Source organism: Pipra filicauda, unplaced genomic scaffold (genome assembly GCF_003945595.2).
Source record: "Pipra filicauda isolate LSUMZ 115617 unplaced genomic scaffold, ASM394559v2 scaffold7_size6619720_pilon, whole genome shotgun sequence".
Lineage (NCBI taxonomy): Eukaryota > Metazoa > Chordata > Aves > Passeriformes > Pipridae > Pipra > Pipra filicauda.
Genome location: NW_024104976.1, coordinates 651,881 through 771,099, shown reverse-complemented (window position 1 = coordinate 771,099; position 119,219 = coordinate 651,881). Strand labels below are relative to the sequence as shown.

General features: G+C 41.3%; 4 protein-coding genes and 1 long non-coding RNA gene across 15 annotated transcripts; 1 reads left to right on the top strand and 4 right to left on the bottom strand.

Annotated features, from left to right (window-relative positions):
- Positions 1-202: 202 nt before the first annotated feature.
- Positions 203-56,663, bottom strand: HOMER2 (homer scaffold protein 2). 4 transcript variants are annotated; one of them, XM_027715816.2, is made up of 10 exons: positions 56,439-56,663; positions 32,052-32,208; positions 15,940-16,071; positions 9,514-9,606; positions 8,319-8,345; positions 8,036-8,220; positions 6,322-6,478; positions 4,000-4,110; positions 1,250-1,330; positions 203-485 (listed from the first exon to the last, which is right to left on the bottom strand). In XM_027715816.2, exons 1-10 carry the CDS (start codon positions 56,528-56,530, stop codon positions 297-299), a joined length of 1,224 nt encoding a protein of 407 aa, XP_027571617.2. In that variant the 5' UTR covers positions 56,531-56,663; the 3' UTR covers positions 203-296. The 4 variants fall into 4 exon arrangements, with proteins under 4 accessions (XP_027571617.2, XP_027571618.2, XP_039245998.1 ...); XM_027715817.2 differs by having other exon boundaries at positions 8,036-8,175; positions 56,439-56,661; XM_039390064.1 differs by lacking the exon at positions 56,439-56,663 and adding an exon at positions 43,679-43,716.
- Positions 56,664-74,550: 17,887 nt separating this feature from the next.
- On the top strand, positions 74,551-78,853 carry RAMAC (RNA guanine-7 methyltransferase activating subunit). 7 transcript variants are annotated; one of them, XM_039390042.1, is made up of 4 exons: positions 74,556-74,613; positions 75,332-75,606; positions 75,987-76,161; positions 77,753-78,853. In XM_039390042.1, the coding sequence occupies exons 3-4, from the start codon at positions 75,995-75,997 to the stop codon at positions 77,940-77,942; spliced, it is 357 nt and encodes a 118-aa protein (XP_039245976.1). In that variant the 5' UTR covers positions 74,556-74,613; positions 75,332-75,606; positions 75,987-75,994; the 3' UTR covers positions 77,943-78,853. The 7 variants fall into 7 exon arrangements, with proteins under 7 accessions (XP_027571600.1, XP_039245976.1, XP_027571603.1 ...); XM_027715802.2 differs by lacking the exon at positions 74,556-74,613 and adding an exon at positions 74,757-74,988 and having other exon boundaries at positions 75,332-75,405; XM_039390041.1 differs by lacking the exon at positions 74,556-74,613 and adding an exon at positions 74,757-74,988.
- On the bottom strand, positions 77,157-92,536 carry LOC113985198. Its single transcript, XR_005566764.1, has 4 exons — positions 88,219-92,536; positions 81,938-82,041; positions 81,640-81,742; positions 77,157-79,826 (listed from the first exon to the last, which is right to left on the bottom strand). It is a non-coding gene; the product is annotated as an uncharacterized LOC113985198 (long non-coding RNA).
- Positions 92,537-96,131: 3,595 nt separating this feature from the next.
- CUNH15orf40 (chromosome unknown C15orf40 homolog) lies at positions 96,132-99,303 on the bottom strand. Of its 2 annotated transcripts, none has more exons than XM_039390038.1 (4): positions 98,996-99,303; positions 98,795-98,921; positions 97,803-97,930; positions 96,132-96,979 (listed from the first exon to the last, which is right to left on the bottom strand). In XM_039390038.1, the coding sequence occupies exons 1-4, from the start codon at positions 99,065-99,067 to the stop codon at positions 96,887-96,889; spliced, it is 420 nt and encodes a 139-aa protein (XP_039245972.1). In that variant the 5' UTR covers positions 99,068-99,303; the 3' UTR covers positions 96,132-96,886. The 2 variants fall into 2 exon arrangements, with proteins under 2 accessions (XP_039245972.1, XP_039245973.1); XM_039390039.1 differs by having other exon boundaries at positions 99,026-99,303.
- A 323-nt stretch (positions 99,304-99,626) lies between these two features.
- Positions 99,627-112,199, bottom strand: BTBD1 (BTB domain containing 1). Its single transcript, XM_027715796.2, has 8 exons — positions 111,675-112,199; positions 106,905-107,061; positions 106,557-106,662; positions 105,069-105,266; positions 104,612-104,804; positions 103,982-104,069; positions 101,395-101,541; positions 99,627-100,517 (listed from the first exon to the last, which is right to left on the bottom strand). The coding sequence occupies exons 1-8, from the start codon at positions 112,079-112,081 to the stop codon at positions 100,359-100,361; spliced, it is 1,455 nt and encodes a 484-aa protein (XP_027571597.2). The 5' UTR covers positions 112,082-112,199; the 3' UTR covers positions 99,627-100,358.
- Between the last annotated feature and the right edge of the window lie 7,020 nt (positions 112,200-119,219).

The window sequence follows — 119,219 nt, the reverse complement described above, 5'->3', positions numbered from 1 at the left end:
AGTTCCAGATTCCTGAGACAGAACCCTCTACCTGTTCCCAATCCCACAAAGCCAGAGCAGCAATATAGAAAGTTTCTAATCTCAACAGAATTCAGTGAGCAGCACGATTGGTTTGGTAAATAAACAAACAAAACAAGAAACCCACCAAAAAAACCCCCACAGCAAATGTTCAGCCTCTATGTACAAAACCAATGCAAACAAGTGGAACATTCTAGTTTATATTTCGTAAAACACGTTTGGGATCAACAAAACATCAAACATCCAGACCCTAGATTACAAAAAAGATCTATTGCCATCTAATTGTCAACCCCAAGTTTAGACAGTCCTTGTCGGAAATCATGTAATTCATCTATCTTCCCGTCTAGTACATCTAAAAAATTCTTTAATTCAGTTTTAAGGTTGGTCTGCCTGTGTTTACTCTCTTCGACTTCTGTCCTTAGTGTTCTGACTTTCTCTTCAAGATCTTTGTTCTTTTTCTCAGCAGCCTTAAAGACAAAAAGACAATAAGAGGAATCATGGAGATGAAGGATGAACAGCATTTTGTACTTTAAAGCAACAAATGGCAGCTGGGCTGTGCAAGTTTGCTTCAACTTCTGCAAACTGATTAACACATTCTCCTTTCATGTATTAATTCATTGCATTTAAACAATCCCTGACTTGAGGAAGTGATGCCCAAAGTCCAGCTGCTGGCTGGGGCAGGGCTCCCACACCCCGTGAGCTTGGCTCCAAGCGAGCACCTCCCAGCAGAGGAGCCATGTGCACAGCCAAACGCTGCTGGAAAGGGATGACACAGCACATAAATGCATCCTCAGGTGAACTTTTATTCCTGATGGTGTGCAGCTATGCTCATCTGTTTCTTTCCCAAAAGCCTTCCCTGGTGCCACTGCAGCAATTAGCCCCAGGTCTTGGATTGCTGCTCAACACACAAGGCTGTGGTGCAGCGCCACGAGCTCAGAGCAGCAGAAAATACAGGATACAGGACAGCCTGGAATCTGCAGGAGATAGATGAAACATGATCCCAGGCAAACCAATTTCTGCAAACAGCAAGGCAAAGAAACGGAGCTATTTAATTACTCCTATGCTGGGAAGGGCATGGTGTATTTTGCATGTAATTGGCATTTTTTGCTTTTACAAACTGGAGCTCTTTTGCCTTTAAACACTGAAGTCTGAACAGAGAAATGCATATAGCTGTGAGAAAGAAAGTAAATGTACCAACTTTTTTAAAATTAATTTCACTGCTAAACTGTACCTGTAATTGTTCAGATACAGATTCACATTCTGACATCAGCTCTGGTATAATTTCACCCTGCTTTCGGAGCTCTTCCAGTTCCTTTGAAAACATAAAAGAAAAAAATAATATTAGTGCAAGCTTCAATTTAAAACATAATGGAAATTTGAGATGATTAAATGGTTTTGCATATTTTATTGTATTCTGCACAGTATTTGGATGGAAAATAACCAAAATAACTTGTCTGCATTCCAAAATTGCTAATTTTCTATTCGAATACATTTTTTCACTGAATTTTATACTTTGCATTTCTAAAACAGACAATGCAATCCAATCTCTAGCATGAATGCCATTAATTATATTAATGAAATCTTAACCTAAACCACATACCTATGCAAAAGATATATTAAATAACAGAGAAATCTGAAGGACTGTAATGCTATAAGCAATTTATAGATGGTAGCAAAGAGCAAATCACACGCACATTTTCAATCATATATGACAGCAAATAGAAAGGCCAATGGCAATACCAACTGCATATATAGAGGCATCATACAGAGCACAGCTGTAATGTGCTCTCCTCCATGGTACAGCTCTGAGAATCACTCCCCTCCCCAAAAATCTGTATTTGGTTCTGGCATCACTAGCTAAATACAGCAGATTAGCTGAAAGGAGTTAACGAAAAGAGCAACATGCCTTGATAGGAGTCCATGTCTCTGTTGGAAATTAAGACAACTTGACTACATGAATACCACAAATGAACACCTCCAATGTGGGTAGTAGGGAAAGACTCAAAGAAAGGCTATACATTTTGCAGAAATATTGTTTGAGGAATCTGAAAAATACATTTGCAACTCCAAGAGAAACTCTGACCTGAAAAAGTGCAAGATCCTTCTCCAGAAACTGCCCATGTAGGTGATGGTCTCAAGAGTAAGCAGGGGTATATCCCTGGACTACCTGGACTTGTGTAAAGCACTTGACAGTGTCCCACACAACATCCTTGTCTCTACATCAGAGAGACATGGATTTGATTCCTTATCACTTGCTGGACAAGGAATCAGCTGTATGGCCACATTCAAAGAGTTGCAGTCAACAGCCTGATGTCCAGGTGGAGTCCAGTGACAATTGGTGTTCCACAGGGTTCAGTATTGGAGACAGCACATTTTTTACTCCAGATTTTTTGTGAACTGCACTGAAGAATTTAACTAATGTAAGAGTAACTATATTCAGACAATGTCCCAGCTACTGACATAGAGGAAAGAAAGGGTAACTTACCCTTTGTTTTGAGATATGAACTCCTGTGCATATATATCCGTATCTACATAATGGTTTAGAGCTCACATCTCAAAATATAAATATATTAATATGACATATACACTTACTATATATATAACTACTATACTGTATACTTACCATATATAGTATAACACAGTGTATGTACATTTATATACACACTATATATGGTATGTGGCATATGGCATATGACATAGATATACACATAAATAAATATTTCACTAGATATGTCTGTTCTGATTTCCATGTCTTTACGTTTCTCTCTCCTCATTTCCTACATGAAGAGGGTATCAACAGCTTCTCTTACGCAGCAATGCCCATGAGCAGACTTCATGTGGGTTTGAATTCCAGACCATGAAAGGTTATTACTTATGGGTAGTTTAGAGCTAATCGAGAACCTGCTAATGTAAGCATGAATTTTTAAAACAAGTTAGCATATTGTCAGCGTAAATGCAAGACAGGCATGTAATATTTACAAGTCAGTCTATTTTCTAGCTCACTTGGCACTGTAAAAACGTGAATCTTGAGGAAAACACTAGCAGAGAATAAGGGTTATGATACATGCTATTGCCACAGAAAGGTAGGGAAGAAAGAATGACATTTTCCTTTGAAATATAGGGCTGAAAAACATTACATTTATAACAGTGCATCAAAATCCATCTCCCTAAACTATTTCCTTGTGCCACCATAAAATCCCTTAAGAGCAGTGCTTTTAAGAGAACCAGCAGAGATGCTTTAATGGCACATGGTAAACTTGACTGAGCTGCTGACAGCTTTTTCTCTTCAGCCAGCACAGAGTACTTGGCCACTGTAACAATGGAAAAAAAAAGAGGATCCCATTTTTTTCCCCACTATCCAGGGGTTTCAAGCCATCATCATAATCCCCCTTAGAAAAATTAATACCCTGTATGTCAAAATTACAAACTGGGGTATTCCAGATGAATCTGAATTTCTCACTCTTGGCATTTGTCCTGAGATCAGAGGGAGACCATAGAACAGCAAAGCTGAAGACTATGAGCCATCCAGAAAAAGAAACAGGACTTGTTACACAAATGCCAAGTTATTTGGTAAATGATGTCTTTTTAATGATGGTCCTAATGTCTACAGGAATTTTGGGCATGGGGACTGACAAATTAATCAGTTCTCAGCATACATCTGTCTGGCACTGGGCAACAAATTTCACCACTCTGGTTCTTCTATTGGGAGTAGTGTTGTATACATGAAAGTATCATGTTTGTTAACCCCTGACAAATTAAACTGTGCCATCACAGCACATAACACATCGTGAAACTGAGACAGAGGAACTCTATCAAACTGTTGCTAAGGAGCTGTACATGGAAAACCTAGAAGCAGGCAACCCAGAAACACCAGGCTGCTTCTGGTTGTAGGTGAGCCACTCCATAAATCTACACCCCAAGAGAGAAGCAGACAGACCCACTCAAACATGAAAATGCCATTTCAGTGTTCAGGACACTCACCAGCTCTTTGTCCTGAAGTTCTGTTTCCAGTTCTTGGAGACGTCTACTCAGTTGCGCATTTCTTTCCTTCTCTTTATTTATTTCATTGCACTGTTCCTCCAGTTCTTCAATCTTTAAGAAATATCAGACATCAGGTGAAATTTTTCAATTTTCTGAAAGTCTGGGGCATGATGAAATAGGCATTGGATCTGTTTCCTAAATCACAGCATTTGATTCACCAAATGATCACTTCTTTCCTTAAAAAGAGCAAATTTACACATCCACTAGGAAGCCCTGGGTCTGTATTTATTCTCTGTCACAGTCTCTCATGTGAGTGCTCAGGAATGCACAAAACACTGAGCTCCTAAAATAAGTGGAGCTGGGGATAAAATCTGCACTTCACTTCTATGAAATCAACACAAGACTACAAGGGATGGGTTTTCTTAACACAACAAGGAGAAGAAATATCTCCATCACTCCCAGCTTTGCCCCCTTGGGGGTTGCTTATTATTCTAGCTGGTGTACAAGGGACAGAACATCAAAACTGCAGGGGAAGAACCAGTTCAGAGCAACGTGAGCCACTTTGTTCTCTCGCCCAGGGAGGTGCTTTGCTCTCTCCATGCCTCCTCCTGCCAGCTCTGGACTCAGCTCCCAGGAGATGCACTTCCCACAGGCCAATGGGCCAGCTCAATTAAGTATGTACTTTAATTCTCAGCTTCGTGTTGCTTTGGGATTCTAACTTCACTCATTTGAAGGTAGAGCAATATGCAAAAAATTCTGACCTATTTAATAAAGTAGAAGGAAGTTCCCAGGGCGCTGCAGTGGTGCAGTGTGAGTGTTGAGCAAGGAACCTACTTGGGGAAAAGCTCAGAAAAACTCCCTCTATAGAAAAAGATGGCACATTATACAGACAGAACTGCTGCAGTCTGGCTAGTCACTGGCATGATGACTTTGCAGCTGTAGCAAGGCAGTGTTTTAATAATGTCTTCATATCTAGTATAGCTATTGGGATGTATCATGTTTCATCAGTTAATTTTAATGAGAACAACTTTTGTCTGCAACAGTATAGGAAAGCAAATAACTACACTACTAATTATGCCATTTTCTTATAATATACTGTTCCAGTCTCTCACTTCCCCCTTGTCCACAAGAGACTGGATATAGGAACTCAAATCAAGTAACAACTAATATTAATTTGTTAATATAACATCAGTTAATATGGCTCTGGTTTGATCTCTGCATTACCACTGTGCACACACAGAACACGTGAGAATAGACAGCTGAGTATCTGCCTCAGGAAAAAGATTGCTCCACATGGATTTTCAGTGCCAGCAGACAACCCAAACCACCTCCAACACTGAAATACTACTTGCAGCTACTGACACACAGAAAGGCACGAAATTTCTTCCTTCTTTGAAAGCAAACACTAAACGAAAAATATCCTCATCAGACTGATACAATCTGATGTCTAATTCAAATGTCCCAGTGATCCATCTAAGCAAGAAGGAAAAGGATGCAGCTTTTCCAAGACATTTAGGATGAATAAAGTGAAATTATCCCTTCAGGCAGTGCTCATGGAATCCAGGCTCTCCTGTGCCCAGGTTGGTGCCAGTCCCATGTGGAGCTGTTGCAGAAAATGCAGTATTATCTGAGGGACGGTACCAATGACTACTCTAAACTGAGACTTCACAAATTTAAATCTCTGAGTTGTTCTCTGTTGTAACCATTGCTAACCCTCCATCTTAACACTACTGAGAAATGTGCTCAGTAATGAAGGGCAAAAGGCTTTTGACAGTGCCTCTTGGCAGGTTTCTGGATGTGCCAGGTGTTAGTGCTGGAGGACCCGGCTCAGAGCCCACAGTGCTGAGGAAATAACTCAAATCCTCATTCCTCTGCATGTTGTAGGGATTGGCTTCTAATACTGAATGGTTCCCAGCTTGGTTTCCTCTGAGTAACCAGGTGATAACCATGCCTTCTGCTCATTCATATCTATCAGTATTTCAGTGAGCTTAGAAAGGAATATGCAATAGTAACCCCACTTTTAAAACCTTTCTGGTTTATGATCCCATCCAGCAATGCCTGCTGATGCTAAGACTCTCGAGGCAGCGAGTTTCACGTGATGGAGCAGCATTAGTCTTCCTGATGATCCCCAGTCCTTTGAACCTCCCTGCCTGCTGCACACAGAGGGAAGCAGCTGCCTTAACTCCCCATCCAACTCCCTTTCAAAGATAAAATCCACCTCCTAACACACACAACGAGAAAGCTGCAAAAATCCAAGAGAAGGAGCAATGGCAGGAGCAGCTAACTGGAGGGGATGGTTCTCCTGTGGGTATGCTCTGCTACCTTGCTCCTCAGCTGGTCGTTCTCCTCCTTGCAGGCTGAGAACTGCTTCTTCCAGTGCTCGATGCTGGCTGCAGACTCCTGCAGTGCTGTGGACAGCCGGGCGTTGCTCTCCCGCAGCGTCTGCAGCTCCGTCTCCCACTTCTTCACATTGGATGAACTGAGAAAAACAGGATGCCATGAGGTGGTTTCACCTTCTAATCCTGTGAATCGTTATTCTTTACCTTGCATGCAAACTCATCTACCGTGGTGTGTTGGCCGTTAATTTGTTGCAATAAGATGAAGAACACTCAGATATATGTAATTCCTTTTAGAGTCTGCATGCCTAAAGGAGAACATAAGGCTTAATTTGACAGTCTCTGCCAAAACAAAGGGATCTACCAACTCCAGCAGCAGTGACCTGTGTGTCTGGAAGAAAAGCCCCGCTGTCAGAGGAGGCTGTAGGGTCCAGCTGGGATCCCCACCATTTGCACACAGGGGTCTCAGCCCAGTGCAGTGCATGGGCCCTGTCACCTCCCGAGCTGTGTGGCTGTGCCTCACCTTGCCTCTGCTGCAGCACAGGCTGGGGACCTGGCACCCCTGCAATAAAGCCACTCTGCACATCTGCAGATGGTACAATAATTCAGACTGGAGGATTTTAGGGCATTGACATGATCTATATTTGAATTTTTTTTTAATGCTGAGTCTTAACTATAAAAGTGTTACATAATGCTGCAGAATTAAACTACTCATTCCCCAAAGCTTTGAGCTGCAGCACAGAGCACAAGATTAGAGGGTGAATGGGAGGAAGGCTTTGACACTCCCTGTGTGCTAGTTGCTGCTTGCCTGTAGAGGTGTCTTCAGCAGGAGGAACAAGCAAACATTATGGTTTGAAATAGTTTACGCTATTAAAATGTCAATAAAGAGAGATGATGTACTTCAAATATAATATATGCAACCTTGAAATTGCTCACAGGGTAACGCTGCTTATGATGCTGCTTTATTTTTTAAATACCTTTTTAAGAGTAGCTTGATCCTATTAGATTTCCTTTCCATTCACAGATACATTCATATGCAAGAGGCAGACAAGGCAAGATCCCAGTAGAGAATTATTCTATTTTAATGTCATAACTTTGCATATTGCAACGCCTGTATTTTCACTACAGCTGCAAATTACTCTTCTCAGCATTTTCAAATTATTTATCAAAGCAAATAGCAAAAAATGTGACTTCAAGGGGCTCTGTCCAGTTCAGAAACATCCCCCTAAGACTTCCAGGCAGTTTGATAAAAATATATTTCTTGCTTCAACTTTTTATGGTTGAGTTCATTCCCTTTTATAATTTTAAATATCCATATCTATTTTCATCAAAGTAAGTGTAGCAAACTCAAAGAGGAAGAAAGATTGCCTTCACATGTTATCAGCAGCAATTGCTCCCCTATGGCTTTAATGTTATTTCTGTAGTTCTAAAACTTCATGAACAAAGGGGGTTATAATAGTTGGCATCAGCAGAATAAAAGAGAGCTTATTTCTTCACAGACTGGATCAGGAATACATGAAATGGTAAATATCTCTCAACTGGATACCAGGAGGAACTTGCTAAAATCTGCTCATTCATCCATTCTGCTGCACCACTTTAAATTAATGCAATTACATTTGAATAATTTCTGTTAATATCACTAGCCATCAGATAATTACAGCACACTATTCCAATGCAATTTAGGTTTAAAGGAACTTCACCTTTGGGCTAGAGCAATTTTTAATTTATCATTCTCAGACTTGAGATGTGCCTCAGCAGGGCCACCATGTGATGCCTTCTCGTCGTCTGTGCCGTTCACACTAGAAGCTCGAGTGGAGGATGGTGTTTCACGTCCAGACTCCTGCAGCACAACACACAAACGAACACTGGGTGTCTCCTGCATCTCCTGCAAGACCACAACACCAATTTCTTTGCAATCTTGATCCCACACCACTTGGCTGAGACCTCGGCTCTCCTGGCAGAACAGTGGTAACACACACATACCCTTTTCATCTTGGCTGCAAAGCTGGTCTGTTTAAAAAGAATGAAAAAATTAGAATGATACACAAACGGAAGTTTAAAGTGTTCAAAAAATTTTAAAGTGTTTTTTTTCCCTGATAAGGCTTGTGTTTTTCAAAGGTTGTTTGGGTTTTTTTTAAGATAATGAAACAATACAGTGCACCTGGAAGCATGTAAAGCCCAAACTGACAAACAAACAAACAAACAAATACTGCTCTTTCAAACAGATACTATTCACACAGTGCTTGGGATTGATCGTCAACAGAGAACAAAGTGAACTACAAAGACCATGACCAAAGTCTCTATAAAATAAGTATACAAAATCAGCTGCTCAGATCAATATTTGTGGACCCCAAAAAGGAGGGTAGTTTCAAGACTAAAAGCATTCAGCAGTTTTTTTCTGATCATGAATCTGAATTCCTCTCTGATCAAAATCTGTCTGACTTTTCTCCAAACACTGGCCCAGGCCAAGAACGCCTGCTGAGCAGGGTTCACTCTTACCTAATGAAATGCACATGAAAATACAGTCAACCACATAGAGAGACTGGGACAACACTCAATTCCTTCAGTTTGTAAGAAACCCAGACCTCCCTGGACACAGAGGCACTTGGTGATAAAAGGTGTGCTGCCTAGAAAAGTGTATTGTACAGATATACAACACAAGCTTCTTCCAGCCACTCACTAAAGCACTGCCTCTGTTCCCACAGCTTCCCATCAGCCACACCTACACAGGGAAACACTATGGCCACAAAGTCAGGCTCTCCACTAGCAAATCAAACACCTACAAAAGTGGATTAGACAGATGACAAAAAGAAGGATCTCGATGAATCTCATTTACTGTCTGCTGAAGCACTACACTGACTTGCTCTCCAATGACTCAAACTCTCAAACTATGTGTAACATTACAAATCAAAGGATGTATAGCTTCCCCTGTTATTAAAAAAGTTATAACATTTCAAGAACTGCTGAAAAAAATTAGATGCAAATGAAAGCAAAGGGCATAGAAGGATGAAAAGTATTCCTCTGACAATGCTAGTGTCCAGCATCTGACAATTACCTTCAGCAATCTCCATTTTATACACTTTAAGCTGGCTGCCAGAAGCTGGCACAGTTCATTAGGAAATTTAACTTTAAACTATTTATCCTGTATGTGTATAGGCATTAAAGCTAAATTACAAACCTGGGAATGATTGCTTGAGGTCTCAATTTTTTCTTGAGATCTGTCTCTTGCTAGTTTGGCAGCCTCTTTTACTTCTTGGAACTTCTCTGCAAACTGGAAAAAGCATGAAAGATATTAACTTGATTTATCTATTAAATCATTGAGATTACTATCTCTATATGGTTCACAGATGTGAACAACTAATTTTATTAATTTAAATTTTTTGCCATGAAAAAACATCTTAATTCTTTGGCAGGGAGGTTCTTTCAAAAGGAATAGGGATGTTTCTAAAAGAGGGATATCTCTGTACCTCTGGCTGACCACATTAAAACCCATAGAGGAAAAGGAGCTTTTAGTGTCTCCTGGCTTATTTCCTGCCCCTCTTCTGTTTCACTTGGTGTTGATGGTCTATTAAAGATGAAAGTACAAAAGACATATGTTTGGATAAAAATATTATCAATGTCTTCTATTCCTAAGAGCAAGTCAATTAAATTAAAGAATGCAAATAAGCTCATCTGCAGAATGCAAGCAAGGGATTATCAAGACACAGGAAAAATGAGAAGAAGGTAGATCTGAATGCATGATGGAGTCCTATGAAAACACAGCTTTTCTGGTCTAATTTTCTTATTACTGGCAAAAATAAATGCAGAAGACTTCAGAGAAAGGCTTGAATGCTTCCTGTAAGAGGGTTATATCAAACTGGAGAAGGTGAGGGGAAGGAAAGATAAAGATGGAAAAGTACAAATGCCAACCTCTGCAAGTTGTTGTAGGACATCTGCTCCAAAGCCAACCTGGCACTTTTGAAATACAATTATCATCACAGCCAGTCAGGGCTGCAGGGCTTCAAACACCCTAAACAGTGTTTAAAGTTTTAAAAGGAGGATTACAAAGATGAAAAAAAAAGGTGTAATACATAATTTATTTTTTAAATTAAGATGTATCCAGTATAAGGATGGGTAACTTCGTCTTTCAGCTAAAGCAGCTTGGTCTCGCTTGCCTGTGTTTTGAGAAACTTGAAATGCCAGAAAGGTAGGACATATTAAAAGTAAAAATATAAATAGATGTATTTTATTGCACAGTTTGTGAATTAAAAGATTGCCATTATATCCTTGGATAACTCAGAATACTTATGAAAAAACTATAAATAAAAGCATGAAAAAACACATCAAATTTTATAGTTGAGGAATAGGAAGAATCATTACCCACTTACTAATCTTATCTTCTAACTTTTAGAATTATGGCAGGTATTTAGCATGCTCTCTGTCAGTAAAATATTGAGACTGTAAAGACTGACAAAACAAATCTTCTCCATTTGGTCTAAAAGAAATATGGATTCATATGTGGAGGCACCAATGTTTTGTATAATACAAAAAATGGTAATTTCCAAAACACACACACACACACACATCAGTGTTAAATCCCATGGACAAGCACACTGTAAAAGCCGAGTGAAATTTTGGGTGTACTCTACGATCTGTGAGGATGCCTATGAATGAAGATGGAGCTCTGGAATCCAGCTGTTTTCTTTACAGCAGCTGACATTGCATATGCAAAGCTCTTGTGTGCTCTTGGATGGCAGCAGTTGCCATCTGATGGCATGTGCAGTCGCTGCACACACAAACGACTTGATTACCTCTGTAGCACTTTACAGATCGTTAAGAACAAGCACATTTGTGCCTTAAGTGATTTAACTCCAGCTTTACACAAAATGTATCTCCTGCTGTGACAAAACAGCTATAACCAGCTGATTATTTCTAAAATATTATATCAATAGTAAGTTCTATATTTGGGTTTCTTCAAAATAGTATTAGGCTGGTTTGAGTCTGTCTTTTATAATAAATCTCTCTCTCTCTTTTACAATAAATCTTTTCATCTTATGTATGAAAAACTTATGAGGGTTCTTCACGGGCGATATGAAATGTGAAAAGATAAAAAGAATTGGGAGTGATCTATCAAATTTTATTTTTGCAGCTATCTTCATAAAGCACACAGGAGACTTCTGTGAAAAATTATGTGAGTTGAGAAGAAAAGGGCATTTTTTTCTACACTTCCATAATAAAAAATTGTTAATCTTCAATACTAAACCAATAATGATCTCATTGAATAATAGAGTTCAGTCATGTCTGAAACACCAACAGAAGTATTTAACACATTTGCTTTTAGAAACAAGTACAAATAACCGATTTTTTTTCACTATCTCGGTAACAGATCTTTGGTTTTAAGCGTCAAAATATTACCCTTCCTTCTTATGGTTGTTACAGACATAAAGATGGTTGTAACAGAAACAGAGGTGAAAGACTGACTGTGGGTTTTGGTTACCCCTCACACTTGGAAACAGTCAGTCCATAAAGAGTTTTGCTGCAGTTTCTTAGCTAATTAATACCTGCTCGATTTTACAACAGTCTATTTTTGAAAGCTACAGAGGATCACTTTGGCTTGTTATGAAATTAAAGCCTTTCACTTGATCACTCTCCTGAGCGCAGCAAGGCAGTGCTGACAGCCCACACTTGTGCAGCACTACCAACTCTAATTTTTACAGGAGCACAGCAGGCATTTCTGGAACCTCCCAGATCCCGAGGCTGTTGAAGAGTGTCAGCACAGCCACAGGGCCTAATCACTGTCAGAAACCAGAGAGCTGCTTTTTCTCTAGTAACTGATTTCTTCTGTCCCAAACATAAATAATTGACAAATAATTGGTACTGCAAAATCACATTCCACCTCCAAGACCTAAGTAGACTTTGAGCTGTCAAACCACTGCAACAAAAGGGAGTACTTTTAAAATGTGAAATTCTTAGTTAAAAGGTTAAAGAACAGTCTGTTCAGTAAATGAAAGCTTGGTAAGCATGGTTGCAAAGGGCGATGAAAGTATAAATATATGAAATCAACTTAAAAATTCATTATGCTCCTTCTCCTTCCATCTTTACTTTCCTCCACGCTTGCTGTTGGTCAGACAAAAGTCCCCAAAATTAGCAAAAAACAAAAGACTGGAGTAGGAGAAACGGCAACTGAACACCCCTCCAATAGTCTATCATGGATTATAGGGCACTTCTTCCCATGCCCCAGGAAGCTGTGAGATTAAGCTGCAATATGGAAAAGATGTGCTGTTACCAACACTTGTGAAGCCTTTTAGTCAAGTGGCTGCAGCCCATGAGCAGTGCTTGATTAGGAAGCTTGGCCAGCGAAAATTAATGTGCATTGCACAGATTATTTAAAGGATGTTCAAATCTGTAGCCAGCTTGTCACAAGGTGAAATATATATATATATTTAAATAGACCTTCTTAGCATTTTATACATTAAAAAGCATGATCTTGTATGCATAAATTTTAGGGTCCTGGTCTGGCATTATATTTTATGTCTCCTACTGACAAATTGTGCCAGTGCTGGATGAAACAGCTGCTCCCACCCAAAGCAGGCTCATAAATATTTCATCTCCCTCTCAGTTTTTGGAAGGCTGGGTGAGGTGACGTTCCCACTGGGGAGAACTGCTGTGCCATGACCCACAATGCACACGTGCTTCTCCCGTGGTTTTCTCTAGATAAGCCCTCAGTAGGGGCAGATTGACAGATAACAAGACTATTTACCCCAGAAGTGGCCAGTAATGTGCTCTATGCCAGCCAGTGCGTTCTGATGCTGGAGCAGGGGCTGCACTGTGTGCTGGAGGCAGGGGCAGGCTCTGCCCTGAACTTGCTTCCCTGCAACACAGTGACCCCCCCACACATAATGTGCACCTGTGCATATAAATAAAGTCCAGTGCTTCCCAGGTGCTGGATGCAGTTGTTTTATGATGTGCAAAGTCTGGGTTTGCTGGGTTTCTCACCCGTGTAAATCTTCGTCCCTATGACCTTGACTAACTGCAGCTCCTCAGATAGCATGTCTCCCTCAAAGCACCCTGAACGACTTCCTTAACTGCTTCAGGTGCAAAAAAAAGCACTACCTTTAGAGCACCAGCCCTGCCTTTTCACACCCAGACACCCCATTAATTTCTTTTGATTTCTGTTTCGGTTTGGCTGTAGCAATGTTTGAATAATGTCTTGAGACCCTTCTGAGGCACAAGGTAGGAAGGGGGAAAAGGAGGGTCTGCAAGTCCTGCAAGAGGGAAAAAAGACCCTGAAAAGGACATCAACTTTAAGCCCCGGGATTCTCCCAATCAATGTGAATGGTAATTAGGTTACTGGGTCACGGAATGCAGTTTTCATTAATGGCTCATGTTTAATTTGAACTGCTTTTCCCTATAGGTATAGATTAATACTTTAAGTATCTCAAGAGAAGCAAGGCATTAGAATGAGGCATTATCTTTTATTAGGCCAAGCAATATACTTAAAAATGCAGGCATTTTAGGCGTGCTAATCTCTTCTCCTGTCTCATTATTATTCATTGTTTTCAGCAGACATTTTTCAGCTTTATTTATTTATATTTATTTTAAGCCAGGGCTATTGATCTCGGTTTAGTGGAGTTTTAGTGTGTCCTTCCAATTCCTGACTAAGCACTTCAATTATTTCCCGTAAAACAGGCAAGCTTTAATTTATATCTTTTATAAGAGTATAACGATATTAACATAAAATGAAACTTGATTTTACTATTCCCAATACAGTTATACATCTGTAATCTTGCCACCAGCTCTGATCTTTCTTACTAATGGTTCAATAATTAAACAGGAAGCATGGACGATAAGGAGTACCTTTATGCCATTGGTTTGCATGGTAGTAATAAATCAGGTTTTCTTACTTTTTCCACTTAGGTAACTGTCAGAGTTTTGGGTTTTCTGTTGTTTTGGGTTTTGTTTCAAGGGTTTTTTTGTTTTGTTTTGGCTTGGTTTTTTTTTTTTTTTTTTAGAGATCATCTCAAGCTATTTTCAGAAGTTCTCCCCTTAAGCTCCCTCTCAATATTCTGACCAGAAGTCTTTCTGCTGATTTGGAAAGCTTTTCATGCAGGTAGAAAGCTATATTGTAGGCAGTGGGTTCTTCAGCAGATTATGCAGTGCAAACAGATGTGCAAAATGATCTGGAGAGAAACACAGCTGGTGCTGAGGTCCTTGTGCCCATACAACATGTTTTTCAAACTGGTTCTACTCTGGACACACGGACACTGAAGAGCTGCTTTCTGATACCAGCAATACATTTCTTCTAAGTATGTGTTTGAACAGTTTTGGAGAATATGGCAAAACCTCTCTGATTAGGGTGCAAGGACCTCCAAATATACCTTGTGCCCTATTATATTATAAACCTCTCTTCTCCTGATCCAGACTCAGCATCACCAGCCCCACAGTGCACGGTGCAGGTTTAGCCCCAGCCTGCACTCAGGTACTGTGGTCATGTGTCATGTTGCAGACGTGTAATTTCAGTAATCCAGGATTAAAAATTACTATCCAGTGGTGCTAATCCTTTCATTCAGTGTCCAAAGGTTGCATTGGATCATGCTTATCTGTTACTCAAAGCAAACTATTCCCCTAGGTCCCAGTGTAATCCTCCCATATTCCCACACTACTTATTAACTACTATGAACACTTCTTTGTCCCAGGAGTGGGGAATATGCACAAGTGAAATGAGCAGTCCTCTACACCTGGGTAAGCTTTGTAAAATGTAACCAGCACCTCATTTTAAACAACCTTTCCATGTGATTGATGGGGTGGCCTTAGCATTCCTGAAGAGCAGGTTATTGTCATGACACCTTTGTGGACATCCCAAATACAAAAATAATTTAACATGAAAAGTAAAATATGCTTTCCTTTAAGAAATACTTGCAAAAAAACACATTTCTCTAGAAATTGGAAAAACTCAGTAAGACAGACTAACTAAAAAAATTCCTATAACAATTCACTTCATGGAAAAGTCATTCTATTACAATGTTCTGCCTTTGCTGATTTGGACACAAAAGAAACGTCTTGTTCTCATGATCCTTTTCTTAGGAGAGGACAGCAAGGTGAGAGACTGTGTGCCATGCCCAAGGACACCATGTTGAGTTACCTTACAAAGCCCAGTGCCAAGTAGCCATGCTTCAGGTGTCAACTATGTGTTAGATAAGTAGGGCTTTTAACTAGATGAACAAACAATCATCTCAGCTGCCTCATAAGCACTTGTCAAGACCACTAATCCAGTGACAGAGGATGTATTTTAAACTGCTGGCTATTCATAGCAAGAGGCAGCTCTAGACTTTACAAGCCTGCCGTTGTGGCCAGTCCCTGGTCCAGGGAAGTGTTTCATTAATACCAAACTCATGGCCAGGGGTTTTGTATTAATGCAGAGGCAGCTTTGTCAGCAAGCCTGTCATGAGCCCTCCCTGGCTACTCATCCCCTGCCACTGCCACCACCCACTGCCACCCACAGACAGCAGGTAAATATAGCAGATGAGCGACTTGCAGAAACACCCGGGTCAGCAGATGGGTTTAGGCAACTCTTCACTAATAAGAAACGAGACAGGCTTGGCAGAAGTTCAGTGAGCCCTGGTACCTTTGTCAGCTGCTGCTCTGAGGGAAAGCCCAGCCCAAACACAGTGTTGGCTCTGCTGTCTGCCCACTGCCCGAACTTCTGCGACGTTTTAGTGAAGGTCATGTTGGGTGTGATTGTGCTGTTTATGATCACCTGTTCAAAAACAGAGCAAAAAAGAATTAAAAAGTAGAAGTCACATCAGAATATATATCCTAGCAACAATATCATCCAAAGCAATTAGCAGTCTAAATTGGGAAATTGCTGTGTTCAGAAGATTTTTTTCCCGAAACAAAACAGTTTTTATCTTGTCTTAGTTCATGCAGAAATTCTGATGTTTTGTCTTTTTTTTCAAAACACTATCATGGTCCTGCAGCTAAAGAGGCTTCAGGAACATCACTGAACTCAAAGCAACAGCAGGGTCAAGAGCTGTAAAATTACCCTGGCAGAAATGCAGATGCAAAATCCTCTTTTTGCAGCATTAGGAAGGCACACAGCTACTCCCACCACACCCCACCAGGCACCTGAGATGCCCAAGGCCTCCAAGCAGGGCATCCACCAGCAACACCTGACCTCAGATCTGAAGAGCAGAGAGGTATTTCTACATTTCTCCATTTTTCCTCAGGCCTTCACAAGTAGGATGCCAGAGACATGTCAGAAGTTAAAAACAAACAAACAAACAAACAAACCAAAAAACAAAACAAGGAGAAGCTGATATCTTAATAGTGAGTTTAACTTGGGAAGGGGGTGAAGTGTATCACCAGCAAGGCACATACAGTATCAAATCTGGGCCTCAGAACAAATATTTTGCTCTTTCACACATGTTAACTAATATCTGCTTCAGCAGCAGCAACCTTGAAAGCAACAGTAGTCCTTGTAACTAAGGAAATAGCCAAAAAGATGAAGGCTGGTGGACGAGGTCATAGGAACTTAGTGGAACAGGTACAAAATGTAATCTTGCAAAAAGGAATGAGATATATGTCAGTTCATTACCAGAAACCTTAACTTTATTTTCAAGATACATCATTATATGAGTCTAGAGACTCCTTCCCCCGGAAATTAATTCATGTACAATGTTCTTTCTGCTAACAGAATAAGAACTTTCTTTAGTAATGTGTACCATCATTTCCAATATGCAAATTATGCAGTAATTAAGCCCAATCTGTGGGACAGTTTAATTAACATGATCAGGAAGTATCCTGGCAACATCATTTACTATGTATTCCAAGCAGACTTTTTCCTAAGCTTTCATTTACATTTAGCAAAAAGTGTGAATTAAAGCTACCGGAGGAAGATCCTTACTTGACTCCATCCTCTCCATGACTTCAGACCTCTGTGCTGATGCTTTCATTTGCTTTCTTAGAAATAGCTCAACTTATTTCCCTCTTGTTGCATCATCATTTTCAAATAAAGATACGATTTTCTACCATTCCCTACCAATCAGTTTCACCAGAAGGATGAAAGCAGAGGAGGGCCAGGTGGCTGGTACCCCTGAAAGTGTCCTTTGCATGGGAAAAAACAGAGCAAGAAAGGGGGAGAGGAGGCTCTGCAACCAGCACTGGCCAACACACACTGTACAGATGTCAGGTTGCCCGGAGAAGCTGCGGATACCCCATCCCTGGAAGTGTTCAATGTTGGATGGGGCTTTGAGCAACCTGGTCTAGTGGAAAGTGTCCCTGCCCATGACAGGGGAGTTGGAGCTAGGTGATCTTTGAGGTCCCCTCCAAAACAAACCATTCTATGATTCTATGATCTGCTCCCAGATTCAAAACATCTTTTTGAATGGCCAATTGACAGGCAGAGGTATAAGCAAAGCTGCCCAGATGTGCTCTCCTGCAGCTAAGTTACACAACAGAAACAGCCAACATAAAATATAAGTGTGATTTCAGAGACGTAAATTAAAAGCAAATCAAAGATTTTATGGTAAGGGTTTGACAGTGCAAAGGGACTGTGATGATACCAGGACTGCATGATACAGAGAGTCACAAGAGTAGGAGGAAAAGCTACCACCAACCCAGAAAAATCAGGATGCTTTCCAAAAACTTTAAGGAAAGTGCTATATGTATATTTCTTTTTTAAAAAATCTTACATCGGGCAGATGAACCACTTAGAAATGTTTAGCTTCTCAAGTTACAGAATTTAATTTAGAAGTTACACAATTTAATTTAGAAGTTATGAAATACCCAGAAATTTCAAGTCATAAAAAGTATTATTTCAGTCCTGCTGTGCCTATCAAATTAGACATCTGTGGAAAAGAAAAATAATAAAATGACCTGTTTGAAAGGCAACAGCTTCACTCACTGGTAGCTGACCCTGAGAAGAATAAAAGTCTTCCATACCTCCTACAATGATCATTGAGTAAATACAAACAGAAAAAAAACAAACCCAAAGTTATCTTAGACTACAGTTCAGTATTATCAGATGTGGTAAAAGGAATAATGAAGCCGGCAAATTGTAAACCAAGGAACACCTTACTGAGCAATGAAATATGCTCCATTAGCTGAGCACCTTACAAGTTAATCTTTTTCTATAGCCAGTGCAGAATCCAAGGAAAGCTTGTGGTGAGCACACACCTTCAAGAAACTGACAGTTCATCTGTTAAATTTATAATAAGCTGCAATTAGTGAAACTGCTTGGAAGCTGGCTCTACCTTTTTTTTCCCCTTAAATCCTCCTCTGTCAATCAGGCACTTCAGAAACACCGCATTCCTACAGAGAAGTGAAAACCTAAGTAGAAGCTCGGGAGATTAAATCAGAGCTCATAGAAGCAGTTCAGAGGAGATGGATGTTGTGAGTACATCATGCTTATCCACCCTGTCTTCCTCCCCATCCTCACCCCATCTGCCTGTACATTCACTTCCCCATAAATCTGGTCATTATTTCTGAACAGAGACACTACACTGGCCAGGGTTGGTTGTGTTTAGGAGAAAGAAAAGGTGCTATGATTTAAAAGAACAATTAAAAATGAGGCTTGCAAATGTTCCTGCCAGGTAATCTTGCCTATCCCCCCCTCATGCTGGCTCACCCTCGGCTATGTGAGACCAGAAGGACAGTGATCCCCACCACTCCTCCATCTCCTGGGCAGGCAGTTTCAGCTGGGGCAGAAGGCAGGGGAAGCATTTGTGGCCACTACAACAAGAAAGGTCAAATAAACTCGAAAAACTTTCTTTTTTTGTGAAGGTATGAGCCAGAATTTTCAAATTTCAAAGGAAGAAGGAGAGAAGGAAAAGGGCACTATTTTGCTGCAGATAGGATGAGCCCACCAGGTCTTTTCCATCTCTACCTGCAATCCAGTGTTATAATCCTATAAGAAAAGGCCACTCATCAATTCAAATGAGCTCTTATGAAAAAGCTCTGCCTTTAGTCCTCATTTGTATAATACACACACAGTGTAATTCCAGCTGCATCATAAAACGGAATAAACTTGTGGACTTTCATCCAGGATAATGGATTCAGAAGATATACTACTCTCTAATCAAATGCAATCGATCCCTGAAGTGGTTAAAAAGTTCTCCCTAAAGACAAAGAGGAGCATAATATAATAAGCACCTTACAAAATAATAAACTCATTCATCATACTGAGTTGTCTATATATGGTTAAAAAAAAACTACCTGCCTTTGCACTCACTACATGCAAACTTATCAGATGGCAAGCATTCCTGCTACACCTGCATAAGCCAAACAAAATCTCATACTAATTTCATTTCCTTTGGGAAAAAAATGAACCTGAGAGATCTAAATTTTTATCTGAAGATGAAACAAAAGAATGTTTCCAGCACAAGGTAGCGCTCCCACAAGTGACTCCAGACATTTAGGAACACAGTGGGTATATTCATCAGATAAAGGTGAATGCAAATAAGCTGGCATAGAGCAGAACATTCATGGGCTGTAACACACCCATCCTGCTGCCTTCCCACAGAGAGAAACTGCCAAATAAATCAAACAGGGAGAGGTCACAAGACGACCTGAGTGCGTAGAAGGAGAAAAATGTATTGGCAGCTCATGCTGCTTGTAATGTATGAGCAGTGCCCATATATACAGCTGCTCTTTCTTTTAGGGGGTGCTTCAAATATTTAAAGGGCTCCACTCCCACACTCCCCGTACCACAACAGTGCAATGAAGGGGAAAAGCTGATGTGGCTCCTGAAAACACATATTCCCAAGGCACTGTCTCATTAATAAGGTGTGTGTCAGCAGCTGGAGTATAGAGGGAGCAGAGCTGGAGCAGCACATGGGGTTTGCCAGCTTGGCTCTCAGTGCACACCCTGATCTCATCAGTCTCAGCTTGCCAGGTTCACAAGAGGGAAAAGCAGAGATGAGAGCAAGCTCAGCTCCAAGGGGAGGAGAGCAGAGATCACAGAGGGCATTTGGCAGAGCCACTGGCACAGCCCCGAGGAGGAGGAGGACAACCAACACACTGGCAGGAATTGGCCAGGACACTCACCAAAGGGGATGATAAGCCAAGTCAGCCAGCCTGGCACCAGCTTCTCTACCTAGGAAAAGACTGAAATAACAGCTATGAAGCTAATAAATGTATTGGGCAATATATTTTGGAACTGTGTTAAATTAATTGAGAAAGGGGACCCTTATTCTGGGGCAAGAGTGCCAGATCAGGAATTATTCTGCAATTTCCCCTTCAAATTCACATCACCTGTTACTCCAAAGAGTACTCACCTCCAGAAAAGTCCCCAGACTCCAGGCCATAGGACCTACTCCTTAAGACTGTATTAAGATCTCCCCATTTCATTTCCACACTTCTGAATATGTGCTTCCAGTTCCCAGCCCCTGTGAAACTTAATTTCCTCAACCCACCAGGCTGCTAATCTTCAGTAAAGATGTATCCCAGTCTAAAAACAGAATTGAAGAAGGAAAGAAGCTGCTAATCCTCTGGCCACAGCTATCACAGGCTCAGCAGGTTCTTCCAGCTCATCAAGTTGGCATGAATCAGAAGGGCTTGTGACACCGGATGTGAAGATGAGGAGACAGGGATGGATTTACAGAGAAATTCTCCCTTTATCCCAAATGTTCAGCAACTCTTTTGTGGTATTAGCCCACCTACATTTCCATGATCTGTATTATCCTCTGCACTATCTACCATCCTTCCTACTTCTGCTTCTAACATCTTTTCACCAGTGTCACTGGTGATAAACTGCTCATCTCATTTCTAGCCCTAGAAAGCCAGAACACACGCACACACACATTGTTAATTGAGATAGTGGTATTAAAGGGAAAAAAGAAAGTCCCTTGCAGAGGCCACCAAACAGAGTAAAGCAGGAGAAGTACAAAGACATTCTCACAGCAGTGTAAGAACTTGGGGATGAAAGAAAGAACAGCCTTTGGCCAAAACTGAACCTGTAGGGCAGGAGGGTTAATTATAGTTGTTTTACAAATCAGGGGCAGCAGAAGTGATCAAATCTGTCTCTCCACCCTTGCTGACTAGTCTTTATAGAAGGCCATTTGAAAAAAAAAAAAAAAAAAAAAAAAAAAAACCTGGGAAAACTGAAAGTAGGAACAGCACTTGTTCCAGCTTTGCTTTATGTGCTGCACCTGTACATGGTGCTTTTCCTGGGACATGCTGGGCGTATGGAATAATTAGACTGGGAGCACTGTAAATGTACATTAAGAAGAACATTGGGATTCTCCATTTTGCTGTTCCTCCTGCTCTGCTCCACTGTTTGTGCATGACAAGGGGGCTGAGCACTGGGTAGGCAGCAGCTGGCAGGACATCCACTACCAGGCTCTTGCTCGGGTTGCCCATTTGATCCCTTCAGTGCCAGGACACCTGGCCAGCTGCTGCTTTTCAAAAGTTTCTGTTCTACACAGTTAACCAGGACAGGAGCTGTTTCACCCATCAATGGAGTCCAAAAGCTTCCAAAACTACATCCTGTATTTCTGCAGGAGGTGGGAGTGGAAGGGACACCTTGCAAGCCACAGAGGACTTGCTGCAGCCCTCAACATTTACTTCCCAACCTGAGTTCTCTCTGCAGAGAGGAGGCTCTCCTTTTATGGGTAAAGTCTCTCACATGCTGCTGCTTCTTGTTTTATGAGAAAAAGGGCCATTTCCAGTGTTGGAAATAATGCTTTTTTTATCCTGCATCACCTTGCATTCCCAGAAAAATTCAATGAAAAATTAGGTTTATTTTTAACCCTAAAAGCCAACAAATCAAACAAAACTCGTACAATTCTTGTCCTCCTTCATGAAAAGAGATGTAAAAATAGCCCTCCCCTCCAACAAAAAGACTAATAATTGTTTTTCCTCTGGTAAAATATTTCTGTTCTAAAGCCCTCTCTGACAACCTGTCTAAATGCAACAAAAGTGGGTTCATGATTATGTGAATTGTATTAAGTAAATCTCCTGCTACACCTCTACACCTACTCCATTGCTCTCTTTTTTTTCCCAAGGTAATTAACATCTCTGTACAGTTGGCTTCCCACATCCTCCACCCAGTCTAAACCTCTAAAATTTCCTATTTTTGCTTTGACATCTGACTAGAACTTTTTTTTCCTTTTAGGCACAGCACACACATCCACCCACCCACACGATTCAAAGCACCAACAGCTGTTTCACGAAGAAAATCTACAGCAAGGATTTTCAAACACTCTAGAACAAATTGTTATCCAGGAATTTCATGCAACAATTTAAAAAATATATAAACCAAGATGCTTGTGGATTATTCTCACATGAGAACTAAGATTCCTAACTTATCACAGAAAGGGAGAAGGATACAGTAGAGACTCTTTATTTTTTCCTAGTGATTAAAATTGGGGCGAGGACGAAGGTTGCTTTATCTATAATAAGATAGAATTATAAAACTTCCCAAAGTCATATTACATTTATGCTTTGGGAGATTTAATAAAAGCATATAGTCTTTGTGTAGAGTACAACCACATCCCTAAGTGAATAATTTAAGCACTGATCATTTTCTGCATCCTTCAAGCTGTGTGGCAAGAGCTTCAGTAAAGCCTGAAGGTCCCTTTGCAGAGGTCAGGAATGGCACAACCACACAGCATCATTACAGACTCCTCTTCAGCAACCTACACACCTCGGGAGTGGTTAGCAATAGGATAGCTTACTTCCTCTCCAAAATCCAGAAAAACTGTCCCTTGGCAGGAGTAATGGCCAAGAAGGACAGGTATGTTATTTTTAGGAGATGACGGTGTCCAGGTTTCTTTTCAATAACATCCCGTGGTTTCATTAACCTCTCTGGAATGTTCAGATGCCACATCATACTCGTGTCTGGTGATCAGAAACGACTCTGTGTGGGGCAGTTACTTACTGAAACACTCTGACAGAGCTTTTCTGAGAAATTTTACAGAGAGGTTTTAAAAAGAAAAAAATCTCCCCAGACCAAAGTTTCCCTACTTGCTGGTGAGTGGTACAGCAAGAAATCCTTAGCATAGACTTTTATTTTTGCTTTTAAATGAGTAAGAAATTTTGTTTCTGAAAAGGTTTATGCAATCTCCTGGATTCGGTTGTGTGTGATCTTTCTGGAGCCAGTGACACACACACAACACACATACAAGCAGAAAAATGAGCCAGATAGGAACAGACAGGGGCAGATGTGCTTCTGCTCTTCTGTCAAGGATACAGCTGTTGACAGCACTTTGTTATCTTTTCTCCTAAGCTTACTAACCAGCTTCTGAAGGATTTATTTCCAGAAATAATCCAGGCAATGAAGAGAAGACTTTTCACATTTCAAAGTTAATAACTTGGAAAGAGATTAATATAGAAACATTTAAGTGAGTTCTACAGCTCTAGACTTTTAATTTTTTCTAAACCAAAACACATCCTCAGCAGGTGATCATGATTTCTGGCTGATTCAATCTCAAGGGACCCACCACATTTCCTGGCATTTACTTTGCTCCCTTTCTCAGCTTTTGACAAGCTCTTTTTTCCACCTGGAGCCCTACACCTTGTTTGTGCAAACATTTATAATTTTTCCTTCCATTGCCAGGTCATCTGTACCTGCTGAGCCAATAAAGCAGTTCTGAAATTCCCATTGCAGATAAGCCCTAACCATTTTTTTTCATCCTCTGAACACTGAAAAGACCTGTTCACACAAGTGCACCCAATGTTACCAGCTCTACCCATCTAAACCTGTCTTAGCAACTGTTGACAATCTCCTGCAGACACAACTCCAGGCAATGTACTATCCTCCTAGTTATTAAATCCTGCACCTCCCCTCAGCCTGAATTTCTGAATACTTGATATGACCTTGAGCAAATAAAGGATGATGCAAGTGGGGAGTCTCATCCTTGGCTGACGGCTCTGCTTCTCCTTTATGCTGTATTTCTTCATCACCAAATTCCAAAGAAAATGTTCTCAAGTTATTTTAAGGTCTAGAGAGAAACCAAAGCCTAAGTCACTTTAATCAAGCCAAGTAGCCCTTAATACAGACACCACAAATATTTTAAGATCATCAGGCACTGTTGTTTTCCTTACTTTCATTCACTCTTACTTCAAAGATGCCTTTGAGAAGAATAAGTCCTGGTCTATGCAGCAGAAGGATCCAGTGCACACCTCAGTGGGCTCACTCCAAAAGGATACTGATCCTCATGTTAAAACATCCATTTCCAATTTCTATCTGCATCAGTCCTGCTTCAGCTTTCCCTAACCCCAACACTGACATTTCTCTCTGATACTCCACAGGCTGAACGATTTATGTCTGCACAGGACCCCCTTGGAAAATAACATTTTGGACACTTCCCACACCTTTGAGGTGCCCAACCCATCACCCCATGCAGACACCCTTATACCCCATGCCTTACATCTGCACCACAACCTGCACCCCAGCCTGCCCCGGAGCAGCAGCCTCTGCCTGGGAGCCACCAGCACCACCACTGATGGCAATTCTTCCTTGAATTGAGGGTTCTCCCTGAATCACTGATGCTAAAAAATCTGGAAGTTGCATCACCACAACACTAACACCTTTAAATTAAATCAGAAAACAGCCATTAAAAATATTAATTATTTATTGCAAGTTGCTTCATTGTCTCAGTGAGAGACCAGTTCCAGCTTAGGTTAGGCTGGTGGGCTGTGACTCAGGTCAGGACAGATGTTCTGATCTCAGTCTGCTCATCATACCAAACGTAGCAGCTGCCTCTCAGAGAGCAGTCTGATCTAGTTTCACTAGTTACAGCAATAACAAGCCCAAAAGGGATCCCCAAAAAGCAGCTTGAGACTTTTCAGGCATCTTTTATAAAATCCTTTGGTTTAGCACTGTTTGAACTAGAACATGTCTCCAGCAGATGAGCATCATTCTCCAGCACAGATTGGAAAATTTGAACCAGGAAAAGTCCAAAAGTCACCTGATGAGAGTGATTAAATGGCACAAAATTATTGTAAAGGCTCTAGTATGGATTAACAGTATATACACACCGGTATTTATTATCGCTGCTCTGTCTCAACAGTTAAGTACTATTCTATTTTAGTCTGGAGCTGGAATCGATGATTCTTGTGGGTCCTTTCTATCTCAGGACATTTTACAGTTCTATGATTATATAACGTACATATAAAATCACAAAACCACAACTAATGTTTTTACTCAATAGTCATCTCCCTAGCATAAAAGCAATGAGATGTTTCTTGTAACATGCACACGCACAGTGCACACTGGAAGACAGGATCATGCATTAAAATAGTATTTTAAACCATTTTTTCTATTTCAAAAGATGTTCTTTTTATATGGGGTGTTAATTAGCTCCATTTGTTGACTCCAGTGTCATCTCCAGTGCTAATAGTCATGCTGAAATTAGGTCCAATAGTTCATTAAACACTTACATACTATGGTAAAGAGAAGATAAAGGCCATCAAATATGCTCATATTTCTGTATTACAGTAATCAGCCAGACCAGTACTGGAAATCTTTTCTTATGACATATGAAGGTTTCTTTTGTGGACAGGTGTGGACAAGAAGGTAGAAATACTGCATCAGCGAAATCAGACCTCCAGAGGTCAAGGCCTGGACACTTTTGCAGTGGTTTACCCTAATGCAGTGTCCCCCTCAAGCTGGATGTGTCTCCTGGGCACAGTGTCACATGCTGCCTTTGGATGAAAGGTCATCACATACTGCCCTTAGATGAAAGGTCCCTATCGTGTTGGTTCTCAGTATCAGACACATAAATTATATTGAGTTCATACTTCTCCCCATCCAGGTTTTATGGTTGGCACACTTTCTGGGACCACCAGAAGAGATTTCCCACACAGCCTGGAAGAAACTGTGAGGCAAAAGAAGTTTTGGAGAAAAAGAAATACCCATCTCAGTTACTCGGTGGTGAAAAAAAAGCTTTGAGAAAATGGAACAAAAAGTATTTTCTGCTAATTTAATCAGATTTTACTAGCAGGGACTCTCTGGAAATCATAGTCCTGCCAATGCTGCTGTCAGCAAAATAATCTTCAGGGCAAGAAGTGGGGCCTCTTGGCATTTCAGCAGGCATAGGGCAGCTGGCTGGGACCCCAGTAGCACCACACTTCTGGGATACAGCACACAGCAATGTGACAAGCAATGGCCATAAATATAAAACTAAGGCAGGCAAAACTAGAAATCAAAGAATCTCCATTCCTTTGACAAAACACACAAATACATTCACCCACATCTTTCCAAATCATAGCATTTAATTCAGGATTTTTCCATACACATTAAAAGAAAAGGCAACACACCACTTTGTAAGGTCACTTTTCATGTACTTTTATGTCCCTTTATCTTTGGCTACCCAAGGCTGTAAAACATCCTCTGTAGTTTCACTACAGAGGTATTAAACTTGAAAAATTAGGTAGTTAAAAAACTTTGGCATTTAAAAAAAATATGGGCATTTAAAAATAGAGCACTCTACATCACGTAATTCATCGGGTATAGGGTCAGATGAACACACACTGATAACTCTGAGTGCCAGGTGAGAAGGTGATGTTTTGATTGTTTCTGCTACATGTTATCACAAATCAGATCAATGAGGTCCTGGAGGCAGTTAAATGCTGCCACACCAACGCAGACCCCTGGTGAGGTACATGCTGCCAGAAACCTTTTATAATTCAGTGCCAAAATTTTTTTAATATGTAAATTACATAGTAGGCTTTTCCTGAGAAAGAGTTGCTATCGGTTTAGTGGTTGAATTTACGTCAATGAAATAAAAAAAAAAAGAACAAAAAGAACTAACAAGATGAAGGAATTTCATCTGTGCTACCATACCCTGCAATTGTTTTCCTGTGAAAGAAAAGATTCTCAAATCTAAGAGTCACCTTTTGGCAAAGTACTCCAGGATATTTTTAACAGCTATGCCTTAAAATAATTCCTTTTCTGTGGGCAAAGAAAATGATCTGTTTTGAGTGTCTGAACACATCACTGGAAGGATTCTGAATTTCCTCTCTGTGCCTCCAGTCGTGACAACGGAAAGCGTGGTCAGAAAGAGGTGGGCAGCTATTCAATTAGGTAGCAATTAGGACCAGTGCAGGAACTGACAAAGCCAGAAATACATCAAATATTAGCAGACTTACATATCACCCCTTCTTACCTCACTAAATATCTGTTGCCACAGGCTGCTGGGGCTCTGTCAGCTTCGTTGTGCTCTGGAAATCACACTGTCTGCTGCATATATACCATTAAATCAAACAGCTTCATCACACCCTACAATGCCCTGTATTTGCTTTGGGGAGAATTATGTGAATACTGATTGGCAAAATTTGGCCCATATTCTTGTTCTCAGTAATTGCAATTTACTTCAGAAATAGATCCACTGATTTTGCTTTCCCAGCACAGCAATTTTTCTGGTTCTCCCTTCAGTACTTTCACACACTTATGCCCAACTTAGCTACTGTTCTCCAATATTCATGGTAATAAATTCTTAAATGATCTAGTAACCGGGAATGAGTGTCAGATGGCTGGTTTTTTTTTCCCTGAAACACAGACTTTATTCCTGTATCATGTATTTACCACAATTACTCTTGCAATCTAGTCATCTTTTAAACCCTGATTTTAATTTTTTCTAGTCATCTGTTTAAGCATCTCTCAGAGACAACTTAGGACTGGCATCTGAGATGACTCTTGCTGCATCACTTTGCTGCTGCCAACTCAGTATGTCTCACTATACGCTTTATTGCTGGCTATTTATTTTTAAGATAGCTTTATGTTCCTTGTTAACAAGTCATTTCTCAAAAGAGAAAAACGACCTTGCAATCACAAGTTCTGTAGAAATACAACATATGAACATTTGAAAATGAGGGCAGAAGATTGTTTCTGAGGGATTATATCTCCATCTGAAATGCCTTTCCCCCTTCTCTATACTGTTTGGATAACACGTATTTCCAGTTTATAAAAAATAAATAAACCCACAAACCTGGCACTACCATGCATTATTCCTGAAGATGATAGAGGCTATTAGTCTGCATAATTTTCATACCTTTTCAAACTTCCTTTTCACCTCAAAAAGACAGATCAATGTAGGTCACTTTTAATGAGGAGCCCTGTGTGTGGCTTTCCCCACACACTGCACAGCAGTTGGGCACTTACAAGTTCATGTTATCCCTGCACCATCCATGTATTTTGTCATTTTTCAGCAGGGTTGACTTTTGCCCACAACACTGAACACTTTCACATGGTGAAGTCTTTTGGCTGCATCATTAACTCTGAATCAGTGTATGCCCTTGCATTTTACTGTATCGTTTCCTCCACCATTCATTATGCCACAGTTAGCCTCTGGCTAGAAACCTCTTAAAACGTCATGATGAAATTACTTTCTTGACAACATACAAGTCAATTACTATGTAATTAAAAGATATACTAATCTATTCCCTTGTTTGGTCATGGTATCTTGGTTAAGATCATTCAGTGAATTCTTTTATAGTACTTGTGAAATCTTTTGCTATAAAGTGTAAGATACTGTCCACAGCACCTGTTTTTCTGTCAAAGACACAGGAATTATAATAGCTGTTCTCGTCTAGCTTTGCAAACATGAGGAATTAAAGTGGTACAAGCTGTTTTGAATCTAAGGTCTCCACCATGCAGTGCTTGATTCTCCAGGCATTTCAGTGGGGTTTTTTTGTAATTGGGCTGAGAGGATTTGGAAGAAACCTTGTACCTGAAGATGTACACCCTCTCCTGGCTGCCCTCCTGGTTTTCAGCATAAGACTCTTGCACATCCCTCTGCAAGGTAAGAGTTAAGCTGTCCTGACTTCACTCTGCTTCCTATCTTTACCCTACTCTCTTTCTATCCCATTTTTCTCTGCCGCAATGTCCGTCCTCACCATCTCCACGTGTACCAGCCAGGCCCCCCTGTCCTTCCCCACCACTTGGCAAAGTGGTAAGGATGTGAAAGCAGCGTTGTGTTGTGCTGTGCAGCAGAGCCAAGCAGCTCCTCTGCCCTTCTGCCAGCCAGGCTCACAAAATGAGCTCCCAATATTTATACCTTTAAACACACAGACTCAGCGGTTCCCTTAATCCCCCTCTTTAAGCCCACTGCAAAATCCTGCTGCTCCCCTCTGCCCTGCAGAACCCCTCCCCATCCTCCTGCACCCCAGGTGCATGGGGATGAGTGGCAAGGAGGAAATAGGGACAGGCTATGCCTGCTGGGAGAAGAGAGGATGGGGCTGAAGGACAGGGGACTGCAGAGGCTCTGGACCTTTGAGGACAGCAGAAGCTGCCTGGAGAAGCCACTCCTGCCAGAATCACAGCCCATCAGATCAGTGCTGCAGCAGGAGGAAATACTCATCAGGGTGACATTACACAGCCTGCCCTGTGCTTGGCACGACAGCAGCACTAACAGGGTCCAGCAGCCCTGTGCTCCTCTGCAACTCAACATGCTGCCCAGAGTGACACGTTGAATGCTACAAGTAAAAGAAAGCTTATGCAACCAAGGTAATGAGCAATATTTAAGTGAAGTGCCCTGTGGTCTTGATCACCTTAAAACATTTTTATTGTTACTATATACCATCAACGTAAGGTAAAAAAACTACCAAATTAATCCAACAGCTGCATACAAGTTGGATTTAACAGAGATTTCTTTGCAAGCCAATGTGCATTGCATATGTTTGTCTCAAATAAACTGCTAGAACAGCCCCTTTGCAGTTCAGACAAGGATGGAGAGACACATGTCCTTTGTCACCACCTTCCTCCTAGGGCCAAGACCCTTCATTTACTTGAGCTTCAGCTTTTTTGTCCGTAAGACAGAGATAACTCCTGCCCACAGTGATGCTGTGATGCTGATCCATCTGGTATTTGCCAACACAGAGAAAATTTCATTCTAATAAGTGAAATGTACAGAAAGCAGGACACCAGCATCTGAAGCTGTCTATATTCTTCCTCACAGTTTTAGCCAGTTTCATTTTTGCCTGGAAAAGTAGGTCAAAACACTACACAATAATTGGTTGAGGGGAAAAATGCAACTTTTAACTTATTTGGGCATAGTTACCAATTTTTTCCCAAATTAGCACTCTTAAAATGGACATGCAGGGTCATGGGACTCTCCAGAGGCGAGTAAGAAGGCAGCATCTCCTCTCAACCTGTTCCTTAATCAGCAAAGATTCAATACAAGAGGAATAATTTATGTGGCCAGCAATTGATTCCTGCTTGGGAGGCCCCACAGGAGAATTCAAATCATGGAACACTCACTTTCTTCTGGGACATACTAGAATGGGGGTGGGGAGTTGGGGCTGTTCCTTCTGAATGACTTTTGGACGGATTACAAAGCAAAGGCCAGATGCCCACCTTATTCTCAGCACACACTTTCCAGTCACAGCTCTGGGTAGGAGCTCTGGCTGTGGGTATACACTGCCCTGCAGCTTCGCCTGCCACATACAGTAATTACTTTGTTTTCATTAATTGCTCTTAATGCGTGCATGCACAGCCACAAATCAGGCAACCCACTGCTGCGAGTACAGCAGTTTTGGCTTGGAAAAAAACTCGCCCGGGTTTGTAAAGGCACCAGCCCACTACCACCAGCACCAGCTTCTGCCAAGCAGAGGCACCCATGGGGTATAAGCAAATTTGGGGGGTGCTCAGCTTTCCCCAGCAAGTTGCAGGGGCTGTGTGTGCCCTCTGCAAACCGGGGCAGAGAGCTGGCATTTCTGGGAATGAGCACGCCAGCACAAACAGCATAATGATGGGATGTATTAATGCTGTACCGGTGTCAATGAGACATTACCATCAATTTAAGCAGGCAGTATGGCTGATTTATAAGCCAATATATAACCAAATATAGCACAGGAGATGTTTGGAAAAACAAGTATGTGAAATAGGCATGACAAATAGAAAAGCTTTATTAAGGGATGTTTTCTGTGATCTCTATCTCCCAGAACAGTGATATTTTAACATCCTCATCCAAACAGGAATGCAGATAAACAGGCTGTGAACTCATCTTGTTGCCCTGTGGTTTGTGCTTTGACAGAAATGACCAATGATTTTTGTATATGAGTAAAATGTTTTCACTTATACCTCTGACTGGGGTCTGCTAGGGCAAAGTGGTCACTCATCAAGTGACCTTGGAGGGCCTAATCAGAGGGATAAATCTAGTATGTAGTAAAAACAGTTGTCTGAGCAACCTATTCAACCCAACTGACCGGGATTCTTACAGGAAATACTTCAGCACACTCTCTGGCAATGCAAAACAAAATAAGAAAAAATGTGGGGGCAGTGTCTTCATGTCAAACTTGTCACCTAAGGCTGATGAACCCCAGTGTAAAAGCTAAAGAAAATTAAGTACTAACCTGTGAATAGTTCAGCCAGGCAAAAGTGAATATGCAGTTGGCATTTACATTAAAAGCTCTAGTCTGCGTTTATCTGTCTCCTCATTCCCTTTAAAAAGAAAATTTTTTTCACCAAAAAGGCCTCAGCCTTATCTACCCAATATAGGTGGCTGTTTTAGATACTGTGTCACAGACTCAATTTGGACACTTAAGGCTCTTGGCTCGTTACAATCATGAACGCAAATTAGTCAGAGACAAAATCATTTAAGTTGGGCAAAATCACTTTTCAGGTGCCCTATGTTTTTCCAATTATCACTGCAAGTCTCCATAACGGATTATACAAAAAACTGAGTATTTATGCACTTAAGTGTTTAATGCAGCCCCTCTGTGTCTGTCTCCAGCCAGGGCTGACAGTCACGCCCCGCTCCACACAGCAAACACGCCGGGGTACCACCAGCCTCCTACCTTGGCTCCATCCACACTGATAATCCGATAGCTGTTTCTCGTGCTGTCATAGAAGTAGGAAACAGTTACAGCCTGCTTGCTTGCAGGAACCCAGTTCTTCTTCGTGCTGGGGTCAATTTGGAAGACATGGGCTCTGGTGGTGAAGATGGGCTGTTCTCTGGAATAGGGAGGGACAGGAGAAATGGATGCATGAGTCTGCGGAAGATGAAATGTTCCAGAAGCCCAGCCTTGACCAGGCATGTTGAAAGCACAAGGCAGAGAGTGCCTGGCAATCCCCCAAACAGAGCAGTGACTCTGCCAAGCCATGATCCAGCCTTGGGTAACTCTCCCTGGCATCACTAAGTGACATTCAGCACCTAAAGTTACTGCCATAGCCTGAGAAACAATCAGCTTTTTTCTCCCTGCATTATACTAACACAGTACCCACCCCTTCCTCAAAACACTTATTTGCAGGAAAGGACATTCACATGCATTCTTTCTTTTCCCATCCACATATTTTGCCAGAAGCAACAAGCCCCCCACAGCTGGATTTCCTCCTACCAACATTCCTGTTAACTGCTACCTACAGCCAGGGCTCCTCTGTGGATGCACCAAGGACCCCAGTGACCTACAGGCATGGTACAATTACTGAAATATTAATCTCTCTCCTCAGGATCCCACTGCTCTGCAGATGTGCATGAAAATTTCATCAGATGCAAACCAGTCAATCATCCTGGGAAGCGAGGGGAAAAAAGAAACACAACCAAACCCCAGAGCTGATATATATTGCCTTTTAGTTCAGCTCTCAGTGGATGATGTACCACCCCTGACACCCCATTCCTAAGCACCAGCTCTCCTTGGATGTTTTTCTCATCAAGAAAACTGTGCACAGTGGAGAGGTTTCGTTTTACCATCAACACGTGACAGTGCAAATCAGACATAAAGCAGAGAAGACAAAGGACCGAAAGAAACAAATGTGATACACAAAAAGTCATCCAGGCTAAAGATCAGAATTAAGACTTACTTAAATGCCATAAAACTAAATTCACTTCCAACCAGACCTTTAATCCAAGTTTAGCAGTAGAAGTGAACTGCAAATCAAGCTCTGCTGGGCTTTTATATACATTTTTATGCTTTTGGTTCCTAAAAGCTGCAGTATATAATGTTCTGTATTAAGTGTACTGCTCAGTATATTCTTATCCCATACAAAATATCATATCATGAATAGGTACACTTGACAGAATTATGACAGGATTCAAAAACTATTGTACTACAAGAGTTACCACCTAGAATGTTGACCACATGGAAACTGAAAAGGCTGCCAGGATGAATTTTGCACAAAGCAAATGAAAAGAGGTAGGCAAAAGGCCAGAAAGATCTCTTGTTCTCATATGTTATTCTTTCTTGCTCAAAGAAATAATTATCTTCTATTATTCTCAGTCCCATAGTTTTGGAACTATGTTTTTATTATTATTTCTATAATCTTCAGCTCCTTGTATAGCCACCTGTACATTTTTTGAACACAACAACTTCAGATACCGTATGTAGGAACCATATAAACCCTCACACATGATCTTAATCATTGCAGTTAAATTAAAATTGAGGGGAGAAAATTGCAAATATCAAACAGATAAAGTGATTTAAGAGTAGAATTAGCTCAGTGGAGTAATGGAGTGAACTAGTAAAGCCCAGCAAGGCCTCAGGAGGGAGAAAATAAAACAGTGGTTTTCTCCTTGCAAGACTTATGCAGAGTTCTACATTTTTCCATTTCTGGATGGACAGCTGTGCTGAACCATGTAAAATACTTACTTGAAATACACTGAAATTAGAATGGGACTGTCATGTTACAGCTGTCAAAGAGTAGCATTTGCTTCAGTTCTTCCTTATCAGTAACTCACTGAACCCAGCTCTCATTTCACAGGCTAATATCGATGCCATCCTCGGCTGGGAGGAAAGAAAGGGCAGGTCTCCATTTAAAAGTATTTCCAACATCCATTACACTGGATTAGCACTGTAACGCCCACGAAGGTCATGGAGTTTGTCTGCAATAATGAATGCAGGGAGGGGAAGTTTCTTGCAAGCCGCTTAATCTTAAAAATATGTGCTTTCCCCAAGTGAAGGATGATTTTGAATTTATTTTGCCTTTTACTCAGTTCTATATTTTTAGTTGATTCTACTAAAAATTGGTTTTGCTACAGTAATATGACCTAAATATCACAGTTTAAACTTTCCAAAGTTTCCTCCATGCAAACCTATTCCACAAACAACTTTAACTCTGTTACATCATCTTAATGATACCAGAAAACACTGTTAAAACTATGCCTGGCCTCTTTGCTGCAGGAGCAGTAAGCATATAAATTAAATCTGGAGATAACAGAAGTAGAATGAAGGAAAAAAACCCACAACCATCTATCTCCATTTCTTCAGGAGTCTTGAAGCAGCTACTGCTGTCAACAGGAGCTGTATACATGTATCCAAGTGGATAAATTAATGGATAATGAAGCTCAGGGCTTGAGATAGCCAACTATCCTTTCACGTGGGGCTTTTATTAAGAAGTAAAGGCAAAATCTACGTTTCTAAATCTTATTATTATTAAACAACGACGAACCCCCCCCTGCATTTTGTGTGTGCAAACAGCAGCTGTAACACTCACAGTGATAGTTGCTAGTTGATAAATCATTAAAAATAAGAAAATGCAATGTGTAAACTTAAGCATTTTGACTCATTTGAGGTAAGTGAGCTGTTGACCTTCTGTTGAGACTCAGATTTGGAAGGGTCAGTTGGATGCTCCACCTGCCTCTGACCTTTCTGCCATAGGTGGCTCTACAAGGCAGCAAAGCCCTAGGATTGATTTTTGACCCCCCCTGGAGAAAAGGAAGCACCCCCAGGACATAGCCTCCTGGATTTCCCAGTGTTGCCTCACAATAATTAAGAAGATGCATTTCTGTGGCTGTGTCTGCCCTGCTGCAGGTCTGTGCTCAGCTCTTACTCCAAGGAGCCCAAACCCACTGCCAGGGCCCATGAGCCAGCACTGGGAGCCAGTGCCACCACACCTTCCCACATACCACAGTGGGTTGGGAAAGCCAACAGCATTGACAAACTCCAGTGGTAAAGCTTCTAACGGGGGGGGGGGGAACATCCTTCACTGCATCCCAAACTCCTTTGACCACTGAGGCACACACAGGCAACTATAAAACTGTGGCACTCAATTTTCAAGTGAAACGCTGAATTAGTTACTTTTAAAACACTTTACCAGGGCCCTACAGAGCTCCACATGGAGACAGATTATTCTGTGTAACCACTTGCAGCTTTTGACATTCAAGAAAGCACTTTACTGGTAGAGTAACAGCTTTGTTTCCCAGTGTTCCTTTCATTTTCGTTTTATCAGAGATTTGTCAACTTTTATGATAAAACAGCAGCAATGCTAACTCAAAGCTCCTACAGCACATGCTGCATGGTTTGAGCCCTGTGAGCTGGTCGTTCCATGAGGCTGCCAGTTTGCCCGGGGAGGTAGGGAGCAGCAGCACTACCAGCTGGGCTGTGGACCTGCACATCAGAAGGCAAAGAGAATTTATGAATGTTTAAAATCTCATTAATTTTAACCAAAGTTGTTAATGATTGATTAAATACTCTTTAAAAAAACCCCAACTGTTTAAAAATCAATTAGACAGTAACATCCACTGTTTAGAGTAAAGCTGCTCGAAAAGTAGAAAATTACACCTAATAGTTCTTTGTTTAGTAATGTAATTTAAGACAGAAAATGCTTTTTATTATTAAATATGGCAAGCATGTTTCATAAATATAATCGCAATTTTCAAGTAACGGTTTACATATTTTAGTCGACCTTTAATTTCTGTCCTTGTGTCATATGAGACATATCTCAAGTAAAAAACAACCATTCTCCATCAATGTCATCAACCTTTTCTGAAGAATTTAAAAAGTGAAAACCGAGACTCTCAAGCTAACTAACTGCTGCACAGCTGTGAGAGATGCAGCATCACTTTCTGGTTAATACATAACCACGCCAAATTTTACAAGTGTGTGACTAGCTGCAAGCCATGTGTTCTACATTACTCTTTCTAATCAACGGGAATGAGCTCTCACCCAGGAAAAGTTCAAATTATTTAATTTAAATTTCCTTGTTTATCACTTGAATCATGAGCACAACCAGTGATTTAAATCACTTCAGCTGTTAAGAGCCTCTGCTGACTGGCAGCCAGCACCCTAAGGGCTGTGGGATGCTGGTGGAGCTGCAGCATGGAGAGCCCTGGCTGGGTGGACAGCCGGCATCTGGGAGAGCCGGGACCCCGGACCCAGCCACGAGTGGGGCCACGTGGAACCAGCTCCAGCTCTGAACCAGGCACTGATGATGTGAACACTTCTGTACTGGAGCAACCCTTTCTGGTAGTAAATACAACACAGTGACTCACGTGGGTGGTTGCGGGATCAGCACTCAAATACTTTTAAATGCACAAAGCGCCCAGTGCACATCGGGTGGATGCGCTGACTGCACAGTAAATAGAACAAAGCAGGTCCTTTAATTTTTGTAGGATCTGGAAGATCAAATATAGTTGTGACAGGAGCTCTGGTACTCCACCAGAGGCAAAACCACTATTTGCACATTTTGCTAAAACTTTCATTAGCGGGTCACTTAAAATTTCTGCGATGAGGATTCCTAGTTTACAGGACAGGATTTTTTGTGCTCTCCCGACACTAATAGTAGACAGTCTTGCATTTGCTGTCTAATTTATCAATTGAAATAAAAATATTTTTTGAAAGCACACATCCCCATATATCTGCCATTTGGTGGAGGATGCACATGGCTGCAAACAGCGCATCAGCATAGATTTTTTCCTGTTACAGACCAGCATTGTGCACACGCTGAGCTTTATACTACCTGACAGCGCCAGCAATCTGCAGTGATTTGCTGTAACAAGTATTAGATAATGAGGATCTTTCAAGAAAGAAGAGTAGATACAAATGCAAAATCCCACTTTGTGACATATCCCCTATCACTGGTCGTGATACAAAAAAATTTATTTGCTAAACACAACATGATAAACTTGTTGTTAATAGTTCTTTGGATTGAATATCACTACTACTGCCTGACAGTGCAATAAAAAGAGTAAATCCTCTATGTACATCTTCACATATCGTAGTTTGGAATGCCATTTGTATTTATTTGTGATTGTTCAAAAATAAGCAATGTTGCTAAAAACAAGAGTGCTCTTCCCATACCACCCCTGCCCAGGCATGGCTTTCACACTAGCTGCCCTCAACTCCTGTGTGGCAGTGGGACAGGCACGATGCCAGCTCCCAAAGCCACCCAGCATTACCAGTGCCTCTGATTTCCTCAACATGCATGCACAGCTCCAAAGGCTAATACATACTAGAGAGGCAAACTCATGCCTTTGGTCCCAAACAAAACTGAGTAACTGTATCCTACCCCTTGAAAGCAGCAAGCTCTCCAATCACTCCTCCAAGACCCCAAAAGTCACTGAATGTCCCCCTTCAGCCACAGCAGTGCCAGCACGGGGGGTCCCCAGGGTCCCTCAGGGTGCACAGTTGCCCTGCCAGGCTGCTGCTGCCTTGCCTTTCTAGGTTTTATTGCTGCACGATGGCCCCTGAGCTCACAGATGGAGATTTTTCTCCTATTTGGAACACTCAGCTCGATGAAAGTCCAGGCAAGTTATGATGCCTAAGAATTACTGTGAAAATACTGTTTCATCTACCCATAACTCTCCTCACTAGTTCATACAAACACATCTCAAACTTCAAAAGACAACCAACCTCTCTCCCCAAAATACCAAAATCCAAGTAAAGCTATTCCTCTGATGAAGGCATAACTGCTGTGGGCAGAAGTTGCAGTTCATGGTGTCACACACTGCAATACTGCAATCAGTACAGCGGTTGCAGTTAATGCACAATACTAATCTTTGCTCCAAGCAAAAATGAGAGTCCATTATCCTCCAGCCTGTTACCTCTACATGTTGGACACTTGGGCCATCTTGGATAAAATCTTTTTAGAAAAAAGAAAACCACAAAAATTAGCTTCGTAATTATGACCGAGAACAAAGTCAGAGGACCCCTTCTCACTTCTCTGCACACACTCCAGTCAAGACAAGTGCATCCCCCTTACACTCAGCACAACACAGCAAATTCAGCTGTCTCAGCCCAAACCCTGAGATACTGTCACCTCAATGTCCATCACTGCCCAGATCGTGGCTGGGGGCAGGGACCAGGACAGCAGGTTGGGCCCACTCAGCACAGACTGAGTTGGGGAGAGGTGAACACTAAACCTGCACATTTTTTGGATGTGATAGCAGCAAACTGGCATTTTGCTCCCTTCCCAAATTGCCATATGCTAATTAATCCAGGTCACTCAGATCTCGTCAGCTGCCACAGGCAGGTTCTGGTGCTGGCTGCCAGCCCACACAACTAGCAGAAGCAAATAAGAGCCTGTTTCGACTTGCAAGGGTACAAAACTCAGCATGAGGTGAGCAGGTGGGTAATGGCTCCATTTTACACCTGAAGAAACAGCCAGGGAGAGCGAGATGGCATCCCAGGATAACAGAGACACTAGCAAGCCTGGAAATAAAATTAAATCACCTCATTTTCTCTCTGTAGCTTAGCTATCACTATCATTGCAGGGCAGTTTTATACCACATCCACCCAGGGAAGTTTTTGACTACCTGAATTTAAAAGGCTAAATCAACAGCTGAATATTCACCACTGAACAAAAGAAAGGATTATAAGAATTAATAGTCTTACAGAGCAGAGAGGAACTATCAGTGGTTTTAAGAGCTGCTCTTCCACACTGTGGAAGAGGGTGGGATGGGATGCCAGCCCTGCAAACCACCCGCCTCCAGCTCCTGTTGGTCCTGCAGTGCAAACAGTCCTTCCTCCTCACACAGGTATTTCCATGGCAAAAATTACTTGTAAGAATGGAGACACAACCCTGAGCAATACAAAGAAGAGAAAAGAGGGAGGCTTTGCTATCAATTGTACACAGGGATGGGAAAACTGGCCCAGAGAGATGGGCTGGGCTAGCAGGGGACAGCTGCTCCCAGGTTTTGCTCTTCTTTATTCTCTCGGTGAAAAAAACACGCAGGCACTCCTGAAAGTGCCTTTGTTGGTACTCGCCAGCCAAGCCCTGTCCTCTCAGGTGGCATTCCCTGCCGCAGGGTGGAATTGGGGGTGCACAGAAGGTACAGGGAATGACTTCTGGAAAACCCAGACTACTAGGACAGAAATTACACTGCTCCTAAAAAGAGAGAAAACAAGGAAGAGAAACAGCTATTTTTAAAATAGAATTTACTCCAAGTCCTTCTTTCCAGTCTTTCAGCTGCTGAAATGCCTATTTTTCAGGCAGACCACTCTCCTCACAATGAGGTTGAAGTGCTGAATCTGGCAGCAGTGTTAATCAAGGGCAAGGTCATGCAACTCGTTCAAATATCCAGTCATGATTCTCTGGTGCCCACTTGATACTAGATTAGATATCAACTCACCCGCAGAAATATATGAAATTCATGATAAAAATCCATCTTTTTAGCTTCCTTCACTTATAAGCATTATTATTTAAACACAATATAATGAGCAAAAGTGCTTCTTGCATTTGTAGGAAACATAATAGTGCCAGTTACTTAGACAGAAAAAAATAAGAATACAACTAGCTAGCTAAAAAGGAACTGTCTGTTAAAAGCACAGACATTAATTAAACTAATTTTTGATCTGCACCTAAGTAAATCCAAAAGAATAAATCTTGAGGACAAAAGCTCTCAGCGTGAAAATCATTGTAACATCTGTGAGGTCTCACAATACCACTACGCCTTTATGAAGTCAATATACAAATTAAAAGGCTTAACTCAGGCAGTGAGAAAGCTCACACTTTATTTTGGGGCTATCTCCAGAGGTCTATTAACCTTTCAAGACACTGCGAATAAACAATTATACGCAAGTGACAGGAACTGAGAAGACCCTGAACTAGTCCTTCATAGGTAAGGTTATTTATTGGAAAAAAAAGAAGTTGAGACACATGAGTATAAAACTGGTTGTGTAACTCTGACCATTTCGAGATTTTTCACGAGAAGGCATTGAAAAAGGATCCATAAATCTGCACCCTCAGTAACGTTTACACTGCCTCCTATTTGCATACGTATAAATTCAAACTCTGTATTTTGGAAAAAATACTTGTACTCTGTTTACACCCAGCACCTCTCCTACCCTTGTGACAAAAGAGTCTGGATCAGCACATGAACAGCCCCCCAGAGTCATCCTATTTTTCTTGCTTGGTTAAAAATCACCTCCTCTGTGTTCACTCCAGCTTCAGTGGAGTTAATGCTTTTAGCACAGCCTCCTATGTGGCACAATGTTTGTGTTGTAATATTTCAGTGAGAAATGCCATTGTAAATTGAAAGTGTAAATCCTGGACTGGAGAGCACAGGCCTGTAGGAACAGAAGCACATTCTCCCCCAGTGCTTTGTCTGTAGTGCCCACCTCAGGGCACAAGGGGATGTCACTGACCCCAAGCTCTGGATCACAGACCCGCATACACAGATCAAAATTTACCCCATGTAGCTGGCACTGGAAAGGATGAAGCACCAGTACACACTGGTCTTGTGTTTTACATGTTCAGGGCTGCTCTGGAAAGCTTTCAGCGAGCTCTGTTACAGCACAAAGGTAGCTGGAGCAGGAGGGACCCCATAGAAGCTCATTGTGGTGGGATGTACAGGGCTGAACCAGCCCAGGGGTTCCCCATGTGCAGGAAACACTCAGCTCACCCCCACAAGGCACACATCAGCCTCCACTGCTGTCACAGAAGACCAGTAGAAACTGGACAAAACCACAGCTCTGCAACCCTGTGCCACCATCAGTCTTCTCCTGCACAGATGAAACACTATAGGGGCTGCCTGGTTTGTTTTACAAAGGAGAAATAAGAAGCCAGTGTACAGACCTGAACTGCACCAAGCAGAATACAAAGAGAGGCAGTACTCCTGAGAGCCCTCACCCATCCCACCAGCAATGCCCAGGACCCCCCAGCACTGGCCTTGCCAGGGAAATGAGGCGCCAGCAGCCCCAGTCACTCCTGGGCTTCCTCACCCCCTGTCAGACATCAGACACATCTACAGTTGGCACTGGAGACAAATAACCAAAGAAGGGAAATAATGCAAACACACTTTCAAAGAAATAGAATAGTTTATTTTGCATTCGTAAACCAGCAGAAAATTCCTTTAACATGCTAGTGGAGTCTTTTATTGCTACTTTTAACTCTTTGCACTTCTGCATGGCAGAAGGCTTGGGGTACTTTGAGGCTCTACATGCTATTTGGTGTTTATTTACAAAATGAAGAGGCTAAATGTCAGAGGATATATGACCAAAGCACAGGTATCTGCAAACAGAAGGTTGAAGTAAAACACAATGTGTTTGTCCATGTAAAACCCACTGACGCCACCAGGGCAGCATCTTTATGTTTGGGACTTTTTCTCCCCCAACCCCTGTGCTATAGGAATTTGCATGGTTGATGAGGTTATCTTTGCACAAAGCAATCTGAAAACTTGATTTCAATCAGTGGCATAATCAAAGCCTCACTATTGCAAAATAATATGATTAAAGACTCCATTATTTCAAACGCCACAGCACTAAGCAGATCCTTGGAGGGGAGTACTTTTGTGCACTAATCCATGCATGTAATTATCGATATGCTTTCCCATGCCCTATTCAAATGCTCTCCCCTGAGGCTTTTCTTCCACTTACACTAGGGGAAAAAAAAAAAAAAGCCAATCAGTTCAGTTTAAAGAACAAGTTGTATAACTCTTTTTGATCTACTGCCTGAAGGATCAAATAAGGAATTCTACCAGCCATAATGTCAGAAGCAAACGATAGGGCTTTGCTGGTCCTGATGGCCACCAGCACGTGCTGGAGCACAGGCAGGGCAGGGCAAGTGCCCTGTGCTGGGACATGCTGCCACCAGAGCACCTGGGCTAATAACACACTCAGGGCTGAGTGCTTCGTATGTCTTCAAGAAAAGGGGTGCAAACAGATGGCTTAATACAAGGCTGCACGTCTTTAATGAAACTTAAGGATGTAAAAATTAAAAGCAATTAAAGGATAAGCAATTTGCTCTGTAAGAGATTAGAAAAATGCAATCCAATGCCCACGTGGGGTTTTCAGTGCATGTATCAACTTGCCTGCGCTGAGAACAGCACCAGGCTGGCAACAGCAACAGCACTGCCATGTTTAAATTGATTTGATGCTACCAGAGCAAGTTGTCTAGAAGACAAAAATCACCAAAGGTAGTCAAGAGCACCAAAGATAGTGTATTAAAAACAGCAAAGAGAGGTTCAGTGCAAGCACAGCCCTTGTGCTCACAGCCAGGAACCCCACAGCTGCAGTCAGGCAAGGGCAAGGTGCTGGACACAAGCATGGCTACAGCCAGCCTCACTCCCCACTCAATGCAGTTTAAATTAGACTGTCTGAAAAGAAGCAGATTTCAATTTTCTGGTGATTTTAATAGACTAATAGAATCAACAACCAGAGTGTGCTGGTTGCTGCTAACGCGCAGGCAGCACCTCTCTCTGGAACTGAGGGACAGAGTTTTTGAAACTCATGTATCTCCTAGCAGCCAGTAAAATAACACGACACATTTCTTCTGCTTCCAGTTAAAACCACAAAGGAAATTTCAAACATTTAGAAGCTAACATTATTCACTTTGATCTTTAAAAATATAACACCATCTGTTACCATCAGATTTACAGTACAGATCTCAGATATGTACATTATTTGTTGGTATAAAAAGCTGTCAGCAGCCCTAGCGCAAAAGCAGCGATACTGTGGTAATCTCCTGAGTTTCAGAGAGAAAAACTACTAATTTGAAAAGCATAACCAACAGGTTATTCATGAGAAACATAGTATCTGCAAAACAAACACCACTTCCCTTGCCACAAAACCCACAAACCCAAACCCCTACAGCTTGCTAACACTGCAAACTGTGCATATTTGCAGGTAATATTGGGAGAAACTTATCCCAGAAGTTCCTGAACCTCAATAGCCAACTATTTCTGATCCCTGCAGTCCTGCTCCCTTGGCACCTCTGATTTCTGCATGTCAATGCCTCCAACTTTGTGTGCTACATGAGGTACAGGTTATATGAGGTGTGGGCTATGGAAGGATTTAATTTCAAGTATCACCACTTTTCATACTATGCAGGTTCCATAACTACATGTTATAATGCAAATATGCCAAAAAAAATTACATTCTCCTGTCAGCAGAATCTCAAAAACTAGTGTGGGCTGGCTGAAAATTTGTAGAATAAACAAGACATAGCACACATTCCTATTATAAACTTATTATGCAAGATGAGTTTGGGTAATAAATAAAACCTAATAAAAAGTTCGAGTTATTTTCTGGATATTCCAAATCTAACTCCAGTTTCAAGGATATGGCAGTTCTGAGGGGCCACGCTTAGGATGCCTGCCGGGGTGAGACTGGTAGGAGTAGTCAAAAGTCAGAACTTTATACTGTCAGATCATTAGGAGCTTTAAAATGAAAAGGCCTTGACCTTTTCTTAAAAAAAAATTATTCATTCTTCTGAAAAGCCAACTTCTCGCTTTTCTGATGTCAAACAAGAAACCTTGAAAATAAATTCTTACCTGTATGATGCAAATGATGACATTCCTTGTGTTTGTAATATTTAGCTTTTTGTGCCTTGGAAATGAATACAACAGGAGAGGACGTAGTATTTTTTTCCCCTGTGACACACTCTGTCCTGCTGGTATCTCTTGATTGAACAACTGCAAGTAAATCTTTCTTTTCCTTATCAAATTATGGTCTGTTAGACATAAAGAAATCCAATTAGTGCTACAAAAATTAAGGCATACCATTTCCTCAGTCTCATTTACACCAATACAGACTTTTTTCTTTGTGTCAAGGGTGAAGGACACAGCTGAATGATGGGATTTTTTCCATCTCATTTATATATTGATGTAATAAGGGCAGACAGGTAGGCCCTATGCAAGTGCTGATTCTGTCAGCAGCCGAAGTTGCCAGGACTGTGAGTGTTGTCACTTATAGATTGATAAATGGACTACATGGACTAATTGTATTCCAGCATCTCTGGACAGATGGCAAATCTTACAGCCATATGGTGATTATTTCCACTGAGCTGAAAGTATATTAACACTTACCAAAATGTTTGAAATGATGAGATGATCTGAAATAATTTTTCCATGAACTGGGATAAAAACAATGGGCTTGGATGGGCTGGCACGCTGGGGCTGGGCTCTCTCCCAGGATTCCCGTTCCACGCAGGCTCCAGGGCCTGCGGGTATCGCAGTTATTGATGAAACTGGCTGTGTGCTGGGTCCTCAGCTGGAGCTCAGAGCCTGTGTGAGCGCCAGGGGACTGTGGGACTCATTTTAGCTCTTCTGCCTTGCCCTTATTTAGTTGCCACTATCTGCTGCTTGATACGCCGGCTGCCCTGTCAGCTGGCAGCACTGATACAAACACTTTCTTTTCCTGGTTTTTTTTTCTCATTCCTTTTCTTCTCTCTGGTTGAAAAGAAACCACAAATACACTGGAGGAACTGAACACAGGGTCTCTGGACTAGGACTGACCGAGCAATATGCACCTGCAGCCCAAAAAGTCAGTCGTATCCTGGACTGCATCCCAAGAAGTGTGACCAACAGGTCAAGGGAGATGATTCTCCCCCTCTACTCTGCTCTTGTGAGACCCCACCTGGAGTATTGCATCCTGGTCTGGGGCCCCAACATAGGCAGGATGTGGAGCTGTTGGAATGAGTCCAGAGGAGGCCACAAAGATGATCAGTGGGCTGGAGCACCTCTCATATGGAGACAGGCTGAAAGAGTTGGGATTTTCTGCCTTCCAGTACCTAATGAGACTACAAGAGAGCTGCAGAGCAACCTTTTACATGGACATCTAGTGACAGAACAAGGGGTAATGACTAAATGCTGAAAGAGGGCAGCTTTAGATTGGATAATAGGAAGAAATTCTTTCCTATGATGGTGATGAGGCAGTGAACAGGTTACCTAGAGAGATTGTGGCTGCCCCATCCCTGGAAGTGTTCGAGGCCAGGTTGGATGGGGCTTTGAGCAACCTGGTCTAGTGGAAGGTGTCCCTGCCCATGACAAAGTTGGAACTAGATGATCTTCAAAGTCCCTTCCAACTCAAACCGTTCTATGACTATACATGCACTATATACATTTAGTTATCCCCATGTCTGCTCCCAAAAGAGGAATTAGCTGGGAGGGGACAGAACTACGCCCCAGCAACCCTGTAAAACAAATCAAACCAGCTGGATGGCGACAAGAGGCTCACCCTGCTCACTGACAACTTTGTGAGCCATTGCTAAGTTCTGCAGTGCTCCTTCAGCACAAAGCTGGTAGCTCAGCGTGTTTACCAAATGCAAGTAAAGCACATCACGCTGACACACATCCCAAAGACAACACAAAATGCTTATGACTGCATCCTTTACTGATACTTTTGCTGTGGGGCTTTGATCTTTTTATGAGATATATGCAGCAGTGAATTCATCCTTCTAACAACGGGACAATACATGCAGGAGACATGATCCTCTTCTGATCTGAGTTACTGCTTATTTATACCAAACAAATGTGAGCAAAATGAGCTCAAATTCTAGAGAGATGTTTATGCCAGAATAACAACCTACATTACACAATTTAAATTATTTTTTTGCTTCATTTTCAGAACAAAATTCTGAACATTTATTTGTTTTAAAATAGGATTAAAAAATAATGTTTTATATTCTGCAGTAATTTGTTTGGCATGTACGCTCATGGTAGGTAAGTTCTTGGTAGCGGAAACAGCCACCTCCCTTGCTGGAGGAGAAAGTTCATGCACCACTTTCCCCTGCTTGCCATAAGTAAAATACAGCAAGTCAAAAGATAGAAATTGCACTCTTCGTAGTCCCTGTGATCTAAAATTAGTGCCTGGGGTTGGTATGCAGAATGGATCGAGTAGTCGCTCAGCCACTGAGGATAAGGTGCCAACTGGTGAGAAATTCTTACTATGCTTTTCGCACATTCACACTTTAGCACCCTAAGAATTAAATCGATTTGATTTGTAAGGTCTCTATTACAGGACTCCCTAAACACAGTTTTCTTTTAGGAAGTTTTACCACCCCTGAAAGGCAGCGAAAGAGCATTTTGGTGGCCCTCTTCTCCCTAGACAACCCAGACTTGCCCTGTGTTTTTCCATGTGCCTCCAAGCCAACACTTTGACCCAGGCTTGGAGCTGCTGCCACCCTGGGCACCAGCCAGGCTGTCCTCCCCCCAGGCAGCAGCAGCAGCTCCAATGTCACCGCAGGGGAAGGAGAAGTGCCAAAAGGAGATGGAAAAAGAAAAGAAAGGGAGAAAAAGTAACTTAACTGCAAGGTGCAAAGTTTGGACCAACCTGTTTAACTCATGGAAATCAGCTGTTCTTTTATGGAATAACAGACAGCACTGAACCATCCCAAATCGTTCCCAGCAGTTGTGTGTCTATTTTCTCTTCTGGCCAATAATTCAGAGGTCATCCTGTATAGCAGTTGACAAGCATAATCCCTTTCCAGTACAACCTCATTCACTTGTGCTAATTCAACAGTCTTGGAAAGAGTGTTGCAAATCAGGGCAACATTATCTTGATATTTAACAAGAGAAGTTGTACAGAGTTGCACAATATTGCCCTCCCTCCTAAGGACAAGGATGCCAATTCATAAGGCAGGGAGGAAAGACCAAGCAGGGAATGCAAAGTGGATTAGATATTTTGATTCCATTCCAAATTCTAAGCTTAAAATATAAAAAACTTTGGCAACTTCTCCCCCATAGAATTTGAAATGCTAATTTCTAACTCAATGGAGATCTTCTTGTGAAGATCTGAACAATACATACACAGGATAATTACTTTGAGGCTGAAAAATTCAGAACAGACCTTCCCTGTAGAGGGAAAAGCAGGTAACCACAACCACAGGAGAGGTGTTTACCTCAGGCTTCGGTCGAGGTGATGAAGGAAGCTGTCCCTACAGCCCTCTGCAAAAACCACAGCCTTTCTCCCCAGAAAAGTCTAAACAGGGCAAAAGAGATTGCTTGGGAGTATCAGACTGCACATGATTATGTCCTTGAAAGATGATGCATCTTCCATAACATGCAATTTTGAAGGTCTCAAAAAACAGATGCTCAGAACTTTCTGTCTGGGGAATGTCTTTGAGGATCACACAGAAACTTTAAAGACATTATTTGTCCTTCAGATCTCTCAAAAGACAAAGTGGAATTTCACATTGTGCACAAACAGCCATTTCCCCGCTCCAAAGCACAGAGGAAGGTGAAAGAGCCATAGAGGGGAAAGATAAACTCCCCGAGGAAGCAGGGACACATCCACACTTCTGGATCTGCCTGGGAGGAGATGAGCAGCCTCCCTGTCTGCCCCAAATAACTCCCAAACCAACAACTCCCTCTCTGGAGCGTGGGATCTGGTCCTTGCTCCACAGTTTTTGTATTTCATTGTAACTGAGATTAGACACTCAAGCTTTTAATTCAACTCCCTTGAATTTGGGTGGGTGTAGTGAAGTGACAGATCCCTGTTCTCAGTCAAGCCAGTTTCTTTTCTTCTTGAAAAGGACCATAAACCAAATTTGACTGATTTTTATGAATGAGCATTTTTAGAAGATACTTTAAATACAAGTTTATAGCCACTATAAACAACAGGCAACTTCAAATTAGCTATCTCCTGTACAGGACTACATAAGCGACAAACAGCTGTCAAAAAAAAATAATCATGAAAAGAGAGAGCTCTCATTCAACTGTGTGCTGTTAAGTTTTAGGCAACTGAATCTCCTTTATTATTTAAAAAAAGAATAAATTTCTCCCTATCCCAGCTGGAGGAGAGAGGATTACTATGACAATCACTGAATTTTATATGTACATGAAGAGAGTCCAAAGATACTTTTATCTCCTTCTTGAATACCCAAGGGCAGCACTTGGGCTCTTGAAGTGCATCGTGCCCACGAGCACTGTGGCACTGTCCTGTCTGGGTAGAAACCTCCCAGGTCAGGGAGGAGTATTTCAGCTTTGGGGCTATCAGGGAATTGGACTACATGATAGTGTAAGAAGTAAGGGCTTTACCTGGAGGGGCAGTGCATAGGTACACTCATGTACAGGCCACACCACGTACAGACTCATCATAAGACAAAAAAAAAAAAAAAAACAACAACAGATTTGTGGGGGTTTTCCCACTTTGTGAAAAAAGGAAAGTGCACAAATGCTAAATAGGTGTTTAAGAGAGAGGGTAAAGTGCCTAGACCTCCTTCTTTGCATAAAGGTGGAATGAGATTAAATTGACCAGCTTGTGGCTCTCAAGTTGAGAAATCCCACTTCCAAGTCAAGACATGTACATAGTGGAAGTGTGCTTTTGGAGACACAGTAGAATAATCCAAACCGACAGCTCTGGGAAAAAGTAAGTTAATAGGGACTGACGACATCCCCTTCAGGATTGGCATAAGATCATCCTGCATGCCAGAAACTGCTCTATCCCAAAAGGTAGGACCCTCCAAGGGCAATTGCCATCACCTCTCTGTAAGCCAAATGTCCCACTTTGAGGCACAAAGCAAGTTTTACATCTGCAATTCATACAAAAATTTTATCTATGTGATTTGTAGGACTTGGGGCTGTGAGCAACATGGGGACAACTACACTGCTGCCAGTTTGTCCCACTGTCTGAACTACCCACCAGAACAGATATCCTGACTCTTCTTTACACATCACCATTTCCAAAATAAATGCTAATAAGGTGTCAGACTCTCCCCACATTTCCCACGCACCCTCCAAGCAGCTCAACATCCCAGCACAGTCCTGAGAGCTGGCTGGGGACATTTTACACTTCTCATTTCAAAGAACTTCTCCAGCTTTTTTCAAATGCTCTTATTGACAATTTTCAACACCACAAAACAGATCACATGTTCCCACTTAAACAACTGCAGGAAGACATTTTAGATATGTGCAACAGATTCATAGTGGGAAGCTGGAATACAAAAGCCTGATAAAAGCAGGGAATGAGACAAAGGCAACAAAGTGTTGCTGTTACAGACTACAGAGCAACTCACCGACAGCGGAGAACTTGAGTCAGTCACTGTAACGCAATTAATATGAGGGGAGACTATGCATCTTGAAGTACCACGTTTTCAAAAGCAAAAGTGTTGCTCAATACTCCCCAGCTCCGGTTGCACTACCTGCACTTCTTCCAGGAGTGAAACAGTAAGTAATGAATACTGAAAAAAAGATGGTCACACCTCCACACATAAAATTAACGTTTCCCTTCAACGCCACGCAAAATTAAAATTTTGTATTTCCACCCCCCCGCCCAAAAAATACAGTAGTTCCATATCTGAGGAGAATCTACTGCAAAGTGTTAAGCAGAGGCAAACAGCAAGTATTTATTCAGTAAGTACATGTACAGTATTATTTCACAGTCCACAAGGAGGGATCTTCAGTACAAGCAGAAGCAACTCAATACAAGCTGGCTACATATTTTTAAACATATTCCACAGAGGCCTTTGCTATCTTGCTGCACTGAGGTACTAAACATTGCCTGATAAGAATGCAGTTGTAGGATTATTATTATTATTATAATGAAAATGCTAACAGGGAACAACACTGGCAGCTCTGGAGGGCTCTCCCTGGCCTCTTGATGTGTAGGCAGAAAAGTGCAACTTCTACAGAAAATTTCTTTTTGAATTGCAGCAGGGTTCAAGCTTCTAAATCCTGTAGGCTGCAGTGAAACTTCCAGATGGAAAGGAAACAGTTTGTCCCTTCGGGAATTCTTACAATCTTGCATTTTGATAAGCCACGTCAAATAAATAAAATCAGATCAGTGCGTGGAGGGGGCAGGAAAGGAGGATGCAATGCCACTGAAGGGAACAGGCTTTGCACAGTAACCAGCACACACTACTGCTCACACCTCTGTCACCAGGCCCTCTTTTCCCTCTTCCCCGTCTCAGATCTGCTCGCTCTTTCTCCACGATAAAGCCACTGTTGTTTTGCAGCTAAAGCTCCCAGTCTTGCCAGCCTTCAACATGAAGCCCACAAATCCTAGAACACCTACACAGCAGAGCCTCCTGCTCCCCTATGAGTCACTAAGCAGGCTGTCCCACTTGCTGATGTCAGCCAGCAACATCCATTTTTTTAAAAAACAAATCCTAAAACACCTCGACCATCAATTATTTAAAATATTATCTTCATTTTAATCCTGACCCCAGTGGCAAAATTCCCATTACGAAGCAATTCAGAGTGATGCAAGAGGATCCAACAGCCTCTAATAGTTGCTACGTCAATGAGGAGTAAGCAGCCAGCTACTCGTGTCACACATGAGCTAAGCACATCCAAGCCAGCAGCAGCGGGCAGATTTCTTTTGCAAACAGGCAGAGAGCAGCTAGGATGTGTCACCAAAAATATAATCAGAGATCAACTGCATCAGCCAATCTCATCTTGTACATTTTGCATGAGTATGTATTACACAATCCCTACTCACACCATCCCTAACCTGTGCTGGGTGATGTGTGGCTGTGGCGCAGCAGCAACCTTCCCCAATACTAATTGTCTGTTCCCTGCCTAATTGCTCTTGCCATTAAAAGTGCTTCTTTAATGCTCAAGCTTAAACACACTTCTCGTCTTTGTTTGAAAGCAGTGCCCTTGTCACATTCTGAGGTTTAATAACAGGATCGTCAGCTATTTACAATGTGCTGCTGAATTATCAGAGAAACATAGTTGAAATACGTTCCCTGAGCACATTAACATCCTAAAGAGCTATGGCCAAATCACACTATAAACAAGTCACATGCTGTATTTGCGGTGCACAAAGTGCACAAAGGCGATAGACAGCATTCAAGGTGAAAGCTGACAGACATTTGAACATGTAGCAGCCTTCAGGAGTGAGGACCTTCCCACTCTGCACACACCCTATCACAAAGTCAACAGGAAAACCAACAGCTGATTCAAAATTCTTGTGTGTCCTTAAGTGTATGTTCATGGTGAGGCTATTTATCTTAGGCACCACAATAATAGAGCCAAATGAATGAATAAAATGAATACACAGCACTGCAGGAAATCTAGATGTAAAACCAGCTGATGCCCTTGCTCTTGGGTTCTCAGCAAACTCACTGCCCTTCTCTGCCTGTTTCAGTCACGCTGGGAATATGTTTGAAAGAACAGTTTAAGACACTTGGTCAGATCTTGGATCAGTTAAAAAACTTTCAGTTTAAAGGAACTGAACATCAAATAATTCTTTTTAACATTTCAAATGATGCCCTTGTTATCAGGAGACCATTCTCTTTTCAAATAGGAAGAAGGGCTTGAGGGACATCTCAACTTCGTGGAGAATATTTTATTTATAAATTTTTTCTCAAGTGATAATCAAATTAACAGTGGTAATTAATTAAGTTAGCAGCTGAAAGCAACTTGAGTATGATGACTCTCTTAGCACTGAGTTTTCTTTGTGTTCACTCTCTACAGCATACTGTATATGAGCAAATGTTGGAGAAATTTGCAGCACAGGACTCAAACTAGTTGTGGTACTGGCAGATTTTTCCTATTGTCATTTGCTAAACTTATCTCTAGCAGACCCTACAATATTTTTATAATCTCTTGTCAGTATAATCTACTTTCATGTCAGTCATTCCTCCATAATTTCTTTCTGCTACTCTTTTATTAGCTTATTTCTTAATTTCTCCCAATACCATGTTTTACTCAGAGCTTATTCACACAGATTTTTGCCTAAATTCAGTTATGTGCATCTGTCTGCACTGCTATGAACTCCTCACATAATTGTGAGAGGAGACAATGGGGCTTGTTCACTCACTTGAATGCAACCACACCAAAACCCTAAGCACACACAGATCATAAGGATCTAGCTATTTGGTCTTTTTTTCCTCTACCCACCCCACCAAGTTCCCTGCCTCTCTAACCTTATTTAAATACACATAAACAACCTAAATAAGGGATTACATACTGTTGAGGTCAATGGAGCTTTCCCATGCATTTCAGTGAACCAAACATACTGCTCCAGAACTAGAGTTCTCTGGACCTGACTTTTCCACTGGATTTTGTACAGACGTGTGTATCTGTACACAGAGATGCCAAAACCTCCAAATCAGAACAGCAGTTGTTTATATTTACTCTGTAAAATGGGAATATCTACATAAGGAGCCAAGGATGTGAAGAATCAAGCACCCCCAGCCAGCCGCTTCAAAAAACATGAGATAAACAGCTTCAGCATCTATCAGATCTCAGTCCCTTTCCTTGAACAACACCAACACCAGTTGGATGATGTCTGATATAATCTGCCCCCCCCCCAAGCTATGCTAGGAACTGAACTGAAGCTGCTGACCTTAAAATCTCCAAAAAAGAGCCCCTGAGCTCACAGTACCAACTCAGCTGTGTTTGGGCATATGCTCATCCCAGCCCTGCTTTGAGGGACCCCGGACTGCAGTGAGAGGCAGGTGCCACTCCCAGGGTCCCAGGATGCCTCCTTTCCTCACAGACAGATGGGTTGGCCAAACTTTGAAGAGAGCTGGTGCAAGACTCTCATGGATTTCAGCAGGAGCTGGATGAAAGCCAAGGTGAATTTCCTCTACAACACACTATTCCCTGCCACGGAGCTTCTCAGGCAAAGCTTATCACCATGGTTTCTAAAGTACTGCTGGTACCGGGAAAGTGAACACCCTTCAAAATTAACATCTTCCTATAACATGAGCCTCATCACATCTTCTGCTTCCTTCACCTTCTTCTTCCCTCACCCTCACTCATCATGCCTTTTACTCCCCAAATAAAGCCACGTATTGGCCAATGGACATTACTACTGCTGACAGCAAAGGGGAGAGTGCAAGGCAGACTTTCCTTATCTCTTAAATGTCACTGCATAATAAAAACATTAAACATGCCCTCAGTAATATAGCCCCCAATTGCACCTTTCCATGAATATATTACATGGAGAACAGTTTTGTTCAAGAGTCCAGTCACCCTAAGATGAGGTTACTTCATTTCTTGATCTAGGCTTGGACACTCATCTTTTCCCACCTTCCTGCTAGTGGGCTCAAAGCCCACCTGGGGGAGGTATGGACTGATCCCAGCTGGAGGGGACTAATTTATCACATTAGCCCACGAGGAAGTAGCAGAGGGAAGACATCTCATGTCAGCCAAAAGAAATGTGTGCTGTGAGCTAGTTCATCACCTGTATAGCACACACTTCTACATGGTTGTACAGCTTTCTGCAATAATTTCTAACAGTCAGAGGCCTCGTTTTAAATTTTATATGATTTATAAAACATATCTAACATTCAATTTTATTGCTAGAGGGCATTTACATTGATTTGAGTTTTAATCCAACAGATAATATAAATAACAGCTTCAGCACAAGTGAAGTGATTTACAGGTCTAATCTAAAGTGGATACTTGTCACACACCTCATAACAAGAAATATTTTGTAATGGAGAGATAAGGAAATACAAAGTTACTACAGAAATGAAAATAGTAAACGAATTTAAACACAGATGAAGCGCTACCCAATACCTCCTTAAATCAGCTAAGACCTAAACCTCAAGCATCTTTATAACTGTATATTTAGCTTACACGGCTTAAATTGAGGTCAAACTATTAGATGAGTAGGTACAGCTCACTAACATCAGAGCCCCTTTCTTGACTGTGATAGCCTTTGGCTTGCAACACCAAGAGACAAGGCAGGTGGTATTTTCAGACAAAGATTTCTACAGCTGGAAATGTGTTACACTGTGGTTTTCAAATAGCTAAAGTTTAAGCTCTGAGACTATTGAGGTAAACAGCAGCTATCAGATATGCTGGGTAGAAGAAAGTGGTGATTCAGGAAAATATTTGTTCCCTTTAAAGTAAACATTTGTCCAGTGAGACCCTTAACAGTGGCTTGACCAATATACAATGGTTTTCAGTCAGCAGGAACCTTCACATTGACTTTAATGGGCACTGAAGCAGATTTTTTTTTTCCTGGACACTTTTTTACAGCATTGTTTTCATATCCCCTGTATTACAGGCATTAGGGGTTTTTTAACATGTAAATTACTTTTGTAAAACTTAAACCTAGCTTGCTGCCTAGTAAGTCGAACTAAACCAACAGTTTAAATAGCTCAGCTCACAGCTAATAAGCAATTTAAATAGCTTTGCTTTGCTGAGCTCAAGTAGCTATATCAGGTTTCATAGCACCATCAGTCACTGCCAAATCCATAGGCAGCATTTAAATGAATCATTAGCAATGGTCACCCCTAGGAAAAAAAAAAGAGGAAAGTAAAAGAAAAAATATTTTAAGAGCTAAGAATCAAGTTATTGTAACTATTTTAAGAGCTAAGAATCAAGTTGCTGTCACAATTTCTATGAGAAAATGCCCCACATGTGACACCAAAATGTGCCCAGGAAGCAAATCCCACTGGAACTCCTGGGCCAAAATATATTCTTTCAAGTAAGGAAGACCGAGCTCTGTCCTCTGACCACAACCTGCTTCACAAAGACAGGTGAGTATAGAGGTGCCCATTTCACAGAAGGAAAAGCTAGAGCATGCAGAGGTGAAGGATTTACCAGCAGAGATGGAACTGGAAGGAAAACTGGGGAGTTGCTCCTGTGTCAAGTGTGCTAAGCCACAGCTGCAGCAACGCTACAACAAACACACTTCCAAGTTCTCAGTATCAGAAAGGTGAATGGCAAGACAACGACATGAGACACTGAAAAAATATGTATTCAAAAAACACCTCATCTGCACTCTGTACAGTGTATGAGTGTGTACAACCCACGCTGAAACCCAGGGAATGAATGATGCTGGGAGCTTGATCTCACAAGCACCAGGGTAAGACTGAAATAACTTACTTTAAGTGAAACACATTAAATCAGGGTATTGAACCAGGCTGGTGGACGTGCCTGCTCCCTGTACAAGTCTGCATGACCTAACATGGAGCAGCACAGACAGGAGCACAACCAGAGCTCTTAAAAGTCTTTAAGTCCTTCGCAGCCTGAACAGCTCTAGAGGCAGAGCAGGACCACGCTGAGCCCAGAGCTACAACTGCCTGACAGAAGGGGATGGGGGACCACTGCAATCTTTCACTCAATTCTCTCCAGGCCACAGCTAAACTGATCTACCAGTATGGAAACGGTTAAAAATGACAACAACAAAAATATTTGCATTGAGAGACATCCAGATAGAGTGACAAAGGCAAGTTTCCCATGGATGGCTGTTTCTGACCATCCTGGACTAAGCGGGGCAGTGCTTCCCCACACAGGTTTTGATGCATCTTTCTCCAACCCCAAGGACAGTTTCTGTTTTATTTTCCAGTGAAACTTTACATAATTAAGAAGATGAGCCCCTAGTAATCCTTAAGTGAAACACAGGGAGATGCTCACTTAGATCCTATTTCTCCTTCTGCCCCTGTAGTTCTATTCAGTATTCCTGGGTATCAAATTCAGACACATGCATGACATTTTAATTCATTATTTATCCATATAGTCTCGAATTATATCCTTCGACAAAAATAAACATATTTATAGGGGGAATTTGGATAGTTGGAAGTAGCAGGAGTAAGCTCAGAACTGGAGAACGATTCCTTGCCACAGGGGGGTGAGGAGAGGCAAGGAAAAGGTGTGAGAAAACATAATAGGATAAAAAGAAAGTAAATTAAATGTGTGGGTTTGGAAACCTCCAAGACATACTGGTCGAGAGAATCTCAAACCTATATTTAGTTCAAGTCAAAAGCACAACCTTAACCTCCGTTTCCACATATTTAGTTCACAATCTGCCCTAATGCCAGCATTTAGCTTTTGTCCCCTCATACAAGTTAGAGGATAGGAAAAATGCCGGACTCATTTCTGGAAAGATCAAGTTGAATTCTCCAAGAGGCCACCACATGTGATCAGAGACTTCTGGCACGTTAAAAAAAAAAAAAATAAACAAGGGGGAAAATATTTACGCAAATTAGGGAACAACTGGTACAATTCAGGCAAGTTTATCGCGTGCCTCCAGCAGCCAGAGCTCTCCTGAACCAGCGCGAGTGAAGCATCTGATAATGAACTCGCTACACATCCCGCAGCTTCCCGGCGATGGACCGGACCCCCCGGCCCCCGGACCAGCTCGCCGTTCCGCGACATCCCGAGCTCCTCCCCGCTCGCTCCAGCGGGGATTTCGCCGCCGGTAACGTGCCGGCGGTGCTCTCCCTCCTCCGGCGGCTCGGGCAGGAGCCCGCTCCCGGGCGGGCGTCAGTGATTAATTACGTTATAAAACGCCGGTTCTGGGGAGCGCTCCCGGGGCTCTCCCACGCTCCGCGGCCGCCGAGCGCACCTGCGGCGGGGCCGGGGCGGGACGCGGTGCCCACGCGTGGCCGGTGCCCGGCGGACTCACCCCATGTCTCGGCACCTCTCGGCGGCGGCGGCACCCCCGGGCGGCTCCCCGCGCTCGGCGGCCAGCGGCGGCCGCGTCCCCACTTCGCACATGCGGCCGCCCCGGCCCCGGCTGGCTGCGGCTGCACGGCGGCAGCGAGCCGTCCTGCTCCTCCCGCTCCTCCTCCTGCCGCCGCCTCCCTCCCCCCTTACATAACCTCCCTCCCGGGCGGCGGCGGCACCGAGCGGCTCCCGCGGCACCGCCGCCCTGCCAGGCACAGCGCGGGGGCGGCGGGCGGAGCGCGGCGGGGCGGGGATGGGCGGTGGGCGCGCCCCGGGGCCCCTCCGCTCCCCGCCCCGGCGGTGCGGGGCTGTGCCCCGGCGGGCAGCGAGGAGCCGCGGGAGGGGGTTGCGGTGCCTCGTCCCGCCGGTGCCGGCGCTGGAGGGGCCGCGACCTGACGGAGGGGGACGGGGCAGCCAGAAAACTTCGGGTGAAGTTGTGGGGGTGTCCCCAGTCGGCCCCGCCCGCAGCCGTCGAACCCCAGCGGCCAGAGGGGTCAGCCCACGCCCGGGACCGGCTGTGCGGATCCGGCTGTCCCGCACCGGGAGCGCCCCGCAGGCGGCCCCCGCCCCGCGGCCCGGCCACGGCGCGGGTCCCGGGGATGCCCTTCCTACCCGAGGGGATGCCACGCCGAGAGATGCCTGGTGAAACACGGGCAGGCGATTCTTTCGCTCTGTCACGCCCTCCCCGGGCTGTTTCACGCTCCGAGTCCGTGTTCCCAGGGCGATGCGGGGCATGGGGGCCGTGAGTGCGGAGCCTGCAAGCCACGGCACCGTGTCAGCCCCATTTGGGCGCTGGCCTTGGCAGACCCAGACCCACAGTCCAGGTCTGGGTCTTGTACCCCGCCAGCACCCTGCTGCTCTGCCCAGAAGGGTGAATCCCATCGGGACGACTGACTCTCCTTTGGCCCTCCGCAGCCCCGCCCCAAATCTGTGCCAGATACGGTCACAAAATCATGTAGGTTTCATGAAAATAAAGAGAGGGATGATTCCTGTCCATGGAAGGAAAAATTGCACTAATGTGGAAGAGCTGTGTAATGGCTGCCCAGCTACGAGGGTGACACTGACATCTGACCGGCAATCACAGGACACAAATCCATAGCAGAGCCTGGACCTGCTCGTTTGGGTGTTTGTGGAACTGTGCTACACAGACACACTTATTCTTTCGTGGAGAAAAAATGCCCAATTCACACATAAGAGAGAATTTTAACTTCACCCACACAAAGTTATAATTAATACCCTGCCATCAAGAGTGATTATTTTCATCCATTTTTTCAAATCTCACTTAGATTTATCCTTTCTTTCCAAGAAAGCATAGAAATTGTGGGAAAGACTTTATGTTCACTTGCTTTAACTTTGTGTGCAACAACTTGGGTTGTCCTCAGTATTACCTGGGGACCTCATGGGAAGTCTCAATGGAAAACTTAGCCAGCAACATAAAACCTTTCCACTAGGGACAATGAAACTGTCTCCCACTCTGACAGACAACTATTTCCCAATGTCTGGAACACCAAAATGGAACTTCAATCCCATACACTCAAATAAAATCTTATGTCATGAGGAGAAAGAGCAAGGTGAATTACACAGACATTTTCAACAGGCTGTGGGATGACACCTTTCCAACATACCTGCTCTCTTTACCATGGTCAGATGGTCACTTTGGATGTTGAAGGACACTTAACTCCTTACCTAATCACTGATGTCAAAAGACTTCCCATGTCCTGTTCTGCCATCTGAAGGTGAGGTTCCTTTTCCTCAGGGATAGTCACGGAAAAAGTGACAATCCTTCTGTGTTCATGATGGCCTGCATCCTTGAATATGGCTTTGATGTGACCATTCCTCTCTTCTAGGAGAAACAGTGCAGGGTAGTATTCTCTGAAGAGAAAAAATAGCAGACTAGCAATCTTGTGGAAAAAACTCTTGCCATGAATTCAAGCATTTTATCTCACTGTTTTTACACCATTTACCTCATTTTGTTAAATTACACACTCCATTCATCAGAGAGGAATTGTCTTGGTCCTCTCTGATTAATTAGCTCATTTTGGTGAGTATCCAAAAGCTGTGTTTTATGAACCAGTGCTGCATGTGACTTACAAGTATCTAATGGAATTGGATCAAAATGGGATAACACACTTATTATATGTGTCATGTTAAGATGAAAATTGGAAATTGGAACTGCAGTTGCCTTAGCATTTTCTAATTTTTTAATCTTTTCCAATCTTGTATTCAAGAGTGTGTTTTCATCCCCAATTATAAAAATAAAGCTTAAGCTTATAGAAGTGTAATTGGCTGTGAAATTCACATGATACAAAATTTTGTACATTGTTCCTAAGGCCTTCCCATTTCATTTATGCTCTTTGTACAACCGTCTTCTAGAAGAGATACAATTATGGTCCCATTTCTCAAGTACCCTGAGACTTGGGTCTGGCAGACAGCAAGTTAACCCAGTTTTCTCCTCATATTTGGGTTTCTGTAAGTGCACTCCCTTCACCTGAAATTCCATCTCTTCTTCCAAATGGATGAGATATTGCTCTTTCTGAAGTGTGGCACACTGTTATTGTCCTCTTTTCTCTGCCAAAAAGAGGATGAAGTCCTGCCCTCAATTTAAGTCAATGGTAAAAGAGCCGTGGATTTGAGTAAGGCCCAGATCTCATGTAAACCATTTAACATTATTAATATCAAATGAAGCAATTGCTCTACAGACAATTCCATCTTTAACCTCTCCACCATCAGAGTCCTAATTTGTTTATGGTTCCCATTGATTTACATTTTTGTTGTATAATTTAGCAGTCCAGTTGTTTAAAGTATTTTCAGTCCTCTGTAAATGAGAACTATAAATATGCTATCAGAATTAATCAGTTCCTATGCTTTCACATGTGACATGATATTTCATTTCCGATTTGGCTCAGATGCAGGATGTGTACATGATGGTAATTCGGTCCTCATTTAGTATTCACAAGTGTGCTCTTATTACTGTGGCACGGTTAGGAAGACTCAAAATACTGAAGGCACAGGATCCCTTGGTAGGATTCAAGCTGAGCAATAAAAATATCCACACTCTGTAAATGGATGTTACTTCTTCAGATGAGAAATTTCTCCTATTCCCACTGGCCTCCTAAAGTTATAATTTTTTGATTCCTAGATACAGGGTGAATATTCTTTTCAGAAAGCTGATCTAACAATCAGGAGTATGTACCCAGCCTGCATTCTGAAAAGCAAAGAGCTCACTGGGCTCTTCCTCTCTCTCAGTGTTTCTGTTCTCTCCTTTTGTTTGGCTTTCACTATTGTTGTCTTTTGCCACTCTATTTTATTTGAGATATAATTTTATTTCAGAAAACCTGCCATTTAGTCTTTTTCAACTATTATACTTCAAGATAGTCTTCTCCCTATTTCCCATGGCAGATAGTATTAAATGAAATATTCAATACTGTGATTTTCTCCTTGTTCCATGTAGATTGGTGAAATCTGCATTTTTTTACTCCAACAGAACTGTGCCAGTTCCCTTTTCCCCCCTTTGACAAATAACCAACCATTTTCTAGCTTTAGATGTTATCCAGGAGTTTAACCAAAAAAAGCTTTGGGGAACTCTTTATTTTTACATTTGAAACAGAAAATTAGTTTTCAAAATCTCCTGACAAATGGAGAACTAATGTAATTATAATATCACTGGATATAAAATTTTAAAGATGAGCAACTGAGAAAAGAAAGGATTTTAAATTGGACTGTTCAAAATGCTCTGATTTACAATATTTGTTGTTAAAACCAACTTAACCTGATACCTAATAAACAATTAGCACAAAAGATTTATTTACTTAAAAAAACCAACACACTTGTCCTTTCAATTAAAATGTCAGAGCTCATAATAAACATCTAAGACCTTCAACAAGTCCTCCAGCAAGTCAAATAATTTCTAGGGAAAAAAAGTTTTTCTTTCCAGCCTCCTTCAGAAATAAGCCAAAATAATAGGACTACTTTCTGTATCTTTAAAAGGAAAAAGGGGAGAAACTAATTTAAAAGCATTTTGTCAATCAACTTTAAAATAGTAGGTTGAATGTTCTCTTATTATTCTTTCAGTTTATTCTTATATGTATAATTGCTTAGTGCCAGGAAGCACCTATCTCAGTGGAGTTGTAGAAAGTGCACACACAGTTTCTACCTCGGTTTTAAAGAGTTGTCCTGTGAAATGTTCGAGTACCAGTTCAAAGCAGATGTTTCTGTAAATGCAAAGAGCTGTCTTGTCACACTGTGGTATATGCTGCTTTCTCAATGAAGACAAATACAGCTAACCAAAAATAATATTAAATAAGATTTTAGAGAGAGAAGACATAGACATGTAAAGAAAGTCAGCAAAACCAGAACAATGCCCTACAGCCACCACAGGACTGCAGCCCTGAATGTGAGTATCCAGCACAGCGTTGAAGGCTACAAAACTGTAAGAGCTGATGAGTTTCTAACAATACTGGTGCAGTCAGAGAACATCTGTCAGCATTAATACACAATTTGGGATAGATCCTCCAGGCATCCTTTGTACTTTGGTCTGCTAGAAACCTGGGACACAGGAGTGAACACTGACCCTGAACATTTGTGGGATTGTTGTCTCACACTTGGAGCAGACCTTGTTCCCTTAACAGACCTATTTCTGTGTACTTTCAAGGTAAGACAAACAGATAATCCCAATTGTCCTTCTTAATGTTTTCATTGATGTAGACACTTTGATTATGTCCACTCCACTGTAAAGTAAATAATGTTGCTCACCTGACACCTTCTCTAGGTAGTGGGTCTTGCTGCTCTGCTCTGAGATCATGTTAATTTGAACTGGTTTGGCAGTGGACAGGCTGGGACTGCAGAGTAGGTGAGGAGCACTGCATGTAAATCTGTTACAGCTTGTATTTAATTCTATGTACTTGTTTCATATTCACACAAATAATGCTTTTTTTTGGAGCACATATGCATGAGTGAAGTTCCTCATAAAGCACAGGCATGCACAGGTCTCCCAGCTGATGAGCTGGATCCTGAATTGCTCCTCAAAAATGTACCAAATGTGCTCATTTTTCCCTTCCAGTATGCAGTGCTTTGCATTTCATATGGCACTTCAGAAGTTATCGGCTTTTTCACTCAAAGTTTATTTTGGTGATTTTCTTTTTAAATCCCAAAAGAAGAAAAAACCATTCAATTTCATCTGCAAGTGCAGATGACGACTCTGGTTTCCTTCCAGCTTATATCATAAAATTCCATTTATTTGGGATTTATAAAATGGAAGTTACAGCAATCAGGCACCAGTTATGTAGATAGGGTAGATTGGTTTTCTTTTAAACTAATTCAGATCAAAATTGTTGGTCCTGGCAGGCCAAATTGTACAAGAGAAAGGAGAGGGAGAGAAGTGTATGTCTTGTCTGTTAGAAACAGGACCCTCATATTGCAACTTGGCTGTCACGATGGTGGTGACAGCCAAGGCTACTAGCAGGGAAACAGATAATAAGGAAGGGAAAAGATATTCACATTTTTGGTGAAAAAAAGCTTGATTTTCAAACATGCAGAATTGTATGACCATACATTCCAGCAAAACATTTTTCTCACATGTAAATTTGCTTGTAGCTCAAGAGATTTTAATTCTCAGGCCCTTTCTACCATCTGTAACTCAATCTCTATTTTTTAAAGAAATTGCAGACATCTGTTTAAATACCCACCTCTTCCGTCACATGGAATTCTGGATTCAAAAATCTGAGCTCGAAAATAATACCAAAGTTGGATTTCATTTCCAAGCAACCACAGACTGGCATTTTAAACGCTGCCTTTTTAATGAGCCCACTGTTCCGCGCTGACCGTGCCGGGCTCTGCGGCACGTGAACAATGTCCGGTGAGGGTCAGAGAGCTGGGCAAGAGGGTCATGCTGCTGGAGGGAGAGGGAAGGGAGGAAGTGGAAAAGACACCCCCAGGCTCATTGCAGCTGCTCTGGAGGGCAGATCAGCGGGAACCAGGGGAGGAAATGAGAAGGCAATGTGGGATGTTCCTAGAGACCGTAGTGAGAAATGTGGGATTTTTTTCTTTTTTCAGCCTGTCCTCCTCCAAGTCACCCTGCTTCCCCTCTGACCTTCTCCCAGGAGGCAGGTCTCTATCTCCAGCTCCCTCCCTGAAGGGTCACTCCTCACTGTGTCCACACCCTCCCTCTCACAAAAAACCACGATTCCCATGTAAAACGGGAGGCGGAAAGGCTGGGGCCAGACATTTTCAGAGCATTTTAGTTCTCCAAAAGTGCTTGCCTTGGCTGCTTGCAGGAATTCATCCCTCAGGCTTGTGCAAAATACTTCATTCTTTGTGCTTTTTCACTTTACTCACCAACGGACTTTGCCCCTTAATCAGCTTCTTGCTTGCCCTGCTGGAAAAGGAAGACATTTCCCTGAGTACACCTGAGGTCTGATTCATTTACATGAATGCCCAAAGCCTAGATAAAGGCTTATGTATTTCCCTGTGGGCTGAGGCATCTGGATCCTTCACCTGGATGAATTCTCAGAGGACTGAGCAGTACCAACAGAGTGCCAAGTGGGAATGAAGCCATGTGGGATTTCAAGCCTATTTACGAAACCTGATGGTTGAGGTATAGTGGTGAGCACCTCAAACTTCTCACTAAAGCTTGGAAGGACATGAGTGGCAACAAAGCAAAAGATTTCTCTCCTTCAAGTGTAGAAATTACCTTGAGTTCATAGAAGTAATACCTGGCTCAGAGATAGGAAGTTGGAAGGGTCCACGACACCAGCTATAGGTGTTTTTCACAGACAAGGATAACTTTGATTTGTGAAGGAAACTGTTTGTCACCACAAAAGCTGTATTTTGCACTATTCTCAGAAAAAAGTGTTGAGTTTTCCTCTTTGCGCCTTTCACTGTCTTATGGAAAGCAATTAAGATGTATTTAAGAAGTAGGCTACTATTTTAATGCTTCCAAAATGCATTAGAAAAGAAAAGAAAACAAAAAAATTCACCAAAAAAACCCCAAACAAAAAACCCCCAACCTTACTGGCCTAAATTTATATCGCTTTCAAATAAAGTTAAAGACCTTGACTTATACCAGTCCTTATGTCTAGGTATTTGACAAAAGAGCAACAAGAATACAGCACCCACAAACAAAGATCCCAGGAACACTTTGATGAGGAAATGCATTTTGAAGGAATCTAGTGGGTGGCAAGATGGGCTGCATGTCTTCTCCGGATAAGAGCAGCACAAAGAGAGCTTCTGCATTCCTAATTCTACCCAATATAGCTTTGTTCTGCAACAATACTTGGATAACAAAATACAAAACTACTACCAATCAGTTGAATAAACATAATCTTTTTTTTCCCCTCTTTCAGCTCCATATTTTACTTCTCAGAAAGTATTTATTGTCAACACTTTTAAATTTGATCTTGCATAATTCTAGTTAACAGAAGCTATAAAGTGCTCATATCTAATGGTAAACACAGATTCCACTTTTCTGGGGAATTTTCATAGTCCTTGGGGGGTGTATAAAATCCATATTCTTTGAAAAATCAGAACAAAACTTTTAGGCAATGCAAATATTGAAAAAAACAATCCAACATTTTAGGGACATGTTTGCAGCACCTGGAAGACAGTTCTCTAAATCCAGAGTCCTTACCTGGGTTTAGAAGAAGCACTGAAAGGATGGCAGGCAGCCATGCATAATATTATAATAAGTTTTTTATCCAAAGCTCAGTTTGGGCTTTGGAGCCAGGGCAGGGATCCCTGTGCACTGCCATGGGAGATGACACCAAGCACTCAGTTACACAATTCAGTTTAACACCGTGGGACTCAGTGGAAAGAGGAGCAGAACACTTACAACTTCCAGAAAAGCTTTGACCTGTGTTTTGTTTTAATTTAATCTTTAGCCAACAGAAAAATGTTAATATACAAAACCTTTTCTACATATTTGAGAAAATGAAGTCAACACTATAAAGTATGGATGACACATATCCTCTAATTTTCATTTATTGTTCCTTTGCAGACGTGTACATGATTTATACTGTGAATGTACCAACATTTTTCTAAGTTTAATTTGATAGTTTTCCTGCAGGAATAGGCTAATCTTCATCTATACCACCTTTAATAATATTTATTACTGTTCTTCTGCTCCTCTGTGGCTGACTAAATATTCTCTCTGTGTCCATCTGGTGAGTACCTCTTCCCAAAATAGTTCATGACCACTCTTTCCTATATTTGCACGAGAGATGTACTATTATTATGTTTGCATGGGAGAAGTTAGGCGACCCTGCAAAAATGTTTTTCAGTGATATCATTTGTCCAACTTGTACATTGATTTACAATTTTAAATGTGACATCATAACTGGCATGTGACAGAAGATCTAAGCAGGAAATATACTGCAGTCTCTTAGAAATCTAGCCAGAGTTGCTCTTTTTTAGCTCCTGTTTGTTTGCCCAGAATAATTAACATTTGGTCAAAGAGAATAACCTGCAGCTATTGTTACTCAGTATTCAACTTTCTTCCAGTATTTAAAGCTGAACTGTTGCTGGTTTTAAGAACATGGCTTTTGAGATATAATTCTTCAGCATAAGCTGCCCTGGGAAAAGAGCAGGAGCCAGCCCTGGAAGCGTAACAAAGCATGTTTTGAATGCATAGGATATGTAAAGCCACAAATGCCAGCCAAGCAGCATCACATGCTTAAAGCCACACTCAGTGAACCGGAATTTCCTCCAGCGCAATAACGCTTCTTGTGACAAATAAGTAAACTCTTGAGGAAACAGCCATTAAAATGCGTTTTCCTCTCCAGCTAAAGAAGTATCTCACAATACAGAGACCTTCAACAGGGTAATGCTTTGCATTTTCCATTGTTTTTACATGCAGGTATCTCAAAACAATACTATCCACACAGAAGCCAGCCCTGGCCCCATGATGCTAATGGAAAAAAACCCTTCTTTTGACTTCACTGGAATCATGATTCAGTCATAATTGATTAATCCTCATTCCATTCCTGTGAGACAAGGGGGGATACATAGAGATCCCTTCACACATCAGTGCAGCATGGTGTTTCTGGAAAATATCAGCTGTTCCGAACCAGAGAGGAGCTCAGCATGCAGCTTGGAATAGGATGCAATGGCCAACACTATCTCCATCTGGAACAATACAGGAAATGCTGATAGCCAGAGTGGCATCACTGAAAATAGATTTTGGCCCTCATACAGGGATTAAGAGTCTTAATTTTCAAAAGGTGCTCTGGGACCTTTAATAACCATAAATAGTCAGGACTTTGCATTGGTTCCTGGCTGGAGAGATGGCAGCACTCGCAGTACGGTGGTTCCTCAGACCATGAGGTCACATTGCTTCATTGGATCACCTGCAGCTTTCAAGAGGACCAAAGGGACTTCTGAGTCAAAGAGAGAGCCACTGCAAAGCCCTGACACAGAAGGAAAAATCCCAACAGTACTTGGAACCAGTGGAACAAGGATTTCTCTCCCTGGAAATCGTCTATGAGATCTGGCAGCAACATTTTCCATCAGATAGCAACTGAGAGATCTTTGATATCTTATATAACTGCCATCCTTAAATAAAACATATATCTAGTTCATCATTTTTTTCCTCTGATTTAATTAGAATCTTGCTTAGTTTTTCAGGTTGGTGAAGTCTTATCTTGCAATATGCTGCAGTTGCTACTGCTTGGAGATTAACGTTTGCTTTTTAATTAAAGTTTTTATTTGGGAAGTTCGTGGTATCCCCACACCACCATTTAAGACCAAGAAAATAACTGTGTATTATTCTTAAGATGAGCAGCCATAGCATAACAAGAAACAATCATATTCAACATATCACAAAAAAATACCATGTGGTTTTCATTTATATGTGAGATTTTCTGAGCTTGCTCTTAATGACTTTCCATAGAACTTTGAATTTTCCATAATAATATCTCTGTATTTTTTGAGTTTAGACTATTGAGTAGTCAGTATGTTCTTCTGCCCTGGTTCCCAACCAGCACCAGAAAGTTCAGCTGACTACTGTCATGCTAAGCAGCTGGTTTCCCCCATAGCACAGCTCTGCAGATGGTGTGGGGAGGGGGAAGAAGCAGCCACAACTCAAGAAGTGGCGAAGAGAGACCTGAACTTAGGAGGGTGAGCAGGGCCATGGGACCAGTGGCACTGTGGAAGGGTTCCAGGAAAGGAAACTGCTGCAGGAGTCCAGGGCAAAGATGAAGGAATTACAGCAACACTGAGGCAGGCAAGGACAGTGTGCCTCAACATCCGAGGCAGAGGTCCCTGGGAGGGCAGGAGGGGATGCAGAGGGGTGGCAGCCACAGCATAATCTCCTGAAAGATTAGGAACCCTTATCTGCTGGAAAGAATGATCTCAAGTCCTAATTTAGTAACAGGAGGGAGAGATATTACTACTCAGAGCAGTGGTGACCTAGACCCCCATACTAGAACCCAGTCTCAGCACAGCACAGACATAAAATGAAAAGACAGTCCCTGTCCATAGAGTTTCCAGGTTTTGTGTAGAGCAAGGGACAACACAGGGATGCCCAGAGGAGTGCACAGCAGCGGCAAGCCAACGTCAGAACAGGGAGCAGACTGCTCAGTCCAGCTTTACAAAATCCTGCAGGCTTCTCTGCAGCTCAGCTAATTCACTTACAACTTATTTCATTGTAGCACAGTGTGGTCTCATTGCAGATTGGCAGCTCTGGAAAATTCTGGTCTACAATTTTTAAAAAAAGTTGCTTCACACAAAAAAGACACTCCAAATTTGAATTAGTAAAAAGTTGGCCTTTAGTTCAGCCTTTGCTGTCTCTAATGGCCCTTAAACTTAAGAGAAACTGCAGAGAACATTCAGGAACTCTCCTTACATGCAAAGAGAAGGGAAAGAAGGGAGATAAACTCTTGTGCTAACAGCTTCTTGCTAAAACCATTTGAGGAGAGCCATGTTTAGTATCTAATGGAGGGAGCATTACCTAAGCCAGTTCCACTGACCTCAGCCTTGAGAAGGAACAAAACACTGAAAAGCTGTTCTGTTTCGCTGTCTTTAGCAGAACCTGAACACGTGCTCACACACTGCACACAGACTCGGGAGGATGGGCATGAGCGGGGCCTCAGGGCACATCTACCTGTGGGGCTGACACCAAGGGCATGTTTAAAACCTGGGCCTCAGAGAGTGCCCAGGGAATGTCACCTTTCAGGAAAGGGAGACTCTGGGAGTAAAATAGGAGACTTAGGTATCCTCTTTAGAGGTTGAATTTTGACTTTGTATCTGAAGCAACCAATTGGACTGAAACGGGCAAACCACATCAGCTGCCCAACCCAGCAGAAACGCTAGACCTTTGCTGAAAGGCATAACCACTTCCTCCTGCTAGATCCTGGGTTTTGCAAGGATCTGAGTTTCTGATTTAAACACAACAGCAATTGTTACCAGATGTGCATGTCAGGGCCCTGAATGCACTGACAGCCCTTAATTGCCGCGACCAGCCCTGGCCCCCCTGCCCCAGCCATGGAGGCCCTTGGTCCCTGCCCGGCGCTGCAGATCCAGCTGTGTCGTGCCTGGCCACGCACCCTGTTCATCTGGGCAGTGACCCATGGGCTGACCTCAATTTCTGACCTGCCTTGGACTTGTCTAGTCCCCATGAACTTGTCTGCCCCTCTGAGCTCTGCCAGCTGCAGACTGCGGGCAGCCCTGCTTGGGGGCCTGGGATGGGCCCCTGCCCGACCGGCCTGTTGGCTCCTGTCCCGCTCTGCTCCCTGAAAGCAAAGAGGAAAGTCTCTTAATTCCCCTTCCAAACTCAGCTGGGTGCTACTAATTTGTATTTAATTTACAAGTTGGTGTTTCCACACTGCAGGAGATTTGAATGTTTTAGATTGGATCTGAACATGAGAAATGAGCCCAAACGAAAATTAAACTGTAAAAGAAAATTGAGTATGAATAAAATCTAGTGCTAGAAACTTCTGCAAGTACTTTCTTTGTATTTTGCAACTATCTTAACAATAGGCAATCCGTGGTAGCACTGATTCATACATCCCCACTTGCAGGATTACTTGACATCTAAAAAGCATCTGAGTTGGAGTTTAGACAGCCTGATGATTATGATGAGTTTGATATCTTGGCGTTTGGCTACTCCATTTTCTGACTTTCAAGCAGTTCCACAGAAGTACGATTTAAGTGTCTGAATATTCCTCCCACTTTCTCTTTTCTCTTTTCTTTTCTTTTCTTTTCTTTTCTTTTCTTTTCTTTTCTTTTCTTTTCTTTTCTTTTCTTTTCTTTTCTTTTCTTTTCTTTTCTTTTCTTTTCTTTTCTTTTCTTTCTTTTTTCTCTTTCTTTTCTTTTCTTTTCTTTTCTTTTCTTTTCTTTTCTTTTCTTTTCTTTTCTTTTCTTTTCTTTTCTTTTCTTTTCTTTTCTTTTCTTTTTTCTTTTCCTTTTCTTTTTTCTCCCACTTGTATGGTACCTATGTCTGGGAAAGAACATAAACTGTGCACCAGATGTGCTATGTAAAAACTTCTGCCTGCCCTTCAGCCCCAGCGTGTGTGCCTCAGGGGGTCTAACCCACCTCCACCCCAAATGAGGAACATATGGAGCACCATGAACAGCAGAAATAAGACTTCACTTTGAACTACATTCCTCATATCAAAGGGTCCTCTGTCTTGCCTTCTTCTTCTCCATTCCTCTGGGTAATCACAAAGAGAGAACTGAACATTTGGAAAAGCCTCCTGGGGACAAATTCATTGCTAGTGTAACTCTGCTGAAGTTAATGGTGTTGCACCATGGATTAAAATGGCACCATAATATTAAAAACTACAGACAACACACTATCCTGTAATTACTGTCTAAGAGAGCAAAAATAATAAAAATGATTCATTCTTATAGACCCCAAAGGGCACAGCTGGCTTAGTCAGTTTAAAAGGTGAAAATAAAAGAAGGCAGCTGGAATGTAGTGATTTTTAATTCGCACATATGTATATAGATATGTATAAATGGCAGTCAGATAACACCACCTCTGCACTGGTTTTAAGAACAATATGCTAGAAATATAATTTAATGTGACTGTGAGTTTTAAAAGACTGACAACAGAAATAACTCTTAGGGAAATTAAAAGCCTTCTTTCATAGTGGCATAAATTAGGAATAAATTCCTTCAAATCACGCATTACACTGTTGTAAGCTTAATGGAAAGGAATTAGGCCCCACAGCACAAAAATGGTTATTCTGTAACACAATCAAGCACCAGGAATTGCATTTTCCCATTTTTAAAAAAGGACAATGTTATTTTTTTAGCTGGTTAACATTTAAAGGTCATTGTTATGGGAAGGAAACATTTCTTGCACTGAGTTTAGTGAAGTTGTTAGAAACGGCTCAGTCTGTTCCTTTATGGACTTCACTTTACAATACCATATGGAGGTGTGTGAAAGACACTGAAGCTCAGTGATACTGTACAATGTAACAGCAAAGGCAAAGCAGAGATCTGACAGAATAGCTGCACGGGCTTCAGAGGCATTTGTCAATAGCAGCTGTTGTATCTCCGTCTTTCTTGTTATTTAAGTGAGCTTCATCCAGGCAATAATCCTTTCCAGCCAAAGGAATAAAATCCCATGATGAGAACTGATCTTCTGAGCACAGGAGGTCCTAGAGAAAGAGCACAACCCCTAATATTTCTGCAGATTGGTTGAAAAGGATCTCTGCTTACCTATCTCTCAGTGCAATGAATGATCGAGCAAATACTTGGCGGTCATTAGTTGCTCAGATGGCCCCTGGTGGTCTTACAACAGCCTCTTGTGCCCACGGAAACACAGCTTCCCTTTATGTGTAATCAATAACAAGGCTGCCACGCATGCCCTTTGTACCTGCTGCAACCAGAACAAAAAGTCTTGTTCTTCCTAGCTGTGCCAGACATCACCATTTCTGAGAATAAATTATCTGGGGAATTCAGGTTTCATTGTACAAACAAACCGGGCTTTCGGTTACACTGTAACTGAGACACTGAGAAAAGAATGGGGGGAGAAGAAAATTGGCTGACAGGAAAGCACTGAGCAGTTTCAGCAAGCTAAGAAAAAATCAGAGTTTCGAAGACAAATTTTCACTAAAATATTTTCTGATATATTACTTTATTACTAAAAATCCCCAGGAGCATTCATAACCATCTATGGAGGTTTCTTTGCTTATTCGTTTACAGACAAATATTCCCTCAATCAGACAGGCCCAGATTACAAGTGATGTTAGTTCCTTAGTTGATTTCTCAAGGTAGACATTAACACTGAAGAAAAAGGATTCCTCCTGTTTAAAGATATAGAAATGCACAAAAAAAAATGTAGTTCTCCTTTTCTCCTGCTACTGAGATAGACACATGCTGACTTTTCATTAAAAATGTCACAGCTGTCAAGCTCTACTGAGATAGAGCAATGAACCTAGTCTTAAAGAAACAGAAAATTGCAAAAGATAAAATATTTTAAACAAATAAAACTTGAATAATGTTTTCCTTTTGCTTCTTGGCACAGGTTGGTTATCCTGTAGAGCAGACTTACTTCTTTTCCCAATAAGTGTCTGTAATAACAAGGGCTAGAAATTAATTTTCAAATGAAAGTTGAGTATAATGAAAACACATGAGTCCAGAAGCTGGGAATTCATGTAAAACATCAAATACAAAGTCCTGTGACAGAACAGCATGAGTTATCAAGGCTAAACAGTTATAAAAAGAACTGGCATTTTCCATTGTTTCAAGGCAAGCAAGACTTTGCTAGTTTTAGCACATATTGCTTTGTTCAGTCAGGAAGATCCATTCTACAAAAATACATTAATTTCTGATAGGCTAAGAGGAACAACTCTTAGTTTAAAATTCAGAAGATAAGACTTCATCTAACAGCACGTTATTTAACATAATGAAATCCACAGAAAAAAAAAGCAAACCCTTTGAGGCTTTATTACACTACAGTAGACTTCAGAGATGTTGATTACAAGATCGTTTTCATACAAAAGCAACACATTAATTACCCAGAGAGCCTTGAAGTGAGCAGAAAGATTGCAAGAGTGGATTATCAAGTTCTCAGTCTTGACAGCACTTGGAGCTCGACCTTTCAAGTATTTGGGCACTTACTCTGTAGGTATGTGCTATGTGATGCATTTATGGGGTGTTGAAAGTTCTACTCCGTGACAATATTAATTTTTGAGTCTCTTTATTCCCTAAAAAAATCATCTGTCACTTCGGTTTTTTTACATGCAGTTTGAATTTCGGTACAACATCTACGAGAAAGCTTAGGATATTGGATCATGACCTCCTTCTTGATGTTATAACCCGTATAAGGCATAAAGACACATAATAAAAAAAGAAACAAAGCACAAGCATCATGTATATGTATATTATTTAGATAATTATGTGCCATGCTGATTTAGCCATTCCCTGCAAGTGTTCTTCTATGTAGAATATGCTGATGAGAGCATCTCAGCAAAACTGCAATTTGTGAAATACACTGCTCACAGCATTACAGCAGGCCTGTGTCTTCAACAGAACTTATATATATGCTTAGATTATGTACATGATTAACTGTATGGATGACTTGAGTCTGTAATTAAAAGTTTAATATTAAGTTTGGTCTTTTAATGAAAAATGTCACCCATGAAATAGCAGACTAGAGCCTCAAAAACAAAAAAGTGTCTCCTTTTATTAAGGATCATCTCATTAATTTTATGCATGAAATCCTCAGTAGACACACCCAAAACTACAATATCCAATGACCAAAATGAAACATGTCTGGAGAAGAAATAAAATCCTACTTAATTCTGCCCATTTCAAAAGGGCAGTTGGTAGAACAGGGATTATACGGGGAAAACTTAAGCTAAAATACAATATTTTTCAGCCTCCATGACAATTGGTCTGGTTTAGAACTAGCTATCTAGGCTAAGATATTTGCATTAGGCTGTTTGGATTGAGGTCATCATTTCTATTCTGCAAGTGACAATACACTCCTGCTGTAGGTCACACAGGAGAGCAGATTGTAATTATTGCTGTTTATATCAAACAAAGGGTACTCATTTTGGTCTAATATTTTTTGAGAATTGGATGCCTTTATTGCTGTTGCTGGGGTATTTTGTTTCAAGTGATCTACTTGATTATCAGTTTCTATGCTTTGCTAGTGCCTGCAAGCGATAGAGTCTCTAGCAGAGCTTGTAAAAAACCATTGCTTTCTGAAAGGGTCCTATAAAAAATCCATTTCTCATATATAGCACAAGAGACCATTTAAAAATCATTGGCTTAAGTGTTGTGGAAATTAGCCAGCACTGAAAAGACATCAGCGCTGTGTAAACAAGGCAAACAAGCAACAGGGACACTGACACCATTTCTGCTACAGGAAGGTCTTGATGCCACCAGTTGTTCCGAGGGGGGGGTCACACGGCCCCCCAGTATCGCAGATCCTTTAGGCTGCGAGCTGTTCTTAACCACTGTGGCACTTCACAGATGAGCAGTAACAGCCCGGGTGGCAGCAGTACAGAGGAAGGCACAGCTTGGTTGATGGCAAGCTGAATATGAGTCAGAAGTGGCCTGGTAGCCAGGAGGGCCAACTGTGTCCTGGGGAGCATCAGGCAAAGCATTGCCAGCTGGGCAAGAGAGGGGATTGTCCCACTCTGCTCTCCACCTGGAATATTGGGGCAGTTTTGGGCACTGCAATATATTAAGTCATTAGAGAATGTCCAAAGGAGGGCAACGAAGATGGTGAAGGGCTTTGAGGGGAAGCTGTGTGAGGAGCAGCTGAGGGCACTTGGTCTGTTCAGCCTGGAGAAGAGGAGGCTAAGGGGAGACTTCATTGCAGTTACAACTTCCTCAGGAGGAGAAGAGGGGCAGATACTGATCTCTTCCCTGTGGTGACCAGTGACAGGACCCGAAGGAATGTCCTGAAGTTGTGTCAGGGGAGGTTTAGGTTGGTTATTAGAAAGAGGTTCTTCACCCAGAGGGTGGTTGTAACAGGCTCCTCAGGGAAGTGGTCACAGTGCCAACCCTGACACAGTTCAGAAGCGATTGGACTATGCTCTCAGGCACATGGTGTGACTCTTGGGAATGGTCTCATGCAGGGCTGAGTTGGACTTGATGATCTTTGTGGGTCCCTTCCAACTCGGCATATTCTGTGATTCTGTGATTCCCCACATCTTGCCATTCACCTGCACAGGGCCTTGCTTAGCAACCAAGTTTTGAAGCTCACACATAACTTCACCTGTATTAAAGGTGACAGGAATGACCACTATCTACAGGACCAGGTAGGAGCGTAAACGTGTTGCTGAAGCAGTGCCAACACAGAATTATTTTGGTTTATGCGGAACTATCTAGCTGCCAAAAGGCTTCATGTCATCTTTCTTTCCCCTTGAAGCAGTCAACACATCCCTAAGGTGTTTTTTATACCAGAAACACACTTAAATCCCATTATTGACAGCCACAGGGTTACAGCTGCAGGCGCCATGCTCACTTCACCCTTTTCAGTCGCACCTTTTGGTTAAAATCCAAACATTCAGGTGCTGGAGAGTTTCCAAAGAAGGGCGACAAGGCTGGTGAAAGGTCTGGAGCACAAGTCCTGTGAGGAGGGGCTGAGGGAGCTGGGGTTGTTCAGCCTGGAGAAAAGGAGGCTCGGGGGAGACCTCATCACTCTACAACTCCCTGAAAGGACGCTATAGCCACATGTGGGTCGGGCTTTTCTCCCTGGCAACCCGCAGCAGGCCGAGAGCACAGTGTTAAACTACACCAGGGAAGGTTTAGGTTGGACGTTAGGAAGAACTTCTTTACAGAGAGAGTGATTGGGCATTGGAATGTGGAATGGGCTGCCCAGGGAGGTGGTGGAGCCGCCGTCCCTGGAGGTGTTTAAGAAGAGACTGGATGTGGCACTTGGTGCCATGGTCTGGTAGACAAGGTGGTGTTGGGTCAAAGGTTGGACTCGATGATCTCAGAGGTCTTTTCCAAACCAGTTAATTTTGTGATTTCAAGTGTCCTTAAAACGTTGCGTGGCAGCGAAGAGCAGTGCCGCAGAAACCTCAACACTATTTACGCCAACGCGCTTTGTATCAAACCCTCACTTGGCGGACTGGCCCGTCCCACCCCCGGGCACGGCGGGGCCCGGCCGGGGGGAAGCGGCGGGGCCCGGCCCGGAAGAGGCGGGGTCTGTGAGCGGCTCCGGCGGCTGAGGCGCGGTGAGGGGCGATGGCGGGGGCGGCCGTGGGGGACGAGGGAAGGAGGGGGCGGCAGCCGGGACTCACTGCCCCCCTCAGCTCTGCCCGGCCTGCCGTGAGGGGAAGGGGCTCCGGCGGGAGCCCCCCTGAGGGAGCCAGTCCGCTCCGTTGCTCGGTGCTTGGCCTGAGGGGGAGGAAGGTGACGGGTGTCCCCGTTACCGGCCCCCGCGGGATGGGTGTGATGTCAACAGCACGAACCGTGCGGGGAGCAGCGCCCGCTGCTCGGGAGAAGCTGCAGCGGGGGGTCCCCAGGGCAGCGCTACCCCCGCACCCCGAGCCAGGATAGACTCGAGGAGCGAAATTCCTTGGAGATGACTTGTAATAAAAACTAACGAGGTTAGCTCATGGCAGAAGAGAGGATGAAGTCACTGGGCATCCTGCAGGAATAACTCCTACACCTGGTGCAGGGAGGGGTGCGCTGCGTCATTGGTGGAGGGGGGGCTGCAGACGGGTCTGGAGGCAGCAGCCCCTGCACTGTCCTGGCGAGAGGGCAGGTCGGGCCGCAGGGGTACGGATTCCCTGTAAACCCCTCACTTACCTTATACTCGAGCTGCTCACGGGTACAGTGGAAAGAAGCCCAAAACGGGGCTTGGTCAGTGAGGGTACATATTTTACCTCCTGGGGTCAAGGAGAAAAGAGTTTCATCCTTCCTTCCTTCTTTCCTTTCCTTTCCTTCCAGTTTGCAAAGTGAATAGCGGTCCTGCCAGCAAATCTTTGGGAGACAGCAGAAGAGCTTAATCAGGAAGTCTACAGGCAAAGGCTTTAAATACTCTAAATTACCTGGGGTCATTAAAATGGTGGGCGTAGAGCTCACTCTGTGTCTGCTATTAGGGCCAGATTTCTTCTGATGGCCAGTACCGGATAGCACCAATGTCTGAAGAGCAAAGGCACATATATAAAAATAGGGAAACTAAGGCCTTAAACACAAATTGCATTAGAGAGGCATATTATGAGGTAATTTCACATCCTCTTAGGTGCTGTCCTTTCCCTGAATTAAGTTATTAACACATAAATTATTGCAAACCTAATTATTTTGCTTACCTTCTATGTGTATTTGTAGGCTTTCCATGATACCTTACCTTAGCAAACTTTTCAGGCTGATCGTAGTAATGTTTTTCCTGTCAAAAGTGGATTAGGAGTGGTTGTGGAGTGTGTTCTGAAGAAATACTTTTTTCTGTTAATCATATCTGTTGTTTGCCCAAAAATCAGCAGCTGCGTTAATCTGAATGTAACTTTTCATTGTCCTTTGTTTTCATTAAGTGGATTTTGGTAGCTATTACGATGAGAGTCATCATACATTGCTAAAGCCACTTCTGTCGTGTTCACATTTAAAGTTTTCAGAATGACTTCCTTGGCTGACATGCCCCCAAATTATGAAACGATGTTTGCTCATCGATTCACATCAGAAGATAAAGAATACCAAGAATACCTGAAACGCCCTGCAGACCCCCCTCCCATAGTTGAAGAATGGAGAAACAGATCTGGTGGCAACCAGAGAAACAGAGATCGGTACTGATTTTTTTTTTTTTAAATCTTGGTAGTTTCATGAGTATATAGTTAAATGATTATTTATTTCAGAAGAAATCTAGGAATCTGTCCTGTTAATAGAAGTATCTTGTTACTTCACGGGCAACTATGCTTAAGAGAAATAATCTTCTCTGAAAAGTGTTGAGGTATTATATTTTCTGTGTACTGATAGACAAAATTTTTGCATTGTGTATTAAAGTACTAAATAATTTGATTTTCAGTAAAGAATGAACTGGAACCACTGAACCCATTGCCCTGGGGTTTGTTACTGCTCAGCCAGGAACATTTTTCCAGAGGAGAAAGATGGGAGTTCTGCAAAACTAAGCAGACTATCTTCTCTTGGATGATAACTGGAAGTAAAATGTGCAAAGGAACAAGCTAATAGTGTGAATTCTGGACAGCTAGCAACAGATAAACATTTAATTTATAACCTAAATATTTGCTGTACTTTGTAAGATTAGCCTGTGGTTCTTTTATCTAGTAAAAACGACTGTAAAATTGATCATCCAATCTGTCTAGCAAGTACAATGTTACCTGCCAAAGCAAAATACTTTGAATTATTTATTCAGGATGTAATCACAGCTTTTTATTGAATTTTGCACAGTTACATCTGACGTTTGAGCGACTGAAAAACAACAATTACAGCATATAGTACATGTGGTAATATTAACACCAGCCTTTAATATATAGTAGTTAAATTCAGCCCATCTAACAATTGGGAAGACTTCTTAGCTCAATATCTAAATAGGATTTGTGCCTTATCTGAAGAAAAGGAGAACAACATTTTAACTTTTTCTCACCTTAGAAGCTTCTAATTAAGTTAAACACAGAATCAGATTCTGTTAAAAAGAAGGTGATTAGAAAAAGGTGATTGTTTAAGGAATTGTTTTTATTCTTAGAAAACTCTGTGGCTCTTTGAACTCTTACATCTACACTGTGGCCATAAAGTTGGCCATAACGTTGTTTGTGTACATCACACCATTTGCAAACAAAACAACTGTGGGCCAGCTCAAGTGTTTATAGGAATTGAGATACAGTTGAAAAGCCAAAATTTAGACTGAACAAGGGCTAAATACCACTGAGAAGGTACAGTGTCTTGAGTATGGAAATCTGCAAGAGACTGTGCTGGTGGTATTTTAGCGGTCACACGTATCTTAGGGAATGTGCAGATCTCTGTGCTTGTTGTACTTAAGCCTGCTTTGGTAAAGCTTTCAACCATGAAGGTACTGGATGGAACGTGGCTTTGATACATCTACAGATGGACCTCCTGGTTGAGTTTACATAAATGGTCTGTTTGAGTCTCTGTTCAAACTTGCAGCAGTTCACCTAATGCCTGTGAGTACTCTGTATTAGGAAACAGACTGTCCTTAGCAAACAGGGTATTAAGTAAGAAATTCATGACTGATCTCAGATGAATGTAGATGTGTTTTCATGAATTTGTCATAGATAAGTATTTGAGTGTATTACCATTTACATGACAGTTTTAATGAAAACTGTAAATATAAGAGTTCATTATCGTTCATCTCTTTAAAACTTCACAATTTATGTCAAAACTATATTTTTTTCATTGCAGGTTTCAAGATGGCAGATATTTCAGAGGGGACAGGTACAACTGGCAAGGTGACTACAGATCTAATCAGAGGCCAGAAAGAGGTTGGGGTAATAACTACCAGCAGCACAGACAAGGACAATACGGCTCATCCCACTACGGACAATACGGCTACAACTCCTACAACCCAGGACCTCGTTACCATCCCTACTGATGTACCTGGGGATTGAAAGTCCAGTAATGCTATGTAATAAATTCAGTTAGCTTTCAGTTTTTTTATTTTTCCACAGTTTGACAGATAACTGAAGAATCAGTCCGTTGCTGTTTCTCTGTAGTGTGAAATGAAAAAGGGGATGCCTGTTACGAATAATAAAAGCGTATTATACAGAGTTTGTTTAGAGTCTGTAGATTTTAGATTAAATTTCTATCTCGTCCTTTTGTCTGAATATATACTAGTACACACCTTTTGTTCCACCACTGAGGTTTCTGTCAGATTTTAGAAAACAAAACAGGGGAGGATAGCTGTGGTTTGTGTGCAGCCTGTAGTAATGGCACATTGCCTTAAGATAGTTCTTTTTGAAAATAACTTTTGTCTTTCTGTGGAGAGAAATTCTTAGTTTGGCTTTTGATGGTGAGAATAGTTTGGTTTCACATGCCTTAAAACTGAGAAGAGAGATCCTATTACAGATATATTTTCTGGGGTCAGCATAGTGTCTGTTTACTCAATGGCTTCAATTCCTTTGCAGAATTCCTCTTAAAACTTGGTCTTGAAAGTTGGAATAAAAATAAGTAGTTAAATATGGCTCTTCTTGTTGTAGCAGTTCAGTGATATATGTTTACCTCAAAAGTGGTATCAGATTAATCTGTGTGATCTTAAATAAGTTTGGTATGTACGTGACACATTTTGGAATTCCCATTTTAGTAAACCTGTAAAAATTGACAATATTGTAGTTTGTATAAAATACTTTGTGCATGTTATAGAAGAACCACGATCAGTACTGCTCTTTATTTTACCTGCATGAGAAAATAGCATAAGCAGAGCAGAGTGTTATTCACTTCTTAGAATTTAAGATTTATGGGGTTTTTTTTAAGTATTCACACAATAAAGGTATAGTTCACATGTAAGGATGTTTCTGAATATTTCTGAAGCCTATTTTTCAACGATGCAGGATTGTAACATTGTCACCTTGGCCAACAGCTGCACAAGGGGCTGTACTGACAGATAAGTGTTAATACTGGGCAGCTGTGGGTTTAACGTAGAAGAATGGCCTACTCAGCTGCAATCAGGAGGATGAGACACACTGTGATTAATTAGAAGTCTGGAGTGTTAATCCACTATCTTACATTCTGCTATAATAGGGTCAGAGTTCTCTATTTCCCCATTTACGTGATAAGCTAATTTGTATCAGGAGAGCAGTGCATGTCTTTCTACTTGACATTTTCTTCAGCTGCTGTACAGAAACAGACTCATCCCTGCTGACTGCTGTAAAAGTCATGGCATTATGTGATAAGGAGCACAAATTAGTGCATCTTGATTTAAAGACAAAGTATAGAAGTCAAAAGCACAGTCCCCCAGCTCATCAGATGCTTTTAAGAGCTAAAGAGTGTTTACTCTTGATCTTAGAAACACTCACTGTATGTAGCTTCTACATGGTGTGTGATACAAATGCTGACACAAGTGTCTTCACCTAAGTAGGTGCTTTTTGATATAACACTGTTTTAGTATGCTACTCCCTGAAGTACTTGCCTCGAATTCAGTTAGAAATCTTTTCATGAGAGGTTTGTTTTTCCTTTAAGGAGTTCTACTGGATGAAATGCACTTTTTTTAACCCTCATTAATATAGCAGAGCCTTTACAAAGGGAGATACAAAATCATGCTAAGTTCTTACCTGTGCACTGTGGAGAACCTGCAAGTTGGTACAGTGGAATTCCCCTTTTAATGCAGAATCACACGAAGTGCCAAATCCTCCTGACTCCAAGAAGGGAGTGCATGTCTTTCTGCAAAGAGCCTGACACTGCCAGCTATGCCACGGAAGTCAGGCTGTGCCAGGATGTTCTTCCTTACCATCTGGAGTAGCATCTCAGGTTGAAATAAAACCTAGCAGAAGGAACACATTCTGTTTCATCTGTTGCCTTTCCTCAAGCCCAACAACTATTTTATATTATTTTTATTATTTTTCAGCTAGTGAATGAAGAGTCCTAGAATGGTTTGTGTTGGAAGGGACCTTAAAGATCAACTAGTTCCAGCCCTCTGCCATGGGCAGGGACACCTTCCACTATCCCAGGTTGCTCAAAGCCCCATCCAACCTGGCCTTGAACACATCCAGGGATGGGGAACCCACAACTTCTCTGAGCAACCTGTGCCAGTGTCTCACCACCCTCACAGTAAAGAATTTCTTCCTAATACTGTCTAAAGCTGCCCTCTTTCAGTGTGAAGCCATTATTCCTTGTCCTGTCACTACATGTCATTGTTAAAGTCCCTCTCCAGCTCTCCTGTAGCCCCCTTAGGTACTGGAAGGTGCTATAAGGTCTCCCCTGCTTCTCGTCCTGGTTGACCATCCCCAGCTCTCTCAGCCCATGTTCATGATGGCATGGTGAAGCACTCCTCCAGGGATGTGCACCTAAGCATTCCAAAAAATGGAAGGTGGTGTAGTATTCCAGAAAATGGCAAATCCTATCTACAACAGTTGTGGCTGAGCTGTAGAAGCAGATAGATCAGGATGGTCTAGGTGGAAGTTATGAATTACAATCACACATTTTACAGTCTCAGCTGTCTTATTTTGAGTTTCTTGACTATGAGACTAGGAGAGAGACAGGCCAGTGCAGCTTCCCAGCTTGCATTTTTACATTCTTGACTCCATCTGCCTTACCAGTAGAACTCTCAATTCAACTTTAAGGGCCTGTATTATTTACAAAACTTTTCCTTGGAACAATTATGACAAGAGTCTAATTTCAGGGGATGTAGGGAGGGGAAAAGAGTACATTGCTAAATAAAGGCATGTCTTGCACCAGACAGAAAGGTAAACAGAATTCAAGATATATTACCTCAGTTTCCACTTCAATGAATTAGTATTTATGATAAAGTCCAAGCTAAACAAAACCAGTTAAGTGTTGCCTGCAGTTATGGTTTGTGCATCACAGTGTGTTACAGATGACAAAACTGCAGCTGAGTAACTTTAACATTTGCAATTTCAAATACTACAGAAACTGTTTGCTTTAACTATGCTGGAGATTGCAGGGTAAACATTAAATCTGGAATCTGACTTTAAGAGATCTCTTCCATCTGACATTTGCTCAGACATCATTATTATCATGAATAAAACAAAGATAAGGGTTATGTACTAAAAAATGACTGCCACATTACCAAGAGTGTTAACATAAAGTTATGAATAAGGCTTTGCAGCAGTTCTAAATCCATTCCTGAACACATATAGCAATTTTGCATGGATTGTTAATTGATACTGAAGAATAATCATGATAAATTACAGGTGCTGTGGCAAACAACTAAGAAAATTCAATACCTTCCATACAATTTCTTAACTAGCACTTGAAAAAATGCTGAAGGCTTTCAAATCACAGCTAAGCCCCTAGATACTTGAAGGCAAAAGAAAGTGCACAGTAAAAAAAATAAATAAATCTTAGTGTGATTTGTGAGATCCAGTTTTACAGGTTTTCAATGCTATTCAATCTTTATTTTATCCAGTCTCTGCAGCTGGGAATAGAAATGTGCAGATGTGCTTCGAAAGATTAGTTAGAACTGAACTACTTTCAAGAAGCTCTCTAGTAGAGATTCCAGACTGGGAAGACAAACGATTCTGATCCACAGGCACTCAACCTTATCATTACTGACTTTTAAGTTCTACAGTCAAGAGACTCTCTAACATATAGAGCCACCTCTCCACCTCTCCTACCTTGCCTATCCCTTCTGAAGAGCTTGTAGCCATCCATGGCAGCACTCCATGGCATTACATGACAAATGTAATTTGCGATATAAATATAATCAACATTCCACTCCTAGAACAAGAAAGATATTTAATCTATGTTTAAATATATTTTAATATATTGCAGGAGTTATTTATTTGAATATATTTAAACTCATACAATTTGCTAATAAATATTCTGCTTAACCAAGAAACATGTCCACACTTGCTTCTTATACTGAGATGCAAAGAAAAAGCTTTTTGTATTAAATTAAATGGAAGATTTTACCTGCCACCAGCCCTATTCCTTAGGGAAAACAAAAATCTCTGAATTACGCGACTCTGGGGAATTTTGCTGGCTGGCCCAATTGTGCAGTCATATCTTCTCTAACTCTGAAAAACAAAAGGGTAGGTAGGAACATGAAGCACGAAGGAAAGGAAAACAGGACTGCTCCCTACAGCAGCTACTGACTGCCTTGGGAGCAATTTAACAAAACTGCATCTCCCTTGCCTTTCATTTGCCAATCAGGAGAAATTACTGTAATCTGTCCCCTTGTCCCTGTATGTTAGAAGAGAGCTGCATAACCCTGCTTGAATTATGCACAGTGCTGATACTCTAATGCCCAGGAGCTAAGCAAGATTATAGGGCAGATCAGGTTTCCCTGAAAGCACCTAGGAAAAATGCAGCTTGATTCGAGACACACGGAGGCAAATCAGGAGATCAAAACTGAATCCAGCGGCTCCAGCACTGCCAGGAGAGCTGATGGCAACCGTACTGTGGTGGTGCACAATGATTTTGCCTCTCAAGAGGCTTATTTTTTTATTAGGCCCTGCAGGCTGGAATGTATTTTTGTGTTTACCATGGCCTATATTTTTCTTCAGAAAGCCTGGATTGCACTTAGTGGTTGTCAGTCCTCATTTGCTTGTGTGAAACAGCAATGCCAAAGTTACTTCTACAGAGCTCACCCCTGACTTTCCAAGTACTGTGCCCTGTTAAAATGCAAATCTATTACAAAAGACGGTGGAAGTTGCTACTATGTTTTACTCCAACTCTAATAAAACACACAACAGGGTAAATCATATCAATGCTTACCTTCTGTGTTATTTGTGACTAGCACAAAAGCAAATTACTGTTGTCTTTATCCTAACACAGAGACCTTTTTTTTTTTTTCAAATTATATTTCAACAGCTGGATGACTCCACCAGTATGGTCTGCCTTCTATTGTCTTTTTTTTTGTTGTTGCATATTGTATAATTCAAACTTTGCTTCATTAATAAAAGATGTCTCAATAACAAGGATCAAAGCTCCTCCTGTTCATTGTTTGAAGAAAAAAAAACTTATCTATTCAAGAGATGAGTTCAAGTCAGGAAAATAATGTAGTTATTTGTTATATAACTACAAAAATAATGAAGGTTCAACCTCATCCATGAAAAAAATATTCTTCAAGGATTTAAGCAGAATCTTCAAACTGAGACATATTACATGTTAAAAAGTGATTAAGAGACTAAACTTTTTCAATGCTCTTGTTCCATGTAAGGAAAGACAATTTGGTATTTATATATCCACATAAATTACTTAAGATTATAATCAGTACTGTCAAGATAAAGGTTAAAAGCCAAAGCACACTGTAAGATGTTTCATACAGCTTTTGGCCAGGTTTAGCATGATCAGAAAGTGGATGCTTTTTGTCCAAAGTCATGTCTGAAGTTTATTTCTGAACAAATGCTTGAAATGATACATTTTTCTATTGAAAATGTGCTCAAGAAAAATAAACAGTAATAACTGCCAAAAACAACCAGCCCCAAATAACTACATATTCTTTTTACACAACAAGAAAATTATTTTTTCCATAGCAAAGCCCTGGTTTTCAGTCATCATGTCCTCTTGATTTAAAAGTCCCACTGAGATCTAAACCAAAGTATGTTTAAGAATATTGCTTCAGTGGTTTTAATGGTATGAGCATTTAAATACAGCATAGCAAACCTCTGGAGCTTAGATCAGTTTAGTGCAAGAGCTCTGTGGGGACACACATTCTTCTCAGGTCAAGCTCATATTACTCAGTTACAAGCCACACACTTGGAACACCCACTCTGAAGGGAGCTGATGGAGCATCAAGGCTGGGGTACCCATCTGCTCCTCTAAACCCCAGCTACAGCTCAACTCCTGTAAGAATGTAAAGGAGCTTTACCTTAAATTGCCAACATAGGCAAATCCTATTTTTCCATCCCTGCAGCTCAGAGGATGCTTCCATCAGAAGAATTAATTTTATTTTTCTTACGTTCTAAGAGAAGATGGGAGTGGAAGGGTACATTGTACGGCCCAGGCAGTGAAGGGAAGGAGCATGGCTGAGCTAAAGGAGTGTTTCATGGCTACTTCCTCATGTATTCTGCTACTCCTCATGCAGAGGAGAGTTAAGATTTGACTGTTGGTCATCAATTGACTTTATGGCCACAGCACAGCCTGGAGGGAGGGAAACAAAACAAAAACGAAAAAATAAAAATAAAAAAGACTAATTCCTTCCTCCACAGACTCCAGGGACCTCCCATCACAGAACAAGCCTGCAGAATACAGAATCTGGAAGCAGTTAAGCAGCTGGCTCATTACACTGGCAGAGTTTAAGTCCTTAAGTAAGGTGGACAGATGCAAGGGACAATAAACAAATCGCTATTTATCACATATCCTGCAGTCTGGGTAAATCCAATTGAAGAACCTCTTTAGACCTCACCAGCAGGATTTTAGTTTCTAGAGACAAAATGGATTTAATGCCAGGTAATAAAAGGTCAGCCTAATCTTACTTCACACCTGCATTAGACATATTCTTACTACTGACCTAAAAATTTTTTTTTAATCTGATACTGCTTTTACTCTCTCCTTCCTATCCAGGCACCAGGCTGCTTATGTCAGATATATCTGTTTTACTAGTTCGTCATAGTCTTGAGCACTTCTGAAGACAAGACCTTTTAAAGCTACTTTAAAATACTAAAAAGACAATTTTGCCACGGTTCCAGTCATGCTTTCTGAACTAAAAAGAAAGCGAAAAGGATGTTTTCAAAAATAGAACCAGACGTGTGTTACATGCTCAGCTACAAATCACATTTAATGCTTTTGTGTCTCAGTTTCCATCTGTAAAACTGTGGTTGTCTGCCCTGTATTCCTCCTCTGTGCTCTGCATTTTGGCTACAAAACCTACCAGGCAGGGGCTACCTATAAACCATAGGTATGGTTTATAAATCTCAGCTGGGGTCTGATGTCCCAGCACAATGCATTAGAAACATTCTGGTGAGCAAATTAAATTGTTTGTTGATTTTTAAATATTTTTTTTACTAAACCCAAAGATACTATGAAGGCAGTGACTTGATTTAAACACTGTCTTTACGTCACTCCATAGTTATATATAGCATATATGTATGGGATTCTGTGGCCTAGGAAGCTCTCAAAGCAAGACCTACACTAAAAAAGAAGTGATTCTAATGCTACGGGTGTAGTAGAAAAGACCTTAAAAAATTTTAAGTGGCATAAAGACAGTCTCATCACAGCTAAGAGGTATGTGTAATCCAATTTGATAGTTAACACTGAATTTTATAGAGGTGAATTAAAAATGAGAGGGCAATCTATGCAGACTGGATTCCGCATCAATAAAACTTGTGACAGTTACTGTATTGAATGTGCTATTCATGTATATTTAATTGATTTTATAAACATTCTCGCACACACCATACAATCACTGCAAGGGTGAGCAAAATTCAAGTCTTGTAAGTATTACAGTGCTTGCTTTTTTAAAAAAAGAAAGAAGTCGATGCAAAAATGTTAATGCAAACAACTAGAATTACATAGTTAAACATCTGAGTTTCAAAAAACATAAAAGGTAAAGTTGTTCTTTGCATCTACAGCAAAAGAAAAGAAAATACAGTGCTGAGGGGAGGAGTGGATGGGTCAGCTGTCATGGAAGAGGGGATGCAGGAAAAGGGAAGAGAAGAGTGATAGAGCAGCCATTGCAACAAATATGCCTTATCAGGAATAAAAAAATCTTGTTCTAGAGGAGTCTACTGAAAGTTCAGTGTCCTTAGTAGCTGAGAGGATGAAATCATCTGACTGAAGATAAAATACAAATCTATTTAAAAGCCATTTGTAATTGATGAGAACTGGAAGACAAAGATGGCATCACAGACCGTTGGCAAGAGAATTCCTCCATATGGCATCTATTTCTCATTAATGCTCTGGGGGAGGATCCTAGACATCCCAGCAGGTCCCGTTGTGACTTTGGATTCAAAGCTGTCCACATACTCAGCTGTTCTCTGGCTCAACTCCACTTTTGCTGCACATGCATACGGCACACAGCAGTGCTACAGGACATGGGCTGGTCAATGGCTTCTGACTGTTACTTTCTGTCTCTTTAGATCACACCTCCCATACAATGGTTTAAAAGGCAGAAACACGTCTGTAACCAAGACATGGCTCAGAAAACCTTCTCAGGCTCTTCACGTTTTCTGCTACTAGTATAGCAACTTTAAGGATTGCTACAAAACACTAAGAATTGTAACACACAGAAAAAGGAAAGGTAATCTTAACAAGTGAAGGTCAACTAATTTTTGATTATTCCCAAAGTGAGCATCGAGACAACCAAAATGTCAATCCTGAGGCAAAACCACATCAAATATCTGCATCTTGCTCAAAAATTGAGCATGGCTTTAAAAGAGTGTCTTATCAAAATGAAAAATTCTTTACTCCCTGTCCATCACCATCCTCTTTCACTCTACCTGTTGGGATGCCTCCATGCACAGAACATTTGTAGTTGGGCTTGTGGTCATTTGCCCAGTCCAATTTTAGGTGAATTGAGGGACAGATTTTCCACACTTCCCTCTGAAAGCTATTCTCTGAACCTCTAGAGCTCATTACCAATTCCTTTTTTCTTAACGGGAAGCTCTTCTTCCTCTACACTGTTTAGCATCAGGTATGGATTGGTTATTTTGGGACAGTTTTATTGTGGAACAGCATGGGGCAGTGACCTTATAGTATTTTTGTCTGCACCGCTTGGAATAAAAGCAGCCTATTCAGAGATCCCAGCTGAGCTCAGGAGAGTCCAGGATCCTTACAGCATCTACCAAAATCTCCACTGAACGCTCCTACTGTCGTTTGCAGGAGGCAAGTGGAGTTCAATATGGCAGTCTCAGGGAACCACACAAGAGTGTCTCAGCTTCAACAGCTGAGAGGAGCTTATTGAAAATAGAAAATTACTGTAGGTATTAAAAATCATTGCCACCTCACTAGGCATTGTCTGGGTTAACATAGGTGGGGTAGAGAACACTACAGACTTGAAAACCAGGAAAACAAAGCATAGAATTTACTTGAATTCCTATGGAATAAGCTGCTAAATAAACCACATTTTTTTCTGTGAGCACAACAGATGTAAATATATAGGAGCAGTCAGTCCACTGCACGTGCTGAGAATCTAAACAAATGTTACAATGCATGAAGGATTTCGTGCATGTAACATCTGCATCACAACCGGGGTGGGGAAGGGCCACGCTGGGTCTGCTGCTGCCAAGGCTGGCAGTGCCCTGTGTGTCCCTGTGACATTGCCGGCCTGCAGGCAAAGCTGGAGAGTGCACAATTTGGGAACAGGGCTGATTATCTGCCAGCAGCTGATAAACTGCAGCTTCCCATGCAGTAACAGCAAGGCCTTCTGTTTTAGGTAGCAAAACGCTATAGAGGAATCACTGATCTGTAGTTATGATTTTATTTAATTCAGACAATTGTTTACTTTGTGTCCACATCTTACTCCATTTCCAAGTCAAATTAGCACATCACTTCAGGTTAAGATAAGCAATACATCCTGAATACTGATACAGGCCAGAATGTGATTATAGTAAACTCAGTTTATAAATCTTCTTCATTGGCTCTTTGTCAGGAATCTTCACTATACACAAAAGGAAACAAAGGAATAAACCAAAGACAGTATACTTAAGGAACAATTTAAATGGGTATTTTAATTCACATTTGTAGCCTTCTAAGAGCTTTCAAATTTATATGGCTTTAAATAATAATGATTTTGACAAAAACATTTTTTCCTCTGTGAAAGGTATTAACAGGAAATTGAGAAGCTGAAGAAAAATGAAATTGCATTTTTCACAGTTGTGATGAGCCTATTCCATCAGCAGTGGGAGAGGTATTTATCATGCATAGCCTATCCTCCTCTTTGGATGCTGTCTTCCAATTTGGACTGCAAGCACTGCATGTTAGAGGATCATTAACCAGGGTCATGTATATCATCTCTCCCTCACAAATGAACACTGTAAACACTGCAACAGCCACAGAGACACTGTATAATCAGGGCCCAATGTAGACTTTGTGGCTCACATAAGACAAAGTAGACAGACTAAACTACACAAATGAAAACTATTTTTCCCTAAGACATACCCATCCCAAAGCAAGGGCAAGGCAAGGGTCTCGCAGCTGCTGCAAGGCTCCTTGGAGCTGGTCTATCTCATGTGCAAAACACAGAACCTACAAAGACACCCCTGGCCCTGGGGAACCCTGCCACCAAGTCTTAGCACAACCAATACTATTACCTGGCTTCCAGATGGACAGTGTTCTTATCCCTTGGATTACACAAAGTTTCAAGCACATGACAGGAGCTTTACCCTGTGAACACATATGAAAGAAGACGGGAGGTAAATACCACCTTACACAAACCATGATGTAGGGACTGAGTATTGTTTCATGGAACAAAGGTCTCGGCCATAGAGCTGTATCACATACTGCTTTCTCATCTGCACACCACAAAAAAGTTTGAAATAGTGTCATAACACTGGCTGCATAGATTTATAAAGCAATCAGATCCCATGGTGAGAGGTATAGAGGTATACAGAAGCATTGCTTTCTTCAAAGTTATATTCCTGTCTCTGGGCACTAAATGCAGTATCTCTGACTACTAAATGCACTACTAAAATTACAAGGAAACTAATTTTTGAAACTGAATTAGTTCCTAGTTAGTTTCTCCCACATAAACCTGTCCTTCAAATGGTGCTCTTGACCCCTGGCATTTTGGAAAACACTTTAGGTTCCTCTTTTTGCCATAAAAGAGGGGAATGCAATGCCTGCAGCAGTGAAGAAAAGGGAGCAAGATTTTCGCCTCCTTCCAGGAGTCTCATGATCTACTTTTAAATCTTTTTCCATTACTATTTAATGGTATTATAATTACTGTTAGTCTCTAGTGTTCAGAATAATCACAAAACAAATACAACCTTGATTATGCTCTTATTATTATTTGCATTACAGTGACAACAAGAGACTTTGAGCTTTACCAGAGGAACAGAGGAATGTGCATCTCCAAGAAACCACATCTAATCTAGAATGAGAATTTCTAGGTTATTACAAACAGAAAAAAATGGGCTAAAGGGATAAAACAAAGAGGTTGCTATACCTAGTTCATCTGCTCTTATTTGCTAACTTTAGAAGTCTGACATTTTTCTTTCAAAAAGGTTCTGTCCTTCAGAAAACTGGACACATATATAGATATAAGATAATATAAGACTTGTAAGATAACCAGCAGTCCTATTCTCTACAGTTGGCTCAAACCTTATTATTTAGGACAAGTTCTTCTCTAAAATCCTTAAATGCAGCCATCTCCCTGCTGCCACTCCAACATTCACAACAGTCTTGATAGCTTATTCTCTTGTGCCAACCCTCTCTCCAGTCACACTTTTTTGTTGCAAATAAGAAGTCACAGATTTATTTATCCTCTAAAACTGTGGGCTGTATTTATCCTCTAAAACTGAACAGGCATGTAGCAGTAGACCAAAGGCTCCTTTGTGAAGAAAGCATATAATTTGGAAGACAGATAGATGGTTGTCTCTTCTGCTCAATGCTGTTCACAGACAGCAAAGCAAAGGAAAATAAGTGCTTGATTTACTCTCTCACATACTACACTATCCAGTGAGGCAGCTAATCAGAAGACCTAATTTAAAGCATTTCCAAGTGATTTCATTTGAACCATGAAGTGTCACCCTCTTTTGGTATTTGTACTTTTGCAGCAGTGAAAATTCATATAGCAGAGGGGCTAGCTCTGAAATTCAGAGATGAAAGGTGCCAATGATGGGCATGAATTTCTCCAAGTTCAAATTTGTCTTTAATTAGAGCCTTAACGCTTTTTTTCTGACACAGAAATAGAAGAACATGTCTCATATTTTGGCACAATTTTTAATACAGTCCACAGTTCTCTTCCCCTTCAGAGCCAACTCACCGTATCCACCAACCTGAATGAGCATTTCTGGCAGCAGCTCCTCCTGCTGCCAAAGGCTGGAGGTTGGGTTCCCAGGGCTGCCAATTCAGCATAATGGAAACCTGTGGGAGATCTCACAATACTTTGGACAAAGCTCTGCAGATAAGGCAAGACCCTGGGAGCTGCAGTTGGCTGACTCTGGCGTTAAAGAGATGTGCCAGCCTCTCACAGCAATTACAAAGTGTTAGTCCTGCCCTGCTGTGAGAGGTAATAGTTCAGTCACCAAAACGAAAAAATACTGGCAAGATGTGGCTGCCTTTGTAGAATCAATTTACTTAAATGAGACAGGAAGGCAGAATAGATGAAATACTTACAAGCGGCTCACCAACCATTCCATCTGAATTTGTATTTTAACCCAACACCGAGCACATCAATTGATGCTCTTTCCATATTATGCATTTATGACCCTCACATGAACCTATAATTTCAGAAGATCAATCTTTCCTTCCAGAAAATTTCAGATTGGCATTTAAGAGCTCAGGAGTCACACCAAGAGGGCCACAGGTAATATAATTTTCCCACCTAGATTCACAGATTGCAAGTAAAAAATAACTGTGAAAGTTATATTGCAAATTATTAGATTTACAGTCTCTGAAAACCTAACAGTTTTTTCCCCATTCTGACTTGAGTGCTAAACAGCAGAGCAGGTGCCATAAAACACCTGGAGTCTATCACACCCTCTATTCTGTGCATCGTCCTTCCCAGCAGAGCTTAGAAGGACATGCAGCAAATACTTCCAAGAAGCCAAGCAAATCTGCTCCTAGTCCAATAAATTAACCTTTGATTAACAAAATTGTTCCCTTTCTCTCCCCTCCTGCTCCCCATGTTTTATTTTCTTTATTTTTGGATTTGAGTAGTTCCCTTATTATGCAAAACCAGGAATCAAACAAACGAGGTCTGTTTCTTCTGAGAATTTAATCAAGGTACCTCACACTGGATAACCATAGGGTAAAGCCTAAAACCCAGCCTGAAAATAGCTAAGGCCTGAAAATAAATTAACAGGAATTGCTTATTTAAGTTTATAAGTCCTAGTGTGTAAAACTTGGAGCACTTCACTAAATTCCTCTCCAGGTAAAAAGACCAAAAGACTGAAGTGAGCAGAAATTATACACAGCTCAGAAATCAAAGGTTTTCTATAGAAAAGGTTGTTAAACACCATTTTTCATAAAACATGCTCTAGTGGAACTTTTCTTCACAGCCTTGTGACATGAAGAGTGGCACAGAAAATCTTCTGTTTCTTGTGGAGGCCTCCCTTACAGCAAAATCAAGAGAAAAAAAAAGTACATTCAGCTTTGCAATGGCAACCTCATTAAACTGGCAGAAAGGTTTGTGGCAAGCTCTGGTATTACACATTCTTTTTGTCTTTAAGTGTGTAATGTGCACCAACACCTCTTCTGACAGACTGCCATTACTTATTTTTGCATATTTAGGATTCATATATTTTTCAGACTACTCAAAGTTGTCTTTAATTAGATCTTACACCCTCTCTGCTTTTACATATACTGGTATTTGGCTTCTGAAAGACAGGTCTTGCCTTGCATCCACAATTTAACAACAGATACAGTCAAATTAGTGTTTTCAGATGTTCTCTTTTCACATGTATCTTCTGCCAGAAATACTGCCTGGCATGGTATTAAATAAAGAAAAAATTTTATTCTAGCTGGTATGTGACATCAATCACAGCAAACAGAAGTCACACACTTTGAAAACATCATTATAAACTGATCATCTTTTAAAAATATTTAACAAAAAGCTCCTGGGTCTGCTTTAGCAGCTGAATTTGAACTCAGCAAGAAAGTGACTGAGCAGAATCAGACATTCTCATTAAGTGAAATTAGCCAGTGCAATTTGGCTGGCTGGTTCCCTCTATGTATTAGCATTTATATTCAGCCAGTGATGAGCTTAATCGAGTTTTTCGAACAAAAAGAAAAAATCTCCCCCAAACCCATAAACTATCAGGTTTATTAGTAACAGTTTGCACTTCCATTGTAAAAAGGCAGTTAAGAAACTGAAGAAAATTGTCTGTTCAGAAGTGTATCCCAGTAGCTAACAGCAATCTTTCCTCATAGCAGGAACATGACCTCACATATGTGCTGCCTGATTGCTATCAGATTTACTGAAGACAAAAGGAGAAGTTCCATTAAAGGGCACATGCCAGGAGGCTACACAGAGCTGCTACAGGGCCTCACTGGAAGGGACAGGTTTGCCCTCTGATTGCAGAGATTGTATCACAAGGTCTTTGCCCTCCTTGCACAATGAATGCATCTCAAAGAGCTGTCAGGCCTGAAACACAGAAAAAGAAATGCAGTGGCATCTGAGGAGATAAGAGTCAGCATCAACGCTGACGTGACAAATAAAGAGTAGAAACAACCCCAGGGAGCCTGATCCTGCTGGAGGGCACTTCCCTGAAACAACAGCAGCAGAACTGAACATGGGAGGCAGCAAGAGGGCATAGGAACCCAGGACCCAAATGTGGCAGGAAGGTGTGTGCTGATATCACTATAAAATGTAACCCCACAGACCTGAACATCAGAAGAGAAGCAAAAAACTTTGTAGATTTTTTAAGACAAGCTATGGAAAGTAGCACTGCTAAAAACCAAAAATGGTTCCATAGAAATAGCTTGTTTTATAAAATTCAACGTAGCAATGCCCCTGTCAGACAGCTGGGCACCATGTATGTTCTCAAATGCATTGGGAGCTCTGAAATTTGTTATAAATTATGCCTCAATGCATCCTGGTTTGCAAAGCATTACAGCAACAAAACCTGGCCAAAGGAACAGCATGCTGCAGCCCCTCCCACATGCACTGCACACCTAGTACGTGTTAGAAAAAAGGCAACTCACTGACAATCACGCCAGAATTACAGTTTGTAACTCCAGTTATTCTCTTAAGGGAAACAACTGCTTTATCTGAGCAGCATGACATGAGGCTTTGAGCCTCTGTTGTTCTTTTTTTTTCCTTGGGTCTATAGTTAACTGCTCTCTTTACAGCACATTTCTGTACTGACCAACTGCTAAATTGATACTCAATATATTTTCCTTTCCACCTGCCATGCTTCATATTTGAAAACTCAAAATGTTATTTAAACAACATTTCAAAAACTTACCCTCAGGCTGTAGTAAGATGGTATGGTGGACTACTTCATCACTCCAACTTCCTCAGCTCTTGAAACAATGCAGGATCAAATAAATGCTGCATTTATAAATGAAAGTAAATTCTTCTGGCTCAGTAACAATTACTTGAAAAGCTTATAAAGGACCAGGAAGAAATTAATTCCCAGTACCTCAGAGAAGTATCACACTCCTCCTTTCAGGCAAGTATTTAATTTCTTCAGCAGTTGTTTGACTGTTTATTGTGCCTCAGTTATATTAACAGCACCTTGCCCCAAGTGCAGCCCCTTCCTAGAGAATAATAACCAGGACAGGTTTTACATGTGGGTAAAGCACTGTGTTGCCCAAAGGAGACAGGGGAGCTTATTTTTATAATAGTCAATATGGCAATGAATCATCCTCCCTAGATAAAGACTAAAAACATTAAGAGGAGAATACAGTAGGTTGGAGCAAAAAAAAAAAAAAATTAAACTCAGCTGATTTAAGTTTTACACATGCAAATAAACATAGTGAGACAGGAAACAGTGAGATGTGAAGTGCTGAGCAGGAACATCAGGTGTATCTGTCTTCCTGGAAGCTGAAAGAAGGAAGATATTACAACTGTGCTTTCTGCTAAATTGCTGCTGCCAGTTATTGACAAAGTTGTCAATTATCCAGGATTATTTAGACAGATGATACCTGAAGAAATGGGGATTTAGAAACACTTGGGATTAAAAGGAGGGATAGGAACATGGCGCTGCAGATGGTAAATGGAGTGGATTGTAAGTAAAAGAGCAAAGAGGCCAGTTTCAGAGGGTATAATTAAATATCCTTAATTAGCATATTAAAGTACTGCAGTAAAGCCACATACTTTCAAAGCTGGATTTTAGAAAATAAATGTAACTGAGTGGATGAAAGACTAAGAACCTTCTGCCATAAGACTGGCATGGAATTTATTCAGATAACTTCTATTTTGCTAATGTTAAACAACTTAATTATATTTTAAAAAATCCACTGACTGCCTAGGTCTGCAAGCAGCAAGATATTAAATCACCATTAGATAGATTTTACTGAAATTGGTCAGACCATGCATTAGGGAAAGAGGACAGTGCTTGAGTCAATAGTAGAATTTCAAGTAGTTGAGTAATCATGCAGCTTAATGCACATGGATAAAGCAGGGACCAAGAAGTAAAAGGAGGGTAGCAACTGCCACCACAATGTTTTTAAATTGGTCTAGGAATAAGAGTTTATTTTGAGCCAGGGTTTGAAAAGTGTTTTGAAATTCTTGGACAAAGCTTCTTACGATATCACATAGCTCTGCTCTCTTAAAAACATACTCTGCTGGAGTAAGGGATATGTGCTACCACAATTTTCTCAACAGAATGAAAGACATTTCACTGTGTTCAGGAAGAGACATTTGACAGGTTAGGATTTCAAGGCAAGATTTGAAGGAGGCATAAATCACAGATTTGGCTTTGACCTGTTCACACAAGTTTCTTAACTCTTCTCTACCTCACTGTTGATATACCATGGACCAGCAGTTCCTGCCTCCCAGGCATTTCAACAGGATACATATATCCACAGATAAGATACTAGGGATATAACTGGAAGACTGCATGAAACACATTGATAGAAGAGGCTCTCAGATATTATATATGGCAATACCCCAGTGTTATTTATACTACCCTTCTAAAATACTTTTGGTTACTCTTATTTAAAAAAATTCTCCATTCCCAGCACATAAAGGCTTTATTTGTCACACTACTACTTTTGAAGCTTTCACTGATTAGGAAACACAGACACAGAATTCCAGCTGAAGGTGTTTAGGAAAGGTGAAGCCTCCAAAGCAAAAGTTAGCAAAGGCTAGGCAGAACGTGTTGACAATATAGAGAGGGAACTGAAAGATTAAATTGGCTACTGTAGATAATCATAACTGAAGACTAAGGTACTTTGGAGACTGCACCTGCCCACCCAGCTCCTCCCTCAGTCTGTGTCTAAAGCCACGGGCAAGTATAATACATTATTTCAATAGAGTATACAATACATGCAATGTAACACATGGTATTAACTCCCAAAGAAATCTGTATAATGGCTGTTGTAGCATCCAACTCCAAATATAATAAACACAGAATTCCTCAGTCTTTTTATTGGTGTTTTTTAAGTGTAGAAAATTAGAAAAAAACAACAGCAACAAACCAGGAACACTTCGTTTTGGTTTGCTTTGCCTTAATTTTTCTGCAAGACACGGTTCCCCTCTGCTGGACAAGAGCAGGTGTAACAGCAAAGAGCTGTGAACCAAAACTGATGGAACAGCAAAATGAAATCAGCAGACGGAAAAGATGAGTAAGGAAAGACGACTGAGGCAATGTATGGCTGCCCAAATGCCTGAGAAAATAAGGAGCCCAGGTGCAAAACATTAAGCAAACAACATTCAGAATTTAGACTCAGTTCTCCAAACAAGAAAGTAACATTTTTCATTACATCTCTAAAATAAGTCGCCTTGAAGGAGCTGTCATCTTGACAAACACCAGATCTCTAACTCCAAAAACAACTGTTGCCATATTTAGGATAACAGGAAGCAGAAAGAATTTCCTAAAGCAAAAGATTTTTGTCTGTGAAAAGCTACATTACGAGCGATGAAGTCTGCACTGCGTGCAGCTGGTAAAGAAATTTAGTTGTAACTTGTGCATTGACAGCATTGTTTTCCAGGAGAAACCTTAAGCAAACCTTAAAAATTGTTTGTATTTTTTACTTTAGGCATTACATTTATATACATTTTTTTAATATGGCCACCACAGGATAAAGACAGGACAATTTCAGACATCAGCAATGATGCAGATGAAAAAGAAAACTCCTACCAGAGACACGTGTGATATCACATACATTTTTGGAAAATACCAGTTAAATCTTACTCTGACTTCTGAAGCATGATAAAGAGAGAAGTCCAGGCTTCTTGTTCCACTCTACAGATGACTCCACTCAGTCCTCTAGGGGTTGGAATACTACTTGTTTTTAAACCAAGGAAAAATTCTAAAAAAGCCACATTTAAGAGTAACATAAATGACTTCCAGGAAACAATTTTTTTTGTTAAAAATACAAACACAAAACAAAGTTTAATAATATTTTCCCTCCTTTTATTAAAAAGTCATTATACTTGACATACAATTGGCAAATATACATATATATATGATCGTATCTCTACTTTTAAGAGAACTAATTACAGACTATTGCAAAGTGACACCAGGTGTGCCATTACTGGGTTCTGCATTGGTTTTTCATACTGAAAACTTCTAGGTTTGTTTCAGTTGTTCAGGTGATTCTGCTTTTAGCTTGCCTGTGTGATCAACAGCAGTGCATTGGCTTCAAATATATTTATTTTAGATGCCCATAAGTGCCCACAGTGCAGAGCTGCACACAGTACCCGCCACGAGATACCAAACAGGACATTCTTCTAAGGTCTTTACCATCCAGACTCATCCTTTTGTACCACTTTTCACATGGAAGCCTGTCACTCCAAGCCTTTCACTTAGTTAACCAAAGTTTGTTTCACTAAGAAACAAGTTTTCTAAACCACTTGTTTAGAGACCAGGAAAGAGGACAAATCTTACCAACAGGAAACTCTCCAGAGCAGAAGAAAGTTTGTAGTGACAGAAGCGGATACTGAGCCTCAGGAAAGACAAGTTTTTCTAATCAAACCTACACAAAAAACTTCAACGATACAGGAGCTATATGTACAAAGGAGGAAGGGAGGAAGAAGTATTTTTCTGTAGTCATTACCCACACTCTTCAACAGCACTACATTATGTAAGAAAGAGTATCAGTCCATTTACCAAGATGCATTGTCCCATTTCCTCCTCTTGTTTTAGGTCAACTGGAAGCTTCTTTTTTCAGTTTTTCTAAAATCTCATCTGGTGTCATTGATACCGAAATCTTCACCACTTTGTCACGTGATTTACCACCCTGGTTTAGACAAACATACAAAAAAACATCTTTCAGAGAACCACCCCTGAAGGTAGGAAAAGGGTGATATTTATAAAATGTTGATAAACAACTGAAGCAGTTTACCCATGATTCAAGAAAAAGAAGACTCAAGTCTTTGCATCTCTACCTTCTGGCAACACAGTGCTCAATTCATTGATCACACTGCCATTTACCACTATCCATTAAAAGACTTCTATGACTGCAACATTAAACTACCAGATAAAAAATAGTGTTTTTTATTTTTATTGTGCCCTTATGCTCATAAACGATAAATGAAAATGGCTGGAAAGACTGACTTTAAGTACAATGAATTAATAAAAGAAATTATTTATTCAGTGCAATAAATAAAACAAAATTTCCACTTGCCAAAGTCAAGACATGTAAATTCTAAAGAGACAAACTTTTGTGGCCCAGCTGTAACCCAAGTGCTTATATATGCTCTTGCTGACAGTTAAATGTCAGAAAATTTTAACTCAAATAACTTTCACAGAAGCTATTTTTTAAAAAAGAGTGAAAAGTTGTTAATAAAATCCAAATTCTCTCTGAAGCAGAAATTTTGTGAACTGCATTTAACATGAAAACAAGAGAATCTTTGAAGAACACAGAAACAATTCTTCCTATGCTAGGTTTGTTCTCAATGAATCATGCCATTAAGTCAACTAAAAACCTTTATAAAGTGTCTTTCAGACTGAACTTGGAGACACTTTATAAAGTGTCTTTCAGACTGTACCTAAATGTGTAAGTTTCAAAATCCTGAATTTCAACTGCAGTAGGAAAAACTGAAACGAAGAAAAGGAAGTACCTTCTCTAAAACAACGTCACTCTTCTTCACTTCTAGCACCTTAGAGAGGTAGCGACACAGCTCTGCATTTGCCTCCCCTTCCGACGGGGGTGCAGCAATAGCTACACCTACTGCCTCAGCTGTCACATCTACAACAAATATTTCAAGCATTTTACGTGTGAGATATTCAAAACATCTTTTGTTTCCTAAAAATGAGTGTTTATGCCTTCCAAAGCATTTTAATTCAAAACCAAACAAACGTATAGATTAGCAGGGAATGACATCTTCACACTGCACAAATTCCCTTAAACTGTTGGCCAGAACAATCAAAGATAAACTTCTGACACTAAAAGCAGTCAATCCTTCAGACCGTACCGCAGTGCAGCCATAAGTATTAAGTTTTCTCTCAGTGGGGGCACCGTTCTGAGCTCCTCTCAGTCGCCCGTCCTGACGGAGGTGTTGTTCCTGCTGAGCATCACGTAACACAACAAAAAGCAGGTTACCCCACCAAAATCCGCGTGTTAAATCAGCCTGCTCAGAGAGCCGTGCTATCAGTAACTTCCCTGCGTTGCCACCCGAGCCTGGACACCGATACGGCCCCCGCCAGTCACACACACAGTGTATGAAAGCGGTTCCAATGTGCGCACGGGCAATCCCGGGCAGTAGAGGGAGAACGCGCTTTATCAGACCTTTATTAGAGCTTTCACGGTTCTAATAAACCCGCACAGACTCTCGCGACACTAAACCACAGATGCCAAACTGAAGGTCCGATCAACTGCGTTTGCCGTTACTCCCTTAATTAAAACAAAACAAAACAAAACAAACAAACCAACCAGAATTCACCCCGTGCTCACCGCGCCACCCAGCGCTGCCCACGGAGTCCGCGAACGAGCGACCCCTGGAGCGCGGAACTTCCCGCTTCAGTTCCCTGGTGGGCTTTTGCGTGTTCCCCCCAAGACCATCTCATGGGACGGCGGCAAACCCCAGACCCCCGGCGGGGGTCCCAGACCCACCTGTGACGGCGCTGCAGCGGGCGCCGGGCTTGGCGCGCACCGCCACCCTCACGGAGCCGCCGCCCGCCGCCACCACCGGTCCCGCCGCGCCGTCCGCGCCCGCGGAGCCCTTGGCGGCTCCTTTGCCCTGAAACAGAGGAACAAGCGCGGTCACCACCCGCCCCTTCCCTTTCTCCTTCCCCTGCCCCTTCCCGCCCGCACCTTCCCGGGCATGGCCCCGCCGCTCCGCACCGGCGCCGCCAACACCCGGCGGAACCCGGCGAGGGCCGGCATAGCCCTTCCGGCAGCTCCGGCTGGGCCCGCCCCGCGGAGCCTGCGCGCTCCGGCACGGCCGCTCCGGGTGTCCGGATCCGGGTAACCGGGATCCCTGTGATCCACAGGGACCCGTGTGATCCACGGGGACCCGTGTCACCCACAGGGACCCGTGCCCGGCTCAGCCCAGCCCCGGCTGCCGGCCCCCCTCCCCGCGGTACCGCAGAGCTTCCAGGGAACAGCCCTTTGACGTTGTTCTACACGCGGCCTTTTTGAGACACAAAACCTGCGTGACCTTCCCCCTTTACACAGAGGAAAAAAAAGAAGGAAGTTTTCTTATTATTCTCCTGCATTCTCAAATTACTACTTTAGTATAATCTGGGGAAGGGTACACGAAGACATTCTATTGCTACAAAGTACATACTGCAAGACACTGAGTACTATATACATACAGCAATGGCAGCAAAGTATTGTGTGCAATCTGTAAAACTAGTTGCACACAAGTAATCCTTAGGTTTATACTAATTTTTTTTAGTGCTAGAATATCCGATGATAAAATAACATCGTTACAAGTCTTGTATTCTCATTTTCACATTATACATTTTTTATAGGCACATATGTATATGCAGTGGCTATTTCCATAACCAGTTCTATATTCCAAAACAGCCCTTCTGAATTAAGAGAGATTCTGGAAAGATCTGTTTGTTGCTGAAGTTGACTTAGTGTTTCTTCAGTGCAGCTGCAGATGCTCTCTGCAGTGCTAATGTCCATTAATTCTCAATGGCTCATCCAAAAAAGTCAAGGTGATGGCAATATAAATCCAGCTTTGCTGATGTACTTCAAAAAAATATAGTAGCAATCCATGTCCATAGGGTCATTCCAAGGTCATTTTGGAAAGAAGTGCAAGATGGGACTACAACAGCAGCTTTATGGTCTTTTTAGGACAGATTGGGGAAAACGTACGCAAGTTGTTCATAACAAGTAAGGATTTTCCAGTTCAAAAAATGAATTTTACTACAAGAGAAACGAAGGGGTGAAAAGACAAAGCAATTAATCACATGATACTGTTTAAAACAAATAAAACAAACATTTCAATATACAGAGTACTTTCTCCACTTGACATTTTGTTAAGAGGAAAAGCTAAATTACGTTCTGCCAATAATGATGCAGAAAAAAAAATAGTTTTTCTGGTACCCCTCAAACAAGATAGATTTGTTTTCACACAGTGATGTAATTTCAGAGAATTTTTTAACTGCCAATAGTGAGCTGAAGTCCACTGAGACACTGACACATTCCAGATCATCATGTGAAACTAAGTATAAAATATTATTTCTGGTATCTGTCCATCTTCTATTGATGTACCGTTGTTGTTACCTGGTGAACTATAAAAGACAAAGCATGTTTTGCTAGCAGTAGGAGATTCATGGATCACTTTCTTCAAACCTTTTGTTCCATAGTGGGAATCAGGACCCTGAAAAATATCACAAGAGATTAGCAACTGAGTGGAAGTAGGCAAGACCCATAAATTGCTAAGATTCAAACACTGCTGAGTTATTTTAGTAGTATAAAATTTCTGTACCCACATCATATAAATTATATACAAAATCACAGACAACAGAAGCAAGCGCTTGTATGTCTAACTAGCAAAAAAACATTTCTCTGACAGCAGACTTAAACCAGTTGATTCTATCCAACTAGTAATGAATACTTTCTAGTGTTTCTCCTTATCACACAGGTTGTCTATATTCTCACTTAGTTCCCTGCCTCAGCTTCTTTTAATGTGCAGTATTTTTCCCAACCCATTCAATTTTGATTTCTGTAACAGAGAATTATATTTAGAAGAATATTAAAAAAATCTTGAGAAATACATTTGTCCACAATATCAAGGAGAGACTTTCCCAGAACAAGTAATTCTTGTCTATTGTTTCAGCACTAGTATCTAAAAAGTGATGAAAAAAAAATCTTTGTTTCCTTGACTCCAGCTAGAGCAGTCAAGAATCAAACTTCAATCAGTGAATCAAACTTCAATTTTGATAGACAGCTGCCAGATTAAATATTTTAGATAGTGCTTTTTCCCCACACAGAACCAGTAACTTTCATTAGGACTCATTCTAACACCTACATCACGCCACAAAGTGAGAAGGCACAAAGGATCCACTTACTAAGTCCATGCTGTGGCACAGAAGAGATATAGCAGTCTTACAAGTTACTGTGGAGTTTAACTACGTCCTTCTTTAGCCCTAAACCAAAAATCAAGATCTAGAAGACACTTTCCCATCAGAAGACTGATAAAAGAACAACTCTTGCATCAAAGTAACACTTTCTTCTCTACTGTTAGACATTCTTACTTTTAACGTTGCACAAGCTGTGTAGCAAACCGTGGGCAGAATCTCGATGGGCTCTTTGAACATAACTCTGAAGGTACTGGCTGTTCCATCACAGCTAAACCCAGTATCGTTCTGTCCTAGTGTCTGATTCTTCTCATAATCAATTATCTGTGCAAAAACATGAAAACAGTATTCTTAGGGTTACAAGCATGAGAAAGATTCTCATTGTATGCATATGAGAAGATGACAAGCAAACACTTGCCTACTCCACCCAGTGTAATTGCTGATCTTTACACACCTACACAGCCCGTGTGAGGGAAGCGCGTTCTCTGGCTGTGGCTGATATAGAAAAGTTTTTACAGATAATGTAAGCAGTCAATGATACATTCATAAAAGAAAAAAAGAACTTGTCCTGCTATGCTTTATACAATTTATTTCTAATCTAGGTTCAGAATAAAAACTACACTCAGACTACACAATATTTATTGTGCCTTCAAGTTTAGTGGCGAATAGGAATGACCAACTACAACGTAGTAATTGCAGATACTTCACTTCTTATTTTGGATTGCCAGACTGATCCATGCTGCCCAACACCTCTTGCAGGAGTTGGATATCAGAGCTTTAGAGTAGAACACTTCTCATGATTACTGCACTAAGAAGAATCCTATCAGTTTTAGTATTTTATTTTTAAATTGCCATATAATTTTTAGTATTACGTGAGATGAAGCTTTATTCTAGGCAAAATATGCTCTATTTTTTTTCCCAGCCACAATCAATAGAAATATTAACAATTATAATGGTGAAGTCCTAAGCCCTTTTCATATAAAAGATTTATTTGCAATATACATTATCACTTATTTAAGAGAAGTTTTAAACGTTTAACTCTCTAAAGCTTTGCTAGTACTGATGCAGATTCAAGAAGAAAGGTAGAGGCACAGAACTTAAATACATGTCTGAAAAGATTGGGACAAGGAAGTTAATTGCAGGATAAAGAGAACCCAAGATGGATGGTCTTAATCTGAACCATAAGGGTATATCTAGCCTTTCAGTTTGGATCGGAGGATCTTTTTCAAGTGAATCTTCTGATCATTCCCACTAAATATACATTGGTTTGCCTTGAAAAAAACCTAAATTCTTTTCAGATTAAATAAATCCAGCAAACATCCTGAGGGAACACACTAAATGCTTGCATCTGCTAACAGGAATTCAGCAGAGAGATTAAAAATGAAGAGATAACATGAAGTAAAAATCCCCAAATATACACAGTATAGCTGATAGATTCTCAGGACCAACTCTTTTGTTCTAAAGATCCAACCCAGTGGCACTGTACTACTCATTTACATGGATGTAGAGTTTAAGAAAACCAAATTGATGGTACTTCAAGAAATTTGCAAGTGAGCTTTTAAATTTAGGAATGTGGAAAAGCCAAATTCCTTCAAAACCTCATTCCAGAAACACTCTGAAACATAACAGGAAAGGCACAACATTTTTTTTTTTTCTTAAGAGACAGACACAAAATCCATATCCTTAAGTACAAAATAGTCAGATAATAATAATCATCAAATAGGAAACAGAAGATAAACTGTCATTTAAATAGAATGCTCAGAAATTACCTGAAACAGCAGTTCCAGAATATGCTAGAAATCTACAAAATCAGGTAGGGACAACAGAATTTCTGCCTCTAAATGAAGTCACAGACTATTTCTTTCATGTACCTAATTTCCCATGCACCTAATAAATCAATGTGATGTGACAGTACCAGCTTATGAAATATACACCACAGGGTAAAATGGTGCCAGCCATGGAATGCTAATACCTCGTTAGAAAGCTTAGAACCAAAACTAACCTCACCAAGAAAAAGAATTCAAAAGGACTGAAATTCCACATTTAAAAAGGAAAATACAGTGCTGTATCAGGAAATACAATTTTAGTGGTGCCTTCAATTACCCACTCAGAGCAGGCAAGGTTCACCCCAGGACAAAGCAGGGGTGACATTTTTAGATGCTATCACTGGCCTTTCCCTGAGCTTGCTAACCAATTGCTCAGTAGGAAGAAACACAACCCTTGATTTGGTACTGAGCGATGAGCAGGATCAGATTCAAAATTTCATAATGGAAACACTATGTAACAGTGTCCATAATATTCTTAGTCAACACTCCCATGTGAACAACAAAAGCAAATCCTCCACAGCTGTGCTAAATTTCAAAAAGACAAAAATGAGGAAGCCTGTTCAAAAGAAACTAAAAAGTAGTAATTAGGAAAATCAAATCATTATAAGAAGCATGCAGACTACTGAAGGACATCACATGCCCAAATACAGTATCAGTACATACATCTCCTATTAGGAAAGGCTTGAGAAAATGGGGAAAAAGCTGGGTGTTGGAAAACACCTGTACTGAAAATGATTAAAGGACAGGAGAATACAGCAGAAAGGGAAGAAGAGTTTCATACTGTTCTTATTGTTGCCTAATCATCCACTTATGCCCACTGTTGAGGACAAAACACAGCTTAGATTCCTAAGCCTATCAATTGCTCCCATCCAAATATAGACCAAACCTTTAGGAAGTGTAGTTCCTGCACAAGCCTATTTGAACATTATATACTGTACCTGTATATTAACTTGATAGTCTGTGGGTCCATGAATAGATCCATATAATCCAAATCCCACTATGGAAATTCTTCTGTTAACTGTGAACCTTGTAAGACACAAGCCAAGAAAGGAATTTAAACAGCTCTGGTGGATGTGTTACCTTACTCCCAGTCAAGCAGGAAAAAAACTCTCACTGAAGAGCAGTGAAGTAAACTGACAGTGGCGTTGCATTTTTTTTGATAACACTTTTTATATAGATTTCGATGCTAAGAAAAATGCTTTGTCAGCTTTATAGGTTAAAGCTTTGCTAATCCTCTGAGATATTCAGCATCACTAAACAAAACATAATAAGATTCATTTCAATATCTCTAAAATAAAAACAGATCGAGACTTGGTATTTCAGAAAGGAATATACAGACAACGCCCAATCACTCTAGAAAGCACCCAATCCTCCCAAACCTCATTCTTTGCCCTTTGTATTTCATGTATGCAACAGCCTGTTATTTAAAAAAGAGAAAAAGATCAAACGTGCAACAGAACCTGCATGTTTGCCACTGCATCTTATGCCAAAAAGTCAAAGTTGAGTGATTTGTTCCCTTTCTACCCACACTTCTCTGTCTCTCCTTCAAATAATCTCAAAAGTCATACCTAATCCGATCACTTGTTCCACTGTAGCCCCAGCGACTCTCCACTTGCTGGAACCTGTTAATGCTGCATTCTTTTCCTCTAAGGCAACATCTTGGTCGGTCAATATAATCTACTTTAGGTTTAGGATTTACAGTAAAATGAAGAAAGAGATTTACTACTTCCCGATCTGACAAGATTCCAGATTGAGCAGGGCCTGTGGAAAAAAGAAAAAAATCCTAAAATTATTTGAAGGATTACTCCAACTGTGGTATTTAAACCACACATATTCACAAACTGAAGACAACAACAGTATTTTCCAATGGCCAGAGTGTAATCTGCAGAATGTTTTGCTTTCATTTGTGCATCAAAACCCTTATTAGTATAATATTAATAACAGAATCAAGTGTTAAGCATCTAAACACAGGTAAACAGCACAGAGATATGGTCTAACAGTAAGATAAAGAACTCCAAAACTCACCTGCTGCAAACTCTTCAATAGTCATTAATGGAAAACGGATCAAGGAAAGAGCTCTTCCAAGGACTTTTTGTTTGTTCCCGAATGTTGGAGGCAATTGTTGTCTTTGACACTCCGCTTCTGCCCAGCGAACAACAGCTCCAAAGAGCCGACTTTCTCGAATACTGAGGGTATCCCTTTCTAGAACTGCACATAACGTGTCTAAAGAATAAAATGTTAGCAGATTTAGATCAGTTTTCATTCAAATCAATGTGTAGCTATAAAGTGCTACACATGCAACCTTAAAATACTAAGCACACATTAAGAACATTCACAATAAGACAAAGATAACTATCTTTGTCTTATTATCATACATTATATGTATATATATTATACATCATTTATCTTATGGAAAAAGAAATCTCTCAATGATGCATAGACTTCAAACTAAAAATTAATTTTCCTGCTATGAAGGCAGCATATGATCTATCTTCTTGATTCCTAGAGAGTGTAACCTATACCTCTATATAACCTATGTAGTGATAACCAATATTCTGAAGAATTTCCATTGCTAGGGCAAGATCAAAACTGGAAGTGACCAAGTAGTGAATGCATACTACTCAAAAATCAAGTTATTCACGATGACACTGTCATATTCTCATCTGCATAGCCATCTGCCCATCTGGATCAACCCTGGACACCAGAAGCAGTGCACACAGGATCTGAGGCAAGGTACTCTCACGTGTTTTACAGAAGCAACTTCTCCTGTGTGTATTACTCATTCTGGTCTTTTATGAATAACATGTATGCACAAGTTATCGTGGAACACAAGTCCAAAAAAAAAAGTGTTTTCATATCTGTCTTTGGGAATGTTTGTCTGCCTTAATTTAAGCAGGGCATGTTTGCAGTCATACAAAATATCATTAGAAAGTCAAAACAGATTGAGAATTATCAAGAGTAGAGATGAACACTCACAGTTCAGGCACAAATTTTACTGAACATGAGTTAACAATAATTTTAAAATTTCTTTAAACAGCTGGAACACTTTCCTTCAGTCTGAATTTTTCCCACAATGTAGCTGCGTTGGAGTAAAATCTTAAGACACATATAGTAGCAATGAAATCAAGTAAGCAAATTTAACAACTGCTAGCTTTTCATAGGATATTAAACATAGAAATCAGCAGTTTATGTACTTATTTTTTAAAGCAGATTTCATTGATTGTACCTAATCTGTACAACTCGGAATAGAGAAATAAATGCAGGTGTGGATCCCTCAGGGATGAGGCACAACACTCAGCAAGTGAAAGCTTTGTCTGTAATGAAAAGCGTGGTGTTACCACTGTGGGAGCCTTGAGACACCAACACTAATCAAATGGATATCCAGTGCAGTGGAACCCTGCTCAGGAGTGAAGCTCAAAGGAAAGCACTGCAGGGGTGGATAGCCAAGAAGTGCCTGGGACTCTGCACACTCAGATGGGGGAGGGAACTGGGGTGCTGTAATTTCACACTCACCTATATCGATGTCAGTAAAGCCTTCTGCACTTATGGCATCCATAGTGCTTTTGTCTATTGTGTCAAGACACAGACTAGCAAGCTGAGGTTCATCAAACAAACGAGCCTAAAAAGGTAAAGAAATACATTTTAAGCATAAAGTTGACAAAGCACTCATCTTAAAAATCAGGTATTTTTACTCTAGTACAGACCTAAATTAAAACAGCTGAATTTGTCTAAGTACTCTTTGTGTTTATACCTTAAAGAGGACTTAAATTTTCTAGGGAGTACATACTTAAGGAGAATTAGTCATTTCCCTTCACAAACTGATTTTCCTAGCAAATCAAAACTAAGCTTAAATGTACCTACTTGAGTAAGCAGCATAAAGGCATTGTCTGCTCGGAGATGCTTTGTTAGAAAATCCACACAGTGTGCTTCCAGCGCTGGGACCGCATACTTTTTAGCAGTGTATAAAGTAGTCATGACTGTTTCTGGACCAATTTGAACTTCATCCGAATAAAGAAACCTACAAATCAATACACAAATACAGATCATAAAAACGTATCTTGAGAGGGGCTGACAAAGACAAGTCTCTTTGCATTTACAAAACAGGCCAAAGATTTGCACTGTGAACATGCAACAGTTTTTACAAATGAAAAAGGTAAGTTAAAGGGTTGAAGGAAGAATATTACGTTAACCTCATGGCATACATTTGTTTTAAATATGTATTACTCCCTAAGGCTGATCCGGCTGTACTAGTTATACATAGCTATCCAACTGTAAACAACAGCTGAGCTGCAGAATTACTTAACACACGAATGCAGCTCTCTCGATTCATCAGGAGGAGCTGTATTTCTAAATATCAATGCACAACCCTCTATGGCTGTATTACTGAACCTAATTTACTGACAGTGCACACTGGCTTCCCTCCGTGAGGGGAACAGTGTCAAGGGCTTATACTGTGAGAACATCCTATATTGAAGTTACTGCTCTGTCACGTTCAGAGGAGAGCAGAGCAGATGACCTTGACTCTTCTATTCCTGCCACAGCAAAACTCTCTGGCTTGTCTCCACTGCTTGAGGCTAGAGGATTGGTTATGATTTTAGCATAAGCTGTCAACCAAAAGATAGAAGTCTCCACCAATATCAGGAAAAAAATGCTGTTTCCTGAGCAGTTGTTACTTGAGACTAGACAAGATAAGATTTATTTTTAGGTTCTGTATGGAAAATATGACTTTTTAAAAATAATTCTTCCTACAGGTGACATTTAAAGATAATTTTAGCAGTATTTCATCAGCTTTTCAGATAACAATCAAGAATAGTCTGTGATTTACAAAAATACATTTGTCCCCAACACATAGATGATTAAACATAATAAAGCAGAGCACATTAGCAAATGCAGGAATTCCAGAACAAAGACAAAGCCTTTCTTTAGTATTTCTTAGTATTTGTTGTTCAGAACCTCCCAGAAATGAAAGGCAGAGACAGAAGGTGTGTTTAGAAGGGCTTTTAAATGTAACAATAAGCAGTTTGTATTCAACAGAAACTTGTGAAAGTAAGACTCATTAAACTTGCTTGCAACATGGAGAGATCTAGATAATTGAAACCTGGAATTAAAGTTTAAACTGAAGTTCTTCACCGTTTATATTTCTTATATTCCAAGAAAACTAATTCTTGGTAGTTGCTAACACACAAGTAAATACAGTATTCAGCATTAAATTTTCTGCCACATACAGGTACACATCTAGCATTACAATACTCCAATCTACTTAAACAGCCAGCTTGCACATCACTTTGGAGATGTGAATGATGCTCTAGAATAACTTTTTAAACTGGATTTACATCAAACAGTTTTTAGGAAAAATGAATTTAATTAAATGCTAACTTTTTTTTTAAACAACAAACCAATATTGCCATGCAACCTACAGTGTAACTTTTATCTAATTAAAAAAATATCCCAATTTAGTTTGGGAACATGATTTTGATTTTATTTCTTAAGTGGGTCCAATCTGAAGCCAACGAAGTGACACATCAGAGGAGCTTTTCTGGCTTGTGTTTCACTTTCTGCTATAGCTTGCAAAGAATCAGGGTGCAGTTCTAGGTGTGTCTTCCCTCTCAAAATCCCCCTGCTCATGTGTGCCAAGAGCTCTGTCTCTGTGCTAACTCTCCCATTTGTGGCACGCCTGGACTAGCACACCTTTGTGTTTAGATCAGTGTTCCTCCTCCACTTGACTCAGTGGGACCCAAGTTCACTTATCCTTCCCCCTTCCCTTCTCTCCTCTCCTTCCCTTCCAGAGACTCACAGAAACAACCTGCTCTTTAGATACTAATCTTATTGTCATCCAGCATGGAGGGATGGGGAGGTGGGGGTTTGTATGTGCAGAGCGAAAGAATGTTTTTAGTGACAAGTAACCAGAACAAACAATTTCTCCAAGTGACAACCCAATCATTCCCTTCACAGCCTCTCATACATTTTATGGTACTTTTCTTTACTCTCAGGTTAGCACTTCCTTCTCCCCTAGTCTAAACATCCTCCCAACAGCTGAAATGTTTTCACCATTATAAAAGCACACAGGAATCTTTTTTTCCAGTTAGTCATGATTATCCCTCTATTTACTGATTGCCAAAGTCCTCTACAAAGACGTTTAGAAGACAGAGTGCTAATTTGTGCCATGTCATCACTTCCTTTATACTGTGATCAAAGGACAAGTTAACTTACTGTAAAATGTGAATGAAATTTAAAAATAATCTTATTAAAAACAACAAAATGAAATCCTAAAGCAGAATCCTACTGAGACAACTCTAATTTTCTTGATCATCACTATTCAATTTGTAGTTAGAAACATTAAAAAAAAAAGCTGTTTCACTGGGAAACAGATTCAAACTTCATGACTTTGATACTATTTCAGCTCCTAAGGATTCAGCTGTCAAACTACTGAAGTTTTTCCATCAAAAAAATATTTTCCTTTAATTTACAAGTAGCATTTGTCAGTAGATCTTTATGAAACACATCAGCTACAGACAAGACCTAACAAATTATGAGTAAATCAAATAGAAATGAGCTGTGGAACATTAAATAATTAGTAAATTATCCCTAAGAAGTTTTGACTTATTTAAATGCTTCCTTTACCTGCTGTTCATTTGCTATGTGTATTCAAAGATCCTGACTTAATTTCTAGCCTCAAATTGGTCTTTGCAAACATTAAAGAAATGTCCTATAAAAGGTAACCATCATTATCTGACAAATTTACTAATGATAGATACGACAGGCCAACAGTACAAGGTATCAATCTTGCCTCTTTCAGTCAACAACAGGGAAAAAAAATTCAGGTTGTCTTATAGTTGGTACACTTCAGAAACAGTGTTTAGGAGCATGGAAAAAGTCCAGTCCCCGTGTGTATTGAAGTTCTCCTTAGGTATGTTTTTAACAAGGTATTGCAATGGGTGTTTATGTTGATATAAGCTCAAAAACTATACATAACTTGGAAGAACTTCCTAAAGAGCTGTCACAGACACCAAACCTGAGATGTTTCAACAGTTTATCAGTCTGGTGATATTTAGACAAGATACAAGCATAATCAGTTTACTGACGTAAATCCCCTGGCCATCACATACTAGCAGCTCTACCAACACAAGATGGCTTTTGTTTGCTTCTAACAACATCTCTTCATTCACTTCTACAGTTTTTAAATGCCATCCTTCTTATCTTTACTTAGAAATCTCCTGTTTCTGTGTTTCTATTTATATCCAGATAAACTACTCTCATTATATTCGCTTTTCACTGTCCAGTATTTTTTTCTACATATATATAAAGGCTATGTGTGCTTTTCATGACACTTTGTGTCATTTACTTTTAACCTTTGAAACCAACTCGCTTGAAAGACACTTCCCACTACCTCTCACTCCTCTACACAAACTCTCCACCTCGTCACCCTGCTAAAAATCCACAAAATACAGTTCATTTGCTAATGGCAAGAGAGACACTGCTGCTGCAAGGGGGTTTGTTGGGTTTTATTTAAATCAGTTGCTTCAAATCCTATGCCCACAATGACCAAAAGGACCAGGTGACTCTTCTCACTTTTCTTATCTGCTAGGCCTCAAAACAAAAGGAAAGTTGCCAAGACTTTGGAGTTTTTCCCATTACAGAAAGTTTTGAGACACTACATATTTATTTCCAGGCAATAACATTACTTGTTTCCCAGATGCTTATTACAGAGAATTGTTTAATACATTTTATAGAGGTTTTGCCTAAAAGAGTGGTTTCTTTGATAAAAACCTTCAGGTTAAGCAGTTCAGTCATACTACCATGCCACAGCCTAAGGTACAAAGAAACTATCAGTAATTCTATGAACACCATAAATTTTATTTACCACTACACTGAGTGAAAAGAAAGGGTAGATAAACTCATCAGTAGCAGATCCTACTCTGCCCAAATTAGAAATCACTAACCCATTTTACATATTTTTTGCCATCACTGCACTCACGGTCTCACACTTGGGTGGTTTGTGGCTAAAAATCAGCTAGTTACTGCCTTCTGCTGCATGTTCTCTCTCCACCGAGGAGTAACTCAAATAAGTATGATTACAATGGGTGTTACTATGGTAAAAAGATATAACAATGTATTACCATCACAGACAAAGAAAAGTGAACAATAAGATGAGAAAGATTTCAAATAAGTATCAAATGAAATTAAAAGCTTGTTACCGCAGCCTCTGTCCCTTATTAGCTATTATTAGAAGATGGATGGATAGTTGCAACATCAAGGGGACCCACTAATTCCCACCATTTTACTTTAAAAACCAAAACGCGGAACCCAAAAGCCCAGCCAGACACCCACCAAACGTTTCCCTAAATGGACAGCCAGCTGCCATAGAATTAGGGCACTTCTCTTGGGAAAAGGAGAAAGAGCAAGAAGGAACCAAAACACGTTGGTTTTGGTGGGGCGGTGTGACCTTGCGTGCCAGCCCACAAGGTGGTTCCGCGCCTTCCCAGCATCTCCCTCCACGGACGGGCACCGGGAAAAGGATGGGAACAGGATCCGGGAGAGGCCGCGGAGCGAGGAAATGACACCAGCGGCCGAGCGGGGCCGCCGGGCAGAGCCGGCCCGGAGCGCCCTCGGTGCCCGCCCACCCCCGCTGACCTGAGCAGCGCCAGGAAGGCGGCGGGCTCCACGTCGGGCAGCTCGATCTCGGCCGAGGTGGTGGCCATGCCGCCGTTGAACATCGCGTCGAACACGGCGCTCCCGGCCGCCAGCACGAACCGGTGGGCGGGGATGCGCTGCTGGCCGGGCCCGGGGGGCGCCGCCCCGCCGCCGCCGCCGCCGCGGGCGCTGCCCTTGCCCACCACGAAGTGCACGTCGCTGAGCAGCTCGTTGGAGAAGAGGAAGGCGAAGCGCTCCCGCAGCGAGCCCTTGGTGGCCTGCCAGTTGTAGAGCGGCTCCCGCTGCAGCACCGCGCCGGCCTCGGCGGCGGCGGCGGCGACAACAGCGGCGGTGGTGGCGGGGGGCGTCTCCGCGGGCGCCCCGGGGCCGCCACCCGCGGCCGCCATCGCCGCCCTCGGGGCCGCGCCGGGCCGGGCCGGGCGCTCCGTCCGCGCTCCGCCCCCGCGGCACCGCCCCGCCCCGCCCCGCGCACGCGCCGCGGGCCGCGCAGGCCCCGCTGGGCCCGGCCCGGAGGGAGCAGGCGGTGTCCCGGGGGGGTGTGTCAGCCGGGATGTGTCACCCGGGATGTGTCACCCGGGATGTGTCACCCGGGATGTGTCACCGGCAGGGCCGTGTCACCCGACGGGTCCGTCAGGGCGGCCGGTGCCCCGCGAATGCGCGTCCAGAGCGGCGGGGAGGGGACAGAGCGCAGGGCGCTGCGGCGGCCGCGGGGGTTGATAGCGTTACCTGGGGGAGCGGGTAAATGTTGCGGCGATTACACGTCAAATGCAAATCCATTTTTTATAACGCCCTTTTCCTTGCGGTAACAGAGTTGGCCTGTTGTAACTACTTCTGAAGCAATGCTGAAACAGCGGTTGGCACATACGCGTTACAGTCCTTACACAAGTACAGTGTGTCTCGACATTCAGTGTTTTAAACTTCTGAAGAGAAAAACCGAAGCAGAAGAGGCATCAGGGGGCCAGTGTGGGCTTGTGCCTCACGCAGCAGTCGCCCCGTGTCACGTCCTTGGAACAGGCGATGTAGTGTGGTTAATTCGCTTGAATTAACGAGCGAAATGGGATTGGGTTTAGTGTGCTATCGTGGTGGCTTTTAGGAAAGAAAGGGGAAAGGAATAAAAAGTGTTGGAGTTTTCCCAGTCCTGTCAAACCGCTGTCAGTCGAGCACCGAGGCGGACCCTTTTGCCATCTGCTGGGGCTGTGCTGTAAGGACAGCGGCGATTTCCATCGCGGGGCTGAGGGCTGTTTGTCATAGCTCCTGAGTTGTCAGCATTTATGGAAGCGTGTGGCTAAAAGAGGAATAGAACATGTCACCGCTCTGCATTCAGGTTTATAATTAGGACAAAACTGAGACCAAGCAAATGCGGTCTGTTTCGCAGAACAAGTTTTAGAGAACCTTAAGCGAGGTGGAAGCAATTCCAGCAGGGTAAACTATAGTGGGAAAGGGCACAAGAAGATACAGTGTACCAACCAGAAAGCAGCAACTAGCTTTGCACAGAGGCTATATTTAAAAATAAAATCATGCTGCTGACTGAGAAGAATGAAGGTGTCATCTTTGCGCTTTTCTTGTCCCAAGGTGGGCAAAGAAGGGAAAGCAGGAGAGCCCCACATTGCCTTGATAGCTTAGGGACAGAGATGTGAAACAGTGATGTGACACCATGGACGCAAATTTTGCCCCATGGGGGCATTTTTTGCAGTCATGGGGTGATCTGGATAATAATGAGAATTTCTGTGATTGCTGTCTTTTTGCTTTTACCTTTCTGTGCTTGCTCACAAGTTAATCTGTCAGCTGAGAGCCAACAGCCATGACTGCTCCGCCTAGATTGAACCCCATTTGCAAAAAGTCAACCTATTGCCAGTAACACACTAGAGAAAGTTAACAAGAATTGTAAAGGATTAAGGAAAAAGGGAAATGTACACCAAAGAACTAAAAGGAGGACACCTGGGGCAGACAAAGTATGTAGGACAGCTTCAGGGATGATAAGAAGGCAACGATAATAAGGGATCATAAGAAGGCAAAGCTATGCAAAATTGGGAAAAATGGAAAGGCCTGTGAGATGGGCTGAGACAAAAAGCTGAGAGAGAAAATGAGGGGAAAGAAGGAGAAATAAAATGAAAGAAACCAAGAGTCTAAAAAAACCCCCAAAAAAACAAAACAAAAAAAAAACGAGAAAGGAGACAAAGGAAAGGAGACAAAGGAGAAATGTGACCTGGATGCCCATCAGTGCTGTTCAGCTAAGTGCCAAATGCACAAATTTAAACAGTTTTGAAAGAGAACATACTTCCTTTTGAACATATTTCTTTTTGAAACTGGGTTTTTCTGTGTGTAGACAACAACCCTCAGACATCTGTTTCACCTTGTAATCTTTGTGCTAGCTTCCTTTAAAAAAAAAAAATCAGCCAGCTTTTCTTTGGCATTCTCAGTGGGTGGATCATAGCCATTTTTAAATGTGATGTCATTGTATTTGCCAGTCCAGATCAGAAATAATATACAATGCTTTTCCCAAAAGGGCTACACATGAATGTCACTAAATTGCCATCCCCTGTGTGTTCAGGTTTTGTCCAGGAAATATAGCACAAGTTAGTATAGAGAAAAATATTTATATAACATAAGCAGTTCAAGAAGAACTTTTTTTTTATCTCATGTGTCAGAATGGTTACAAATAAAGGGCTGTAGACAAAAGTTCAACAGTATTATATTATATAGCTGTGAAGGTTGTCCTGATCTCTAGCCAGCAAAACAGAAGGTCAGGGTGTGTCTGCAGTTTTGAGCAGCTAATTTTCAAGATCTGCATAATGGCCTGAGCAAGCCTGTGCTGACCTGGTGCCTTTTTTTCTGTGGAAATCCATGAAGAAAGTACTCTCCAAGTTTTGAGGTTCCTTTACCTGTCAGCAGGGAGAGAGAGGGTGGGTTTACATGTACTGAAGAAGAACTAGAGAATGCTGTAGTCAAACTGCAGGGATTTCTGAGATACCTATGATGCCAGGGATGTCCCAGAGACACAGGAGTGCCTGCCCAGTGACCCTGGCCTTCCCTGCCCCTGAAACGGAGCCAGTTCTGTCAGAGCCATCAGAAGGGTTTAGGTTACTAAGGGTATTGTTTTCAATCATTTGTTCCTGAAATGATTTGAATTCTCCTCCCTTTCCTTCTTTTCCCTGCATGAACTCAGCTTTGTGTATGTTCTAGGGAGCTGTTTGTTGTTATGATCAGAGGTTTTGAGTTGGCACATATTTTTACAGTGATTAGCAATTGTTCTCATAAGTGGTTAGCATCCTTTCTCTGCTTCAGGAGGGAAGAGAATAATTCAGAGTAAGTCACAGATTTGTTTCTGATTAAGCTTCCTGGTTGGGGCCATTTGATGACATCTTTTCCTTTCTATGCTGAATTAGATTCTTAAAATCTCCTACATCTGATCCATGCCATTGCTGTGAATGACAGACATGCATATTACTGTTCCCATCACTGAATTATAGTTGCCCAAATGTGTAATTTTTAATAACTATGGTTAATAACAACTACAATAACAATGTTATTTCTTTGGGATTTTTCTTGTGGTTATTATTGTTTTCTTCTGTCTGGTTTGCATTTGCCTGTACTGTCGTGATGTGGGGTCTGCAGGTAACAGATCCAGTTTTGGAGCATTGAATCCATGTATACACAGAAAACAGTCTTAGAGCTGAGGAACACTAAGGGCGGGGATTAAGTCTTATGTCTTGTAAAGTGATAATATAATTCAAAAAAAAAAGCCATAATAAGAGCAATTGTTGTTTTTTCTCTGTTATAAATTCACTTGTATTCTAAAACTGACTATAAGGAGCATGCAACTTTCTCCGAATTTTTTTAATTCATAATTCTTTGCCCTATCATTTCTGCAAGTAATTCTTGTATCTGAGCATTTTATTGCTCATTTTCAGCTGTGCTAGTTAGTTGTCCTGGAGTTAGTTGTCCTGGAGTTGTCCTGTTTCTTGTGCCCTCAATTATATTGATATACTTTTCTGATTTTTAGCAATAATAATAATAATTTCAAATTTAATTTCTCCTAATACATTGTAATTATTTGTAGTTAACAGTTCAATTTCCATACAATTAACAAGATTCTTACTGGGAAGTCATACTTACCATTTGCAGTTTAAGACAAATAGTACGATTGACATACTCTCTTTCACTATCATGCCTGTTAATTTTACTCTGACACGTCTTTTTTCCTCCTAAGATTATTGGTTGGTGAATACAGGCTGTAGCACAAAAGTCAGCTCTGTTTTTAAAGTACCAATATCCAATTTGTAAATGATATGAACACTAATCACTAAAATTCCCCTTTGAATGCTTCTTTGGTGCTGTGACTGCTGCTGGCGAATCCCCCCAGATCCGCAGCAGATCATTAGTACGTGGCCTCCTGACCCCCAGTGCATACCATATGAGCTCCATTATGTTGCCTCTGGTGCACCAGGCAGTCTGAGATTTACAATACACCATCATTTATTATATCTTGTATCCTCGACTAACAAGAAATTCAGAAATAAAATGGATTGGCTTTAAAGCTGTTAGAGCATTGCAGTTATCTATGATCTAAGCTGCTCCCTTAGCAAATTAACACATTAACAGAAGTCTCAAATATGAAGCTTTTAATTCATTATTTAATTCACATTTTAATCCATCTTTATCTGATCTATTGGTTTTACTGACTCCTCTTGCCTTAAGAAGTCACTTGCAGATACAGGAAGTACACTCTGCAGAATGTATCAGCTTAGTTCCATAAAAATTGAATGACACAAGTTGTTTTGTACCAGGATGGTATTTTGTAGCTGGCATCATAAAGCAATGAAAGCTTGCTGCTTGGCAGAGCCCTGTGTGAACACATGAGCAGTACTTCCAAGAGATATAAATAGTGTCTCTTAATCCTTGCATTGATCTTCATGTGCTTGCTTAAGGTTCAGCTCCCTACATTTGTTTAGATTAATGTAATTTTTATTTAAAATAAAGTCAAGTGTGTCTTGATATAATGTTAAACCTTACAATTTGTCATGATTTAACAGGCAGTTATTAAAGATAAGAGCTGTTTCCCAAACTAAAAGTAGACACAAAGACCTAATGGCCAGTTAGTCTCCTACTTTGTAGCTGACCATTAATAAATAAGTATTTTTATATCCTCCACAATGTTCTTTTGCTGGCACACTTACAAATGCCTTCTCAGTCCTGACATCAAAACTGAACTGCCACCATTTAGTACAGAGACTGGAGAGAAACATCTTCCATAATATAAGTACTGATTAATGGTCTAATCGAGAAGCTGACAAACATCAGCCCAAGCGTACTGTCTGTGAGTCGAGCAGTGCCAGCTGAGGGGCCACACAAGTGGAACTGGCTGGTTGCTGTGGTCAGGATTCCCAGTGAGGAATCTGACATGTGGCATAGGGCTGATACTTGTGATTTGACAGAGAGTTGGGTTACCTGTTCTAAAATGACCAATTAGACAGAAATGATGTAGCTTCTGACACGGGAATGTTACAGTGAGGTAAAGGATCACTGGTTTTGGCACTGTGCTGCTGAAGGGACTATTTTTCAGGTGAAATATAAGATCAGAACTCTAGGAATCTCATGTCAATAAATATGGTCCTCTGACAATTTCTGCGTGGGAAGGAGTCTTAATTTTCATGTTTCCATTACTCCATTTTGCTCTTCTAAACTTCATTGCAGTTTGTGTAGGATATACATTTGTTTCAATCTTATCCTGACATCTAATATTGCTAAATAGTTAAATAGTGTTTGATTTTCTACAAATGATGACATCCACATGTCTCATGATGATGTTACCATTTATAAAATTCGGGGGGAGAAAAAAAAAGAAAAAAAAAAGACTTTACAACATCAAGAAATGAACATAATTATGTGACAGGAAGCTGAGAGGTTACACTCATTCTGGTGACAGCAGCTTATCAACACTGCTTTCATATAACACTCTCATTAGTAATTATGTTGTTAGAGACACCCTATTCCTACCTTCCTTTTTGTATCACTGTTCTGGTACTTGTGAATAGAGGGTGGTGTTACAAGCAGTTGAAGTTTAAGTTCTTCTTTCCCCTTCCTCCCCCACAAGAACACTTAAAGTTGTCAAGAAACGCATGTGTTAGTTTTTGAGGACTCGTGGTTTTCAAGTGTTTGATCACTAAGATTATTTGCTGTTTTATTTAATTTCTGACTGAAGCCCAATTTTGAACTATGTGCCATTGGGGAAGTTGGTCAGTGGTTTCAGACTGTGCCAACCGAGCAAGTTTTCCTTTTTCTCTAGAATTGGTTTCAACTGTTAAAATAAAGTCAACAAGAATGCTGGGGAATTTTATTTCCTTCCTAAAGCCTGAAATAGAAGCCAGGATATTTTGGCACAGAGAAGAAAGGCCAGAGTTAAAAGACTCTGTAGCTACTAGAAGAAAAATTCTTCTGATATGGAAAGTGTGGCATACCAGAGTCTACATGTTCAGCACTATCATGGGTGGACTTGGGGGCCTCCTCTGTCAGGACATGGAAAGGAATGATGGAGCTGGAAGGCTCACTAGTTCTTCTTTCACACAGTAAGAGATGAAAATGAAAGGGAAAAACATGCCCTTTTGGAAAAAACCACTTCAAACATCACATTTCATGGGTCTTTTCTGCTACCAGATGCTCATAATTATATTTCTAATCAAAAGTTGATAGATTTCAACACAAAAGACTCGAACAATGCACCTGTACAGTTGAGTTGCATTGTGATTACCACAGGATGTGCCTTGGCATTTTCTACTCAGAAGTTGAAATAGGACTTGATGAACAAGCTGGGTGCAAATCGGAGCTGGAATATGCTGGCAGAGGGGTAAGAAAGAAAGTGTTTGACTTTACAGACACGGGAACTGAGAAGCAAAGCTTGAGACATGAATCTTGAGACTGCACTGTGGCAGCTGCATACAAATAAGCAGCCTATACATTTGAAAGCTTGAGAAGTAAACCGGCTGTGCATTGAAAGGTAGGCATTTGGAGGTGGTAAATTTAGCCCTGACTCATCCAATGGCAATTCTGACACTTGGGTGGACTAAATTACTTCTGGGAGTTGCATCATGTTTTTACTGGATAGTTTGATTGGGCATGGTTTAACCCATTTGTATACCCATGGCCAGATTCTAGACCTCTCTCACTTGAAAAACTTAACAAAAATTTGTTTGTATAATATACAGGACATAGATATAATCTGGGTCATCAAGTTCCTTTCAGAAGGAGGTATTATATCAATTAGTCTATTGCTTAAACTTACCAAATTTAGGGTAAAACACTTAGAAGATCTTTTGTCACTCATGGCTGTTTCTGAAAACTAGCCAAAGTTTCTTCACAGCTTCATCCTTCAAATTAAATAGTTTTTTCCTCTCACTGGTGTTAACTCCTCAAGTATTTACAGAGAGCACGTATATCCCAATCTCTTCAGCCTCTTCCTGACAGGCAGGTGCCCTATTTCCTCAGCCACCTTAGCAGTCCTCCATTGTCTCATTTCAACACGAGGGA

What these genes read in the sequence shown, in the direction of transcription:
- HOMER2 (XM_027715816.2), bottom strand. Translation starts at nt 56,530, where the DNA reads ATGTGCGAAGTGGGGACGCGGCCGCCGCTGGCCGCCGAGCGCGGGGAG. An exon ending in GAGAGGTGCCGAGACATGGG is followed by an intron (nt 32,209 to 56,438) that starts GTGAGTCCGCCG and finishes TCCCTATTCCAG; the next exon opens with AGAACAGCCCATCTTCACCA. An exon ending in AACTTCAGGACAAAGAGCTG is followed by an intron (nt 1,331 to 3,999) that starts GTGAGTGTCCTG and finishes ATGTTTTCAAAG; the next exon opens with GAACTGGAAGAGCTCCGAAA.
- RAMAC (XM_039390042.1), top strand. Translation starts at nt 75,995, where the DNA reads ATGACTTCCTTGGCTGACATGCCCCCAAATTATGAAACGATGTTTGCT. An exon ending in AACCAGAGAAACAGAGATCG is followed by an intron (nt 76,162 to 77,752) that starts GTACTGATTTTT and finishes TTTTCATTGCAG; the next exon opens with GTTTCAAGATGGCAGATATT.
- CUNH15orf40 (XM_039390038.1), bottom strand. Translation starts at nt 99,067, where the DNA reads ATGCCGGCCCTCGCCGGGTTCCGCCGGGTGTTGGCGGCGCCGGTGCGG. An exon ending in CCGCTGCAGCGCCGTCACAG is followed by an intron (nt 97,931 to 98,794) that starts GTGGGTCTGGGA and finishes TATTTGTTGTAG; the next exon opens with ATGTGACAGCTGAGGCAGTA. An exon ending in GTGACGTTGTTTTAGAGAAG is followed by an intron (nt 96,980 to 97,802) that starts GTACTTCCTTTT and finishes TGTCTAAACCAG; the next exon opens with GGTGGTAAATCACGTGACAA.
- BTBD1 (XM_027715796.2), bottom strand. Translation starts at nt 112,081, where the DNA reads ATGGCGGCCGCGGGTGGCGGCCCCGGGGCGCCCGCGGAGACGCCCCCC. An exon ending in CCTTTATGCTGCTTACTCAA is followed by an intron (nt 106,663 to 106,904) that starts GTAGGTACATTT and finishes TTACCTTTTTAG; the next exon opens with GCTCGTTTGTTTGATGAACC. An exon ending in TATTGAAGAGTTTGCAGCAG is followed by an intron (nt 104,805 to 105,068) that starts GTGAGTTTTGGA and finishes TTTTTTCCACAG; the next exon opens with GCCCTGCTCAATCTGGAATC.